Source organism: Meriones unguiculatus (genome assembly GCF_030254825.1).
Source record: "Meriones unguiculatus strain TT.TT164.6M chromosome X unlocalized genomic scaffold, Bangor_MerUng_6.1 ChrX_unordered_Scaffold_31, whole genome shotgun sequence".
NCBI classification, from domain to species: domain Eukaryota; kingdom Metazoa; phylum Chordata; class Mammalia; order Rodentia; family Muridae; genus Meriones; species Meriones unguiculatus.
Window position 1 is genome coordinate 5600287 of NW_026843707.1, and position 144179 is coordinate 5744465.

General features: G+C 37.7%; 1 pseudogene; it reads left to right on the forward strand.

The window, feature by feature from the left end:
• Positions 1-143206: 143206 nt before the first annotated feature.
• LOC110543723 (dnaJ homolog subfamily C member 14-like) overlaps positions 143207-144179 on the forward strand; it is a 2037-nt pseudogene continuing 1064 nt past the window's right edge.

Sequence of the window (144179 nt, forward strand, 5' to 3'; positions counted from 1 at the left end):
ATATTAGGTATAGAGGAAGGGACTAGGGATTATATTAGAGCTCGTACTTATTGAATCATAGTCTCCTGATATGGTCACTGTAAATGAATGAATAAGGCCAGATTAAAAAAATATCACCAAAACTGAGGCTTACACAAGTTTTTTTTCTAGCACTTAGACTTTTTATACACTAATCAAAACAAAATACAGTGGCAGTTGGCATGATATAATAGTGGCATGATTAATGTCTAATTCTAATTGTTCAGCCAAGTTCTACATGTTTCTCCACGTTCTATGAAATAGAGACACATAGGTGCCTTCTATGCTTCACTTCCTGAGGGAGTGTCTCTGTTCTCAGCAAATGAAAGGCAAAACTAGTGCCCCAAGAACCACAGGCTCAAATCATTTAAACACTAAGGGAGTGTCTCTCTGGACAACAAGAATAGGCCAACTCCATGATTTCCTGCAGGGGGAGACATAGATCTCACTGAAAGGAGACAACACAATAGATTTTCTGCAGGACTGTGGACAGATGGGTCATGACAGGAATGGGAGGATCAGGTGGAGAGGGATTGAAGAGATAAGACTAAGTGATGGAATTCAGGGAGAGACAACTGGAATTGAGAGTCATTTTAAGGGGGCTAGAAACTCCCATTTGGCCATCTGCTGTCATTGAGTCTTCCAGTAACTAGACTAAATTGCATCCAGTTGAATGATTGGCTAAGGGAGTGCCAAGGAAATCCCCCAGACAACCCAGGCTGTTGCTAAAACAATGGGTTGCTGTATAGAAATTGGCAGTGGGCCCCATTGTTGAGGACAATATCCAAACAACATGGTGAACATGGAAAAGTTGAGCTGGTGTGTACTTGCAGTTTTCACCCCTACATTCTAGTGTCTTTGCTGCAGGAAAAGACTCTGCACTACCAAAGGATAAACATAAATAGCAAAACTTCCACAAAATCTTTGACTAGAATCTGTTCTCTCTGAAAACGTATGCTAGACCAATGGTGTCACAGAATTTGTCACTGTAGCCAACCAATATTTGATTTGAATCAAAGCCCACTCCATGAGAAGAAACCCATACCTAATACTGCTTGGGTGACCAAAATCAGCAACTACATAGCTCAGAAACTTTGAGTAAACTCAAATGCTACTGCTCTAAAAAATCAATAAAATGACTCCTATTGCTATTCTATTATACCCATAGATCAATGCCTTATTCAGTAACCATCGGAGAAGCATCCTTCTTTATCATACAGGAATAGATGCAGAGAAGTATTCCATGGAACGCACAGTTCTAAATGGGATGTCTCTATCAAATCCTTCCCCTTTAGAGCTCAGGGAATCCTGCGGAAGAGCAGATGAAAAAGTGTAAAGCCAGAGGGGATACAGAACACTGAGAAAACAAGGCACTCTGAATCAACTAAGCAAGGCTCATATGAATGCACAGAGACTGAAGCAGCAAGCACAGGGACTACACAGGTCTGCATTATGTCGTATAGTATATTGTATAGCTTTTATCTTAGTGTTTATGTGGGACGCTTGTGTGAATGAGTAAGTCTCTAACTCTCATGCCTGTACTTTTTCCTTCTATTGGGTTGCCTTGTCTGGTTTCAGTGTAATGGGTTTTTTGATTTATCTTATTATAACTAATTTAACCATGCTTTGTTGCTATCTCTTAGAAGCTTTTTCTTTTCTAACGAGAGGCAGAAAGGGAATGGATCTGGATGGCAGTGGAAGTAGGGAGGAACTGAGGAAAAGAAGGGAGAAGTATAATCAGAATATATCAATAGAAGTAAAAATGAAAAAAGAGAAAAAGAAAATAAATGGCTCACGTTGGCACCTAGAACTTAACATTCCCAAGTTCTACATTGCTAGAGCAAAATTAGGACGTTTGAAAAAGTAATTGGGACTTTCCATATTGTGATTTTGTTATAGCTATCTGCTAATATTTAACTGCATCTTCCAAAACGCTCTTGACATTTAAGTGTCATTTTTGTATTGTTGAGAATCAGGAAAAGTAATAAATTATTGGCTAATAAGAATCATGTCCTCACAGATAGATTTATTTCTTTATTTTTTATCCAGATATTTACTAATTTAATTTTGATAAGATTTCGTTGGTTATAGAAGTGAAAATTTCTCCCTCTTAGTCACTATCTCTGTCTTTCACTCTCTCTTACTTTGTGATGACTTTGTCATGATATGATTCATTATTAAGGGACTTTACTATATTAAGTTCTATAAACTTTGATTTTCAGTCTCCCGTATGTATTTGCTCTCATTTGGTAGCATACTGTTACAGCAATACACAATGTACAAAGGCACAGCTGAAAGTGAGAAAGACACGTACAGATATTTGTCAGCTCTTTTCTGAACCACAGATAAATTATTTCTGTTTTTATATTTTTTGTACAGATATCAATCATTGATTTGTAGGACTGGTGCAGCCTTTTGTCAATGGCTGATTTTACTTCATAAATGATGGAATATCCTACTGAGTACTTTGCTTGATGCCTGGGATTTATAAGATTTTGTACTTTGCTTGGCAAGAACATGAGTTATTTCTAGCTCTATACAAATTTTGAGAATTATATTTTTAATCCTTTTGTGTTGCTCTCTCTCATGTATTCATTATTTTTCTATTGATCAGGATTCAGGTGAATGCTCAAAATGCACTTCGAGAATCTCCAGAGGTCTCTGTGCAGACTCCGTCTTTTCTAGCATTCATTGATATTTATATTTTATCCAGAATAAAGTTTCCATACTTATAAGATTCAGAGAGCACCTAGGAAAAAATATAATAATAGAGGTCCTGCTCAGAGGAAGCCCATAAGCTGCTCATTTTCCAATTAGTTTGCCTAGTAAGGGAGCAAGGGCTGTCTCTAACATGAACTCAGTGGCTGACTCTTTGATGACATCCACCTGGGAAGTAAAACCTTGCCAAGCCACAGAGGAAGATGATGCAGTAAGCTTCAATGAGACCTGATAGGCTAGGGTCAGAAAAAAGGGGAGGTGGTCCTCCCCTATCACTGTACTAGTGAAGGGGCATAAGGAGAGAAGCAGGAGAGTGGGTGAGACTGGGAAGAGAGGACAGAATGGCTACAGCCTTGATACAATGTGAATAAATTGTAATTAATTAAAGAGATAAAAATATATAAAACCTTACTCACTGATAAAGACTTCAGTAGTCCATGAGAATTGCCAGCTGAGGTTGAGAAAGAATTGGCTTTGGTCTAAAAGAAATTACAAGATGTACATGTGAATCTCTTGGATCCAAAATTTTATTGTATTTTAGTTATTTTGCCTTCTACAAATTCTTCCACAGGAATTCTGATGTAGAGAGAATATAATGTCTTAGAATGGATTCTTTTTAGCATATGCAGTAAAAAATTAAAGGCCTATTTAAAAAAAAAGGATTTTTGAATTGATCCTGAAAGAAAAAAAAAAAAAAGAAACTTCATGAATTAGCAGAAATAGACTTAGCAGAAATTGAGATATCTTTGGTTAATGCTGAAATTGTCCCATTATGGCCAAAAACTAAACATTAGCAAAGAACTTGCAGTAATTTTTGGGAGGAGAGAGTAACGACTACCCTAAAAGAAGAGAGCTTAAGTTATAAAAAGAACTAATTGAATTTGCCCTCATATAGTAAAAGGGATGCCAACTTCTAGAACACATTCTATACTGAGACAAATAAATCAGGAAAGAAGGTTGTAAGTCATGAAAAAAAAGTAAGTGGCTCAAAACTCTTATGATTCAGTTCAAAATCAGGGCTGTATGCCATTCTTATGATATTATTAAAATTTCCTGAACCTATTAATAGAGCTACTGATTCTTAATATACAGAAAGGGTTGTTTTACATATTGATACCACTGAACTAATTGATTCAGAATTAACTTCTTTATTTATTCAACTAAAACAAGTAACCAGAATGGAAATTATCCATTGTATATAACACATATGAGAGCTCATATGGGTCTACTGAGCCCTCTAGCCAAAGATGAGGATGAAATTTATGAGCTTCTAAAAGGAAATGTGTTAGAAGCCTCATAATTTCATAAGAAAAACCAAGATGGTGCAGCCAAGATGGTGCCTGGAGGATAGTATTACAGGACTGTGGGACAGTGAGGCATTCAGAGCACCTGTGCATGCATATTGCACCCAAGAACCACACCAGCACTCCCACCTGGGATTACAGTGGACCTTCCATGCCTCTATAAGCACTGTCACCTGGTCTTTCAAGGCATACTTACATGCACACTCACAGGCTTGCACATATGTGCCTGCAACCTTCCTCCATTAACTACAGCTGAAACACCAACATCCTCTCTCAAACCAGTGGATCTCTCTCATCTTCATAAAGAATACTCCAGAATCCAGAAACAGATGGACTCAGTATGCTGTATAGGTCCCAGGAACAAACAGTGAAGGTTAGGGATAAGGAGATGGCTAGAGACCTGCATAAGAACACATCCAACAAAAGTCAGGACATCATGGTTTCACAAGCAACCCCAAAACACAAACGGATATTTTAATTCATCACAAACACAGGAAAATGATCTCAAATCAATGCTCATCCAGTTATTAGAAGCACATAAAGAGGAGCCAACAAAGCTCTCAGGGAAATACAGGCAAACACAGCCAAACAAATAGAGGCATATGTAGAGGAACATTTAGAGGCACATATAGAGGCATACAGAGAGGAAACGAACAAAAAAAATAAAGGCCATCAAAAAGACCGGAATCCAAATAGAAATATATGAAGGAAATGGTGCTAGACATAAAAACAGAATTAGAATCAATAAAGTAAACACACACAGAGAAACTCTTGGAGATGGAAAACCTAGCAAAGAGAGCAGAAAACACTGAAGTAAGCATCACCAACAAAATTCAAGATCTGGAGGACAGAATCTTGGATGCTCTAGACACAACTGAAGAAACCAATACATCTATCAAAAAAGACATGAAATCAGAAAAGGTCCTGACACAAAGCATCCAAGAAATCAAGGACACCATGAAAAGACAAACCCTAAAAGAAAAAAAAAAAGAAAGAAAAGAAAAGAAAAAAGAAATAGACAAAAAAAGAAGATTCCAGGTTCCAATGTCCTGAAAATATTTTCAAAAAAATCATAGAAGAAAATTTCCCCAACTTAAAGAAAGAGGTGTCTGTAAACATACAAGGGGATTACAGAACACCAGACTAGACTAGAAAAGAAACTTCTCATGACACATAATAGTCAAAACAGTAAATCTACAAAACAAAGAAAAATATTAAAACCACTAGGGAAAAAACTAGGTAACATATAAATGTAGAAGTATCAGAATCACACCAGACTTTTCAACAGAAACTATAAAAGCCTGAAGGGCCTAGGGAGATATCATGCAGATTCTAAGAGACCACAGATGCCAATCCAAACTACTATACCCAGGGAAGCCTTTAATCAACAATGATGGAGGAAAAAAAATTCCATGTCAAAACTAACTTAAACAATATCTATACAGCAACCCAACCCGGCAGGAGATACCAGAAGGAAAACTCCAATTTAAAGAAACCAACTACACACATGTTGGAGACAAGCCCCGAGAAACTTCTGACCTTTTCTCATTCTCCCCACCCTGCTGCACCTGGTTGACCAACATCCTGCTTGACAGTTACAGAAATGTGCTAACTATACCTTGACTTCCTAAAATAACTGCAAAGTGTTCCAGGCCCTGGCCCAAGAAGATTCTGTAACTTCCACCCTGCCCCTCCCTGAGCTGAGAGGCTCTAGTGTAGGCCTTTCCAACCTGCCCCTTCCTGAGCTGAGAGGCTCTAAAGTAGGCCTTTCCAACCTACCCCTCCCTGAGTAAAAAGGATTCTACACTGCGCTCCTCCCTCGCCCCGCCCCTATCTAAGGTTGGCCTTAAAAGCCCACTTCGGTTCAATAAAATTTGACTCTTGACAAGTGCACATTTGCTTGAGTCCTTCCTTTCTCCCGCTCATCTTTTACAGGCTGCGACCCCCTTTGCCCCCACAAATAACTAGGTCCCGCAGGTCGGGGCAAGTGGCGCCCAATGTGGGGCACGAGGTACGGACCCCCCGGAGTTTCTGAGGCTCCCGCTTCGGCACCCAAGGAGCGGCAACGCCTGGTGAGTTTCTATTTTACATTTGCGTCCCATAAAGATGGGCCATTCTTTGGCTAAAGAAGCCGCTTTTGTAAAGGATTTAAAGGCTTCTCTCAGGGAGAGAGGAATACGGGTTAAAAGAAAAAGGATTTAATAAGTCCTTTGTTTTTGTGCCGGACATTTGTCCATGGTTTGCTATTGATGGGCCAGAGATATGCCAAAAAGTGGGATCAGGTTGGAGCCTGCCCTCTCGAGGACCTTAGAGAAAGAGGTCGAGATAAAGATAATTATCCCCCCGTCATTACTGTTAATTCCCTAGCTTTCCCCATTTTTCCCAAAGAAGGCCCTGACCAATTAGACCCCTCAGAGGAGAGTGATTTGAAAGAAGAGTCTTCCAGGTACCATAACCCTGATTGGCCACCTATACTTGGCAGTGCAAACAAATGTTAAGAGATAGTACATAAAAAAGAGCTGGTACCAAAAAGCCTCCTAAAGAAGAGATAGACCTCATCTCATTACAAAATGAGGATGAAACAGAGTCAGGGGAAGAAACTGCTAAGTCTCATAGCCTACTTCCCTTGCGCCGCTTCCTTTCTGCCCAAAACAAAAAAGGCCCCTAGGTGGGCTGGGGCAAAGGGCATGGATTGGAGCCGTAGCCGTAGCCGTAGGACGGTGAGCAGGAGGAACGGGGACTCTACTTGTCTCCTTCTCACTCCCCTACCGAGGGCCAGGCTTTCGGGGAACTGGGTGGATGAGAACGCCCAAACCCTCGGAGGCCTAAGACCTGCCTCTGCCAGCTGCAGAGCTTAGCAGGACTGCAATTTACTCAGCCCCCTCCCACCGGCTTCAGCCAAGTGTCAGCTTCAGCCAGCTCTCGAACAGAAACCAAAAAGATGGAGCCACTCTAGTTTTAAAGATTAAATTGTGTTCACTGATAATTCTGAATTTTTGTAGTTCTGACCGAAAATCATGGTTATGCTCTCTATATATATTTAAATGTTTAAAAAGCAGGTACCTCGGTTGTTTTTTGTCCTTGTCTCTGTGTTTAGTTTTTGTGTGCCGGCCATAAGTGTCTAAATGTTTCTGTGCAATGTTTGTGCATGTAGTACTTTATGTTCTCTATTCTAAAAATTCCTCAGAGCTCGAGGTGTCTGTATCTGGGTAGCAAGACATTATCAAGGTGGTCACAGCTGCCGAAGTTCAGGGGGACGCCCCTAACTTCATCAGTATTTTCAATAAATTTGGCCAGCAGGTTAATGTTTATTTTGTCTGAATGTCTCTGCCTATGTGTTTATAATGTGACCACCATATTGGTATGGATAAAAAAAAAAAGAGAGAGAGAGAGAACCTTGGTCAAATAATTCTCATTTCCTTCTAGGTTAAAAGGATGACTTATTTTAAAATTGGTATTGGTTTTAGAAATTAAATTGCTTGCACTGGTAAATTCTGGTTTTAAAATCTGGTTTTGACTTTTAAGATAGTGGTTATGTTTTGTGACTTCTCTCTTACAAAAGCGGTACTTTATTTTGATATTGCAAAAACGGGTTTAAAAAATTGTTTAAATGTTTAAGGCTATAAAAAAAATATTTAAAGTTTATTAGGCATTTGGATATGACAATGATTTTGGGTATTTATTTTATCAATTTTACTAAATGAAACCCTGCCGTACTGTTTGTGCTAATTGAGAAAATTGCAGTTTTTAGAATGTATCTTATGGAGAGCTGTTTGTTAAGCTGCTTTATGGAAAAACGTTTCCACCCTGTTCTTTACTTTGAGACAAAGAAAATAGGAAGTTTCACCAAGTTCCTTAAAACTTGTTCTAAGTTCCTTCGAGTTTATGTGACCTTGGACCATCTTGTCTGCTACAGGGAAGTTATTAAAAAAAATATTTGGCAGTTTCAGAACTTTTTGTAATAATGTAACTTGTTTTTGCTTTGCCTTTAAAAAGCAAATCGTAGATGCTGGGCTCCAGCAGGCTCATGTTAGGATGGAAAGGAATTTGATGAGAGTTTTTATGTTGTCTAAAAAAGCAAGAGAGAGAGCAAAAAAGTAAGCATGTCTGGTTAAGCCAGAAAAAGAAAGCTAGGAACCTGAAGGTATATAGAATGTTGCAAAAGGTTAATAAATGTATGTAACCAGAGGACAAAAACTGTATTGTTATAATTCATTTAAAAGGCTGGTGATTCCTCATTGCAAAATGTTTTCTTATGCTCTTTTAAGGGGAAAAAAATCTGGCTAATATGTTTGGTATGGCTAAAATAATTTATACAGTTTAAGATTGTTCTGTACTGTTCTGTTATGCAGTTGGTTCTAAAATTTATTTGAGCTCCATAAATAGCCAAAGATGACCCTGAACTTTTGGTTGTGGGAGATTGTGGATGCTCCACAGTGGTTGCTGTATCATCATCAGCACCTAATAGCTATGTTTGGTATTGTCAGTTGCAGCCTGTGCTAACACGTGGCTAGTCACCATGATTGTTCAGGGATAGAGAGTGTGTGGAGCTGTAGTTTTGCTGCCATATTTGTTTGGGGCTTACAGCTGAGTTCAGTTACAATGGCCAGCCACAATGCTGGTCCGGAGATAAAGAGGGTAAAGCCATGAGTTTACGATCATTTTTGTTTAGGTCTGAGGTATGTTCAGTCATCTGATTAGTGCTAAATGCAAAGCTTTTTACTGTTCAATTTCAATACAAGTGGTAGGAGCAGCAAGATTTACTAGCCTCTCTATAAGCTGTATCTGATTAAAAGGTTTGCTTTAATTTTAGTTCAGAAAGAGCAAATTTAAAGTTATGCTAACAACTACAGTTGGTTAAGATGTTGAGCTATACCTAGTGTCTTTGTTTAGTTTTTTTAAGGTTAAGCCTAGGATGGGTAACTAAAGTTGCCTTTATAAATCTACTTAAAATATAGTTTTAGATAGCATTCTCTTTTATAGGACATAGTTTAGAACAGATGATAAAAACAGTAACTCAGATATGCTGGCCCTCAAGCTTGTCAGAGATCTGAATATGGCATTTTAACATATGTAAGCTTATTATGACAAAGTCCAACCTGTTGATGCATCTTTTCAAGTGTCTAGCATATCTGTGCAAATAACAGAGTTACCTGCAGTATTGGCTGTGTTTTAAAGTTTTAATAAACATTCTTTAAACATTTTTACAGATAGTGCCTATGTAGCTTAGTCTTTGCCTAGGTTAGAGACTGCAAATTAAATTTAGACATCTTCTCCTGCTAAAATTATTTTTACAAATTCAAAATTTGATACAAAAAAAAACTTTTCCTTTTACATTGGACATTTACAAGCTCATTCTAACCTTCCAGGACCTTTAACTAAGGTAATTATGAAGCTGACTTGTTTAAACAATGTCCTTGTGTTGTCCTTTTGCCTACTTCCCATCTTGGGGTCAATCTCTGTGGCCTTGTACCTAATGTTATTTGGCAAGTGGATGTTACACATATTCCTAAATTTGATAATTTAAAATATGTTCATGTTTTTGTTGATACTTACAGTGGGTTTATATTTTCCACACTCCAAACTGGTAAAACTGGAAAAAATGTTATTGCTCATACGCTGTCAGCAATTGCTATATAAAAACTTCCAACACAACTTAAAACAGATAATGGCCCTGGCTATGTTGAAAATTTCAAAATTTTAAGAGCAGGCCCCTAGAGACATAAGCCTCAGGTTGTTAGAGGATGAGGCACAGGGAAGTTCAGGGGTTACTGTCCTGGCTACTCATAATTGGATGAGGGATTAGGTAGCTGACTTTCATGTCTGGTCAGTCCTGGCCAGACACCTGAGGAATATCTGATCTTTAATTCACATTCAGAATCTCCTGCTAGTGGGGATGTGGCTACAGCCAAAGATGGAAGAGCAATTAGCTTCAACCTGTGTCTTCTCTGAGGAGAGAGCCTGAGAGAAGGTCAGGGGCTCTTCAGGAGAAGAATTGAGTCCATTTGGGTTGATTGCTAGGTGATGTTATCTCTCAAGCATAGATCTGATCATTCTTCTTTGCAGAATGGAGGTCTTTGCTTGCTCACTTCCTTATCTCTGCCCGAGCAGAGGACCAGGGTCCGGGGCGGTTACATTCTTCCGTACTCTGGAAAAGTACTGTGAGGCTTTAATTAACACTTTAATTAACAAGGGCCTGAAACTCGAAAATATGGACATTCAGCTGTGGAATGTTTCTGGCATATGGATACAGAAAGACAGTTTGCTACTGTCCTATGGAAAGATCCTTTGGACAACAAATGGCATGGTCCAGGTCCTGTCCTGATACAGGGCAGAGAAGCAGTTTGCATCAATTCTAAAAAGATAGATGCAGCCAGATGGTTGCCAGAACGATTAGTAAAGCATATAGATAATAATAATAACACTCATCAGTCCAGGGTAAAAGAATTACCCTGAGAACATATTCCTTTCATATCTCTTTACAGAAATGATGGGAAAAAAACAACTGTTTCCATGGACTGTGATCCTTTGCCTCCAGCTGATATATGTTCATGGTTGACTTAAGCAGCACAGGAATGGGCTCCTTCCCTATCTCCTTCCTTTCCTTGATCCCCTGCTTATCTTATTGATAATTCTTTCAATAGGACCAGTTCTCTTCAACAAAATTATGGCTTTTATTAAACAGCAGATTGAGGCCCTAAAGGTACAGCCTATCCAGGTGCACTATCAAAGGCTAGAGATGGTCAGCCAAGACTATGAATAGGCCTAATGCTAATCATCCCAGTAAGCTGAACCGGTTAGCCAGTGACGGGTAAGAGAATCCACAGTGGTCTTCTGTTCCCCCCTTTTTTTTGCCACCTAAGACAGGAGCTCAGCCAATCGCTGCTGATGTATCCAATGACGAGCTTAGCAAAGGTTGAAGACCCCAGATTCCCACCTATGACAGGCACGGTTCCCTTGGGATTATGGCCTTGTAAAAATAAAATAAAGGGGAACCTTCTGGCACCTTGCTGCCCCCTAAATTTTGGCATCTGGCTTGACCAGACTACTGCCTGGATACAATAGTGCATTCCTGGCTGACCTGGAGCTTTCCATAAGATCATCTTCCTGAAATACCTTAAATCCTAATCTCCCTCAGGGCTTTCTAAGTAACTCTTCTGAGGAACTTTCCAAATTACCATTATTAACACATCTTGGTGGGCCATCCTGTGATTTCTAGTCACTTAGTAACCCTGCCAAAGGCAATTACATTCCTTCTGCTTCTGCCCTTCAACAAAGAGGCCATACATCAAATTAACACCACTGATTTTCAGGAATGCTGGGTGTGTTACTCACCACCGCCAACCTTCTACAAGGGCATAGCCTTACCCTTAAAAGTAATTACAACTAATAATTCTAATGCCTTACTGTGGCAGCACCCAGAGGGAGTCAGCCTTACAGTCACACAGGTGTCCGGAATTGGAATGTGCCTATTGGGACCTTCTATGCTTCCCCCGGTGGCTTTACAAGAAATTTGCAATATTACTCTTGTAAATTCAAGCTTTATATGTATTGCTGCACCTAATGGCACTTATTTTGCCTGCTCCACTGGTCTTACTCCTAATCTTGTAAGCTCCACCTTTTTAGTCCATAGAGATTACTGCATCCTTGTACGGCTTTTCCCAATGCTGACTATACATTCTAAGGATGAGTTCCTTCAGTTTTGGGAAAAAGGGTACGTCCATCTCGAGTTAAACGTGAGCCCTTAACTGCCATTACTCTAACTGTAATTCTAGGGTTTGGAGCCGCTGGAGCTGGTACAGGCATAGCCTCCCTAATTACCTCCCAGCAACAATTTAACCAACTCTCCCTAGCAGTGGACAAAGACCTACAAGATTTGCAAAAAGGCTTACAGGACCTAAAAGATTCTATGATGTCCTTATCTGAGGTAGTTTTACAAAACAGGCGCGATCTAGATTTGGTTTTTCTCCAGGAAGGCAGACTCTGCGCTGCGCTCAAGGAAGAATGCTGCTTTTACACTGACAAAACAGGTTTAGTGCAAAGCAGTATTGGTAAAGTTTGCTCCAGTTTGGAGGAACGAAAATGGAAGAGAGAGAAACAAGAGCCCTGGTATCAAAATTGGTTTTCCACATCCCCATGGCTAACCACTTTGCTTCCCAGCCTGCTAGGACCTTTTGTAGGTATCCTTTTGCTTCTCTCTTTTGGCCCCTGGGCCTTTAATCAATTAACAAGCTTTGTTAAGAGTCAGGTGGATTCTACAATCAAGCCAGCGGGAGTCCATTACCATTGCCTCGCCACGGAAGAGGAGTCTACCGTTGACCTGCCCAAGGACCAAAACAACCCCACATCTCGACCCCTAGACTTCACCTCCCTACAAAAATCAATCCGGGGGTGGAAATTCTGGTCCCGCCCCTCCAAATAATAACTCAGGTTTCCGTGACCCCTCATATACTATTTGGCTACTAAACATATTCCTTTCAGGATACTTATGGAGCTTTAATGGTCTTATTGAGAGCAAGATGCATTACATTTCCACAAAGTGAGTGGTCTGGTAAGTCAAGGAACGGGTGGATAAGTCTCGGCCCGCCTAAGACAAGACGACCCGGGAGGAGGCTGATCCAATGACGGGTAAGGGTCCAGCACTGCCCTTCTAACAGGCTCCGACCCTTGTACTATGGTCAGTCTAAATAGCCTTGTCAAAACCAATGGACTATGAGTGACAACGCTTGACCTACTCTGGGGAACGCTCGCCTTTCTGGTGACGGTTTGCTCCTTTGGATCCAAAATTTTACTCTTAAACAAAAATAATTGGCTGCCAAAATGAGCCCTTCTTTGGGACACCATTATCGGGTCAAGGTAACCTCCCTATCCCTGTTCTTGTATACAGAGAAGGGGGAGATGTTGGAGACAAGCCCCGAGAAACTTCTGACCTTTTCTCATTCCCCCCACCCTGCTGCACCTGGTTGACCAACATCCTGCTTGACAGTTACAGAAATGTGCTAACTATACCTTGACTTCCTAAAATAACTGCAAAGTGTTCCAGGCCCTGGCCCAAGAAGATTCTGTAACTTCCACCCTGCCCCTCCCTGAGCTGAGAGGCTCTAGTGTAGGCCTTTCCAACCTGCCCCTTCCTGAGCTGAGAGGCTCTAAAGTAGGCCTTTCCAACCTACCCCTCCCTGAGTAAAAAGGATTCTACACTGCGCTCCTCCCTCGCCCCGCCCCTATCTAAGGTTGGCCTTAAAAGCCTACTTCGGTTCAATAAAATTTGACTCTTGACAAGTGCACATTTGCTTGAGTCCTTCCTTTCTCCCGCTCATCTTTTACAGGCTGCGACTCCTTTTGCCCCCACGAATAACTAGGTCCTGCGGGTCGGGGCACACACACAAAAAAAACAAAGAATATAGGTAATTTCACAGCAAAAAAATTAAAAGTGAACAAGCACAGAAACACGGTATCACCACAAACTACACAATAAAAGGAACTAACATTCATTGGTCAATATTATCTATCAACATCAATGGACTTAACTCTCCAAAACACAGACACAAACTAAGAAAATGGTTGAGGAAAAAGGATCCAGCATTCTGCTGCATCCAAGAAATATACTTCTGCAACAAAGATAAACACTACATCAGAGTAAAGGGATGGAAAAGTATTTTCATGCAAACAGACCCAGAAATCAAGCTTAAAAAGCCATCCTAATATCTAATAAAATAGATTTTCAACCAAAATTTATCAAAAAAGATGAATGAAACTTCCTTCTCATCAAAGAAAAAAATCTATCAATACATCACAATCCTGAACATCTATGCCCCAAATACAAGAGTATCTTCATTTGTAAATGAAACGTTATTAAAGCCTAAACCACCTTAATAGAGGCAGACATCAACACTCCACTCTAACAAAGGGAAAGATCATCAGAAATTAAATAGGGAAATAATGACACTTAAAATGGTACTAATTCAATAAGACCTAATAGATGTCTACAGAACTTTTCACCCAAACTCTAAAGAGTATACCTTTTTCTCAGCGTCTCATGGAACCTTCTACAAAATAGACCATATAGTTGGACACAAAGCAAGCCTGAACGGATACAAGAAGATTGAAATAATCCTTTATATCCTATCATGGCATAAAACTAGATCTCAAAAAATAACAGAAATAAAATAAACGCTACACAAGAGAGAAAACTAAAAAACTCTCTGCTCAATGACAGCTGGGTCACAGAAGAAATAAAAAAATCAATTAGAGGTGCTCTAATAATGAAGGCACAACTTACATAAACTTATGGGACTCCATGAAAGCAGGGCTAAGAGGAAATTTCATAGCATTAAGTGCCTTCAAAAAGAAGTTAGAGACATCTCATACAAGCAACATAATGGCACATCTAAAACCTTTAGGAGGGTGAGGGAAGAAGCAGACACACCCAAGAGGGGAAGATGATTGGAAATAATCAAACCCAGGGCTGAAATCAATAAATTAGAAACAATTAAAACAATTCATAGAATCGATGAAACAGGGAGCTGATTATTTGAAAAACCAACAAGAGATATAAACCCTTAGGCAAAGTAAATTTAAAGGAAGAGAGAAACTATCAATATCAACAAAGTCAGAAATTAAAATGGGGGACATAATTACAAAAGTAAGGATATCCAAATAACCCTAAGATCTTACTATAAAAGCCTATATGCCACGAAATTGGAAAATCTAAATGTAATGGTAAATTTAATTGATAGATTTTATTTACTAAAATTAAATTAACATCAGGAAAATAGATAAAATAGTCCTATAACCCCCAAGGAATTTGAAGCGGTCATAAAAATCTCCCTCCCAAAAAGAGCCCAAGGCAAATTGGTTTCCATACATAATTCTACCAGTCCTTCAAAGAAGAGCCAACTGCAATATTTTTCAAACTATTCCACCAAATATAAACAGAAGGAACATTACCAATCTCATTCAATGAGGTCACAGTTACCTTGATACCTAAACCAACACACAAAAAAAAGAGAACTTCATACTTACTGTTGATTATGAACATTGGCACAAAATACTCAATAAAATTCTCACCGAATCTAAGGACACATAAAAGATATCATGGACCCTGACCAAGTAGGCTTCATCCCAGGCGTGCATTGGTGGTTCAATATACAGAAATTCACCAGTGTAACACACCACATAAACTAACAGCTTGAAAAAAAAAACAAACACACATGATTCCTTAGATGATGAAAAAGCATTTGAAAAAATCCTATAAGCATTCATATTTAAAATCTTGCAGAGATCAGGAATACAAGCCACATACCTAAATAGAGTAAAGCTAATACACAGCAAAACTATTGCCAAAATCAAACTAAATGGAGAGAAACTTAAATAAATCTCACAGAAATCAGGGACAAGGCAAGGTTGCCCACTTTCTCCATATCTCTTCAACATAGGAGTTGAAATTCTAGGCAGAGCAATAAGATAACTAAAGAAGATCAAAGGGATACAAATGAGAGAAGAATAATTCAAAGTATCACTATTTGCAGATGATATGATAGTATACATGAGTTACCCCAAAAATTCTATCAAGGAACTCCTTTAGCTGATAAACAATTTCAGCACAGTGCTTGGATGCAAAATTAACTCAAAAGAATCAGTAGCCCTCCTGTATACAAAAGACAAAAGACTGAAAAAGAAATTAGGGAAACTACACCCTTCACAATAGTCACAAATAACATAAAGTACCTTGCTGTGACTCTAACCAGGAAAGTGAAAAGACCTGTTTGAAAAAAATTTCCAGTCTCTAAAGAATTAGAAGAAGATATCAGAAGATGGAAAGATCTCCCATTCTCCTGGCTTGGCAGGATTAACATAATAATAATGGCCATCTTACCAAAAGCAATCTACAGATTCAATGAAAATACCAACACAATTTACAGAACTTGAAAGAATAAGTCTCAATTTCATATGGAGTAGCAAGGAACCCTGAATAGCTAAAATAGTCCTCTGCAATAAAGATCATCAGATGGTTTTGCCATCCCTGATTTCAAGCTTTACTATAGAGCAACAGTAATAAAAACTGATTGGTACTGGCATACATAGAGACTGGTGGATAAATGGAATCAAATAGAAGACCCAGAAATAAACCCACACACCTATGGATACTTCATTTTTGACAAAGAAACCAAAACCATAAAATGGAAAAAACATAGCATCTTCAACAAATGGTGCTCTAACTTTATGTCAACAGGTAGAAAAAAGGCAAATAGAAACATGACCATCACATCGCGTGAAACTGAATTCCAGTTTGATCAAAGACCTTAAAATAAAACCAGAATCTTTGAATTCATCAAAAGTATTTCAAATTTATAGTAACTGATAAAATGAATTGCATAGGAACTAGTTTAGAACTTTGAAAGCTAAAGAAGTTAGCTTTTCCTACAAAATAATTAATTGTTTCTGCAAGTCTGCTGGATGAGTGGCAGTTCTAATCACCCCTATCACATGGGAGTGATTTCGCCTTTCAGAATGATTAAAATAACTGGGGAATACAATTTTCACATATCTGTGCTACATAAAGATTATACCACATACTTAGCAGTAGGTGTATGACACTTACTTTCAAGCCTGAAATTCTCATTATTGATGAAGGGAAACTTTAGCAAACTTGTAATATTCACTTTTACCTAACTGAAATATAATTATTATTGGTAACATACTTCTGTAATCCCAACACTAAGGAAACAGTCAGGAACATTGTAAATTTAAGGCAATTGTGGGCCATGTAATAAGACCTTGTCTTAAAAAAATTTAGAAAAAAACAAATTATAGAGAAATTAATTTAACCACAAGTATAAAATAAATTGAACAATATTACTGTTTATATATTAGAAAATTTAGTTTAATTATAAAAACAATACTACTCAAATCAATGCATATGTTCAATACTATCTCTAAAAACTTTGAAATCAGGGCTCAGTGAATAAGACCACTTGTTGCTTTTGCAGAAGACCTGAGTTGAGTTCTTATCACACACGTGGTGGTGCATAACTCTTTTCCTCTAACTCTAGTTCCAGAAGAAATTGACCTCTTCTGACCTCAACAGGCACCAAGTACACATGCAGTTCACAAAGATACCTGAGAAAAAAATACTCATATACATAAAATAAAAAAAAATGATAAACTCAATTTTCTTAGAAATTGACTACTACCCTTCAAAATAAATAAATAACAGCATGGGATCCAGAATTGTTAGGCCAGCCTTTTCTTAGAAGAGTATTGAAGATTAGCACCTCTCTGTTTAAAAACACTACAAAACCATAATTATGAAAAAGATTGTTACAGACATTAAATATAGACATCTTTCTTTGACTCTGGAATTGGCAGTTCCATAATAAATCCATATCCGTTGGATTTTACAATCAATTTATTTCTAAAAAGTCATGCAGAATCTCCCTTAAGATAGTCAAAGCATAAACTACAAAATGGAAATTAATGCAAATAGTGTATATAATAGCTGACCTCTATCCATTCTTTGTAAAATATTTCCAGTTCTGGAATTAAAATGAGAGAACTCACTTAACATGAAAACTCAAATAGGTATTTCTTAAAAAATATGTACAATTGATTAATAAGTGAACTCAATAATGTTGAAGATCCTTATTAAATAAAAATATCCATTTGAAATCATGAACTATCACTCCATACACATTTTGATCTCAATAATGAAAACAAAGAACCAATGATACTTACTAATGAATATGAAATGTCAAGCAAGTTTTGCACTGTTGACCTGAAAATAGAATTTGGTTTTCTTTGATAAATTTAGTGAATGCTAAGCAAATACCTCTTGAAGGGACATTATCCAAAAATATGGAAAACAGTCAACAGAATCCAAATACCTATAAGTGTTTGTAGAAGAATATCAATGGTACTCAAAGGGTAGAAAGCATTCAAGTATTCATGAGCTTATGAATGAGTAGAATAAAGCACAGACATGGAATAGGATATTATTATATAATAAAAAATGAATTACTTTTATATTCTATCATATATACTAGTGAACACACGTTAAATGAAGTAATTAACAAATGACTTCACATTGAACAATTTCTTATATTTAAAATGTCTATACTATTTAAGTTTATACAAATTAGTAACTTCCTAGAGAAACTAACTAGTAGTTCTCTAAAGCATAGAATTAAAGAAGGAAAAGGAATTACTGATAGTGAATATGAGATATCTTTGGAATTACAAATATGTTAAAATATGAGAACTGGTGATCATTGTGTATCTCTCTAAGTATAATACAAAGATAAAAATTAAGGAGTGTTTTATATTTATGAATCAAATATGATTTTAAATGAAAATAGATATAACAGATTCTGTAACTGAGCTTCTAGTCTCTAATATTGGATTCTGCCTTGTTTTTATATGGTTGCTGGTGTATTAATTATGCTTCTTCTCCCTATGACTACTGACTTTTTCTGGCAAAACTGATTATTTTTGTTGACTCATTCATTGTTTTTGAACACCTCACTCAGCATATGTTATTTAATTCCTTAAGGTAATGGGATGCACAGGTTGCTTCCAGGAAAGATCTGGCAAGTAAATGAGCATTAGATTATAAGTGAACTGTGAAGCTGGACTAGACTCTTAAACCTGATACATAATTCATGCTTCTCACTCCTTCCCATTTTCTATTCTATTCCAAACACAGGGGAAGTGAGATGGCTAGGTAATCTATTTAACAATTTGAAATTATTGAAAAATATGTAAAATAAATGTGGTAGCTGAAAATAAAGACAGGAAGGTGATATTTGCAAATTGATTGACACCCTATTGTTGAGAGCTACTTGATGCCATCATCTGTCACTTGAGTAGCATAGCTGTGGCTGGAAAGTTACATTTGTTATCTGGAAGCACTGATGTGTATATATCCTGACCTTTGATTTGGGTCACTTAGTCTTAATCTTGGTTCCTCTCTTATTCTCCTGCTACCATTTCCTCCCCAGTTATTTCTATTTATACAAAAAAATATACAGAATTTTTGTTGCTGTTTTCCTGTGTAGCTTTTGCCTTATATCTTGGACCTTGGCTCCTCTTCAAGTGTGTCTTATCACCATTTTTTAAAATTTTTATTTAAATAGAACATAATCACTGGTTAAAGCATCTAGTATCTGACCATTCTTAGGCTTGCCATGTAAAGAGAACTCTAACAATATTTAATGTTGTGTGACTTTGGACATAGTTAAAGGATATAGTAATTCTATATCCTTTATGTTTTTTGTTTACCTGCAAATGTGATAAAAATCCTATCCAATATTTTGCTTGCCGTCAATATTTAATTTGTTAACACGTGTAACTGATCAAAAGCATTAGTACTACTTGAATAGCACCAAGGGTAGTTTTTCAGTAGTCTATTGAGTATGCAGGGTAGCTATTTCCCTTCATGAGCATTGCATCTAAAACCAGAAAGTAAGAAATTTAAGAAGCACCACGGTCTATTCATTTATTCTGCCAATAGTAAGAACTTGTTCTTCTTTGCCTCTGAATGAAATTCAGTTGGAAATATGCTCAATATTTCTATATCTATTCATCCATTGACAGGCATATGGAAATGTTCTATATTTTACATGATTGGATTTTGTGTATTTCCTCTTATGTTGACACAGTGAGATGGTGAGAGTAAATTTGTTGAAAGGAAATTTAAGATCACTTGTGGAGCAGGAGAACTGACATTATGCTGAAATTTCTCAGTTTTCAGAAAAAGGGTTTCAGATAGATATTTGTCAAAAACTCTATCTATATCTTTTCATAGCACAGTTTAAATTGGAAATCCAAAAATATCTTCTACAATTCATTAAGATTTTTCATTACACTAGAAGATATTTAAATAATATTGTTACTTGTTATTTTTAGAAGCCAGGGTGAAAACACAACCAATAACAGCCAGGGCAATATGTCTCCAGAATAGCCCAGCTACCTTACCACAGCAAGGCCTGAATATTTCAACATAGACCAAGCACAAGCAAAATACCTTAAAATCAATCATATGAAGAAGGAAGAGTTCTTTAAGGAGGAAATGAGTAAATAAATCTGTTAATGATATGGAAGAAAATAAAAACAGTTGGATGAATGAATGAATCACTGAGATCAATCTAAGCAAACAAAATAACAGGGGAATGAATTGAATAACACTTCTGTAGCTGAAAATAAAAATAATATCAAAAGGAAATCACGAACTAAGGAAATCTAGAAAATGAAAATATAAGAATATAAACAGGAAAGAGGGACACTTCACCAACAGAATACATAAAATAGAAGAAAGCATCTCAGGTATTGAAGATATGATCGAAAAGATGAGCACATTGTTAAAAGAAAATGTTAAATCTAAAACGTTCCTGACATAAAACACCCAGGAAGTCTGGATACTATGCAAAACCAAATGTAAGAATAATAAGAATAAAGAAAGGAGAAGAAACCCAACTCAAAGCCACAGAAAAATATATTCAATAAAATATTTGAAGAAAATTTTTATAACCTAAAATTGAAGCTGCCTATAAAGGTACAAGAAGCACACAAAACAAAACTGGATTGGACCAGTAAGGAAAGTTCCTTTAGCAAATAATAATAAAAATACTAAATGTATAGAACAAAGAAATAATATTAAAATCTACAAGGGAAATAAATATCAAGTAACATATAAAGGTAGACCTATTAGAATTATACTTGACTTTTCATTGGAGACACTCAAAGTCAGAAGGGCCTAATCAGATGTCTTTCAGACTCTAAGAGACAACTCATGCCAGCAAAGACTACTGTACCCAGAAAATTTTCAAGCACCCTTGATGAAGAAAAGAAACTATTACATGATGAATCCAAATTTAAACAATTGCCTAGAAATTCATCCCTACAGAAGTTGCTAGAATGAAAATTCAAGTGTAAAGAAGTTAACTATACCCATGAAAACACAAATAATAAATAATTTCAGTCAAGAATTATCAAAAGAAGTTAAACACACACACACACACACACACACACACACACACACATACACACACACACACACACACACACACACACACACGACAACTACCACCATCACCACCAACAGGAAAATATTAGGAATAAAAAATGACTGATCAATTCTACAAAAAAGAGACATGGATTAATGGATATGAAAACAGAGTACATCCTTTTGCTGCGTTCAAGAAACATACCATAACAGCAAAAATAGAAGCTTTTTCTCATGGTGAAAGTTGGGAAAAATATTCCAAGCAAATGGATGTGAGAATTAAAATGGTGTATTCATTTTAATATCTAACAAATTAGACTTTAAAACTAATCAAAAGAGATAGGGAAGGTCACTACATACTAATCAAAGAAAAATCCAAAAAGATGAATTTTAATTCTTAGTATCTATGCCCCAAACACAAAGGCACACAGGTTTGTAAAACAAACAAACAAACAAACAACAAAACAAAACAAAAAACCAACAAAACACTATTACATCTTAAATCATATATTAACACTCACACTGATAGTGGGACATTTCATTATCCCACTCTCACCAATGGACATTTCATCCGGACAAAACCTAAACAGAAAAATATAGGCACTCTTAGAAGTTATAAACCAAATAGAATTAACATATCTATTGAAGATTTTACCCACAGAAAAGACTGTAACTTCTTCTCTGAAACTTGTGAAACTTTCTCCAAAATTGACCACATACTGTGATTCAAAGCAAGTCTCAACAGATATAAGAAAACTGCAATAACCCCCTGCATCCTCTCCGACAACCATGGATTAAAGCTTACAAACTCAAGGAAACTGAACAGCCCTCTACTGAGTGAAAAATTGTTTCAAGACAGAAATAAGAAAGAAATTAGAGAATTCTTAAAATTCAATAAAAATGAATACATAACATATACAAAAATATTGGATATAAAGAAGATGTTTCTGACAGACAAGTAATTACATGAAAAAAAATTAAAACTGCAGAGATCGCACACTATCAATTTAACAGCTCACATGAAAGTTCTACAACAAAAAGAAGTACACACACCCAAGTGGAGTAGATGCCAAGAAAGAGTCAAACTCAGTGCTGAAATTAATAAAATATAAACAAAAAGAACAGTGAACTGGTGAGAGGCTCCAAGTTGGCAGCTACCAGCATGCACCTTATCTGAGGGCCAGAGGATCTAAAACTATGAAACTGGTGAGTAGAGGGGAGGTTGAAGCCAGAACATTGACTTTGAGGCTTCCAGGGCGAAATGGGAGAACCCCTGAGCTGGGACAGACTGAATCCAAGTCACCCATGGGGAACTCTCCGTGGTCTTAGAGTGGTGGACTTTCAACTCCCTACACTTTTTCTGGCCCAGTAAGCAGATATTGTGCCATGCACTGGCTTCCCTGGTCTGCAGAGGCTGCAGAAGCTACCCCAAGTACTGTCCTCCCTGCTCAGTGACTGAAATGACTGAGGCAGCAGATGCTGCACCAAGCATGGTACTCCCTGCTTGGTGGCTGAGACAGTTGAGGCTGCTCAAAGTATGGGCCTCCCTAAGTGAGTGCTTGCAGAGCCCCAATCCATGGTCCATCTACACTAGCAGCCAGACATCAGTTCCCTTCCACACACACTCACACTGTGGGAAAAGTAGGGATCTTTAGGACAGCATTCTCAACATTGAAGCTCCTGTTTTGTGGGTTGTCCAGTGGAATCCAGGCAAACAATTCCTGGAGCCAAGATTGTCCAACACAGACAGATCTGAGTACCTGGAGGAGATTATGACAGGCCTGTGGGAAACTGAGCCATTTAGGAAACCTGCACACACACCTTTGCCTGCAAACCAAGCCAACACCCCTACCTGCATTTACAGTCCACCATTCCAGGAATCTACCACTAGCACCCGGTCCTTCAAGGCACATTTGCATGCACATTCCCACACTTGCACATACGTAATTGAGAATTTTATCCCTTGGCTATATCTGAAACACCAACATCCAAACTCAAACAGGTTAACCTGTCTTAATTTCCTGAAGAATCCTCCAGAATCCAGACACAAACAGACCCAGTCTACATCACAGGCTCCAGGAACAAACAATGAAGACTATGGACCACCAGATGGCTAGAGGCCTGCACAAGAACACAGCTGAAAATATCAGGACATCATGGCTTCACCAGCAACCCCCAAAATCAATGGATATTTTTGTTCATTGGTAACACAGAAAAATGGTCTCAAATCAATGCTTATCCAGGTATTAGAGGCACATAAAGGGGAAATGAACAAAACTCTCAAAAAATACATGCAAATACAGCTTAAAAAAAAAGGCACACACACACACAAGATAGAGACTATCATGGACAGACAGGGATTCAAATGCACATAGATGAAGGAAATTGTTCAAGTCATGAAAATGGAATTAGAGTCAATAAATAAAGAAAACTCAAACTGAGAAACTCCAGGAGTTGGAAAACCTAATGAAGAATTCAAAACCACAGAGGTAACAATCACCAACAGAATTTATGATATGAAGGAGAGAATCTGAGATGCTGAAGACACCATTGAAGAAATCAATGAACATCTCTCAAAAAAGTAATAAAATTAAAAAAGGTCCTGACAAAAAATATCCAGGAAATCAAATGAAAAAACAAAATCTAAGAATAACAGGAATAGAAGAAAAAGAAGATTCCAGGATTCAAGGTCCAGAAAATATTTTCAAGATAATCATAGATAGAAGAAAATTTTACCAACTTAAAGAAAATGATGTCAATTAACATACAAAAGGTTTACAGAACACAAAATAGACTAGACCAGAAAAGAAAGTCCTCACATCATATAATAGCCAACAAAATTAAATCTACAGAACAAAAAAAAATATTAAAATAAGCAAGGGAAAAAGACCAAGTAACATATAAAAGTAACCCTATTAGGATCACACCAGATTTCTCAATAGAAACTATGCAAGTGCGAAGGACTTCCGCAGATGTCATGCAGACTCTAAGAGACCACAGATGCCAGCTTAGACTACTATACCCAGCAAAGTTTTCAATCAACATTGATGGAGAAAACAAAACATTCCATGCCAAAACTAAAAACAAAGGGGGCGGGAGGATCCTAGATGGTGGTGCTGGGGGGACACTGTGTCTGTGGAGCAGTGTCAGCACAGTGACCAAGAGAACCAAGAGAATGAACTCTGGGCCCTAAAACACCAATGATTGTGTTTCCCAGGTGAGAGGAAACCCAATAGTGTGGGAAGCAATTGGGTCTATGCTCAGGTCACCCAGCTATAACCCAGAAGAGTTCCCAGGCCCCAGTAGGCACTTGGGCACCAGAACAGAGCCTCACACCTGTGTGTCCTGATCAGCTTCCGAGGACGAACTGTGGGCAACAAAATACCAGAGACTAGGATTCCTAGTTGTAAGAAAACCCCACAGGGAAGGAAGCAAATGGGACTGACCTCAGGCCACCTAGACTTTCCCTGGAAAAGGACCCTGGGACAAGTGAGCACATAGCCGACAGTCCAGAGTGGGGCACCAGCCACCAACCCAGAGACCTGCTGTGAACTTGACTCTCCCTCAGAGACAGAACTGTGAGCCTCAGAGCATCTGAGACGGAGTTTCCTTGTTGGGAGGAAACCCCACATTGAAGGAAACAGAAGGTTCAAGCTTAGAGAACTCATCCAACTCATCATCACGCACGGAAAAGTTATCAGGAACTTCCTGGGTCCCGGTAGGTGCCCAGTTGCCAGATTGGAGCCACCACCTGCCTGTGCCTGCATGCTCTACTTGCCAGATAGAACTGTGGACCTCAAAACACCAAGACTGAGTCTCCCTGTTGGGAGGAAACTCCACGGTGGGAGGAAAATATCTGGTCTTACCTCAGGACACCCAGCTCTGGAAAAGGTTCTGGGTCCCTGCAGATTCCAGGCTCTAGACTCCTGCAGCATGCATGCAAGCTGTGCTCACCTGCCACTGATTACCGCTTGGTTATTGGAGCACAGAGATCCAACCTCAGACCTACAGAAGCCTTCGATCCATGAGATCAGCCCCCAAGTACTGCTCCAAGGGGCAACCAGTTATCCCTAAATAATCAGACCAAAGTGTGGGACACACACAAGTTACATCAGCAGCTCACTAATTTTAGAGCAAGAAACCCAGAAGCAAGGCAGCTGTCTCTAGGACTTCTCCGGGTGAGAGGAGAGCCACCTTGACTAACAAAGACCACAGTTACCACTTAGGTCTATATGCCTGAGGTGAGCTGTGGCAATTCCTCAGAAACACCAGCCATTCAGTGACCATACCAAAAAGCAGAGGAGGCCTCCTTCAGGAAAAATCATCTTCCTGCCAAGGTAATTCTCCCCACTCCAGGAATCCAGGAAGCACTAGAAACTAACACACAACACCTAAGACAGCCTAATGGGTAGAGGCCAGTTTAAAAGCTCAACCAATAAAAGACAGAGCAATATGGCATCTTCAGAATCCATTTATCTAGGGGCAAGCAGCCCTGAACACTCCAGCATAAATGAAATTCAAAAAGATGACCTTACATCTATGCTTATGAAGAGGACAATAGAGAAAAAAAAATAAAATGAGTAAAGAATTAGAGGAAGATATAGAGTCAACCAGATTACGGCCATCTGTAAAGAAATAAAGGAAGATAAAGATAAACAGATTATGCAGTCTGTAAAGATATACAAGAAGATGCAGCCCAACAGTTTGTGGCCTTTAGAAAGGAAATATTTAAGTTAGTGAAAAAAAAAATAAAAGAAACAGAGAAATGTTCAAACAAGCAGCTGAAGGAGTTGAAGGAAAAATAACAAAATACAGTCCGACAGGTTAAGGAAATCAACAAAATGGCTCAAAATCTGAAGATAAAATTGGAAAAAATAAAGAAAATAAAAAAAGAGGAAATAATAGAGAGAAAGAACTTAGGGAAGAAGACAGGAACTACAGAAGTAAGAAAAATCAATACACTACAAGTGATAGAAGAAAGAATCTCAGGTGTGGAAGATACAATGTAAGAAAACGATGTATTAGCCAAAGAAAGTAAATCTAAAAAAAATTCCTCACAGAAACCATTCAAGAAATCCAAGACAACATGAAAAGACAAAACATAAGATAATAGAAATAGAGAAAAAAGAAGATTCCCTCCTCCAAGGCCTAGAAAATATTTTTAACAAAATCATAGAAGAAAATTTCCCCAACTTAAAATAGAGGCCTATAAAAATACAAGAGGTCTACAGAACACCTAATAAATTAGACCAGAAAAGAAAATCCTCCCTCAACATAATAATCAAATTAGTAAGTATACAGAACAAAGAAAAAAATACTAAAAGCTGCAAGGGAAAAAATCCAAGTAACATATAATGGTAAACCCATCATAATCACACCTGACTTCTCAACAGACACTATGAAAGTCAGAATGGGCAGGACAGATATCAAACAGACCCTAAGAGAACACAGATGTCATCCCAAGCTACTATAACCAGCAAAACTCTCAGTCATCATAGATGGAGAAAACAAGATATTCAACGACAAAAACAAATTTAAACAATACCTAACCACAAACTCAGCATTACAGAAGATACTAGAAGGAAAATACAACCCAGGAAAGGTAACTACATTCAGGAGAACACAGAAAATAAATGACCTCACTATAGCCAATCTAAAAGCACTCTAAAAGCCAAGCACACAAACACACTACCATATTCAAGCTCAATATTAAAGGATCTAATAGACACTGGTCATTAATTTCCCTTAAAATCAATGGGCTCAATTCTCCAAAAAAAAAAAAAAGACATAGATTAAGAGCATGTATACGTAAATAAGATTTTAAAATCTGTTGCATACAATAAACACACCTATGTCACAAAAATAGACATTACCTGAGAGTAAATGGCTGGAAGATGATTTTCCAAGCAAACATATCCAAGAAGCAAGCAGCAGTAGCAATTCTAATACTTAATAAAAAAGATTTTCAACCAAAATTAATCAAAAGAGATGGGGAAGGTCATTTGATTCTCATTAAAGGAGAATTCCACCAAGAAGACATCACAGTTCTGAACGTCTACGCCCCAAATACAACAGCACCCACATTTATAAAAGAAACATTCATAAAACTAAAACCATACATAGATCCCCACATATTAGTAGTGTGAGACTTCAACACCCCACTTTCTATAAAGGACAGGTCAACAAAACAAAAATTAAGCAAAGAAACTGACTCTGACAGAGGTCAAGAAACAAATGGACCTTACAGACATCTATAGAACCTTTCACCCAAGTACAAAAAAATTTACTTTCTTCTCAGCACCTCATGGAACCTTCTCCAAAATAGACCATATAGTTGATCACAAAGCAAGCCTCCACAGATACAAGAAGATTGAATTAATCCCTTGTATTTTATTTGACGACCATGGTATAAAGCTAGACCTTAAAAATAACAGAAAAAGAAAAAAGCCTAAACACACATGGAAACTGAACAACTTGCTACTCAATGACAGATGGGTGAGAGAAGAAATAAACAAAGAAATCAAATACTTCCTAGAATTCAATGAAAAGGAAGGCACACAATACCCAATCTATGAGACATTGAAAGCAGTGCTAAGAAAAAAGTTCATAACACTAAGTGTCTTCAAGAAGAAATTCTCAACATTTCATTCAAGCAACTTAATGGCTCACTTAAAAGCCCTAGAGAAAAAAGAAGCAGACACACCAAAAACGAGTAGACAGCTGGAAATAATCAAACTCAGGGCTGAAATCAATCAATTAGAAACAAAGAAAACAATTCAAAGAATCAATGAAACCAAAAGTTGGTTCTTTGAGAAAATCAACCAGATCGACAAACCCTTAGCCAAGCTAACTAAAAGGCAGAGAGACATCATCCAAATCAACAAAATCAGAAATGAAAAGGGGGACATAACTACAGACACTGAGGAAATCCAAACAATCATTAGGAATTACTTCAAAAGTCTATATGCCACAAAACTTGAAAATCTAAATGAAATGGACAATTTTCTTAATTGATTCTGCTTAGCAAAGCTGAATCAAGACCAGGTCAATCAAATAATCCTATATCTCCTAAGGAAATAGAAGCAGTCAACAAAATTCTCCCATCCAAAAAAAGTCCAGGGACAGTTTGTTTCAGCACAGAAGTGCACCAGACCTTCAAAGAAGAGCTAACTCCAATTCTCTTCAAACTATTCCACAAAATAGAAACAGAAGGAACACTACCAAACTCATTCTATGAAGCCACAGTCACCTTGGTACCTAAACCTCACAAAGACCCAACAAAGAAAGAGAATTTCAGGCCAATCTGCCTTATGAACATTGATGCAAAAATACTCAACAAAATACTTGCAAACTGAATACAAGAATACATCAAAATATCATCCACTATGAGCAAGTAGGCTTCATCCCAGGTATGCAGGGGTGGTTCAATATATGGAAATCCATCAATGTGATCCACCATATTAACAAACTAAAAGAAAACAACCACATGATAATCTCCTTAGATGCTGAAAAGGCATTTGACAAAATCTAACATCCATTCATGTTTAAAGTATTGGAGAGATCAGGGATATAAGGCACACACCTAAACACAGTAAAGACAATATACAGCAAGCCAATAGCCAAAATCAAACTACATGGAGAAAAAAATTAAATCAATTCCGCTGAAATCACTGACAAGACAAGGCTGCCCACTCTCTCTGTATCTCTTCAACATAGTACTTGAAGTTCTAGTTAGAGTAATAAAACAACTAAAGGAGATCAAGGGGATAAAAATCAGGAAGGAAAATGTCAAAGTATCACTATTCGCAGATGATATGCTAGTATATATGAGTGACCCTGAAAACTTACAAGGGAACTCCTACAGCTGATAAACATCTTCAGCAAAGTAGCTGGATAAACAATTAACTCAAAAAAAAAAACAAAAAAAGAAAATCAGCAGCCCTCCTATATGCAAAAGACAAATGGGCTGAGAAAGAAATTAAGGAAACAACACCCTTCACAACAGTCATAAATAACATAAATTACCTTGGTGTGACTATCCAAGCAAGTGAAAGACCTGTTTGAAAAAAAAAAAAAAAAAAAAAAAAAACTTCAAGTCTCTGTAGAAAGAAATTGAAGAAGGTATCAGAAGATGGAAAGCTCTCCCATGGTCATGGATCGGTAGGATAAACAGTGAAAATTGCCATCCGGTCAAAAGCAATCTGCAGATTCAATGCGATTTCCATGAAAATATCAACACAATTCTTTATAGAACTTGAAAGAACAATTTTCAATTTCATATGGAAAATCAAAAAACCCAGAACTGCTAAAATAATTCTGTACAATAACCTATCGTCTGGTGGTATCTGCATACCTGCTCTCAAGCTGTACTACAGAGCAAAAATAATAAAAACTACATAGTACTGGCATAGAAATAGAATGGTGGATCAATGCAATTTAACAGAAGAATGAGCAATAAACCCACATACTTATGGACACCTGAGTATAACAAAGATCCCAAAAACATAGAATGGAAACGAAGATAGCATCTTCAACAAATGGTGCTTCTCTAAATAGAGGACTACATGTCTAAAATTGCTAAAAGAAACATATGTATCACCCTGAATAAAAGTAAAGTCCAAGTAGATCAAAGACCTCAACATAAAACCAGACACATTAAACCTGTTAGAAGAAAAATTCAGGTAGAGCTTGGAATTCATTGGCACAGGAGACAACTTCCTGAACAGAACACCAGCAGCACAGGCTGTAAGATTAATGGGTCCTCATGAAACTGAAAATTTTCTGATGACAGCAAAGGACACTGTCATCAGAACAAACAACAGCCTACAAACTGAGAAAATATTTTCACCAACCCTACATCTGACAGAGGGTTATTATCCAGAATATATAAAAAACTCAAGAAGTTAAACAGAAAAAAAGTAATCCAATTACAAATAATCCAATTAAAAATTGGATACAGAGCTAAACTGAGAATTCTCAATAGAGGAATATATAATGGTAAAGAAACGCTTAAAGAAACGCTCACCATCGTTAGTCAAGAATGGCTAAGATCAAAAACTCAAGTGACAACACATGCTGGAGAGGATGTGGAGAAAGGGAAACACTCTTCCCTTGTTGTTTGAAATATAAATGTGTACAACCACTTTGAAAATTAATCTGGCACTTCCTCAGAAACCTGAGAATAGTACTACATTAACACCCAGCTATATCACTCAAAGGTATATATCCAAAATATGCTCATGGTTACAATGAGGACATTTGTAACACTATGTTTACAGCAGCTTTATTCATGGACGCCACCATCTTGAAACAACCCAGTTGTACCTCAACTGTGGAATGGATACAGAAATTGTGGTATATTTACACAATGGAAAACTACTCAGCAATTAAAAACAAGGAAATCATGAAATTTACAGGCAAATGTATGGAAATAGAAGAAATTTACTTGAATAAGTTAACCCAGAAGGAGATAGACACATTTTATGTACTCACTTGTCAGTCAATATTAAATATAGGATCAACATACTAAAATCTCTATGCATAAAGAAGCTAAGCATAAAGGAGGTCCCTAGGGAAGATATTCAAACCTCATTAAGAAAGGCAAATGGGATAGACATAGGTAGCAGGAGCAAACAGTGGACAAGAAAGAGTCTACCAGAGAGAGCCTCTGAAAGACTACCCAGCAGGGCATCAAAACTCAGCCAAATTTTGGACAGAATGCACGGAATCATGTGGGGAAGATAGAAGGACCTAGAGGAGCTCCACAAGGAGACTGACACCACAAAAAAGTCTAGGCCCAAGTTTTTTTTGAGAGACAGGTGCTCCAACCAAGAACCACACATGGAATTATCATAGAACTCCTGTTATAATGTAGCCCATGACAGCTCAGTCTCTAAGTGGGTTCCCTAGTAATGGGAGCAGTCGCTGACTGTGACATGAGTTTGGTGGCTGGCTCTTTGATCACCTTCCCCAGTGCTGAGGCAGCCTTACCAGGCCACAGAGGAAGACAATGTAGCCAGTCCTGATGAGACCTGAGAGGCTAGGCTCAGATAGAAAGGGAGGAGGAATTCTCCTATCATTGTACTGGGGGAGGGTCATAGGAGGATAATAGTTTTTGAGAGTGGGACTGGGAAGAAATGAGGGAGATGGCTACAGCTGGGATACAAGTTGGATAAATCATAATAAGTAAAATGTAAATAAATGGAACCTCAGTCATTTTTATTTTCATTTCCCTGATTACTAAGGCTGTTGAGCATTTGTTTGAGGAAGAAATGGGTAAGAATAGAGGGACATGGAGGGGACAGGAGCCTCATAATGACACCATGAAAATTAAAGATCTGAGCCCAAGGGGTCCTGAAGAGCCTGATACATCAATGGAGCAACATGCATGTAGAAGACCTAGAACCCCTGCTCAGTTGTGGCCAATAGGCAACTCAGTTTCCATGTGGATCTCTGAGGGAAGGGAGCAGGAGCAGCCTCTATCATGAATTCAGTTGACTGTTCTTTGATCACTTGCTCCTGATGATGCAGCCTTGCTAGGCCACTTACCAATAGGATTTAGGCAGGCCTGATGAGACTTAAAAAGATAATCGCAGATGGCAATAGTGGAGAACTCCCCATTTCAGTGGACTATGGGGATGGAAAGGGGAGAGGGAGGTTACGTGGACTGGGGAGGAGTTGAGGGAAGGGGGTTCAAATGGGATATATAATGAATAATTTGTGAACAAAAAATAAAAAAACATAATTAAGAAAAAAATAAAAAAAATGAATCAATGAAACAAATATTTGGTTCTTATGGAAAATCAACAAGATATCCAAAGTAATTAAAATGAGGAGAAATAGAATGCTCAAATCAGAAATGAAAAAGGGGGACAACAACAACAACAACAACAACAACAACAAAAAAACAGAGGAAAGCCAAAGAATCATTAGGTCTTACATCAAAAACCTTTACTCCACAAAATTGGAAAATTTGAAAAGAAAAAGGATAATTCTGTCAATAAGTACCATTTATCAAAGTTAAATCAAGATCAGATAAACAGTTTAAATATACCTATAAACTCCAGTGAAATAGAATTAGTCATCAAAAGTCTCCCTAAGCCCCTCAAAACAAAGAAACAAACAAACATCAAATGAATGCCATATGGTTGCAGCATAGAATTCTATCACACTTTCATATCAGAGTTAATGCCAATTCTTTTCAAATTATTCCACAAGATAGAAACAGACAGATCATTTCCCAGTTCATTTTATGAGGCCACAGTTTTTCTGATACTTGAACCACATAATGATTCAACAAAGTGCTGGGCATGGAGGCACACACTTTTAATCTTAGCACTCAGGGAGGCAGAGATAGGCATATCACTGTAAGGATCAAGGCCAGCCTCTTTTATAAAGTGAATCCAGGACAGCCAAGGCTTCAAGGAAAGACCTTGTGTCAAAAACAAAACAAAACAAAACAGACAAAAACAACAACATAAAACCGGTTCAAATAAGTAAAGAATTATCAGCCAATTTCCCCCACGAACAAATATGTCCTTGTTGTATGGTAAAACATCTTTTGGGTTTATGCCCTGGAGTGGTATAGCTGGGTCTTGAGGTAGAGCTACTTCCAATTTTCTGAGAAAGTACCAGATTGTTTATCAAAGTGGTTGTACAAGTTTGCACCCTCACCAGCAATGGAGGACAGTTCTCCTTTCTCCACATCCTCTACAGTGTTGTAACTTGAATTTTTGATCTTAGCCATTCTGAGTGGTGTAAGATGAAGTCTCAGAATCATTTTGATTGGCATTTCCCTGCTGACTAAGGATGCTGAGCATTTCTTTAAGTATTTATTTGTCATTCAATATTCCTCTGTTAAGATTTCTCTGCTTACCTCTGTACCCAATTTTTACTTGGATTATTTGGTTTGATAGTGTTTAATTTCTTGAGTTCTTTATATATTCTGCATAATACCCCTCTGTCAGAGAAGATGTTTTTCCAGTCTGTAGGCTTTTTTTTTCCCTGTTGATAGTGTCCTTTGCTTTACAAAAGCTTTTCAGTTTTATGAGGTCCCATTAATTAATTGTTGATCTTAGAGCCTGAGCTGTTGGTGTTTTGTTCAGGGAGTTGTATCATGTGCCAATAAGTGTGGAGAGCTGAGACTCAGACGCCACTAGATGGCGCTGACATTCCACCCTCAAAACTGTAAACAGCCTCCAGTACGCATGCGCGAATTGCGTAAGCATGCTAAGCACGCTGGGCCTGAGTCATCAGGCGGGGTAAAGAGTGAGCAGCTAATCAGGGTATTGACACGTCACTTAGGTGCGACCAGGGCATATATAAACAGCGCCACATCGGGGCTCTCTCTCCCCCTCTCCTCCTCCCCCTCTCCCCACCCGGGGCTTGCCTGCCCTGGCTGCGGCCGCAGCGTCCCTCGGCCAATGCCCGCGGCGCTCTCCTCTCCTCTTTTCATCGCATGACTGTAATAAAGATTTTGTTGCGGGAGGATCCTTGTGTCCGCGTGCATTTCTGCCGGCGAGACGATCACGCGGCTCCCAACAAATAAGTCCAAGGCTCATGACATCCATGGTATGTACTCATTTATTAGCAGATATTAGCCATATAATGTATGATAAACATACTAAAATCTACAGACCGAAAGAAGCTAAACAATAATAAGGACCCTAGAGAGGATGCTTTAATGCCATTCACAAAAGCAAGCAGGATACACATCAGAATCAGTGGAAGAGAGGGAACCTAAGGGAGCCTACCATAGTTGTCCTCTGAAAGGCTCAGCTCACCAGGGGATCTAAGCTTATGCTTACACTCACAACCCAACTTTAAGCAGAGCACAAGATTCCTATGGAAGAAGGAGGTAGGGAGATAGAAAGATCTAGACGGGACAGGAACTCCACAAGGAGACCAACAGAGCCAAAACATCTGGGCCTAGGGGTTCCTGCAGAAACAGATCCATCAACCAAGGACCATGCATGGAGAAGACTTACTCCCCCGCTCAGATGTAGCAGATAGGCAGCTCAATTTCCATGTGGGTTCCTGAGTAAATGGAGCAGGGGCTGCCTCTGTTATGAGCTAAGTTGACCTCTGTTTTACCACTTCCTTCTGGGGATGTGGCTTTGCCAGGCCACTAAGAAAGAGTATTCAGGCAGTCCTGATGAGACTTGATAAGCTAGGGTCAGATGGCAGTGGAGGAGAATGTCCCCTTTCAGTAGATTAGTGCATGGGGACAGAGATGAAGAGGGAGTGAGGGTGATATAGGGAGAAGATGAGGGAGGAAGCTAAAATCAGGATATAAAATGAATAAATTGTAAAAAAAATAAAACAAAATTAATTATAAAATAAATTAAAAAATATTCATCCTATCAAAAGTAATCTACAGGTTCAATGCAATCCCCTTCAAAATCCCAACACAATTATTTATAGACACTAAAAGTACAGTTCTCAACTTCATATGGAAATACACACACACACACACACACACACATACAAAATCACAAAATACGTAAAATATCTTGAACAATAAAATAACTGCTAGAGGACACAGTATTCCTGATATCACATTGTACTACAGAGCTATAGTAATTAATACTGCATTTAATTGGCACAAAACAGATACATCGATCAGTATAATCAAATTGAAGATCCAGACGTAAGTCCACACACCTATGGCACCTGATTTTTGACAAAGAATCTAGAAATAAACACTGGAAAGAAATCTTCAACAAATGGTGCTGGCTAAAGTGCTTGACTACATTTATAATAATACAAGTTGATCCTGCACAAAACCTAAGTCCATGTGGACCAAGGACTTCAAAATAATTCAAGATGTACTGAACTTGTTAGCAGAGAAAATGGGGAGTAGCCTGCCACTCACCGGCAAAAGAAAATACTTTCTGAACAGAACATTGTTAACACAGGCACTAAAATCAATGATTAATAAGTGGACTTCACAAAACAGAGAAGCCTCTGCAAGGCAAAAGACACAGTCATTTAGATAACCTACAAAAGTATGACATTTTTTTATCCAAGCATATCTGAAAGAGGACTAATATCTAAAATATATAAAGAACTCAATAGTAAATATTAATCATTTCCTACAACAAATAGCACCCAACTAATCTAAGTACCCACACCCTTTAAATCATACTTTACCATAATTTGGTGGTGGGAATAGGCTCCCAGTGATAAAACCCAAACCTAAAACCTAAAAATTCCCAGGTCAATTTCTGTCTCTTTAAGAGAGACTCTTACACTGGCCCAGGAGCAAAAGACAGCCTCCTGTGGGCAGACCTGAGACTTCCATAACAAAACTGGCTGTTGCTGCAGTTTAACTGAGGGCTAAATAAGCATGGCTCCTTTATACTGTGGCTGACTCAACTGGATCAGCTCCACAGCCATGGTAGGAGAGAAAGGAACTGGAGGCAGACAAACCTTTAGACAGATTTTGGCCTAAACTGCATCTAAAAAATTGCCATGGCAGAGGGTGTTTTAATCCCTTTTGGCTTCATTTTGGCTGTCGTGGTCATGGATCTTGTTGCAATATGTTTAATGGTTCTTCTCCATGCCTTCTCCACAAATGTTCAAGGAGAAAATGGGGGAAAAGGCAAGGACTGGGGTACTAAGTTACAGACAACAGAAAGGGCACTCTTCCTAATAATTAGATTAATATCAGCTAAAATTCAAAGCTCTCTGTCTGCAAGATACTTGTCAGCTCTTTGTGGTAAGGGTCCACCAATTTACTGAAACATCAACTAAATGGCACAACTGACCCCAAACTTAAAATTTTCTTGTCTCTTTGCTTAATTTTCATTTAAAGGCTTTGAGTTACAATGATATTATATAATTATATTAATTATATATATAATTCATATATATATATACATACATATATCTATGTATGTATGTATATATATGAACAAGTTGGTCAAGGCACATGCCTTTCTTCCCAACACAAAGTAAAAGGAAATAGGCAGATCTCTGCGTTCTGGATCAAGCTTATTTATATAATGAAAGGCAGGATGGCGACTCCTGCTGTTTAGCCATTTGCAGAGATAATCTAAGATTCAAAATGACAAAATTTTCATTAAGGTTACCATGTAAATTCTTTTTTCTTAATAATAGATGTTAAATCCTTACTGCTCTAAAGGTTGGATTCACAAGAATTTTAGGTTTATGTAAAGAGATAAAATGTCACACTGCTCTGGAAACTGCCTTATCCTTTTAAACATGAGACAGTTTCATGGGGGGAAAATGTTGGTCATGCTTATGTTAAAAAGACGCAAGAGGCTTAAAGATGGCAAAGTACATGCCAACATGGTTTAGTCCTAAAAACTAAAAAAATATATTCATATGTTTAAAAAACAAAACTGTCCATCCCATATAAAAATGGGTGGAAACCAAAGGTAGCCAAACCAATATAAAAATCCAGGTGCTAGATGCCTAGGATATACTTAAGTGTTAAATGTAAAAGAGAGTTTATATAAAGTTTGGCTACAAAGGCATAACTACCCATCCTGTATAAAAAGGGGGCAAGGCAAAAAATAACCACTATCAATGTAAAGGCCAGTTACAAGATGCCTAGTGGATGTTTAAATGCTAAAAGTAAGAGGGAGTTTAAATAAAGTTTGGCTATAAAGGCATAACTGCCCATTCTATATAAAAAAGGGGATCTGAAAAATAGCTACAATGTATATAAAAATCTAGGGCTAAACCTCAAAACAGGTACAAGATACCTACAGTATGCTTGTATTCTAAATTAAAAAGGAGTTTATATAAAGTTTACTTAAAATATGAGTTTTTCTATTGCTCAAGGCAACCACCTTGTTTCTGTAATGGGAGGCTTCTCTAGGGAAAGAGGTAGCAGCTTGGCCTAATACAACAGGCACACAAGAGCTCAAAAAGATATTTTAATCTATCCAATCTTGTTTTGATTTCAACATGATAACGACTGTATGTTCAATAATAACCGTAACTTATATTGCTGATCCCTTTACATGGGAACAACTCTAAAACTGACTGAGACATAAAATATGTCTCCAGAACTCCAACAATACTTGGCCAATAAATGTTGGCTAAAATATCCTCAAAATTTATTATGCTAATATTTTAATTGCATAGATAAAATTGGCTTACAGTTTAGTTTCATCCTGCACATCTCATACATTTATAATTTTAGAACTCTATAATGCTTGTGAGAAATTATATGTTTGCAGAGCAAAAGAACTGAACACCAGAGATGCTGGATCAAATCTTACAGTATTCATCCTTCAGCATGTCAAGACATTGACAAATCTGTTCCAGCATCTTGCATGTTCCAGCATTCTGCTTGCTCCTGCTCAACTGCTTCAATTGCTGTTTCTCATTAAAGCCTGCTCCCAAAAGAACTTTGAAGAAAGCTACTAATCTTAACTGGTCCAGCATTTTAGACTGTTCCAAAGAGGATTTTTATTAAGCCTGAAATTTCTCAACATTCAAAGACTGGACCAGGAATGTTATTGCTTGCTTAACCAACTGAGTATTCCCAATTTTCTTTGGGTACCCTAACAGGATTTCTGCATGGCCAAAATGTCAGCTAGAAGAAATCCATGAGAACAAAGTCCAATTTTCCTTAAAGGGGGTTGGGTAGGTTTTTGGTTGTTTTCTATGGCTAAGAATGTTTGTTGTCATTTGGAGATGTTTATAAATTATTAATGGTTTTATTTAGTGTGAAACAAGTTTATACTCAGGGATTAAAAAAAAGAAAGGAGTATTCAGAGATATCTTATAGGAATAAGACAAAAGGTAGATTATTGAATCTACTCAACGTATTTTTTTTTTTATTCTCAAATAAGGTTAACTTTAACTCTGGTATAGGATTTTGTATATTGATGCAAAAAATAAGTCTATTTTTGATAAATTGATATAAGCTTTAGTATATTGATACAAATTCAAGGATACTTCCAATACTTTTAAACAAGTATTAAAAACTGGTTAGGATATTAAGTAATGCAAGCTAATTGCTAGGTAATCAACTCATAGTCATGTCAGACACTAGTCTAATTTATCACAGGATTATACATCTAGTTTAATAGATAGATATGATTTTGTAGACAGATAGATTATATAAAGATAGGTAGTCTTCAAAACTTCAGAGACCTAAAGAATATGGCATTTTAAAATGGCTTTATCATTTTAAAAATTCTTTGACAATGAGACAGGTCATCTCTTGGCAGCACCCTGCCTACCTCAAAGAAGATGATGAGCATCGAAGAACCTCCATATGGAGATGGCTTCAAATGTGGCAAACAAGCCACTCGGGTAAAGAAAATACCCTCACATCATGACAGACAAATTCTGCCAAAAATGGGCAAGCTTAGATGCAGGACAAGTCAACTGCCAAACTCTGCCAAGGGTAAGCAAGTCTTAAATAGTTCCTGCTTCACATATATATCTGTCAAATATTGTGAGCCAGAAGGCTGAAGATGATGCTCCAACGTTACAGAGAGTTATGGGTAACTGTTTAGGCAACAAACTGTTTCTGTCAATTTTTTTGGAAGCTTCTAACATGCACTTCCTATTTACTCTAATAACTAATTTTATTCCTTCTCAAGTCTCTGATGGGGTTGAAGACCACATAATTATAGTGCCACAATTAAGCTTAAGTTGTATAGAAGTTAAGAAAACCTTTAATATAGGTAATACCAATAAGGATAAAAGTTAATTTAGGTACAGAACTTTAAACTTGTCAAGATAGATAGGATGATCAGATACTTTCTCCTAAGTTGCCAAATACACATGGACTAGACATTGCACATGTAGATTTTACCTAACAGTTTTCATAATTATTATTGTATTGAAAGAAAAGGAGCCTTTTATTGGACTTAAAGGGGGAAATGTTGGTATAATATTCTTTTGAAATGTATACACTTTACCCTTGTTCATTCAAGTGCTGATTTCTCTCCCCCACTCTCTGGATTTATTGCATTGTAATACTAATTCAAAGCATCACCTGTCTCAACTTTATGTAAACATGGCAAAATAAAGCAAATAGCCACAATGTTGAGCAAGGGAAAGGAAGCGGGAGATGGGAAGAGCCAGAGGACAGGAAAGAGGGGAAGAGCCAGAGGACAGGAAGAGAGTGAGGGGCAAAAGTGCAGGGGTAGAGCTAGGAGAACAGAGGCAGGAAAGAGGTCTTGGAATGATGCTGAAAGATGGACTGGACCTAATATATCACAAAAAGCAAGTATAATCAGTAAAATGTAAATGTTAGGAAACTATGAGGGCTTGGAAGTTTAGGATGGAGTAACTATTGCCCAGCAATGTGTTCTAGGTTAACTAAATTAACCCAGTCTCTGTGTGGTGATTTGGTTATACAGCTGTTTAGGATTAACAGCAGCATTAATAAAAGATAAAGCAATAGTAAATATTAGTCATTTCCTACAACAAAACTAGATAACAAAAAAATTCAAATAATTCAATTAAAATGGGGTGTAGATTTAATTAGAGAATTCTCAGTAAAGGATACTCAAACAGCTGAGAAACATAGAAATATTCAGTATATTAGCCATCAGGGAAAAGCAAATCAAAACTATTTGGAGATTCCATCTTACACAAGTCACAATTTCTAAGATCAAAAACACAAATAACAGACGATGCTGACAAAAATGTTGAATAAGTGAACTCCTGCATTGCTGGTAAGAGTCCAAATTTTTACAAACACAATGAATATCTATATAGTGGTTCCTCAGAAAGTTGGAAATTCATCTACCTCAAGACCCAGCTATTTCACTTGGGTATATATCCAAAGGGCATACCATTCTACCACAAGGACACTTGTGTGACAATATTCGTTGCAGCTCTGCTCATCATAGCCATATTTTGGAAACACCTATATGTCCCTAAATAAAAGAATGGAAAAAATGTGGTATATTTACACAGTAGAGTATTATTCAGATTTAAAAATGTGACATAATATAATTTATATAGAATTTATGGAACTAGAAAATATCATCCTGAGTAAGGTAACCTAGATTCAGTACAAAAAATATGATCAGTCATCATCAGAAAAGGCTCTTCTACCAGCAGATGGGAACAGATGAAGAGAACCACAGCCAGATATTATGAAAATAATCTAAATATCAGGTCTTCTTCCTTTCTCTGCAGAGCTCAGAAAATCCCATGAAAGAGGAGGCAGAAAGAGCCTTAAGAATCCAGAGTGGATAAAGGACACCAGGAGAACAAGGCACTTGGAGTCAACTAAGCAAGGTGCATATGAACTGAGAAACTGAAGCAGCAAGCACTGGGCCCACATGGGACGGCATCACTTTAATCTACCTATATAGAATAAAATTTAGTTTAGCATTTTTATGGGACTCCTGAGTGTAAGAATGAGTAGGTATATGCTTCTGGTGTTTGCTCTTGGGATTTTTTTTTTCTTCTGTTGAATTGCACTGAACAACATCTATATGATGGCTTTTGCTTGATTTTATTAGATTTTATTCTTCCAAAAAGTAAATACAAGATACCCAACTGAGGACCTATACTTTCTCTTGAAACGATGGCTCAAAAGTCACTTTCAGATCAATGAAACTGTAACCAAGGACTCACAGGCTTTGTTCTTTCTTTTGGAAGTTTTCTTCTGGGAAATGACTTGATGACATTTATATCTCCTACTTCCCCATGCTCCATCAGACAAATCTTTTCCTTACGACCATTAAAATTCTTTTTTCTTCATATTTTTATTTTTTATATTCATTACAGTTCATTCATTTTGTCTTCCAGCTGTAGCCCCTTCCCTCTCTCTGTCCCAACCTCTCTCTCCATCATATCCTCCCATGCCCATCTCCAAGTCCACTGATAGGGTTGGACCTCCTCCCCTTCCATCTGACCCTAGCCTATCAAGTCTCATCAGGACTGCCTGCATTGTCTTCCTCTTTGGCCTGGTAAGGCTTCTCCCCCTTCCCCTAAAAATGTTTTAGAAATAAAAATAAAAATATTCTCACATAGAAACTTTGCAATAAACAAACAAAATTGTATACATTTTTTCTGTGCAATAAATATTTTGCAATATGGAGTGTAATGTTCTGCATTCTACTTTCTGGGTCTCAACTTTAATTTTAATGCTTTTAATCATAAATTTGTTTGCACGGATATTAATAAAATGATATAATACAAAGGAAATATAAATGAATGAAAATAACAGAAATTTAGTTTATCATTGTTATTGTTTTACAGTTAGTCTTTTTGTTTTACAAAGGTAGAAAATAGTACCAGTATTTTTATTTTGGGTCATGTCATGTAATTCTCATGCTAAATCCATGAATGTCCCCACTATACTCCTTCATTTAAGCATCTTAAGAATATAATGAACACTTGAAAAATACTCTCCCCTCAAAAAGCTGATACACAAGCGTCCATAGAGAGTAACACAACCTTCGTTTATGATTCTTCATGCTCTGCCTATTTTTACAAACAGAGCATTTCACTGAACTTCTTAAGCAAAATCTCAGTTTCTTCCACTTTTTCTTATAATGCCTTAAAATAATATTAACTTTCCCATCTGCTGCATTATGCTGCACAGAGTTATCTTTTTATAAACATAAAAGTTATTGGTCTTTTTTATTATTAGCATTTGGAACTATATCAGTTATAACATAGGCATTTAAAGTATTTCATTGAATTGAATAAGAATAACTGTACTTCTTTGGTTTAATTTCCTGTACATTCCCCATCCAAATTGTCTGATAGATGGACTCCAAATAATTTCTAAAACAAACAAACATATGGAAAAAAATGTTATTTTGTTTCATGTAAAGGTAATTATTTTTATTATAGTCAACCTGATATTAAAATTTGTACTATCTCTTATACAATGGGTTGTCATACCTGTAACAACTTGAGATGCCCTTATTTTCTTTTCTGAAGATTCAATAAAGCCAGCTTGGAGAGTTGAAGATGAGATGGTATTACACATGAAATGAATGGGAAAAAAACTAAGACTGAATTAATAGAAGAGCTCACAAAGGTGACAAAGTTTTCTACAGATATTCATTACTTATGAATTCTCAACAAAGAAGTTGGAGGCCTATGGTTAATGTAGCAAATAAACACTGATAATGGGCATATCATTCATATCATATGATATACCAATCATACACTTGTTTGTGATTAAATAATTAAATACCTTCAGTTATGTACATGACTTAATATATACTACCAGGTGTGCAAATGTACCAAATAACACTCCTAATGCTCACAGCAAGCTGACAATTTAGCCAATAATATACCTATTTTGTGGCTGCAAGAACTGAAAATAAAAAGATTAGTTTATCTAAGAGCAGAGAAGTACCAAGAAGTAACATTGTGTACTCCATACCAATGCTTTCTACCACACTGTCTCTGAAAGGTAATCTAAGTATATTCTGAGAAATGTATTGAGAACCTCTGTTCCTTTAAAGATTCTTGCTCTTCTTGTCCTATATCACCTTAAATTAGATATGATAAACATAATGAAATCTACACACCTAAAGAAGATAATCAAGAAAGTGGACACAGGCAAAGATGATCAATCCTCATTTAGAAAGACAAATGGGATGTGTATTGAATGTATGACAGGAGTCTACCACAAATGGCATCTGAAAGACTCTACCTAGCAGTGTTTCAAAGCAGACACTAAGACTCATAACCAAACCCTCAACAGAGTGAAGGGAATCATATGAAAGAAGGGGAGTTAGTATGATATGGAAAGCAGAAGAGCTCTACAAGGACCAAATATATCCCGGCACAGGGTCTTGTCTGAGACTGAAATTCAACCAAGGACCATCTATGGATATAACCTAGAACTTCTGCTCGGATGTGGCCCGTGGTAGCTCAGTAACCAAGTAGTTTTCCAAAGTAAGGGGAACAAGGACTATTTCTAACAGGATCTCAAGGGCAGGCTCTTTGACCCCCCCCCTCCCAGGGGAGGAGCAGTCCTGTTAGGCCACAGAGGAGGACTTTGCAGCCAGCCCTGAAGATACCTGATAAAACAGGGTCAAATGAAAGGGGAGGAGGTCCTTCCCTATCAGTGGACTTGGAAAGGGGCAGGGAGGAGACCAGGGAGGGAGTGTGGGGTTGGGGAGGGAATGAGGGAGCGGGATACAGCTGGGACACAGAGTTAACAAAATGTAACTAAAATGAAAAATAAAATTAAAAAAAAATTATTCTCTTCCTTATGTTATTTTACCTGTCAAATAATTTTCACTATACTTTTTTTCAGTAATTTTATTAATTCCTACTTCACAGTTACAATGCAAAACATTCTACTATAATGAATCAGATGGTACAATGGTTAAAATAAAATTTAAATTATGTTCAACAATACTAATTTTGTGTTAATCTTAAGAGCAAAATCATTTCACATAGCATTTCCTGTAAGTAGAGTGTGGTAATGTAGTGTTGTTTTTAATTTATATAATATCTCTGTTCTAGAATGAAGGTCTGAATTTAACAGACATTTAAACAGGAAAAGAAGAATGTAAATTGAAGACACAAATGTAACATGAAGAGCCCCTTGGGTTCTAACATCTGCAGAAACACACACTTGAATTTTAGATAAAATTGTGATTCTTAATGTTACTATTGTATTATGTAAGGTTTATTTTAAATTGTGTTTCAATCCACCTGCTTTTTAAAGAACTGTTTTATCTATTTACTATCTTTATTCATGGGTCAGAGAACAAAAGAAAATACTGTCAAGGAAATTTGTGAAAAAATTTCTAAAATCTCTTTTCAGAGCATAAGCTGATACTTTAGAATTTTAAAATATTTTTCCTAACTCAAGTCAGGAAAGAAAGAGTGGTTGACACATTAGGATTTTTATTAGAAATTTAATTTATTATTTCCATCTCATTTTCCAATGCCAAATATGTAAAATGAGGTCTATTTTTAAACTTGCATGTACAGTAGAGAATTCTATTAACACTTTCCTATACAGCAGAGGTTTATAACTTTCATTTTCTTTAAATGAAACTATACTCAAAGCATGATAACCCCCACACTTTCCTTCTTTCAATATGTAGCTCAAGAGCAGAGCACCTGCTTATTATGCGTAGAGATCTAAATTTTATCCCCAGCATTACCAACAAAAAGTCATGATCTTGAGCATTATGTGTAGTTCTGCTTCTTGTCAACTTTCATGATTTTTATTTTTCCATTGTATTCTGTGTTAGCTGTGAACTTTTCATTTACAACTCTGTTACAAGGTTTCTTATATTCCTATTTCAATTGTAACATTTTGTTTACAATTTTTTCTCAAATGCTTATTCCAAAATTATGATGTGATTTTTAACATTTACACTGATAATATGATGTATCACATTTATTAAATGTATATGTTAATTCACATTTCATCACAGTTCAAATCTCATATAGTCATAGGGTATAATCATTTTAATGTTATGTTGAATTCTGTTTGCTTTTCCATTTAGAAAAACTTCTGTGTTTATTTTTAATATTATTGCCCTGGAATGAGATTCTTATCTGGATTAAGAATGGGAATAAAAATATGCTATATAAAAATTTCACTCGTTCTTGAGAGAAATGTAATTCATGGATTCCTTCTATTTATAGTGGATACAGATCATAACAGAAAAGCAAAATCAGTAATGAAAATGTAGAGTTGTTAAGTCCACTCTTAGAACAAGTCCTACACTAAAGGCTCAGAAGACATTGTGGAAGATGAGATGAGTATATTGTAAGAACATGAGGATCAGGAAGTTTTCTATGAGATTGTGTCTCCTAAAGCCGTCAGAAACTATACCTATTTAAGGATGACTGAGTGGACATGTACACAATGCACAAATACTGGGAAACCAGAGAATAAATCACAGTTATTTCTGTCATAGGTAAAACACAAATTCAAAACCATAACAATTGTAAAATATGCTTATAAATGCACCATAAGGATAAGACATTAGAGAGATCCATATTAAAATGTGTCAAAAATTTATTCATTTGCCTCAGTCACACTGTTTACTATTCTCTATGCCTCCATCATGTTGTTCAACACATTCTCATTGTAATTTTAAAGATTTTTTTATAATTATTTTATTTTTATTAATTAGTTTATTCACTTTGTATCCCCTCTGTACCTCCCTCCCTCCTCCCCTCCCCATCCCTCCCTCCCTCTACCCATGTCCCTTTTCTAGTCCACTGGAAAAGGAGGTTCTCCTCTCCTTCCCTCTGACCCTAGTCTCTCAGGTCTCATCAGTAGTGGCTGCCATTGTCTCCTTCTGTGGCCTGGTAAGGCTGCTCTCCCCTCAGGGGGAGGTGATCAGAGAGCAGGCCAATCAGTTCATGTCAGAGACAGTCCCTGTCCACATTACTATAGAGGCCACTTGGCTACTGAACTGCCATAGGCTACCTCTGTGCAGGGGTTCCAGGCCATCTCCATGAGTGGTCCTTGGCTAGAGTATTAGTTTCAAAAAAGAACCCTGTGACCAGACTTTTAGGATCTGTCGCAGTCTTTGTGGAGCTCCTGTCCTCTCCAGGTTTTACTATCTCCCCCTTCTTTCATAAGATTCCCTGTACTCTTTTTCTTTTTCAATGATGAATAAAATCTTTGACCTTTCCTCATAGTTAATGTTTTTTACCTTTTATTCATTTTAAACTCTCTTCTAGAAGATATTTATTATTCATGGGACATTTTTGTCTTTCATTCTTTCTAATGTTAAATCTCTTTTCCTTCTGTTCCAGTGTGGGATATTACTTCTCTTATTCTGTTCCTAATTATATGCCCTATTTAAATTCTTTGTTTTTTCAGCTTATTTAGTTGCAATGCATAGTGATACTTGAGAGTTTTTTTCGATTCTTTACATTTTATTTTTGTTTATAATTTCATTTTATTCATGTGACATGTTAATTATTTAAACTGTATTATTTTGAATTTGTTTCAATTTTACCTTCTGATTTAGTTTAACTAAGGATTGGGATAGGTATCATCAATGAACTAATGGATGGATAAATAAAACTATAATAAATAATGTAACTGGTCTCCTAGACTTAGTTTCTGTAGGTAATTATTCTCTCTCTTGCTGAGCTGGTTTTTCCTACTGCTTCATGTCTCTTCAGGGTGATGTCTCACATCTTTAAAAATATACCCCCTAATCACCAACCAAGAGCATGCATTGTCTGGACATAGGCTCCTGCACATATGCAACTGATGAGCGTCTTTGTCTTCATGGGAACCCCTAGTGAATGGAAGGAGGCTGTTTCTGACATGAACTCTGTTGCCTGCTATTATATCACTTTCCCTGAGTGGGACTGCCTTGCCTGGCCTCAGTAGAAGAGGATGCGTTCAGTCATGATGAGACTTGAAGTGCTGAGGTCAGTTAATATGAGGGTAGAGGTGTTCCACTTTTCTGAGAAGAAGAAAGGAGGAAGGGAGAGAAAGATGGGAAGGTGGGACAAGAAGGAGAGGAGGGAGGGATCAGTGGTCTGGATGTAAAGTGAATAAATAAAGTTAATAAAAAATATAAAACAGAAACACACATTTAAATAAAATAAAAAAGCTCCCTAACAATCTTTAGATAATCACTGTATGCAATAAAACTCTTCACCAATTTTCTCTCTAAACTTTCCTGTGGATGAATCATCTCCATATATATGCACATTGTTCAGTATTCTGAGGAATTTGCTTGTTACTTTTCTTCCTATGCCTGTGATCTCTAACTCCCTCTAGTGTCTGTCTGCTACACTGCAGGTTCATTGGAACAAATGCACACTAACTACCCAGGTTTTTGTTTTTGTTTTTGTTTTTGTTTTTTTGAGTTCCCAGCAGCTCATAGGGGAAATAGGCCAGATTCTGACTACATCCCAAAACAGACAAGAAAGAATCCCATTCATTATTAATTTTCTGGAAAACGTAAGCACTGAAGATATGCATGTTCCACTCTTTGCATTCCCACAGAGAAAGAACTCACTGAACTTATGTCTGTCTGCTTTGCCATGATTCTTCTAATACAGCAGCAAGCCATCTGGTAACTTTTGTAACAACTTCCAGGCATGTGGAAGATTCCAGGTCTCATGAATGTTACACTGGAGATGAAATGAAGATAAATCTCATGTGTAACCTCCCTGGATTTAGGACAGTGTTTTACTTCATTTCCTAAGAAAAGTTCTGGATCCAAAAGTTCTCAGCTCCCGGGTTGTATCCTCTTGCCCAGGAAGCCTCAATGTTGATGTTCTGGCTTCAGCTGCCCCTCCACTCACCAGCTTCAGGAACTGAGAGTGGAGAAGATTTAACCCCCCTATACTTCTCCTTGACAGAACTCCTTCTTTCCTCTTCTGCCCAGAAGGCCTGCAGGCGTATCCTCTGCTCCTAAGCCAGCTCGGTAACCAGCAGAGGTGGGCAACAGCGGTGGTTGTACAAGGCTCCCAGGTCCGTGGGCAGCCAGGGCCTCCCAGCAGGCATATGTACTGGCCTCCCAGTTTTGTAACTGCAGCAGACAGCTGTGTGAGCCTACCTGCGGCCTGCCATACCAGTTTCCCAGTTCTGGGAGCTGCTGTACAGGCTTCGCCTGTCCTCCCAGCAAGCTACAGTACCAGCCTCCCAGGTCTTCAGTGGTGGCAGGCAGCTGTACGTGCCTCCAAAGCCTCCCAGAAGTCAGCTATACCAACCTCACATGTCTGTGGCAGTGGAAGAGAGGATGCAGCTAGCCCTGACAGAAGCCTCCATGCTCCATGGCTGAAACAAGAGAAGTGGTCACCCCAACTAAGGATATCCCTGCCCAGTGGACAAACAGAGGACACCATTGAGCTGACAGATCTCCTACATCCTCATTTGCTCCTGCAGGCCCAAATCTGAGAGTAGAGAACAGGGAGAACCCCTGTGCTTTCCAATTAGTCCTGAAAGCAAGTGACTGTGCCTTCACATGAATGTATGCAGAGCCCCAGATCCAGGATCCATCTACACTATCAGCCACACATTGGATCTCTCCTAACTACACACCCAATAGGGGCAACATTCTTGGGACAGCATTCTCAATGTAGAAACAAACCCCTGTTCTGTGGATCTACCTGACTACTCCAGGCAAACAATTCCCAGATCCCAGACAGATCTGAATATCAGGAGTACAGCACAACAGGCCTGTATGTCACTGAGGTATTCAGGGAACCTGCACATGCTTATTGCACCTGCAAATAGCACCAGAACCCACACCCCTTTTTTCAGTTAATCCCCACATTCCAGGTATCTACATGCACTATCACCCTGTCCTTCAAGGCACGCTTCCATACACAACCTTTTGCCTGCTCACCCACACTTGTATACTTGTGCCTGCGACCTACCTCCCTTAGCTACAGCTGAAACACCAACAGGCACTCTCAAACCAGTGGACCTCTCACATCTTCCTGAAGAATACTCCAGACACCAGAGAAAGACTGACCCAGTCTCAACTACAGACTCCAGGAACAAGCAGTGAAGGTTATGGGTAAGCAGATGGCAAGAGGTCTCCTTAGGAACACATCCAAAAAAATCAGCACATCATGACTTCACCAGGAACCCCCCCCCCAAATCAAAGGGTATTTTAATTCATAGGAAACACAGGAAAATTATTACACAGCTATGTTCATCCTGTTCTTAAAGGCACATAAAGAGGTAATGAACTAATCTCTCAAAGAAATAGCCACACAATTGGAGGCAAATGAAGAAACAAGAAAATCTCTCAAAGAAATACAGACAAACACAGCCAAACAAATAGAAGGCTAAGTAGAGACACAATAAGTGGCATTTAGAAAGGAAAGGAACAAAAAATAGAGGCCAACAGGGAAAGACAGGAATCCACATTTAAACAGATAAAGGACATGGTGTAAGACCTGAAAATAGAATTAGGATCAATAAAGAAAACACAAAGAGAAAATCCTGAAGCTGGAGAACTTAGAGAAAAGAACAGGAACCACAAAGATAAGCATCACTAATGGAAAACAAGAAATGGAAGAGAATCTCAGGTGGTGAAGATATACTTGCAGAAATTGATACTTCTCTCAAAGAAAAGGGAAAATCGGAAAAGTTCCAAAAACAAAACATCCAAGAAATGAAGCCCTCCATGAAAAGAAGAAATTAAAGAATGATAGAAATATTAAAAAAAAGAAGTTTTCAGGTTCCATGGTCCAGAAAATATTTCCAAGATAATCATAGAAAAAGATGTTTCCAATTTAAAGAAAGAGATGTCCATAAACATACAAGAGGCCTACTGAAAAACAGACTACCCCAGAAAAGAAACTCCTCATGTTACATAATAGTCAAAGCACTAAATCTACAGAACAAAGAAAAATTATTAAAAGCAGCAAGAAAAAAAGGCCAAGTAACATATAAAGGTAGATATCAGAATCACAACAGACTTCTTAACAGAAACTATGAAAGCCAAAGGGCCTGGAAGTTGTCATACAGACTCTAAGGGACCACAGATGCCAACCCAGACTACTATACCCAGCAAAGCTTTCAATCAACATAGATGGAGAAAACAAAATATTCAATGACAAAACTAAACTCAATATCTACACAGCAACACAGGCCTACATAAGATACTAGAAGGAAAAAGTCAATCCAACAAAAACAACTATACCCAAGAAAATGCAGGATATAGATAACATCACAATAAATAATTAAAAGAAAAGAAGCATTGAAATATAGTAACACCACCAACTCCACAATAAAAAGAACTAACATTCAATGGTCACTATTATCTATCAACATCAATGGACTCAACTCTCCAATAAAAAAAAGACACAGACTAACATAATGCTTGCAGAAACAGGATCCAACATTCTGCTGCATCTAAGAAACACACCTCTGCAACAAAGATAAACACTACCTCAGAGTAAAGGTCTGGAAAAAAGCTTTTCAAGCATATGGACCCAGAAAAAAAGCTGAGGTAGCTATCGTAATATCTAATAAAATAGACTTTCAACCAAAATTAATAAAAAAGATGAGGAGGGGAACCCCCTTCTCAGCAAGGGAAAAATCTACCAGGAAGACATCACAGTTCTGAACATCTATGCACTAAATACTAGAGCACCTACATTTGGAAATGAAACATTATTAAAGCTTAAATCACACATTGTTCCCAACACCATAAAAGTGGGAGACTTCAACACTCCACTCTCACAAAGGAAAAGATCATCTAGACAGAAGGTAAATAGGGAAATAATGACACTTAAAGAGGTCCTAAATCAAATGGACCTAATAGATGTTTACAGAACTTTTCACCAAAACTCAAAAAAGATTATCTTTTTTTCAGCACCTAATGGAAACTTCTCCAAAATAGACAATATAGCTAGTTACAATCCATCCTCAACAGATACATATACAAAATGATGAAAACAATCCCTTGTATCCTATCTGACCACTGTGGACTAAAGCTGGACCTGAACATTAACAGAAATAGCAAAAATGCCTATATACACATGGAAATGAAACAACTTGCTACTCAATGAAAGTTTGGTCAGAGGAAAAATAAAGAAATTATAGACTTCTTAGAATTCAATGACAATGAAGCCATAACATACCCAAACTTATGGGACACAATGAAAGCAGTGATAAGGGGAAAATTCATAGAACTAAGTGCCTTCAAGAATAAATTTGTAACATCTCATACAAGCAAATTAATGTCTTACCTGAGAGCCCTAGAAAAAAAGAAGCAGACAAACTCAAGAGGAGAAGACAGCTGGAAATAATCACACTCAGGGTTGAAATCAATAAATTAGAGACAAATAAAACAATTCAAAGAATCAATAAAACCAAGAGCTGCTTCTTTGAGAAAATCAACAAGATAGACTAACCCTTGGGCAAACTAACTAAAAGGCAGAGTGAAACTATCCAAATCAGCAAAATCAGAATCAAAAAATGGGGACATAACAACAGACACCAAAGAAATCCAAACAATCTTTAAGTCTTACTACAAAAGCCTTTATGACACAAAATTTGACAGTCTATATGAAATGGACAACTTTCTTGATAGTATCTGCTTACCATAATTAAATCAAGATCAGGAAAATAGATTGAATAATCATGTATTCCCCCAAGAAAATAGAAGCTGTCATCACAAGTATCCCTTCCAAAAAAGGCTCAGGGCCAGATGGTTTCTGCACAGAACTCTACTGGTCTTTCAAAGAAGTGCTAATTCCAAGTCTCTTCAAACTGTTCCACCAAATAAAAACAGACGGAACATTAACAAACTCCTTGTATATAGCCACAGTCACCTTGATACCTAAACCACACAAAGACCCAACAACAAAAAAAGAGATATTTTTTCTTTTGGAAACAGCTTTTGTTTTATTATACCTGAACTTGTGATCTTTTATAAAGTCAAAAAGTAAGAGAAAACACATGCAGAATAATTATTTTTTTGTTAACAAAAACAAAACTTCATATGTAGTAAGTATCCTACAGTGTGCCATGGAAATGATGTTTCTGATTTGGGATTACAATAGAACTCAAATGAGATTGTGCATTCCATAGCAAACATTTTAAATGATACATTTTTTTCCTGAAGTAATCTTTTTAATAATTTTTATTTTTTTATATTAATCACAGCTTATTTACTTTGTATTCCAGCCATAACACCCTCTTTAATTCCCACCCAATTTCACCCTCCCTCCCTCATTTCTTCCCTGCTCCTTCCCAAGTCAACTGATAAGGGATGTCCTCCTCACCTTTCATCTGACCCTAGCTTGTCAGGTATCTTCAGGACTGGTTGCCATGTCCTCTACTGTGGCCAAGCAAGGCTGCTCTCAAAGAGACAGCCATTGAGTTCATGTAGGAAATAGTCCCTGTTCCCCTTACTAGGGTACCCAATTGGATATTGAGCTACCATCTGCTACATCCGAGCAAGGGTTCTAGGTTCTATCCATACATGGCCCTTGGTTGGAGAAACAGTCTCATAAGAAACACCTTTGCCCTGTTATATTTGGTTCCTGTGGAGCTCCTGTCCTCTCCAGGTCATGCTAACTCCTCCTTCTTTCATATGATTCCCTGCACTCTGCTGAAGGTTTGGTTATGAGTCTCAGCATCTGTTTTGATACACTGCTAGGTAGAGTCTTTCAGAGGCCCTCTTTGGTAGGCTCCTGTCCTGTTACTTGTTTTCTCCTACTTCCACTATCCATCCCATTTTTCTTTCTAAGTGAGGATTGATCATCTTATCTTGGGTCCTCTTTCTTGTTCATCTTCTTTAGGTATACAGATTTTAGTATGTTTATCCTATCTTATAGGTCTAGTACCCACTTATAAGTGAGTATATACCTTTTGTATCTTTCTGCTCCTGGGATACCAGTTCAGTTCAGCAGCAGCTACACCACTGAGCTCAACCTGCCATATTTGTCACATACCTCTTACGACTATTGATGCAAATGTACTCAACAAAATACTTCCAAACCATATCCAAGAACACATAAAAGATATCATCCACCATAACCAAATAGGCTTCATCCCAGGCATGCAGTGAAGAAGGGGAGGTTCAATTTACAGAAATCTATCAATGTAATCCACCATATAAATAAACTGAAAGAGAAAAATCACATGATCATCTCCGACAAAGCTTTTGACAAAATCCAACACCCATTCATGTTTAAAGTCTTGGAGATATCAGGAATACAAGGCACATACCTAAATATATAAAGCAATAAGACACCTAAAGGAGATAAAAAGGATACAAATTGGAAAGGGATAAGTGAAAGTATCACTATTAACAGATGATATGATAGTATACATGAGCAACCCCCAAAAGTTAGCCAGACAACTCCTTCAGCTAATAAACAACTTTATCAAAATGGCTGGATACAATATTAACACACACACACATACACACACACACACACACACACACACACACACACACACACAAATCAGTAGCCCTAATATATATGAAAGACAAAAGGGTTTAGAAAGAAATCAGGGAAACAAAACCCTTCACAATAGCCACTAATAGCATAAAGTACTTTGTTGTGACTGCAACCAAGCAAGTGAAAGACCTGTTCAAAAACAAAGAAACAAAGAAACAAAAGCAAAACAAACAAACAAAAACTTCAATTCTCTGAAGAAAGAAATTGAAGATATATAAAAAAATGGAAAGATATCTTGTGCCCATGGCTAGGTAGGATTAATATAATGAAAATGGCCACACTGCCAATAGTAATCTACAGATTAATGCAATTCTAATCAAAATACCAACACTTTTTTTTTACAAACCTTGAAAGAACAATTCTCAACTTCCAAAGGAAAAATGAAACAGAGTTACCAAAACGTTCCTGTCCAACAAGAGATCTTCTGGAAGTATCTCCATCCCTGATCTCAAACTGTATTCCAGAGCAATAGTAATAAAAACTTCATGGTATTGGCATAAAAACAAGACTAGAAGACCCAGAAATAAACCCACACACCTAAGGATACTTGATTTTTGACAAAGAAACCAAAAGCATAGAATGGAAAAAAGACAGCATCTTCAACAAACGGTGTTGCCCTAAGTCATGTCTACATTTTGAAAAATGCAAATAGATACATATTTATCACACTGCACAAAACTAAAGTCCAAGTGGATCAAAGTCCTCAATATAAAACCAGATACACTAAACCTGTTAGAAGAAAAAGTGGGGAAGAGCCTTGAACTTATTGACACAAGAGACAACTTCCTGACCATAACACCAACAGCACAGTCTGTAAGATCAACAATCAATAAATACTACTTCATGAAACTGAAAAATTTCTATAAAGCAAAGGACAGAGTCATAAGAACAAAACAACAGCATACAGACTGGAAATGGTTCTTCACCAACCTTATATCTGACTGAGGGCTAATATCCAGAATTTTTAAAGAACTCAGGAAGCTAAAAAGCAAAAAAAAAAAAAAAAAAAAAAAAAAAAAAAAAAAAAAAAAAATTAAATAATTCAATTAAGAAAACAGGGTACAGAGCAATATAGAATGGCAGAAAAATGCCTAAAGGCATGCTCAAAGTGCTTAGTCATCAACGAAATGCAAATAAAACAACCCAGAGATTTCACCTTACACTCATCAGAATGGCTAAGATCAAAATCTCAAGTGACAATACATGCTGGAGAGGATGTAGAGAAATGGGAATCCTCTATTGTTGGTGGGAATGTAAACTTTTACACCAATATGGAAATCATTCTGGTGCTTTCTCAGAATCTTAAGCTTCAGTGTTCTTGCTTCTTGGTCATTGTGACAGTAACTGTTATCTATGGTTGAACTGCATGAATTGCAGTTATGCAATCTCAACTTTTTCTTTAACTGAAATAAATTTTACATAATAAAAGAGAAAATTAGGAATATTGCTTCCTCAAGATCCAGCTATACAACTCCTAAGATTATATCCAAAATATACTCAAGTACACACAAAGAACATTTGCTCAAACATCTTTTTAGCAGCTTTATTCTAAATAGTGAGAAAGCAGAAACAGCCGAGATGTCCCTCAGAGAAGGAATGGATACAGAAATTGTGGTGCATTTACACAATGGAATACTACTCAGCAATTAAAAACAAGGAAACGGTTAAATTTGCAAGCAAACTGTGGGAACTAGAAAAAATCATCCTGAGTGAAGTATCCCAGAATCAGAAAGACACACATGGTATGTCTACTTATACTCATTTATAAGTAGAAATCAGACATACAATATAGGATATACACAGTAAAATCTGTACACCTAAAGAAGCTGAGTAAGAAGAAGGACAACCCTGGATAAGATGATCAATGCTCACTCAGCTGTGCAAAAGGGATGGATATTGGAAGAGGGAGAAAACAGGAAACAGGAATGGTGCCTACCACAGAGAGCCTCTGAAAGACTCTACCCAGCAGTGTATCAAAGCCAATGTTGAGGATCATAATCAAACTTTCAGCAGAGTGCAGGGAATCTTCAGAAAGAAGAGGGAAATAGAAATACCTGGAGGGGACAGGAGCTCCACAAGGAAAGCAAAAGATCAAAAACTTCTGGGCACAGGGGTCTTTTCTGAGACTGATTTTCCAACAGAGGACCATGCATGGAGATAACCTAGAACCCTTGCATAGATGTAGCTCATGGCAGCTCAGTCTCCAAGTGAGTTTCCTAGTAAGAGGTACAAGGGACTGTCTCTGACATGAACTCAGGGGCTGGCTCTTTGATCAGCTCCTCCTGAGGTAGGAACAGCCTTATCAGGCCACAGAGGAAGACAATGCCACCAGTCCTGATGAGACCTGACAGGCTAGAGTCAGACAGATGGGTAGGAGCTTCTCCCCTATCAGTAGGCTTGGAGAGGGGCATGGGATGAGAAGAGGGGGTGAGAGTTGAATTGGGAGGGAATGAGAGAAGGTATTACAGCTGGGATCCAGTAGGAAAAATCTGTAGTTTCATAAAAAATTAAAATAAAATAAAGAAAAGCTCTGGAGCTCAGATTTTTTTCTTCTGTCACATGGAGCTGTAATAAAAGGCGAGAAAAATTATGTGCTTGGCCTCCTAATATTCTGAAGTTAAGAAGCTCCTTAACATTTATGAACTTCTCACAAAATTTATATTCTATCATCCATTCAATATATATGTGTGAAAAATAAGAGTTTGAATTCTATTAATCTTTGATCTTGCTTTTATCTTTGTATTTATTTTTTAATGTCTCTATATTTCACATTTAATTATATAAAGACACAATATTATTACTATTAATAACATAAAATAATAAGATTAATAATTAACGATAATAATTATAGATAGTTTTAGGATTAATTTGTGTAGGAATATGTGAGTGATATTTCTATTGAACCTGTAAATGGAATGTGCAATAAGCAAGCCTGGCAATACATATGTAAAAAATGAAGAATATAGCAATGAATTTACTCCTAAAAGACATACTGCTATAACTGTACATCAATATATCACACAACCCTCATCAGAACTGCTTCATTTTGCAGTAGATTGTCATTAGTACCGAGAATCACACCTTAAAAAATATATAAAGTAATGTATAGAGACATTTGGAGCACCCAGCTGGATAAGAGATATCTTATCAAACTCTACTGCTTGACTTGGTTCCATGCAGATGATGAAGTGGAAATAGTGTAAGAGCAAGAGATGATGTATGACTCTAAAGAGACAACATTGTCCTGATACACATATAAACTGCCAGAGAGTGTGTGTCATCATGCATAAGACCTCTACAAATTCAAACCAGACAAAATCCTAGCATAGAACAGTGAACAGAAAGTCCCACCAAAACCAAGAAGCTATTTCCAGCTGATACCTATTGAGAAAGGAAAAATCAGTTTTCTTCAGTGGAGTGTCACTGACTTTATCAACCACATTTCAGCGCAAGCCTCATGCCTATGAGTAGTTGTCCAACATAAATTGGAACCCACATTGTTGTGTGAATTTTATTTTGTTAATTTTCCATATTATTGGGAGGTTGTTTTGCCTTTTTTTTTCAGAGAGAGAGAGAGAGAGGCTGGCAGACTGAGAACATAATATACAGGAAGAAGTATGTGTAAGGAGGTAGGAACACTCTGGGGGCATTCAGGAGAAAAAGGAAAGTATAATCAAAATATACTGCATGAAAAATTTAAATAAATAGGATTTCATAAAGAAAAGGTCCACTTGAATAACCTGTTTTTGATACCGTCTGGGTTTGTCCAGAAAAGCAGAACCTCTTCAAGATGAGAAGTATATGAAGACATAGCTTATACTATTAAATAGCAAAACAAATGGTAAAACATTCCATTCTTCATATCTGTGACTTCTTATATTGATTCTAAGCCAGGAAATTTGAGTGAATGTATTTTACCATTTTTTTGTGTTATACATTAATTCTGAGGTTATAAACTTAAATATGAGGAAGAAAAAAAGAATCTCTAAGCATAGAACACTCCACCATGAAGGTAAATTTAAGCCTGGAGTGTATCTAGAAAACCATAAATGATTTTGTAAACCCATATATTAGGTTGAGAATTGGAAATATAGAGATGTGTACTTTAAGATGTGAAGTAAGAGTTCAGAGTTCAATAATGGAAAGGACCCTAAGGCTCTACATATGCATATACTTTACCACAGAGCTATATGTCTTGTACAAATATGTTAAATTCTAACAAATTAAATCATTAATATTAATTTCAATTATTTGAATAATTAATGATTCAAGAAGATTTTGACCAGATCTGTAATTATAAGGGTAATTTAAATAATTTAGAAAATAAGATGGATTGACACATTGAAATTAGGAACATAAAACTGAAAAAAAAACTGTGTAAAATGCAAGCGTATTAAGAAAGAATAAGGAGGAGCAAAGAGATCCAAGGTGGTGGTGCTGTAGGTCTGAGATAAGCTGAGATAAGGTGCTGAGATAAGCCCCCATATACTGCTCCAAGGGCAAAAAGTTATCCCTAACTAAACTGACCAAACTGCAGGGCTCCCAGATTCTTCAAGAAGGCTGTGCCTAGGAAATAGTGTAAGAACAATAGCAACCGCTCACAAAATTCAGAGAAAGACACCCAGAAGAAGGACAGCTGTGTCCAGGTCTTCTCTGGGTGAGAAGAGAGCTCCCCTGACTAAAAAAGATCACAATTACCAATACTACACAGGTCTATAAGCCTGAGTTGAGCTATGGCAATTCCCAAGAAACACCAGCCATTCAGTGACGATACCCAAAAGCTGAGGAGGCCTCCTCCAGGAAAAAAATCTTCTTGCCAAGGGTTGTTCAAGGTTTCTGAATAAACTGCATTGAAAAAAAAAAAAGAAAAAAAAAGATGACCTTACTTCTACCTTTATGAAGAGAATAATAAAAGAAACAAATAAAATGAGTAAGGAAATACAGGAAGACAAAGACAAACAGATTATGGCCATCCATATAGAAAATAGGAAGATGCAGTCAAACAAACAGTCTGTGGCCTTTAAAGAGGAATAATTAAATAACTGAAAGAAATAAAAGAAAAATAGAAATGTTCAAACAAACAGCTGAAGGAATTGAAGGAAAAACAGCAAAAAAAAAAAAACAAAAACAAAAAAAAAAAAACAAACAGTCAGACAGATGAAACTAGACATTGCCTGAGAATAAAAGGCTGCAAGACACTTTACCAAGCAAATGGACACAAGAAGCAAGCAGGAGTAGTGTTGGTATAATGTTCTTTTAAAATGTATAGGCCTTACCCTTGTTAATTCAAATGCTGATTTCCCCACCCCCAGCTCTCTGGTTTCAATCCAGATATTGCATTGTGATACTCATCATAAGCATCCTGTCTCAACTCTTGTGTAAACAGGACAAAATAAAGCAACTAGAAACAATGTTGTACAATGGGAGGAGCTGGAGGACAGGAAAGAGGGGTAGAGCTAGAAGGCAGGAGATGAGTGGGGGGAGAAGGGGCAAGAGAGAAGAAGAGAGCAGAGCTGGAGGAGAGATCTTGGAGGACGTGGAGCATGAACCAGACTTAAGATTTCACAAAAAGCAAGTATAATGTGGGAAATCTAAATGTTAGGAAACTGAGGGCTTGGAGGTTTAGGAGGGAGTAAATATTGCCCAGCATTATGTTCTAGGTTAACTAAAAACCCAGTCTCTGTGTGGTGATTTGGTTATACAGCTGTTGAGGATTAACAGCAGCATTACAAGAAGATAACTTCAGACAACAGAGTAGCCATTCCAATATCTAATAAAATAGGCTTTCAACTAAAATTAATAAAAAGTGATGGTGAAAGTCGCTTCATGTTTATCAAAGGAAAACTTCACCAAGAAGACATCAAAATTCTAAACATCTATGCCCCAAATACAAGAGCACCCACATTTGTAAAAGAAACAATAAAACTGAAAGCACACTTGATACCCACACATTAATAGTGGCAAACTTCAACAAAGGGCAGGTCAACAAAACAGAAACTAAACAAAAACTATAACTCTGACAGTGATCACTAATCAAATGAACCTAACAGATAGCTACAAAACCTTTCAGCCAAACACAAAAGAAATTACCTTCTTCTCAACACCTGATAGAAACTTCTCCAAAATAGACCAAATAGTTTGTCACTAAGCAAGCCTAAACATATACAAGAATATTGAAATAATACCTTGTATCCTATCTTACCACCATGGTCTAAAGCTGGACCTCAACAACAACAGAAATAGCAAAAAGCCTACACACACATGGAAACTGAACAACTTGCTACTTAATGACACTTGGGTCAGGGGAGAAAAAAAAATCAAAGACTTCCTAGAATTCAATGAAAATGAAGGCACAACATACCCAAATTCATGGGACACAATGAAAGCAGTGCTCAGAGGAAAGATCATAGCGCTAAGTGCCTTCAGGAAGAAATTTGTAAAATTTCATACAAGCAACTTAATGGTCCAACAGAAAGCCCTAGGAAAAAAAGAAGCAGATACACCCAAGAGGATCAGATGGCTGAAAATAATCAAACTCAGGGCTGAAATCAATAAACTGGAAACACATAAAACAATTGAAAGAATCAATGAAACCAAGAGCTGGTTCTTTGAGGAAATCAACAAGATGGAGAAACCCTTAGCCAAACTAACTGAAAGGTGGAGAGACACCATCCAAATCAACAAAATCAGAAATGAAAAGGGGGATATAACAACAGACAATCATTAGGAAATCCAGACAATCATTAGGTCTTAGTCAAAAGCCAGTATTCCACAGAATTTGAAAATCTAAATGAAATGGACAATTTTCTTGATCGATTCCAATGGCCAAAGATGAATCAAGAACAGGTAAAACAATTAAATAGTCCTATATCCCCTAAGGAAATAGAAGCTGTCATCAAAATCTCCCAGAAAAAAAAAAAGAAAAAAACAAACAAACAAACAAAAAAAACAGGGCCAGATGTTTTTAGTGCAGAATTCTACCAGACCTTCAAAGAAGAGCTAACAGCAATACTCTTCAACTATTCCACAAATTAGAAACAGAAGGAACATTACTAAACTCATTTTATGAAGACACACTCACCTTGATACCTAAACTTCACAAGGACCCAACAAAGAAGGAGAATTTCAGGCCAATCTTTCTTATGAACACTGATGCAAAAATACTTGATAAAATACTCTCAAACTGAATCCAAGAACACATCAAAGATATCATCCACCATGACCAAGTAGTTTCATCCCAGGTATGCAGGTGTTGTTCAATATAAGGAATTCTATCAATGTAATCCATCACATAAACAAACTGAAAGAAAAAGACCAGTGATAATCTCCTTAAATGCTGAAAAAGCAGATGATAAAATGCAACATTCTTTTATCTTTAAATTCCTGTAGAAAGCAGATATACAAGGCACTTATATAAAAACCAACATCAAACTAAATTGAAAGAAACTTAAATCAGTCCCACTGAAATCAGTTCCAGGGCCCACTCTTCATACCCTTTAAACATAGTACTCAAAGAGCTTGCTAGAGCAATGACAATTAAAAGATATTAAGGGATTCAGTTCAGAAATGAATTATCCAACGTGTCACTATTTGCAGATGATATGATAGTATACATGAGTGATCTCAAAGATTCTTCCAGGGAACCTCTTTAGCTGATAAACACCTTCATCCAAGTGACTGGATACAAAATCATCTGAAAAAGAATCAGTAGCCCGCCTGTATACAAAAAACTAATGGGCTGAGAAAGAAATTAAGGAAACAAAACTCTTTACAGTAGCCATAAAGGACCATGATGTAACTCTAACCAAGCATGTCAAAGACTTGTATGAAAAAAAGCAAAAGAACAATCAATAAAACCTTTTAGTCTCTGAAGAAAAAAATTGAAGAAGATATCAGGAGGTCCACATAGAGAGCAAAAGAAGCAAAAATCTGAACACAGGGGTAGTTTCTGAGACTGATACTCCAGTTAAGCATCATTAATGGATATAACCTAGAACCCCTACTCAGATATAGCCCATGACAGGTCATTATACAAGTGGCTTCCCTAGTAAGAGTAACAGGGACTGTTTCTAACATGAACTCAGTGGTATGTTCTTTGACCACCCCCCTGAGCAGAGAGCAGAGGAGGACAATTCACCCATTCCTGATGAGACCTGATAGGCTAGGGTCAGATGGAAGTGGTGGAGGTCCTTCCCTATCAGTTGACTTGGAGAGGGGAATGGGAGGAGATTAGGAAGGGAGGGTGGGGTTAGGAGGGAATGAGGGGGAGGCTACAGCTGGGATACAAAGTGAATGAAATGTAATTAATATAAAAATAATTTAAAAAATAAAAAAGAAGATGAAAAGATCTCCCATGTTCATGGCTTGGCAGGAGTAACATAGTAAAAATGGCCATCTTACCAAAAGCAATCTACAGATTCAATGCAACTCCCATCAAATTACCAACACAATTCACTAAAGAACTTTAATGAAAAATTCTCAACTTCCTATGGAATAACAAGAAACCCAGAATCACTAAAGCAATCCTCTATAATAAAAGATCTTCTGGAGGCGTCTTCATTCTTGATCTCAAGCTGTACTACAGAGTAACAGTAATAAAAACTGCATGGTACTGTCATTGAAACAGAATGGTTTATCAATGAAATCAAATAGACTAACCAGAAATAAAACCACACACTTATGGACACTTCATTTTTGAAAAAAAGATGCCAAAACTGTACAATGGAAAAAGATAGTATCTTCAAAAAATGGATCTGGTCTAACTGGATGTCTACAAGTAGAAAAATGCAAATAGATCCATACTTATCACCCTGCACAAAACTAAAGTCCATGTGGATCAAAGACCTCAGTATAAAAACAGACACACTAAATCTGTTAGAAATAAAAATGGGAAAGAACCTTGAACTCATTGGCACAGGAGAGAACTTCTTGAACAGAACACCCACAGCACAGGTTCTAAGATCAACCATTAATAAATGAGACCTCATGAAACTGAAAAGTTTTTGTAAAGCAAAGGGCACTGTCGTCAGAACAAAACAACGGCCTAGAGATTGGGAAAGGATCTTCACCAACTCTATATCTGATAGAAGGCTGATATCCAGAATATATAAAGAACTTAAGAAGTTAAACAGCAACAAATCGAATAATCCAATTAAAAAATGTGGTACAGAGCTTAACAGAGAATTCTCAAGAGAGGAATATCGATTAGCAGAGAAACGCTTAAAGAAATGCTCGAAGTCCTTAGTCATCAGAGAAATGCAAATCAAAACGACCCTGAGATTTCACCTTACACTCATCAGAATGGCTAAGATAAAAAAGTCAAGTGACAATACATTCTTTACAGGATGTGGAGAAGAGCAACCCTACTCCATTGCTGGTGAGAATGTAAACTTGTACAACCACTTTGGAAATCAATCTGGTGCATTCTTAGACAATTTGGAATAGTGCTACCTCAAGATCCAGCTACTCGGCTCCTGGGTTATATCCAAAGATGCTCAACAAGGACATTGAATACCACTGAGAAGGGAAAACAGAATAGATATAGAAAGGTGATAACGCGAGGAAACTGGGTGGAAGAGGGAGTGGGGAGGGAAACAAGGGGGAGGATCAGATGTGGGAGAGTGGTGGTGGGAGGTGAAAGGGCTGGGAGAGAAAATTGTAATTGAGGTGGGTAATCTCTGGGACAAGTTGGAGACCTAGGAGAGGGTATTCTCCTAGGAGAATATGGGGGAGTCTCTATGTGAGACTCCCAGCAGCAAAGAATATGGAGCCTGAAGTGGCCACCTCCTAGAATTATTTCTCTCTAAGAGAGTAATTTTCTAAATTTTAATGATTACCAATTTGTTTTATTTCCTCATGATTTCATTTTAATCTTTAAAACACCTTTAGACAAACTAACTTGAACATTTCTTCAAGTTAAGTCTTATATCAATATCTGCACAAAATGTTCTTTTAATATTCTACTAGTGAATATAATATTGCTCACACACACCAAACACCTTGTACCAGTACAGCAATGTACAGCAACTATTAGCTTCCCCACCTGCCTGCCTGCTTTTAATACTCAGATGTTTTCTTATAAATTAAAAAAAAGTCTTACTTATAAATTTCCTACTCAATGAGAGCAAAACTTAATCAGTTTACTCTTATATAATATTTATAGCTTTACACTTTCTACTTTACAATTCTATTATTTTCATTATCATTTATTACAATTTATTCAATTTTTATCCTGGCTGTAGTCCCCTTGCTCATCTCTTCCCAATCCCACCCTCACATCCTCTTCTCCCCCTATACCCCCTACCCTAGTCAACTCATATGTGAGGTGCACCTCCCCTTCTATATTAACCAAGATCATTAGGTCTCGTCAGGACTGGTTGCATTGTCTTCTTCTGTGGCCTGGCAAGGATGTACATCCCATGGGGAAGTGATCTATGAGTCCAGTAATGTGTTCATACCAGAGAAAGCCCCTACTACCCTTACTAGGGACCGGTTTGGATACTGCGTCTGTGGGCTACATCTGAGATTGGGTTTTCAGTCCTGTCCACGCATTGTCCTAGGTTGGGGTATATGTCTATGAAAGGAACCTAGGGCTCAAATTTTTTTTTTCTTTGTTGGTCCCCTTTTGTAGCTCCTGCCCCCTGCCGGTCTTTCTTTTCTAGTTAATTTTTTTTTATTAATTAGAGTTTATTCAATTTTTATCCTAACTGTATCATCCTCCCTTACCCCTTCCAATCCCACCCTTTCTCTCTCTTCTCCACCTATGCCCCTCCCCCAGTCCACCGACCTCTCCCAGACCTCCTCCTCTTCCATTTGTTCCTAGTCTATCAGGTCTCATCATGAGTGGCTGCATTGTCTTCCTCTGTGGGCTGGCAAATCTGAAGCCCCCTCAGGGAGAAGTGACCAAAGAGAAGGCCACTGACCCTCCAGTTCTTTCTATCCCCTCCTTTCTTTCTTAAGATTCCCTGCACTCTGCTGAAGCTTTGGTTATGAGTCTTAGCCTCTGCTTCAGTAGAGTCTTTGAGAAGCCCTCTGTGATAGGCTCCTATCCTGTTCCCTGTCTTCTCTGGATTCAAATATCTATCACATTTATCCTTCTAAATGAGGATTGAGCATCTTCCCTAGGGTCTTCCTTGTTGTTTACCTTCTTTAGAAGTCTATGTTTTAGTGTGTTTATCCTATATTATTTAACTAATTTCCACTTATTTGTGAGTATTTACCATGTGTGTCTTTCTGCTTCTGGGTTAAATCTTCTTCAGTGTTTTCCTTCAGTGGCTTGAATTTGATTTCACACAGGTTTTTCACATGCTTGGTTAGAGTCACACCAAGGTACTTAATGTGGCTATTGTGAAGGTTGTTGTTTCAATAATTTCTTTCTCAGCCCTTTTGTCGCTTGTATTCCAGAGGGCTACTGATATTTTGAGTTAATTTTGTTTCCAGCCACATTGCTGATTGTGTTTGTCAGCTGAAGAAGTTCTCTATCAGAAAAATTGGGGTCAGGCATATATACTATCTTATTATCGGCCAAAAGTGATAATTTGACTTCTTCCTTTGCAATGTATATTCCCTTGATCTGGTTTAGTTGTCTTATTGTTCCAGCTAGGACTTCAAGTTCTGTGTTGAACAGATATGGAGAGAGTGGGCAGCCTTGCCTTGTCCCTGATTTCAGTGGGATTGATTTGCATTTCTCTCCATTTATTTTGATGTTGGTAATAGGCTTGCTGTATATTGCCTTTACTCTGTTTAGTTATATGCCTTGTATCCCCTGATCTCTCTTAAACTTTTCACATGAATGAGTGTTGGATTTTGTCAAATGCTTTTTCAGGATCTAAGGAGATGATCATTTTTTTCCTTCTGTTTGTTTATATGGTGGATTACATTGATGAATTTCTGTATATTAAACCACCCCTGTATGCCTGGGATAAAGCCTACTTGGTAATGGTGGATGATATCTTTTATGTGTTCTTTCTGGATTCAGTTTGGGAGTTTTTATTGAGTATTTTGCATCAATGTTCATAAGAGAGATAGGTCTGAAATTCTTTTTTGTGTTGGATCTTTGTGGTGGTTTAGGTATTCAGGTGACTGTGGTTTTCTAGAATGAGTTTGGTAATGTTCCTTCTGTTTCTATTTTGTGAAATATTTTGAAGAGAATTGCAGTTATCTCTTCTTTGATGGTATGATAGCATTCTGTGCTGAAACCATCTGGCCTTGGGCTATTATGGAAGTGAAACTTTTGATGACTTCTATTTCCTTGGGGGAATATAGGACTATTAATCTATTTAACTGATCTTGATTTAATTTTGGTAAATGAAATTTACCAAGAAAATTCTCCATTTCATTTAGATTTTCAAACTGTGTGGCATATAGGCTTTTTTAGTAAGACCTAATGATTGTTTGAATTTTCTCAGTGTCTGTCTTTATGTCCCCCTTTTTCTTTCTGATTTTGCTGATTTGGATACTTTCTCTCTACCTTTTAGTTAACTTTGGCTAAGGAAGGGTTGGTCAGTCTTACTGATTTTCTCAAAGAATCAGCTCTTTGTCTAATTGTTTCTTTGAATTGTTTTCTTTGTTTCTAATTCACTGATTTCAGCTCTGAGTTTCATTATTTCCAATCATCTACTTCGCTTGGATATTTCTTCTTTTTTCTCCCCTAGGGCTTTTAAGTGTGCCATTAAGTTGCTTGTATGAGAAGTATCAAACTTTTTTCTGGAGGTACTTAGTGCTATGAACTTTCCTCTTAGCACTGCTTTCATTGTGTCCCATAAGTTTTGGTAAGTTGTGTCTTCATTTTCATTGAATTTTAGGAAGTCTCTCTGTTGGTATAATGTTCTTGTGGAATGCATAGAATTTACCCTTTTTCATTCACATGCTGATTTCTCTACCACAGTATCTGGTTTTAATCCAGACATTGCATTGTGATGCTTATTATAAACATCACCCTTCTCAAGTTTGTGTAAACAGGCCACCATTTGTTTTTTGTAAATGTCAATTAAACAGCCAGCTAGTGCTGAACATTGGAGAGACTAGGGTGGGACATACTGGTCCAGAGGGGAGAAGAACTCAGCAAATGGGAGGAGTGGGAAATCTAAGAGGACCTGGAACCAGGAGTAGAGATGAATCAGACCTAAGATATAACTAAAAGCAAGTATAATGTTGGAAATTCTGAATGGAAGGAAACTATTGGCAGTTTAGCATGGAGCAACTGTTGCTCAGCATTGTGTTCTAGGTTAAGCAAATACAGCCTAGTCTCTGTGCTTTGGACATACATCTGGTTTAGGAATTGTTAGGACTAATTAATGAGTGATGAGGGGCACAATAGATTTTATATTAAAGAGGTTTATTAAATGGAGATGAAGAGAGTGAGAGAGAAGGAGAAAGGGTGACATGATAGGGAAAGAGAGGGTGGCGATCAGACAGATAAAGGGGAGAGGACAAGAGCAGAGAGAGCAAGAGGGCAGGAGAGGCCGAGAGAGAGACATAGTGGGTTGATCCTGTTAAGGAGCAAAGTAACCATGCCTGCCAGTTGTGGACACCTGGCCAATGACACATGATGACATCGTAGGTTGCTAGGCAACCCAGAAGCAGGCGCTTAAATACTAACAGGAATAATCACTGTTTAACTAAAAGATAAATCAATAATAATTATTAATAATCAACAACAAATGATACACCAACCTGTTGCAGAATTTACAGTAAGCTACCAAGAAGTTAAATACCAAGTAAATCTATAGCGTAGGTTTTTTTTGTTTTGTTTTGTTTTTTAGTTCTGCTCCTTAAAAACAAAACAAAGTCAGTTCCTAAACTAAGACCTCAGAGATTACTGATTAGACAGAGCCCCTGCAGAGCAGCAAGGCCTCCAGCAGGATGGAGGAAAAACGAGTTTCGACACATACAAACCTCAGAAAAGAAGTGTCTTTAGGTAGAGGAAAAAAGGGCTCTTTAACAAAGAGCCAACCTTTGCTAGCCAAAGCAGAAAGCAAAACCCCATGAAGATGGGGTTCTTGTGGGTGTGAGGAACAAACATTTGTGGACCCAGCATCTTCCCAGAGTGAGGAAGGGGTCAGGATCCAGTGAAGGAGGTAGAAAAAAAAATACCTCTCCTAGGAAACAGGAGGCAGAGATAGACAGAGAAGCCTCAAGCATCTGAACTGGAAAGGTCTAGAAGAGAAGCTGGGTCTAAGAAAATAAAGTCCTTCAGGAAAGATTTGAGATGAAAAAAGGAAATTTTCTGTGTTGAAAATGGAGGAAGACACAATGACACAGTGCTTCTGGATACCATTTGAGTTTGTTTCTCTTTGCATACAAATATTGTTTTTCAACGATGGTTTTAATTTTGTATACCCTCTTTGGGAAAGATTAGAATGAAGACTTGGGAAGAGACTGAGAAAATAGATGCTGAATTAAAGGCCATAGAACAGAGGTTGGGGGAATCTTTGAATCAAAATAGAGTACCTTCAGAGCAATCCAATCTGGTACTTACAATAACAGCAAAAGAGGTGGTTCCTGACAAGAAAAGTCCTCAGAGGCTTGAAGATATTGCGAAATAGCAGCTCATTGAAATGCTCGAGAGGAAGTCTTCAGCTATTGGTCAACTTGTTCATACTGGGTATTTTGTGTGTATTTTTAAGGTTCAATTACTAGATAAATGTCTATATGCTAAAGTAGAAACGGAGATTCTGTGTAGTGTTGTCTTGGAGCAAGGTCATACAGTGCTCCCTTTTACAGAGTTTGGAGAACTTAATTAACTTAAATACATGAACCACACCATAGATTTATTTATTTATTTTTAATATTTTTTTATTTTTAAAAAATTTTATACATTCACTTGTATCCCAGCTGTAGTCCTCTCCCGCTTTTCCTCCCAATCCTCCCCTCCCTCATCTCCTCCCTGCCCCCTTCTGAGTCCACTGAGAGGGAATGTCCTCCTCCCCTTCCGTCTGGCCCTAACTTATGAGGTATCTTCAGGACAGTTGCAATTTTCTTACTTATCTGTGGCCTAGCAAGGCTACTCCTCCCTCAAGGGGGAGGGGAGGCTCATGAGTTCATGTCAGAAACAATTCCTGTCTCCCTTACTAAGAAACCCACTTGGATACTGAGCTACCATGGGCTATTCCTGAGCAGGGGTTGTAGGTTATATCCATGCATCCATGTACTTGGTTGGATAAACAGTCTCATAGAAGACCCCTATGCTCAGATATACTTGGACCTTGTGGGGTAGGGAATGTACCCTCTAGGTTATACTAATTCCTCCTTCCTTCATATGATTTCCTACAGTCTGCCAAAGGTTTGGTTATGGGTCTTAGCATCTGCTTTGATACACTGCTAGGTAGAGTCTTTCAGGTACCTTCTGTAGTAGGCTACTGTACTGTTACTGGTTTTCTCCTACTTCAAATGTCCATCCCCTTTGTCTTTCTAGATGAGGATTGATCATGTTACCCCTGAATAGCTTTCTTGTTTATCTTCTTTAGGTGTACATATTTTAGTACGATTATTCTATCTTATAGGTCTAGTAACCACTTATAAGTGAGTGTATACCATGTGTCTCTTTCTGCTCCTGGGGTAGCTCACTCAGGATGATTTTTTTTCTAGATCCCACCATTTGCTTGCAAAATTCATGATTTCCTTGTTTTTAATTGCTGAGTAATATTCCATTGTGTAAAAGTACCACAATTTTTGTATCCATTTCTCTGTTGATGGACATCTGGGATGTTTCCAGGTTCTGGATATTACGAATAAAGCTGCTACAAACATGGTTGAGCAAATGTTCTTGTTGAACATCTTTTGGACATATGCTTTGGAGTGGTATAGCTGGATCTTGAGTAAGTACTATTCCTAATTGTCTGAGAAAACGCCAGATTGATTTCCATAGTGGTTGTACCAGTTTACATTCCCACCAGCAATGGAGGAGCGTTAACCTTTCTCCACAGCTTCTCCAGCATGCATGCATTGTCTCTTGAGTTTTTGATCTTAGCCATTCTGATGGTGTAAGTTGAAATCTCAGTGTCATTTTGATTTGCATCTCTCTGCTGGTTAGGGATGTTGAACATCTCCTTATGTGTTTCTCTGCCATTCTATATTCTTCTACAGAAAATTCTCTGTATAGCTCCATACCCCATTTTTTAATTGTGTTGCTTGAATTATTGCCTTTTAACTTTTTTAGCTCTTTGTATATTCCAGACATCAACCCTCTATCAAATGTTGGTTTGGTGAAGATCCTTTCCCAATCTGTAGGCTGTCATTTTGTTCTGACAACAGTGTCTTTTGCTTTACAGAAGCTTTTCAGTTTCATGAGGTCCCATGTATTGATTGTTAATATTAGGGCCTGTACTAATGGTGTTGTGTTCAGGAAGTTGTCTCCTGTGCCAAAGAGTTCTAGGCTCTTTCCCACATTTTCTTCTAACCGATTTAGAGTATCTGCTTTTATATTGAGGTCTTTGATCCACTTGGACTTCAGTTTTGTGCAGGGTGATAAATATGGATCAATTTTCATTTTTCTGTGTGTAGACATCCAGTTGGACCAGCACCATTTGTTGAAGGTGCTGTCTTTTTTCCATTGAATGGTTTTGGCTTCTTTGTCAAAAATCAAGTATTCATAGGTGTGTGGGTTTATTTCTGGGTCTTCTATTTGGTTCCAATGATCCACCTTTCTGTTTCTATGCCAGTACCAAGCAGTTTTTTATTACTATTGCTATATAGTACAACTTGAGACCAGGGTTTGATATACCTCCAGAGGATCTGTTGTTGTACAGGATTGTTTTGGAAATTCTGGGTTTTTTGTTTCTCCATATGAAGTTGAGAATTTTTCTTTCAAGTTCTGTAAAGAGTTGTGTTGGTGTTATGATGGGAACTGCATTGAATCTGTAGATTGCTTTTGGCAGGATGGCCATTTTCACCATGTTAATCCTGCCAAGCCATGAGCATGGGAGATCTTTCCATCTTCTGATGTCTTCCTCGATTTCTTTCTTCAGAGATTTGAAGTTTTTTTTTTTTTTTTTTTTTTTTTTTTTTTTTTTTTTTTTTTTTTTTCAAACAGGTCTTTCTCCTGCTGGTTAGAGTCACCCCAAGGTACTTTATGTTATTAGTGGCTATTGTGAAGGGTGTTGTTTCCCTGATTTCTTTCTCTGCCCTTTTGTCTTGGGTATACAGGAGGGCTTCTGATTTCTTTCTTTTAACTTTGTATCCAGCCACTCTGTTGGAGGTGTTTATCAGCTGTAGTTCTCTGGTTGAAATTTTGAGGTCACTCAGGTATACTATCTTATCATCTGCAAATAGTGAAACTTTGACTTCTTCCTTCCCGATTTGTATCCCTCGATCTCCCTTACCTGTCTTATTGCTCTAGCTAGGATTTCAAGTATTATGTTGAAGAGATATGAAGACAATGGGCAGCCTTGCCTTGTCCCTGATTTCAGTGGGATTGATTTAAGTTTCACTCCATTGAGTTTGATGTTGGTAATAGGCTTGCTGTATATTGCCTTTATGATGTTTAGGTATGTTCCTTGTATCCCTGATCTCTCCAAGATTTTAAACATGAATGGTGTTGGACTTTGTCAAATGCTTTTTCGGCATCTAAGGAGATGATCAGGTGGTTTTTCTCCTTCAGTTTGTTTATATTACTGGTAGATTACATTGATGGATTTTTGTATATTGAAACACCCTTGCATGCCTGGGATGAAGCATACTTGATCATGTTGGATGATATCTTTGATGTGTTCTTGAATTTGGTTTGCAAGTATTTTATTGAGTATCTTTGCATCAATGTTCATAAGAAAGATAGATCTGAAGTTCCCTTTTTTGTTGGGTCTTTGTGTGGTTTAGGTATCAAGGTGACTGTGGCTTCATAGAATAAGTTTGGTAATGTTCCTTCTGTTTCTATTTTGTGGAATATTTTGGAGAGATTTGGAGTTAGCACTTCTTTGAAGGTCTGGTAGAATTCTGCACTGAAACTATCTGGCCCTGGGCTTTTTTTGGAAGCAAGGCTGTTGATGGCTGCTTCAATTACTTTGGTGGATATAGGGCTGTTATCTCTTTTTTCCCTGTCTTCACTTAATTCTGGTAGATGGAAATTGTCCATTTCTTTTATATTTGTGAACTTTGTGGCATATAGGCTTTTGTAGTACAACCTAATGATTGTTTGAATTTCCTTATTGTCTGCAGTGATGTCCTCCTTTTCATTTCTGATTTTGCTGGTTTGAATAGTGTCTCTCTGCCTTTTAGTTAGTTTGGCTAAAGGTTTGTCTTTCTTGTTAATTTTTTCAAAGAACCAGCTCTTGCTTTCATTGGTTCTTTGAATTGTTTTATGTGTTTCTAATTGGTTGATTTCAGCCTTGAGTTTAATTATTTCCAGCAGTCTGCTCCTCTTGGGTGTTTCTGCTTCTTTATTTTCTAAGGCTTTCTGTTGTGCCATTAAGTTGTTTCTATGAGACTTTACAAATTTCTTCTTAAAGACACTTAGTGCTATGAATTTTCCTCTAAACACTGCTCTCATTGTATTCCATAAATTTGGTTATGTTGTGCCTTCATTTCCATTTAATTCTAGGAATTCTTTAATTTCCTTCTTTATTTCTTCCATAACCCAGCTGTCATTGAGTAGCAAGTTGTTGAGTTTCCATGTGCGTGTAGGCTGTTTGCTATTTCCATTGTTGTTGAGGTCCAGCTTTAGTCCATATTGGTCAAATAGTATACAGGGGATTATATCAATCTTTTTTATCTGTTGAGGCTTGCTTTGTGACCAAATATATGGTCTATTTTAGAAAATGTTCCATGAGGTGCTGAAAAGAATGTATACTCTTTTGAGTTTTGGTGAAAAGTCCTGTAGACATTTATTAGGTCCATTTAATTAAGACATTTGTAAGTGCCTTTATTTCCTTGTTTGGCTTCTGTCTAGATGATCTGTCCATTGAACATCCCAGATTTATATTCAGAATTCTAGTGAACTTTTGCCTTAATTTCCGGAGAGCATGATTCTAAGGTCACACATTTGTTAGAGATGGTGGATTTTCTGGAGTTGCCCTTGCAAATTGGATCTGATGGTGCTTCAGCATGTAAAGCCATTGGAATTCAACAATATTTTAGGCATTATGACATGAAACCTGTTATAGATATAATTCATAATCCTATAGGTCAAACAGTTATGAAAATATCTAACAGTAAATTTAAAATTATAGTGAAAAAACAGAAGAGAAATGTAATATTTCCCCCAAATAGATTAAATAATGATTTATCAATTTTTAAATGTTTAAGTGAGATTAGTAGCACAACTGCTAGGACACAGTGGAATTTAGAAAAGATTGCTGAATTAGAGCAGCATGTAAACAACCTAATTACAAAATGGAGAACTGGGAACATATTATGCTATGGAAGAGGTTTTGCATATATTCATTCTGGAAAAGAAAAATTATTATCAGATATGATAGAGAAAGACCACCTGAAGATCTTGGCCACAAACAAGAAGAGAGAAACCAAGATGGCCAAACAGAAGAGGCAACATGAATTGCTTATCCCTTTACATAGGAAAAATTTCATGAGAAATATGTCCAATTTCTTTTAAAGGGGGTTAGGTAAGTTTTTGTTTTTTGTTTTTTTTTTTTTTTTTTCTATGCTGTGAATGTTTTTTTTTATTTTTTATTTTTTTTTATCAGTTACATTTTATTAACTCTGTATCCCAGCCCTGTCCCGATCCCTCATTCCCTCCCAGTCCCTCCCTCCCTCATCTCCACCGTGCCCCTTTCCAAGTCCACTGATAGGGGGGACCTCCTCCCCATTCATCTGATCCTGTTTTATCAGGTATCTTCAGGACTGGCTGCAAAGCCCTCCTCTGTGGCCTAACAGGACTGCTCCTCCCTTCGGGGGTGGGGAGACCAAAGAGCCAGTCATTGAGTTCCTGTTAGAAATAGTCCCTGTTCCCCTCACTTTGGGAAACCAATTGGTTACTGAGCTACCACAGGCTACATCTGAGTGGAGGTTCTAGGTTATATCCATACATGGTCCTTGGTTGAATGTCAGTCTCAGAAAAGACCCTGTGCCCAGATATATTTGGTCCTTGTGGAGCTCCTATCCTTTCCCCATCAGACTAACTCCCCTTCTTTCTTATGATTCCCTGTACTCTGCCAAAGGTTTGGTCATGAGTCTTTGCTTTGAAAACACTGCTAGTTAGAGTCTTTCAGATGGGCTCAGTAGACTGCTGTCATAAGTTCAATGCACATCCCATCTGTCTTTCTAAATGAGGATTGATCATCTTACCCCATGTCTGCTCAATTGATTATCTTTTTTAGGTGTATAGATTTCATTATGTTTATCATATCTTATAGGTCTATATAAGTGAGTATATCCCATGTTTGTCTTTCTCCTTCTGGGATATTTCACTCAGAATGATCTTTTCTAGATCCCACCATTTGCCTGCAAATTTCATGATTTCCTCCTTTTTGATTGCTGAGTAGTATTCCATTGTATAAAAATACCACAATTTCTGTACCCATTCCACCGTTGATGGACATCTGGGTTGTTTCCAGGTTCTGGCTATTACAAATAGAGCTGCTATAAACATGGTTGAGCAAGTGTCCTTTTTGTGTACTTGAACAAAATTTGGGTATATACCTAGCAGTGGTATAGCTGGGTCTGGAGGAAGCACTATTCCTATTTGTCTTAGAAAGCGCCAGATAGCTTTCCAGAGTGGTTGTACCAGTTTACATTCCCACCAGCAGTGGAGGAGGGTTCCCCTTTCTCCACAACCTCTCCAGCATGTGTTATCGCTTGAGTTTTTCATCTTGGCCATTCTGATGGGTGTAAGGTGATATCTCAGGGTCGTTTTGATTTGCATTTCCCTGATGGCTAATGAGGATGAGCATTTCTTTAAGTGTTTTTCTGCCATTAGATATTCCTCTTTCGAGAATTCTCTGTTTAGCTCTGTTCCCCAGTTTTTAATTGGATTACTTGGATTGCTGCTTTTCAGCTTCTTTAGTTCTTTGTATATACTGGATATTAGTCCTCTGTCAGATAAAGGGTTAGTGAAGATTCTTTCCCAATCTGTAGGCAGTCGTTTTGTTTTGATGATGGTATCCTTTGCTTTACAGAAACTTTTCAGTTTCATGAGGTCCCATTTATTGATTGTTGCTCTTAGAGCCTGTGCTGTTGGTGTTCTGTTCAGGAAGTTGTCTCCTGTGCCAATGAGTTCTAGGCTGTTCCCCACTTTTTTTTTCCAATTGATTTAGGGTATCTGGTTTTATGTTGAGGTCCTTGATCCTCTTTGACTTTAGTTTTGTGCAGGGTGATAAATATGGATCTATTTTCATTTTTCTGCATGTAGACATCCAGTTGGTCCAGCACCATTTGTTGAAGATGCTGTCTTTTTTCCATTGAATGGAATTGGCTTCTTTGTCGAATATCGAGTATTCATAGGTGTGTGGATTTATTTCTGGGTATTCTATGCAGTCCTATTGATCCTCCTTTCTGTTTCTATGCCAATACCATGCAGTTTTTATTACTGTTGCCCTGTAGTACAGCTTGAGATCAGGAATGGAGATACCTCCAGATGATCTGTTGTTGTACAGGATCGTTTTGGAGATTCTGGGTTTTTTGTTTCTCCATATGAAGCTCAGAATCTTTTTTTCAAGGTCTGTAAAGAATTGAGTTGGTATTTCGATGGGAATTGCATTGAATCTGTAGATTGCTTTTGGCAGTATGGTCATTTTCACAATGTTAATCCTACCAATCCATGAGCACGGGAGATCTTTCCATCTTCTGATATCTTCTTCGATTTCTTTCTTCAGAGACTTGAAGTTTTTCTCAAACAGGTCTTTCACTTGATTGGTTAGAGTCACACCAAGGTACTTTATGTTATTAGTGGCTATTGTGAAGGGTGTTGTTTCCCTAATTTCTTTCTCAGCCTTTTTGTCTTTGGTATATAGGAGGGCTTCTGATTTTTTTGAGTTGATTTTGTATCCTGCCACTTTGCTGAAGGTGTTTATCAGCTGAAGGAGTTCTCTGGTTGAATTTTTGGGGTCGCTCATGTATACTATCATATCATCTGCAAATAGTGACAGTTTGACCTCTTCCTTTCCGATTTGTATCACCTTGATCTCCTTTAGTTGTCTTATTGCTCTGGCTAGGACTTCAAGTACTATGTTGAAGAGATATGGGGACAATGGACAGCCTTGTCCCTGATTTCAGTGGGATTGATTTAAGTTTCTCTCCATTGAATTTGATGTTAGCTATAGGCTTGCTATATATTGCCTTTACTATGTTTAGGTATGTGCCTTGTATCCCTGATCTCTCCAAGACTTTAAACATGAATGGGTGTTGGACTTTGTCAAATGCTTTTTCGGCATCTAAGGAGATGATCAGGTGGTTTTTCTCCTTCAGTTTGTTTATGTAGTGGATTACATTGATGGATTTCCTTATGTTGAACCACCCTTGCATGCCTTGGATGAAGCCTACTTGGTCATGGTGGATGATATCTTTGATGTCTTCTTGGATTCGGTTTGCAAGTATTTTATCGAGTATTTTTGCGTCAATGTTCATAAGAGAGATAGGCCTGAAATTCTCTTTTTTTGTTGGGTCTTTGTGTGGTTTAGGTATTAAGGTGACTGTGGCTTCATAGAATGAGTTTGGTAGTGTTCCTTCAGTTTCTATTTTTTGGAATAGCTTGAGGAGAATTGAAGTTAGCACTTCTTTGAAGGTCTTGTAGAATTCTGCGCTGAAGCCATCTAGACCAGGGCTTTTTTTGGAGGGGAGACTGTTAATGACTGCTTCGATTTCCTTAGGAGATATAGGGCTATTCAGTCTTTCTTCCTGATCTTTACTTAGTTTTGGTAAATGGAATCTTTCAAGAAAATTATCCATTTCATTTAGATTCTCAAATTTTGTGGCATATAGGCTTTTGTAGTATGACCTAATAATTGTTTGGATTTGCTCAATGTCTGTGGTTATGTCCCCAATTTCATTTCTAATTTTGCTGATCTGGATAGTTTCTCTCTGCTTTTTAGTTAGTTTGGCTAAGGGTTTGTCTATCTTGTTGATTTTCTCAAAGAACCAGCTTTTGGTTTCATTGATTCTTTGGATAGTTTTATTTGGTTCTAGTTGATTGATTTCAGCCTTTAGTTTGATTATTTCCAGCCGTTTGCTCCTCTTGGGTGTATCTGCTTCTTTTTTTTCTAGAGTTTTCAGTTGGGCCATTAAGTTGTTTGTATGTGATGTTAAGAATTTCTTCTTGCAGGCACTTAGTGCTATAAATTTTCCTCTGAGCACTGCTTTCAATGTGTCCCATATATTTGGGTATGTTGTGCCTTCCTTTTCATTGAATTCTAGGAAGTCTTTAATTTCTTTCTTTATTTCTTCCTTAACCCAGCTGTCATTGAGTAGTAAGTTGTTCAGTTTCCATGTGCGTGTCGGCTTTTTGTTGTTTCTGTTGTTGTTGAGGTCGAGCTTTAGTCCATGGTGGTCAGATAGTATACAAGGGATTATTTCAATCCTTTTGTATCTGTTGAGGCTTGCTTTGTGGCCCACTATATGGTCTATTTTGGAAAAGGTTCCATGTGGTGCTGAAAAGAAGGTGTACTCTTTTGAGTTTGGGTGAAATGATCTGTAGACGTCTATTAGGTCCATTTGATTTAGGGATTCTGTGAGTGCTTTTATTTCCCTATTTGGTGTCTGTCTAGTTGATCTGTCCCTTGGTGAGAGTGGAGTGTTGAAGTCTCCCACTATTAAGGTATTAGGATCAATGTATGATTTAAGCTTTAATAATGTTTTATTTACGAATGTCGGGGCTCTTGTATTTGGGGCATAGATATTCAAGATTGTGATGTCCTCTTGGTGGGTTTTTCCTTTGATGAGAATATAGTGGCCCTCCTTATCTTTTTTGATTAACTTGGGTTGAAAGTCTATTTTATTAGATATTAGGATGGCTACTCCAGCTTGTTTTCTGGAACCATTTGCTTGAAGAACAGTTTTCCAGCCCTTTACTCTGAGGTAGTGTTTGTCTTTGTTGCATAGGTGTGTTTCTTGGATACAACAGAATGTTGGATCCTGTTTCCTTAACCATTCTGTTAGCCTGTGTCTTTTTATTGGTGAGTTGAGTCCATTGATATTGATAGATAATAGTGACCAATGCATGTTAGTTCCTTTTGTAATGGAGTTGATGATCTAACCCTGTTTCATTGCTTGTTTTCTTTTCATTTTTGTTGGGACATTATCTGTGTGCCCTGTTTTCTTGGGTGAGTTTGTTTTCATTGGATTGGAGTTTTCCTTCTAGTATCTTCTGTAGGGATGGTTTGCTGTGTAGATATTGTGTAAATTTAGTTTTGTCATGGAATTTTTTTTTCTCTATCTATGTTGATTGAAAGCTTTGCAGGGTATAGTAGTCTGGGTTGACATTTGTGATCTCTTAGAGTCTCCATGATAATTGCCCAGGCCCTTCTGGCTTTCATAGTTTCTGATGAGAAGTCCGGTGTGATTCTGATAGGTCTACGTTCATATGTTACTTGGCCTTTTTCCCTTGCTGCTTTTAATATCTTTTCTTTGTTCTGTAGATTTAGTGTTTTGACTATGATGTGATGTGATGTGTTTCTTTTCTGGTCTAGTCTATTTGGAGTTCTGTAGGCCTCTTGTATATTTATGGACATCTCTTTCTTTAAGTTGGGAAAATTTTCTTCTATGATTTTCTTGAAAATATTTTCTGGACCTTGGAGTCTGGAGTCTTCTTTTTCGTGAATTCCTATTATTCTTAGATTTTGTCTTTTCATAGCATCCTTGATTTCTTGGATATTTTGTGAGTGGAACTTTTCTGATTTTACTTTTTCTTTGAGAGAAGTATCCATTTCTGCAAGTGTGTCTTCAGCTCCAGAGATTCTCTCTTCCATCTCTTGTATTCTGCTGGTGATGCTTACTTTTGTGGTTCCTGATCTTTTCTCCAAGTTTTCCAGCTCAAGGGTTTTCTCATTTTGTGTTTTCTTTATTGATTCTAGCTCTGTTTTCATGCCTTGCACCATTTCTTTCATGTGTTTGAATTTGGATTCCTGTCTCTCTACGATGGCCTCTATTTCTTTTTTCATTTCCTTCTTATATGCCACTAATTTTTCCTCTACTTGTGTATCTATTTGTTTGGCTATGTTTGCCTGTGTTTCTTTAAGGATATTGTCTATTTCTTCTTTCTTTGCCTCCAATTGACTGGCCATCTCTTTGAAAGACTTGTTCATTTCCTCCTTATGAGTCTCAAATAATTGGGCAAGCATGGCTTTAAGATCATTTTCCTGTGCTTCTGCTGAATTGATGTATCCATCGATTTTGGGGTTTGCTGGTGAAATCATGATGTCCTGATTTATGTTGGAAGTGTTCTTTCGCCTACCTCTGGCCATTGGCTTATCTGAAACCTTCCCTGTTTGTTTTTGGATTCTGCAGATCAGACTGGTGCTGTCTCTCTCTGGTGTCTGGAGAGTTCTTCAGGAAGCTGAGCACTCTCAGCGTGTGCTGAGGACTAGCTGTACCTGTGGGAGGAAAGTACGCAGGCGCAAACGGGGCAAATGCAAGCGTGTTTGCGCGCGTGTGTGTGTGTGTATGTCTGTGTGTGTAAGTGTGCGTGGATGAGTTTCTCGAGGGACAGAGTGATGGCTAATGTTGAACCCTTGAGTGTGTGGGAGGGGCTCTGCACTGTATATGTCGCAGTCGCTAATGATGATTGCAGCGCAATTTCTGGCATTAACTGTCTTAACTCCTCAATCAGGCCCACAGGGCAGTAACTTCAATGTCCCTAGTGCCCCTCTGTTTCCCAAAGTGGGTATGTGGGTGGGAGGGGGGTTCGATGCCTGGCTTCTGATTTAGAAGGACCCAGGATCTGGGGAACTGCAGATTCTCAAGGGTGCACTCACTTACAGGCAGGTCTCTTGGCAGAGATCTTGGTGTCCGGGGCTCTCTGCTCTCTGGTTTGGCCCTGCTTCTTTGATGTGTTCCGCCAGTTCTGTGCTGCTGTCACTGCCAGGTTCTGAGGTCTTGCTGCAGCTGGAGATTTCAGGGTGGTCACTTCAGCAGGGATGGGGTAACCAGGCTCTCTGTTCTCTGGTTTGGCCCTGGTTAGTCTTAAACTGGAGGGCTGTGGTGCCCTGCCAGTTCAGTGCTGCTCTGCTGCCAAGTCCCGCTGTAACTGGTAGTCCCAATGCTTTCTGGGAAGTCCTGGGATCTCTTCGCTGTGGTCTCCAAGCTTGGGAGGCCCAGCGCCTGGTGTGTCCAGGTTGTATGACGTTTCTGCCTGGTTTTGGTGAGTATATAGCGTATTCTCTGTCACTGTGGGATTATGCAGGTGTTACCATCAGTGATGGCGATCCTGTGGAGCTAGTATGGTGTCTAGCAGATTCGCGCCCTGGGAGGATGGTGCAGCCGCTGTGAGAATCTGGGACTCCGGGGCACGTACTGCTGGCTTTTGTCTGCTGCTAAAGTGCTTAGGGCTCCGTCTCAGGGGCTGTATACCCCAGGCAGTTAGGTCTGTGCTGAGAAAGATGAGTCAGCTGTGCCGCTGTGCAGAGGAGGACGGAGGTCTGGGGGAAGGTAGTGCAGCAAGAACAAAGGATCGTTTCTCTCCTTCCCCAAGCAAGTCTCCGGGTGACTGGAGGCCAAAGTTTTCACCTCCTGTGATGTTCTCTGGTGTTCAGAAAGCCTCGCTGTGCTTTTCCTGGGTTGGGGGTCCTTCCATTCTCCAACTCAGAAGATCAGGTATCCCACCACTCAGAAACTGTGTGTGCTAGTCGCCATCTTTGCTCCGCCCCCCTGCTGTGAATGTTTATTGTCATTGGAAGATGGTTATAAATTATTATTGTCTTATTCAGAAAGAAAACAAGGTTAGACTCAGGGACTTTTCCTTTTTCCTTTTTCTTTTCACTTTCTTAGATAAGGAGGAAAGGGGTTTAGAAGAAATAAAGAATACAGAAATATCTTATGGGAATAATAAGACAAAAGGTAGATTATTGAATCTATTCAACTTATGCTTTTTATCTGTTATTCTCAAATAAGGCTATTTTTTTAACTCTGGTATAGGATTTTGTATACTGATGCAAAAAATAAGTCTATTTTTAAAACATTGGTAAATTTTAGTATATGGATACAAATTCCAGTACTTTTAAACTGATATTACAAACTATTTAGGGTGTAAGGTAATGCAAGTTAATTGTTAGTTAATTAACTCATAGTCATATCAGACACTAGTCTAATTTATGACATGAGTATACATTCCCACCAGCAATTGAGGAGGATTCCCCTTTCTCTACATCCTCTCCAGCATGTTTTGTCACTTGAGGTTTTGATCTTAGCCATCTGATGGATTTAAGGTGAAATCTCAGGGTTGTTTTGATTTGTATTTCCCTTATGACTAAGGACATTGAGCATTTCTTTAAGTGTTTGATTGTCATTTGATATTCTTCTATTGAGAATTCTCTATTTAGGTTTGTTCCCCATTTTTTAATTGGATTACTTGATTTGCTGCTTTTTAACTTCTTGAGTTCTTTATATTCTAGATATTAAGCCTCTGTCAGATAAAGGGTTTGTGAAGTCTGTAGCCTGTCATTTTGCTCCTTTCTTTGTTATGTTCCTCTTTTTCTGTGTCTATATTTGTCTGTATTTCTTTGAGAGTTTTGTTTGTTTCCTTTTTATGTACCTCTTATAGACCAATAAGCATAGCTTTCAAAATCTTTCCATGTGTTTCCAATAAATTAAAATATCCATTGATTTTGGGGGTTGCTGCTGAAGCCATGATGTCTTGATTTTTGTTGGATGTGTTCTTATGCCAACCTCTAGCCATCTGATTGTCAGTGGCCTTTGCTCCTTGTTCCTGATGCCTGTACTACAGATTGTGTCTTTCTGTCTCTGGAGTCTGGAGTATTCTTCAGGAAGATGAGAGAGGTCTACCGTTTTCAGAACTGGTGTTGGTATTTTAGATGCAGTTAAGGGAGGAAGGTCTCAGGTGTAAGTGTGCAGTTACAGGAGTGTGTGTGGTCATGTGCCTGCCTGGAAGGGGGAAGCACAATGTGCAGGTTGTGTTGCAAGTGCCCTTTGCTGTTCTTCAGGTGCAGTATGTTTGGGCAGGTTCCCTGAATGGCTCAGTGGCTCAGTGGCCCAGAGACATGTCTTTGTATTGTGCTCCATTTGCTTAGATCTGCCTGAGCTGCACCATCTTGCAGATCCAAAGAAAAGGCATTTCAATGTTGATAATGCTGTCCCAGAGATCTCTATGTTGTCCACAGTGGGTGAGTGGGTTTGGGAGGGATCTGATGTCTAGATGCTAGTGTAGAAGGACCCTTATCTGGGGCTCTGTATGCACTCTCTATCAGAAGCACTCATTCACAGAGGTGTGTGGGAAGTGCAGAGGGCCCAAAGTTTTTCTACTCTCAGATAAGCATCCCCTCTTTGGCCAGTGGAGTAAGGATGTACTCTGTACCTAGTGTTATGCACTTCCTTCTAGTACTGTGCCTCCAGGGCAAATAGAACAAGGGAAGGTGCAGCCAACAGTGAGGGGTCCATAGTTGGTCACTCTCAAACCCCCGGAGATGTCCATGGGGGACCTGGATCCAATCTGTCCCAGCTCATGAGTTGTCCCCTCTACCTTGGGAAGCCTCAAATTTGATGCTCAAGCTTGAGACACTCTTCCATTCATCAGTTTTAGAGTTTCAGTTCTTCTGTCCTTCAGAAAGGGTGGGCACTGGTTGTTGCCATTTTGGAGACTCTCTACATTTTAACCTACTTTATATTATTTAAATACATGGAATGACCTGAAGATTAATATTCAATATTTTCCATATGAACAGCAAATACATAAGTACATACCTGCCCAGCTCTCTGGTATTTCTTAGGTAATCAATCAAGTATCATGTATATTTAAATCCATTTCAATATTAAATATTCTATCAGTCTACTTGTCTATTTTTATGAAAAATATCTTACATGGACTATACCAGTTGACAACACATCAATTTATATTATACAAAACATTATTCATGATAGTTTTTTCTAACAGCGTCTTTGGTAAGGAAGAACACAAATAATGAACCTTAACTTACAAAATAGGAACTGTGGCTACCAAGAAATAAGGGTAGGAGTCATAAGAAATTACAAATCTGGTGGTATAAATTTTAGTTATACACAAACACATATACACATACACAGTTAAAGCAATTTAATTACAAAATGACAACAGTTAACAATATTGTGTTTTATATTTTAAATTTGCAACAGAGGAAAAGTTTAAGTATCTTCTCACAATAAAAAATGTTAACAACGATAGTTACTCTGATTATGGTGAGTCCTCTAGACTTAATGTGATGATTAAACCATTAAATCTACACTCTCTATATATAATTCTTAATTTTCAATAAGAACTCAAAGTTGAATACAGAATACCTTTACTTTCATAAACCATTTACTATTTGCTATTAATTTTATAATTCATTAGGTGAATTTCAAAAACATGCAAAAATTTTTGTCAGAAGTTTGCATTCCATCAGAAGTTTCAGATTTTTTTTTCTTAAGTTACATCAGTGAGGGTTCTTGGTTTTGTTCTATATCTATCTATGGAAAAGTTTACTATTTTATGTGTTAATTAAGACATTGACCTACATGATATTTGTTTACTTACTTCATGTTGTTCATATCCAGCAAGACATTAAACTGCACTTTTGTTATAAAGTATTATGTAACACTTTATGAAAAAATGAGTAGTCTGCATAGTTGCAATATTATGTCTGTTTATGGATATATGTAAGAAAATTCATTCACACATACATTTTTATTTTTATTTTTTTTACTTATTTTTAATCTCTACTATTTTATTTTTTTCTTTATTAATTACACTTTATTCACTTTGTATCCCCCCTGTGGTTCTCTCCCTCCTCCCCTCCCAAACCTTCCCTTCCTCCCCCCCTGCATGCATGCCCCTCCCCAAGTCCACTGATAGGGGAGGACTTCTTTTCCTTCCTTCTGATCCTAGTCAATTAGGTCTCATCAGGAGTGGCTGCGTTATCTTCTACTGTGGCCTGGTATTGTTGCTTCCCCCTCAGGGGGAGGTAATTAAAGAGCAGGCCAATCAGTTCATTTCAGAGACAGTCCCTGTTCCTATTACAATGGACAATTTTCTTGATAGATTCCATCTACCAAAATTAAATGAAAACCAGGTAGAAAGATTGAACAGCCCTATATCCCCCAAGGAAATTGAAGCAGCCATCAACAGCTTCACTTCCAAAAAAAAGCCCAGGGCCAGATGGTTTCAGTGCAGAATTCTTCCTGACCTTCAAAGAAATGCTAACTCCAATTCTCTCTAAATTATTCCACAAAATAGAAACAGAAGGAATATTACCAAACTCATTCTATGAAGCCACAGTCACCTCAATACCTAAACCACAGAAAGACCCAACAAAAAAAAGAGAACTTCAGACCTATCTTTCTTATGAACATTGATGCAAAGATACTCAACAAAATACTTGCAAACCGAATCCAAGAACAGATCAAAGACATCATCCACTACGACCAAGTAGGCTTCATCCCAGGCATGCAGGGGCGGTTCAATATACGGAAATCCATCAATGTGATCCACCACATAAACCAACTGAAGGAGAAAAACCACATGATTATCTCCTTAGATGCTGAAAAGGCATTTGACAAAATTGAACATCCATTCATGATTAAAGTATTGGAGAGATCAGGGATAGAAGGCACATAACTGAACATAGTAAAGGCAAAATACAGTAAGCCTATAGCCAACATCAAACTCAATGGAGAGAAACTTAAATCATTCCCACTGAAATCAGGGACAAGGCAAGGCTGTCCACTCTCTCCATACCTCTTTAACATTGATCTTGAATTCCTAGCTAGAGCAATACATTTTTAATAGTACAATAATTTTTTTGTCTCAGGACATTGTAGCCTACTTTTAGTGATTAAATTTTGTGGACATAAACCTTGATCTAGAATAAACAGTAGAAATAATAAAGCTTTTAAGCTGGTTCTGAAATATCTTCTATGAAGTAATTGAAAGGTCTCTTAATTCTTTTTTGTATGTATCTGTCATGCTGTAATAGTATGCAAATAGTGCATGATTATTTAAATGAAGTGGAGTATGCAGTATTAACTTAGAAAATAAGGGCCATGAAACATACCAGGCCCACCAAAGCCTTAAAAAAATCTCTCATCTCTTGGGTCTAAAGAGTCAGTGGGAAGACCTGAAAACATGAAGGCACTGGTAGATGTAAACTTTGGAAATAGGCCTACATAACAACTGTTTTAAGCCTTGGCTAGATACTCCAGCCACTGCAATCCTTAGGTCATCAAGGAGTGAGTTGAAAAGAGTTATTAAGCTCTTTCTTCTCCATTATGCTTTGAAGGAGTATGTGCCTCATAAGTTCAGATATTTGAACACTTAGATTCAGTTGGTAGTGCTGTTTGGAGAAATTTAGGATACGCAACATTATAAGAGGAAGTACATCACTAGATGCAAACTTTGAGAGTTTAAAGCTTTCGTCCACATTGGCTTTGCTTTTTCTCTTTATGCTTGTGGTTGGTAATCTAAACTCTTAGCATCCTGAAGTGGCTACCATGCCAGCCTGATACCATTCCTCTATACTATGGTAAGCTATTATCACTCTGGAACCATAAGCCAAAAAATACCCTCTTTATTTTTTTCAGTACTGTGCATTGATCATTTTAGTACTGTGACAAAGAAGCAATCAAACTAGTCTTCAGTGCTCACTTCTCTTTTAGTGATTTCTTTTGGGTCAACACAATCAGAATGAGTATGTCAAAGAATCAGGTTGACAGAGTTCATTAAGATCAGTTTCCTGGTCATAAGTCTCAATGTCTGCTTGGATAGTATACAGGGCAGAGCCTTTCAGAGGCCCTCTGTGGCAGGTTCCTAGCTAGTTTCCTGTTTTCTTCTTCTTTTGATATCCTTCCTCTTTGCCTTTTGGGATAGGGATTGAGCATTTAGTCATGGTCTTTCTCTTGATTAGTTTCTTTAGATGTACAGATTTTAGTAGGTTTATCCTATATTACATGTCTATATGAGTGAGTATATACTGTGTGTAACTTTCTGCTTCTGGGACAGCTCACTCAGGATGATCCTTTCCAGATCCCACCATTTACCTTTAAATTTATTGATTTCCTTATTTTTCATTGCTGAGTAATATAATTGGGCAGTGTGCATGGAATCTTATGTAAGAAGTGGGTAATAATAAAATCTGGAGAGGACAGGAACTCCACAAGGAGAGCAACAGAACCAGAAAATTTGAACACAGGGGTCTTCCCAGAGACTCATATTCCAACCATGTACCATGCATGGAGATAACCTAGAACCCCTGCACAGATGTAGCCCATGGCATTTTAGTGTCCAAGTGGGTTACATAGTAATGGGAAGAGGGACTGCCTTTGACATAACCTGATTGGCCTGCTCTTTGATCACCTCCCCCTAAGGGGGGAGCAGTCTTACCACCCCACAGAAGATGACAATGCAGCCACTACTGATGAGATCTGATAGACTAAGATCAGAAGGAAGGAGAGGAGGACCTCCCCTATCAGTGGACTTGGGTAGGGGCATGCATGAAGAAGGGAGAAGGTGGATGGGATCGGGAGGGGAGAATGGAGGGGCTTATGGGGAATACAAAGTGAATAAAGTGTAATTAATAATAAAAAAATACAATTCGTTGTAAAAAAATCATTTTCCTCGGAAGTAGAAAGGATAACAAATAGTAACGTATAAAATTTCATGAAAAAAGAAAAAAATGTCTTAAAATTAAACTGATTTGTTTGTGCATGTACACCAGTAATAATAGAAATGAATACTACCCCAGGTTGTATTGCTAATATAGAAGATTTATTATTAAACTGATATGTTTAGAATAACATTTTGTAAATGCTACAAGCTTTTCCAATAATGAAGTGTCAAAATCAGCCTGTTAAGTAATTCACAAAAGACATTAAAAGCAAAATTAATACACTTATGTTAAAATCTAAGTTCTATAATAAAAAATATCTAAGAAAGGCTAAGCAGTTTTGAAATCATGCTACAAAGACATTCCCTGCTGTTAGACTTTAGCTTGTTATTAATCTTCAATTCTGTTAATATAGCAGTGATGTATTCCTTTTCAACTCATGTATCTTTGGTTTGAAAGTCTGTAATTCTGTCACAGTACTGTCAAACTGTTTCCACCAGAGCTCACCTATTAATGTTCTTTTTTTAAATTTCATTATAGAGTGTCTATGTGAGTTATTACCCGTTTCATTTACTGACTGCACACACATCATCTGTCATATGCATTTAACAATTCCTTTTTCAATTTTTTCTTGATCTTTATCAAAATTTTAAAGTATTTACAAGGCATATGTATTATTTTCCCTGTGTCAAATTCCATTATATACTTTCATCTCCTTTATGTACTAATTATTACTTTTATTGGTAGTTTATTTTGGCATAAAGAAAAGTTCAAACAGTATTTGTAATATTTTAATAAGTAGCTAAATGAAATTTCTTAGTGCTGAATACTTTACTTTTAGAATGATATGAGCTCTTACTTGATAGTTTCTATATTTCTTGAGCCATATTATAACCTTTCTTAGTGGTCCACGATGGCTCAAGAGTTGAGAGAACTTGTTGCCCTTGCAGAATATAAGCAAGGCCCTGCCCCCAGACTATACTAAAGCTGTAATGGTCTTTTCCAGCCTCTCCAGAAGCCAGTGGCCAATCTCAGCACCACAGGGGGAAAAAAGGCCTCAGATCAGGTCACAAAATCTTATCACCAAACCCAGTTTCAAGCTTTTATCCTGTTCAGTTCTTTACTGCTTCTTGTGCAAGCAGAGGCATCCACCCTCTTATATATTTCCTAATAAATCTATTTCTGAGGCTTGTTGTGCTCTGTAACTTTGTGGTATTTCTTAATTTCTAACTTCCAGGATACCTTTCCATTCACAGCTCTATCACTTGCACTGGGAATACCTTTCCTCTCTGAGTTTTAACATATACACAGAAGACCTATCTTTGGTTCCCCACACCCAAATGGTGACTCATAACTCTGTAACTCTAATTCAAGGGAATCCATTCTGTTACTTCCTGAGGCACACATATGGTGCACATACATGCAGACAAACACACATATACAAAATTATATCTATATCTATATCTATATCTATATCTATATCTATATCTATATCTATATCTATATCTATCTATCTATCTAGTTTTAGGAATGGATCAATATATACTTACAAACAAATAAAAATTTACTAATTTTAATATAAATAATATTTTCTTTATAAAAATTAGGTATTGTTTCTATAAAAATCTGAAAGCTACTTTTTGTTGGGGCTTGGTCTGGTTATATATGTATTCAGATGCTAAGTGCTGGGTTACATGATCTGGGTGCAGTTCAAATGGGTGTATTCTCATGTACACCAAACAGTGTTGTATAAAATTTGCTGTCCAATTATCTCTGGTTGGTTAATAAAGGAAAGCTTGTAACTGGATAGAAGAGAAGTAGGCAGGGTTTTGATTACAAGCTTGGGTTTCAGGTAGGGACCACAAAGTAGAAAAGAGGAGGAGAAAGGACAAAGATGGAGAGAAAGGGTGTGGCCTGATGAAGCAGCTATACCCTAGACATAATGAATACTGACAAGTAACTTGGGTAGTATGGCTGGGAAGTAACAGAATACCTTGGAAAATCAGTATAAATCATACCTGTCCAGTTATTGTGCTAAAGCTTGTTAAATAAATCAATTGGTCTCTGTCACAATTATTTGGAACTATCCATGTTAGAAAAGCCTTTCAAAATTAATAAATTTTCTACAATATTTTATTTTGGGCATGACTTATCTATGTATTTATACCATAATATAAAATTGGAAGTCACAATTTAACATGTGGGAATTGGTTCTTTATTTCCACAGTATAGGTTCCAGCTATCCATGTATTCTATACCAATGTGGGTCATCATGGTCATCATGGTCCCCATGTCTATGGAGCAATCTTGGTTGCCTGTGTATAACTTTTTGTTTATTGGTGTATTCTCAATTTTAAAGAATAAAAATTTTCAAGTATTACATAACTTTTTCTAAAATATTCAAATTATTCTCACACATGTTAATCTTATTTTAATCCTTTAAAATGTGAATGTCTTCATAATTTGTCATGCAAAATTGTATAACAACATATGCCCTCATCTCTATTTTTCTACATTAATTGCATGTGTATATTCCTTTTCTGTATGTAGTTCAAAAGAATTAGTATATTGATTCACTCCTCTATAAGTTAAATTTTTATGGTGCTGGCTCTTATTCTATAAATTTACCTGAGTGATTATTTTTTTTTATTTTATTGCATTTATTTGTTATGTTGTTTTAGAAGAGTTCTTTATATATTCAGGTACAAGGCCTTACACACACACACACACACACACACACACACACACACACAGATTTTACATTGTATAATAAGTTTGTAGTCTTACCAAATGGCTTACTTTTTAATTCTTCTGATAGCTAACTGGTTACCAAGATTTCATTACTTATTCATTGTATAGGGCTTTCTGTGTCTTTAAAAAGTCCCTTTTTACCTAGACATTTAGGAAATTTTACTAAAGTATTTTCTGGATAGCATAGCTGTGCCTTTTACATTTAGATGTACAATCTGCTTGGAATTCATCTTGGTATGTGATGTAAAGCACACCAATCACATTTTGTTTTTCTCTCATGTATTTATCAATATACCAGAATTCTATTTATTGAGAAGGTAGTCTTTTGCCTTCATGATTTAGTTTTTGCATTTTGTTCTTGTGTTTTTAGTGGTTCAACCCAACACCTTTCACATATTGTAAAGTGAGCACACGCAGAAGGGGGAGAGGGAGTGGAGCTGAGAGGAGACAAGGGAGGGGGCTGCATCTGGGATACAAACTAAATAAATTGTAATAAATAAATACATACATAAAAATAAATAAATTATTTTAAAATAGAATATCAATTCCTAAATAACATATACTTTAAAAAGGCAAATTAAATCAAACTCCATAATGTATTTGGAAATGCACAAGGCCAAAATATTAAATATACAATTTTGGAAAAACAATAACATTTTAGAAGATATGTTCTACCAGATTCAGACTATAGTAATCAAGACAGCTTAGTAGAGCACATGAAACAGAAACAGAAACAGAGTCATGTATAGTCTTTTAAATTTTTTTCTGTTGCTAATCAAAATAGATTTAAGGATATTTCTTGTTTCTCTTTTTTATTAATTAATTTTGTTTAATCAATTTATATCTTGGTCACAGGTCCCTCCCTCCTTTCCTCCTTTCATTCTTTTGCTCCCATTCCCACTTTTCCTCCTGCATCTCCTCTCCCATGTTTCTCAGAATAGGGCAGCCCCACCCAGCATACACCAACTCATCTAGTTGAATGAGGACTGAGTTTGTCTTCTTCTCCTGTGACTTGTTAGGACAGTCCCATTAGGGTGAAGTGAGAAGAAGGCAGACAACATAGTCCAAGTCAAAGTTATCTCCAACTCCCCTCACTAGTGGCCCCACATGAAACCTGAGCTGCCCATCAGCTACATGTAGGTAGAGAACATAAGTCCAGTCCATGTATGGTCCTTGTTTGGTGCTTCAGACAGAGCCAGTCTTAACTTAGGGAAAAGGTGTACTGATTAATTATTTTAATTCTAGTTTGTGATGTTAGCTTTCTCACCATCTTTATTATTTTTTTTTTTTATTTTTTTTTATCAGTTACATTTTATTAACTCTGTATCCCAGCCGTGTCCCGATCCCTCATTCCCTCCCAATCCCTCCCTCCCTCCCTCATCTCCACCGTGCCCCTTTCCAAGTCCACTGATAGGGGGGACCTCCTCCCCATTCATCTGATCCTGTTTTATCAGGTATCTTCAGGACTGGCTGCAAAGCCCTCCTCTGTGGCCTAACAGGACTGCTCCTCCCTTCGGGGGTGGGGAGACCAAAGAGCCAGTCATCGAGTTCCTGTTAGAAATAGTCCCTGTTCCCCTCACTTTGGGAAACCAATTGGTTACTGAGCTACCACAGGCTACATCTGAGTGGAGGTTCTAGGTTATATCCATACATGGTCCTTGGTTGAATGTCAGTCTCAGAAAAGACCCTGTGCCCAGATATATTTGGTCCTTGTGGAGCTCCTATCCTTTCCCCATCAGACTAACTCCCCTTCTTTCTTATGATTCCCTGTACTCTGCCAAAGGTTTGGTCATGAGTCTTTGCTTTGAAAACACTGCTAGTTAGAGTCTTTCAGATGCGCTCAGTAGACTCCTGTCATACGTTCAATGCACATCCCATCTGTCTTTCTAAACGAGGATTGATCATCTTACCCCATGTCCGCTCAATTGATTATCTTTTTTAGGTGTATAGATTTCATTATGTTTATCATATCTTATAGGTCTATATAAGTGAGTATATCCCATGTTTGTCTTTCTCCTTCTGGGATATTTCACTCAGAATGATCTTTTCTAGATCCCACCATTTGCCTGCAAATTTCATGATTTCCTCCTTTTTGATTGCTGAGTAGTATTCCATTGTATAAAAATACCACAATTTCTGTACCCATTCCACCGTTGATGGACATCTGGGTTGTTTCCAGGTTCTGGCTATTACAAATAGAGCTGCTATAAACATGGTTGAGCAAGTGTCCTTTTTGTGTACTTGAACAAAATTTGGGTATATACCTAGCAGTGGTATAGCTGGGTCTGGAGGAAGCACTATTCCTATTTGTCTTAGAAAGCGCCAGATAGCTTTCCAGAGTGGTTGTACCAGTTTACATTCCCACCAGCAGTGGAGGAGGGTTCCCCTTTCTCCACAACCTCTCCAGCATGTGTTATCGCTTGAGTTTTTCATCTTGGCCATTCTGATGGGTGTAAGGTGATATCTCAGGGTCGTTTTGATTTGCATTTCCCTGATGGCTAATGAGGATGAGCATTTCTTTAAGTGTTTTTCTGCCATTCGATATTCCTCTTTCGAGAATTCTCTGTTTAGCTCTGTTCCCCATTTTTTAATTGGATTACTTGGATTGCTGCTTTTCAGCTTCTTTAGTTCTTTGTATATACTGGATATTAGTCCTCTGTCAGATAAAGGGTTAGTGAAGATTCTTTCCCAATCTGTAGGCAGTCGTTTTGTTTTGATGACGGTATCCTTTGCTTTACAGAAACTTTTCAGTTTCATGAGGTCCCATTTATTGATTGTTGCTCTTAGAGCCTGTGCTGTTGGTGTTCTGTTCAGGAAGTTGTCTCCTGTGCCAATGAGTTCTAGGCTGTTCCCCACTTTTTTTTCCAATTGATTTAGGGTATCTGGTTTTATGTTGAGGTCCTTGATCCACTTTGACTTTAGTTTTGTGCAGGGTGATAAATATGGATCTATTTTCATTTTTCTGCATGTAGACATCCAGTTGGTCCAGCACCATTTGTTGAAGATGCTGTCTTTTTTCCATTGAATGGAATTGGCTTCTTTGTCGAATATCGAGTATTCATAGGTGTGTGGATTTATTTCTGGGTCTTCTATGCGGTTCCATTGATCCTCCTTTCTGTTTCTATGCCAATACCATGCAGTTTTTATTACTGTTGCCCTGTAGTACAGCCTGAGATCAGGGATGGAGATACCTCCAGATGATCTGTTGTTGTACAGGATCGTTTTGGAGATTCTGGGTTTTTTGTTTCTCCATATGAAGCTGAGAATCTTTTTTTCAAGGTCTGTAAAGAATTGAGTTGGTATTTTGATGGGAATTGCATTGAATCTGTAGATTGCTTTTGGCAGTATGGCCATTTTCACAATGTTAATCCTACCAATCCATGAGCACGGGAGATCTTTCCATCTTCTGATATCTTCTTCGATTTCTTTCTTCAGAGACTTGAAGTTTTTCTCAAACAGGTCTTTCACTTGCTTGGTTAGAGTCACACCAAGGTACTTTATGTTATTAGTGGCTATTGTAAAGGGTGTTGTTTCCCTAATTTCTTTCTCAGCCTTTTTGTCTTTGGTATATAGGAGGGCTTCTGATTTTTTTGAGTTGATTTTGTATCCTGCCACTTTGCTGAAGGTGTTTATCAGCTGAAGGAGTTCTCTGGTTGAATTTTTGGGGTCGCTCATGTATGCTATCATATCATCTGCAAATAGTGACACTTTGACCTCTTCCTTTCCGATTTGTATCCCCTTGATCTCCTTTAGTTGTCTTATTGCTCTGGCTAGGACTTCAAGTACTATGTTGAAGAGATATGGGGACAATGGACAGCCTTGTCTTGTCCCTGATTTCAGTGGGATTGATTTAAGTTTCTCTCCATTGAATTTGATGTTAGCTATAGGCTTGCTATATATTGCCTTTACTATGTTTAGGTATGTGCCTTGTATCCCTGATCTCTCCAAGACTTTAAACATGAATGGGTGTTGGACTTTGTCAAATGCTTTTTCGGCATCTAAGGAGATGATCATGTGGTTTTTCTCCTTCAGTTTGTTTATGTAGTGGATTACATTGATGGATTTCCGTATGTTGAACCACCCTTGCATGCCTGGGATGAAGCCTACTTGGTCATGGTGGATGATATCTTTGATGTCTTCTTGGATTCGGTTTGCAAGTATTTTATTGAGTATTTTTGCGTCAATGTTCATAAGAGAGATAGGCCTAAAGTTCTCTTTTTTTGTTGGGTCTTTGTGTGGTTTAGGTATTAAGGTGACTGTGGCTTCATAGAATGAGTTTGGTAGTGTTCCTTCTGTTTCTATTTTGTGGAATAGCTTGAGGAGAATTGGAGTTAGCACTTCTTTGAAGGTCTTGTAGAATTCTGCGCTGAAGCCATCTGGTCCAGGGCTTTTTTTGGAGGGGAGACTATTAATGACTGCTTCGATTTCCTTGGGAGATATAGGGCTATTCAGTCTTTCTACCTGATCTTGACTTAGTTTTGGTAGATGGAATCTTTCAAGAAAATTATTCATTTCATTTAGATTCTCAAATTTTGTGGCCTATAGGCTTTTGTAGTATGACCTAATAATTGTTTGGATTTGCTCAATGTCTGTGGTTATGTCCCCATTTTCATTTCTGATTTTGCTGATCTGGATAGTTTCTCTCTGCTTTTTAGTTAGTTTGGCTAAGGGTTTGTCTATCTTGTTGATTTTCTCAAAGAACCAGCTTTTGGTTTCATTGATTCTTTGGATAGTTTTATTTGTTTCTAGTTGATTGATTTCAGCCCTTAGTTTGATTATTTCCAGCCGTCTGCTCCTCTTGGGTGTATCTGCTTCTTTTTTTTCTATGGTTTTCAGTTGGGCCATTAAGTTGTTTGTATGTGATGTTAAGAATTTCTTCTTGCAGGCACTTAGTGCTATAAATTTTCCTCTGAGCACTGCTTTCAATGTGTCCCATAAATTTGGGTATGTTGTGCCTTCCTTTTCATTGAATTCTAGGAAGTCTTTAATTTCTTTCTTTATTTTTTCCTTAACCCAGCTGTCATTGAGTAGTAAGTTGTTCAGTTTCCATGTGCGTGTCGGCTTTTTGTTGTTTCTGTTGTTGTTGAGGTCGAGCTTTAGTCCATGGTGGTCAGATAGTATACAAGGGATTATTTCAATCCTTTTGTATCTGTTGAGGCTTGCTTTGTGGCCCACTATATGGTCTATTTTGGAAAAGGTTCCATGGGGTGCTGAAAAGAAGGTGTACTCTTTTGAGTTTGGGTGAAATGATCTGTAGACGTCTATTAGGTCCATTTGATTTAGGGATTCTGTGAGTGCTTTTATTTCCCTATTTGGTGTCTGTCTAGTTGATCTGTCCCTTGGTGAGAGTGGAGTGTTGAAGTCTCCCACTATTAATGTATTAGGATCAATGTATGATTTAAGCTTTAATAATGTTTCATTTACGAATGTCGGTGCTCTTGTATTTGGGGCATAGATATTCAAGATTGTGATGTCCTCTTGGTAGATTTTTCCTTTGATGAGAATATAGTGGCCCTCCTTATCTTTTTTGATTAACTTGGGTTGAAAATCTATTTTATTAGATATTAGGATGGCTACTCCAGCTTGTTTTCTGGAACCGTTTGCTTGAAAAACAGTTTTCCAGCCCTTTACTCTGAGGTAGTGTTTGTCTTTGTTGCATAGGTGTGTTTCTTGGATGCAACAGAATGTTGGATCCTGTTTCCTTAACCATTCTGTTAGCCTGTGTCTTTTTATTGGTGAGTTGAGTCCATTGATATTGATAGATAATAGTGACCAATGCATGTTAGTTCCTTTTGTAATGGAGTCGATGATCTAACCCTGATTCATTGCTTGTTTTCTTTTCATTTTTGTTGGGACATTATCTGTATGCCCTGTTTTCTTGGGTGAATTTGTTTTCATTGGATTGGAGTTTTCCTTCTAGTATCTTCTGTAGGGATGGTTTGCTGTGTAGATATTGTATAAATTTAGTTTTGTCATGGAATATTTTGTTTTCTCCATCTATGTTGATTAAAAGCTTTGCAGGGTATAGTAGTCTGGGTTGACATTTGTGATCTCTTAGAGTCTCCATGATACTTGCCCAGGCCCTTCTGGCTTTCATAGTTTCTGATGAGAAGTCCGGCGTGATTCTGATAGGTCTACCTTCATATGTTACTTGGCCTTTTTCCCTTGCTGCTTTTAATATCTTTTCTTTGTTCTGTAGATTTAGTGTTTTGACTATGATGTGACGTGATGTGTTTCTTTTCTGGTCTAGTCTATTTGGAGTTCTGTAGGCCTCTTGTATATTTATGGACATCTCTTTCTTTAAGTTGGGAAAATTTTCTTCTATGATTTTCTTGAAAATATTTTCTGGACCTTGGAGTCTGGAGTCTTCTTTTTCGTGAATTCCTATTATTCTTAGATTTTGTCTTTTCATAGCATCCTTGATTTCTTGGATATTTTGTGATTGGAACTTTTCTGATTTTACTTTTTCTTTGAGAGAAGTATCCATTTCTGCAAGTGTGTCTTCAGCTCCAGAGATTCTCTCTTCCATCTCTTGTATTCTGTTGGTGATGCTTACTTTTGTGGTTCCTGATCTTTTCTCCAAGTTCTCTAGCTCAAGGGTTTTCTCATTTTGTGTTTTCTTTATTGATTCTAATTCTGTTTTCATGCCTTGCACCATTTCTTTCAAATGTTTGAATTTGGATTCCTGTCTCTCTACGATGGCCTCTATTTCTTTTTTCATTTCCTTCTTATATGCCACTAATTTTTCCTCTACTTGTGTATCTATTTGTTTGGCTATGTTTGCCTGTGTTTCTTTAAGGATATTGTCTATTTCTTCTTTCTTTGCCTCCAATTGACTGGTCATCTCTTTGAAAGACTTGTTCATTTCCTCCTTATGAGCCTCAAATAATTGGGCAAGCATGGCTTTAAAATCATTTTCCTGTGCTTCTGCTGAATTGGTGTATCCATCGATTTTGTGGTTTGCTGGTGAAATCATGATGTCCTGATTTATGTTGGAAGTGTTCTTTCGCCTACCTCTGGCCATTGGCTTATCTGAAACCTTCCCTGTTTGTTTTTGGATTCTGCAGATCAGACTGGTGCTGTCTCTCTCTGGTGTCTGGAGAGTTCTTCAGGAAGCTGAGCACTCTCAGCGTGTGCTGAGGACTAGCTGTACCTGTGGGAGGAAAGTACGCAGGCGCAAACGGGGCAAATGCAAGCGTGTTTGCGCGCGTGCGCGTGTGTCTGTGTGTGTAAGTGTGCGTGGATGAGTTTCTCGAGGGACAGAGTGATGGCTAATGTTGAACCCTTGAGTGTGTGGGAGGGGCTCTGTACTGTATATGTCGCAGGCGCTAATGATGATTGCAGCGCAATTTCTGGTATTAACTGTCTTAGCTCCTCAATCAGGCCCACAGGGCAGGAACTTCAATGTCCCTAGTGCCCCTCTGTTTCCCAAAGTGGGTATGTGGGTGGGAGGGGAGTTCGATGCCTGGCTTCTGATTTAGAAGGACCCAGGATCTGGGGAACTGCAGATTCTCAAGGGTGCACTCACTTACAGGCAGGTCTCTTGGCCGAGATCGTGGTATCCGGGGCTCTCTGCTCTCTGGTTTGGCCCTGCTTCTTTGATGTGTTCCGCCAGTTCTGTGCTGCTGTCACTGCCAGGTTCTGAGGTCTTGCTGCAGCTGGAGATTTCAGGGTGGTCACTTCAGCAGGGATGGGGTAATCAGGCTCTCTGTTCTCTGGTTTGGCCCTGGTTAGTCTTAAACTGGAGGGCTGTGGTGCCCCGCCAGTTCAGTACTGCTCTGCTGCCACGTCCTGCTCTAACTGGAGACTGGCTTGCTAGTCCCAATGCTTTCTGGGAAGTCCTGGGATCTCTTCGTTGTGCTCTCCAAGCTTGGGAGGCCCAGTGCCTTGTGTGTCCAGGTTGTATGACGTTTCTGCCTGGTTTCGGTGAGTATATAGCGTATTCTCTGTCACTGTGGGATTGGGCGGGTCGTACCGTCAGTGATGGCGATCCTGCGGACGCTTTCTCACCATCTTATGCTTATTGGTATTTCTTTTACCCTACAATGTTCTACCCAAATATATTTTAAATTTAAGAGCTCTAAATAGCATTGTGAAATGAATTTAAGAATATTATTTTTTAATCTCAAATATAAAATTTAAAAACCAAGCATGGTGGCATATGCCTTTAATCCCATCACTCAGGAGGCAAAGGCAGGAGGATCTCTGTGAGTTCAAGGCCAGTCTACAAAGAGAGTTCCAGGATAGGTAGGGCTGATACACAGAGAAACCCTGTCTTAAAAACAAAATAAAAAACAAATAAAATAATTTTTAAAAGATAAAAAAAAGAATATAGGTTAAATTTCTTCCTTTATTTTGTTTTCAAATATACATCCAAAATATATTAGTGTCTCAAACATGACAGTACTTTTCTCTGACACTGTACTTTCTTTCTTCTAGTCATGCTTTCCTATGAACCAATAGAAAAATATATTCAGAAAAAATGTTTTCAAGGTTACATTACTATTAGTGCCAGTACTCATTCAATTGCATGTTAATGTAGCTACATTCTTAAATTTAAAACTGAAATAGCCATAAATATATGCATATTAAAATATAATATACCTTTATGAACCTTAGTTCAACTTCTGTGTGTATCCTATAAGTAAAGGTAAGATCAGTGGTTCTTAGAGATACTCTCTGGATCACTCCATGAACCAAGCAGGATCTTTAGTTAATATGGTCTGGAAAACTTGTGCTTCATTTAAATCATACTATTCTATTTTTTAAAGTGCATGTATTTAATGTATTTGTAAAGACTTGAAGGAAATATTACTCAGGGCTATTGAAATCATAGATCTTGGAGAAGATCCTACAACTGACACTTTAGTAAATCATCATAATCCCTACCTAAACTCTAAATATTTCTTCTCATACTAAAACATAAATGTAGTGTTCTATCTCCTTTTTTACATAATATTTGATTGATTATTTGGGAATTTCACATCATGGACCCAGATCGTACTCACTTCTATGCCTTCCCAGGTCCATACACACACCCTTGTGTATGGATAAGATCCAAAAAAAGTCCAATTAGTGTTTCCCATATATATCCCTTCGATTATGGTCAAAATCCCGGTGGCCAGCTTCTTCAAAAAGCCTTCCTACCTACATTCTGCTAGAATCCATCAATTGAGGAGAGCTACACTTTAACATTTTAATCACAATTTTGAGAGTTCTCTTTTATGGCTTTATGAGTATTCATCTCTTATCAAGGGAACTTCTATTTAGAATAGGCAGAAACTATTACAGAAAAATACAACCAATCCAAGTGCAAAGTTGTAGAACTTTGTCACAATATATGATATATATATACACTAAAATTCCAGCACATAAGAATTAGGGAACATTGGAGAAGAGAAGGTAGAAAGATTGTAAGAGCTAAAGGTACGTGGAGTTTGATGTGAGATTATGACTACTAAGAATGCCAGAAACTACACCCATAAAGTCTTACCAACATTAATTCCTAAACATAAGCTGAAAAAGACAACAGAAGACATTCTATCATAGATGGAGAAATTTCCAGGATGCCTCAACCATGTGCAAATAAACAAAAAAAAAATCTATACTCAACTAGAAAATACTGCAAGTAGAATAGTCAACTGATCATCCAATACCAAATTATTCAGCCTTGTAAACATATATATATATGTATATGTATATATAACATTATAACAACTGAACAATATGTATATGTGTATTTAGAAATATAAATGTATATACATATATTTATGTAACCACAATTAATTAAAAAAAGGACCATAAATTTAAATGATAACAAGAATAGGCATGTTGGAGGGCTTAGAGGAAAGAAAAAGAATGGAAAATGAAGGGAGAAATGATGTAACCATATTATAATATCAAAGTATAATAAATTAAATGAACACAGTAATAAAATTTCAATTAAGTTTTTTTTTTACACTTACTGCTGCAAGCATCTCTCAGTACTCATAAAAGAAACCTCATTTTGTAGTAGATGGTGATTAATATACTAGTTCACTATTGATGGTATATCAGAAATAGGAAACTGTAGATTGCAAGCTTTGAATGGGACACTTACTACACAATATTTTTATGTGAATCACAGTGGTCACAGTAGGAAGACTATAAAGACTATCAAAGCTACAGATAACCTGCAGTGAAATAATATTTGGTGGCATGACAGTGTCATTGCAAACATGAATTTACAAACACAGTAGCAACAAGCACAAGACCTGCATAAAATCAAACCAGGCAAAGTCTCACAATATATGGGGGAAGGAACTCATCAAGTGTAGGCATACATTTTGGCTACTTTTCTTGGGTCTTATATTTGCTACCCTTCTTCTCCCCCTAATCTCTTCCAACCTCCCAAAACTGGGTAATTGAGAAAGAAGGTTAAAGAAAAAAGGAGGTGTGTACCTCTTTAGCCAACTTCCTGATGATCAGAGCTGTTGGGTACTTTGGGGAAAAGTTGACATTCACTGTCAGAATATTCAGTTCTCATGATCAGTTCTTTGTGATTGATTACTTGAAATAAAACTATAAGCCACATCAAACTACAAACAGGCAACAGAGCAACATAATCAATAGGCACAACAAGAGCAGGAAGAGAAGCAGCCTCTCTTTTGAGCATTCATGGCTCCTTTCTGGGATTTGGCATTTATAAAATTTAAAAAGTTCCCAGAATTCAAAATATCACACATATGCAGAAACTATCTGAAGTTAACAAAACGACAACCCTCTTAGGGTAGGAGAAAAATCATATTTAGAAACTGTGGACAATCTGAAGCAACTCCATATCTCACACATTGAATTAAAACAAAATATAATATATAACATAACTGGGGTTTAAATAAAACAAAATTCTCACCACGATAAAGACCAATTTCTATCAAATCATCTATTGGTAATATAAAATATATAGGAAAAGGATAGTTACTTTTCATTTTAAATGCATATCCTAAGAAGTCTACCATTGTAAGGCAAAAAATAAGAATTAGAATCAATAAAGAAAACACTGGAGCTGGAGAACTTAGAGAAAAGATCAGGAACCACAAAGGTAAGCATTATGAATAGAACACAAGAAAAGGAACAGAGAATCTCTGGTGCTGAAGATATACTGGCAGAAACTGATATTTCTCTCAAAGAAAAAGTAAAATCAGAAAAGGTCCAAAGACAAAAACATCTGAGAAATAAAACACACCATAAAAAGACAAAATCTAAGATGAAAAAGAAGATTCCAGGCTCCAAGGTCCAGAAAATATCTTCAAGAAAATCAAAGAAGAAAATTGTCTAAACTTATAAAGAAAGAGATGTCCATAAACATACAAGAGGCCTACAGAGCACCAAATAGACCAGACCAGAAAAGAAACTCCTCATGGCACGTCATAATCAAAACACTAAATCAACAGAAGAAAAGATATTAAAAGCATCAAGGGAAAAAAGCCAAGTAACAAATAAAGGTAGACCTATCAAAATCACACCAGACTTCTCATCAGAAACTATGAAAGCCAAAAGGGCCTGGGCAGATATCATCCAGACTTTAAGGGACCACAAATACCAACCTAGACCACAGTACCCAGCAAAGCTTTCAATCAACATAGATGGAGAAAACAAATATTCCATGACAAAACTAAATTTAAGCAATATCTACAAAGCAAAACTGCCCTACAGAAGATACCAGAAAAAAATCCAATGAAAACAACTATACCCAAGAAAATATAGGATACAGCTAATCGCCCCCCAAAAATTAAGAGAAAACAGGCAATGAATCACAGTAAGATCACAACTACAAAATAAAACGAACTAATATTCATTGGTCACTATTATCTATCAACATCAATGGACTCAACTCTCCATTTAAAAGACACATCCAAGAAGTGCATCTAAGAAACAAAGATAAACACAAAGTCGGAGTAAAGGGCTGGAAAAATGTTCAAGCAAATGGACACAGAAAAGAAGCTGGGGTAGCTATCCGAATATCTAATAAAAGAGATTTTCAACCAAAATTAATCAAAAAAGATGAAGAAGGGCACTACAGTCTCATCAAAGGAAAAATCCACCAAGAGAACATCACAATTCCGAACATCTTTGCCCCAAATACAAGAGTGCCTACAATCGTAAATGAAACATTATTAAAGTTTAAATCACACATCAATCCCAGATTCAATACCGCACTCTCTCCAAGGGACAGATCATCTAGACAGAAACCAAATAGGGAAATAAAGGCCTTTCCAGAGGCCTTAATTCAATAGGACCTAATAGATGTCTACAAAACTTTTCATCCAAACTCAAAAGAGTATACCTTCTTTTCAGCACTTCATGGAATGGTCACAAAGCAAGCCTCAACAGATACAAGAAGTTAGAAATAATTCCCTGTATTCTATCTGACCACCATGGACTAAAGTTTGGCCTCAACAACAATGAAATAGCAAAAAGCCTACATTCACATGGAAACTGAAAAACTTGCTACTCAATGACAGCTGGGCTAAGGAAAAGCAATAAAGAAAGAAAGTATAGACTTTCTAGAATTCAATGAAAATGAAGATACAACATTTCTGATTTTATAGGACACAATGAAAATTCAAAGCACTAACTGCCTTCAAGAAGAAATTTGTAATATCTCATACAAACAACTTAATGTCCCAACTAAAATCTCTATGAAAATAAAAGAAACACATACACACAAGAGGAGTAGACAGCTGGAAATAATCAAACTCAAGGCTGAAATCAATAAATTTGAATCAAATAAAGCTATTCAAAGAATCAAACAAACCAAGAACAGGTACTTTGAGAAAATCAACAAGATAGACAAAATCTTAGCTAAATAACTAAAAGGCAGAGAGAAACTATCCAAATCAGCAAAATCAGTAATGAAAAGGGGGACATAACTACAGACACTGAGGAAAACCAAACAATCATTAGGTCATACTACAAAAGCCTATATGCCACAAAAGTTGAAAATCTAAAAGAAATGGACAATTTTCTTGTAGATTCCATCTACCAAAATTAAGTCAAGATCAGGTAGAAAAACTGGATAGTCCGATATCCCCCAAGGAAATGGAAGCAGTCATCAACAGTCTCCCTTCCATAAAAAGCCCTGGGCCAGATGGTTTCAGGGCAGAATTCTGTCAGACCTTCAAAGAAGTGCTAACAACAATTCTCTTCAAAATAGTCCACAAAATAGAAACAGAAGGAAAATTACCAAACTCATTCTATGAAGCCACAGTCACCTGCATAACTAAACCACACTAAGACCCAACAAAAAAAGAGAACTTCAGACCTATCTATCTTATGAACATTGATGCAAATATATTCAATAAAATACTTGCAAACTGAATCCACTGATACATAAAAGATATCATTTGCCATGACTAAGTAGTCTTCAAACCAGGTTTGCAAGAGTATTTCAACATACAGAAATCCATCAATGTAATCCACCATATAAACAAACTGAGGGAGAAAAACCACATCATCATCTCCTTAGATGCCTAAAAAGCATTTGACAAAATCCAGCACCCATTCATGTTTAAAGTCTTGGAGAGATCAGGGATACAAGGCACATAACTGAACATAGTAAAGGCAATATACAGCAAGCCTATAGGCAACATCAAACTCAATGGAAAGAAGTGTAAAATAATTCCTCTGAAATCAGTGATGAGGCAAGGCTGCCTGTTCTCTCCATATGTCTTCAAAATAGTACTTGAAGTCCTAGGTAGAGCAATCAGACAAGTAAAGGAGATCAAGGGATACAAATCCGAAATAAAGAGGTCAAAGTTTCACTATTCACAGATATGATAGTATACCTTAGTTACCCCAAAAATCCAAACAAAGAACCCCTTCAGCTGATAAACACCTTCAACAAAGTTGCTACATACAAAATTAACAGAAAAAAAAATCAGATGCCCTCCTCTATACTCAAAACAAAAGGGTCAAGAAAGACATCATGGAAAGAACACCCTTCACAAGAGCCACTAATAACATAAAGTACCTTGGAGTGACTCTAACCAAGCAGGTGAAAGTCCTGTTTAAAAAGAACCTTCTAGTTTCTGAAGAAAGAAATTGAGGTAGATATCAGAAGAAGGGAAAATCTCCCATGCTCATGGATCAGTAGGATTAATGCAGTGAAAATGGCCATCCTGGCAAAAGCAATCAACAGATTCAATGCAATTTCCATAAAAATACCAACACAATTCTTTGTAGACCTTGAGAGAAAAATTTTCAACTTCATATGGAGAAACAAAAAAAAATTCCAGGATTTCCAAAATGATTCTCTACAACAGATAGTCTCACGGTATCTCCATCCCTGATCTCAAGCTGTACTACAGAGCAATAGTAATAAAAACTGCATGGTATTGGCATACAAACAGGAAGGAGGATCAATGGAGCCAAATAGAAGACCTGGAAATATTTCCCACACACCTATGAATACTTGATTGTTGACAAAGAAGCCAAATCCATTCAATGGAAAAAAAGACAGCTTCTTCAATTAATGGTGCTCTTCCAAATGAGGGTCTACATGCAGAAAAATGAAAATAGATCCATATTTATCACCTTGCACAAAACTAAAGTCCAAGTGGATCAAAGACCTCAACATAAAACCAGATACACTAATTCAGTGAGAAGAAAAAGTGGGGAAGAGCCTTGAACTCATTGGCACAGGAGACAACTTCCTGAACAGAACACCAACAGCACAGGCTCTAAGAGCAACAATAAACAAATGGGACCACTTGAAACTGAAAAGTTTTGTAAATCAAAAGACACTGTTGTTTGAACAAAATGACAGCCTACAGACTGGGAAAGATCCTTCACCAACTTATATCTGACAAAGGGGTGATATCCAGAATATATAAAGAACTAAAGAAGTTAAAAGGCAATAAATCAAGCAATCCAATTCAGAAATATGGTGGAGATCTAAAGAGAGAATTCCCTGTAGAAAAATATAGGATGGCAGAGAAACACTTATAAAGATGCTCATCTTCCTTAGCCATCAGAGAGATGCCAATTGATTGAGATTTCATCTTAAACCCATCAGAATGGCTAAGATCAAAAACTCAAGTAACAGCACATGCTGGAGAGGTTGTGTAGAAAAGGGAGCCCTCTTCCATTGCTGGTGGGAATGTAAACTTTTACAACTACTTTGGAAAATCAATCTGGCTCTTTCTCAGACAATTGGGAATACTGCTATCTCCAGATCCAGCTGTACTACTCCTAGTCATATATCCAAAAGATGCTCAAGTACACAACAAAGACATTTGCTCAACCATGTTTGTAGCAGCTTTATTCGTAATAAGCAGAACCTGGAAACAACCCAGAGGTCCCTTGACAAAGGAATGGATACAGAAATTGTGGTACATTTACACAATGGAATACCACTCAGCAATTAAAAATGAGGAAACCATGAAATTCACAGGCAAATGGTGGGATCTAGAAAAGATCATCCTTTGTGAGGTATCCCAGGAGCAGTAAGACACAGATGGTATATAATAACTTATAAGTCGGTACAAGACCTATAAGGTAAATATACTAAAATCTGTATACCTAAAGTAGATAAAGAAGAAATTGGACCCAGGGTAAGATGATCAACCCTCATTTAGAAAGACAAATGGGATGAACATTGGATGTAGGAGAAAAGTAGTGACAGGATAGGCGCTTAGCACAGAGGTGAAAGACTACCTAGCAGTGTATTAAAGCAGATACTGAGACTCATAACCAAACCTACGGCAGAGTGCAGGGAATCATGTGAAAGAAGTGAGAGTTAGTTTGATCTGGAGAGAACAAGAGCTCCAGATGGACATAATATATCAGGGCACAGGAGTCTTCTATGAGACTCCAACCAAGAATGATGGGTGGATATAACCTACGACCCCTGCTTGGAGGTAGCTCATTATCCAAGTGAGTTCCCTAGTAACTCCTCCCAGAGAGGAGCCTCCTTGCTAGGCCACAGGGGATTACATTGTAGCCAGTCCTGAAGAAACTGGATAAGCTAGGGTCAGAGGGAAAGCAGGAGGGGTTCCCCTATGGAAAGGTTCAGGGAGGAGATGAGGAGGGAGTGTGGGATTGGGAGGGAATGAGGGAGCAGGCTACAGCTAGGTTTACAAAGTTAATAAATTGTAACTAATATTAAAAAAAATAAAAAGAACTCTACACTTGCTGCAGTAGATGATTATTCACCCATTTATATTGAGTCAGATAGCTTACTTAAAGATTTGTGAAGTCAAATTATCCACAGTAGAATTTATAAAACAATTTCTACTGACATTTATGTATTATATATAATGCATAACATATAACACAATGTTTAATGAATAAATTATACCGTAATATACTTTGTGCCCTCAAAGATAAATTAACAGCATTAGTATTCAGAGAAAAATTGGTTTTCATATCAAGAAAGAGTTTAGTTTCCATGTTTTGATTTCATATCTGCTAAATTCATGACACCTAATATATTATGTTAATTTTAGAAATTCCTTCAGTTTATAATTTCCATGTTGTTGATTCCTTTTGAGGAGAAACCCTTCACTGATAACAAGACTTCTTGGTTTTGCATAAAATACATGGCAACATTTTTTCTGAGGATCCCTTCATATAGGGATGTCTCTATTTTAGGAGTGCTTGTGCTTAAAGTACTAGACAACAAATAATTTCTCTTAAGATATTTTCTAAATTATTTGCAGAAGTTACGCATCAAGTCTCATCCTCACATTGCAGATAAATATCTCTCTACAGAGAGACATGAGAAAGTCATCAAAATGTCAGGAGAACTATATAACCACTAAAGTCAAAACTCAATTTTAGATCTCTACAAATAGGATGTAAAATGATATGCCAGAAAGAAAGGACATGTTCAAATAAAGAGCTCAGAGTGAAATACTAATTTATGGACATTTTAATATATGTTTTTCTCTCATCTACTTCAACTAAAGACTTTAAAACTTAAAAATGAGAATACAGTTCCCAATTATTTGATATATGACTTCTACAGGAATTCTGAGTAGTAGGAGGATACTCAACAATTACCAAAATGTACAGAAAAAAAGTTTATATCTTTATGACATAACTAGAGTCTTCGATATGATTTCTACCCTACTGTCTCCTTCTTCCAACTCCTATTGGGTCTCCAACTCCCTCTCAAATTCATGTCCAAATTTTATTTAGTCAACCTGAAACACATATAAACAAAAATCACTAAAAACACCCAGCAGGTTGTATGTGTACATGCGTATACATAGATACATACATATATATATATGCATATGATTTTTTAAATTATTATTAATTACACTTTATTCACTTGGTATCCTCCCATGAACCCCTCGCTCCTCCCCTCCCAATCTCACCTTCCCTCCCCCTTCTCCACACATGCCTCTCCCCAAGTCTGCTGATAGGGGAGGTCTTCCTCTCTTTTCTTCTGATCCTAGTCTATCAGATCTCATCAGCAGTGGCTGCATTGTCATCTTGTGTGGCCTGGTAAGGTTGCTCCCCGCTCAGGGGGAGGTGATCAAAGAGCAGGCCAATCAGTTCATCTCAGAGGCAGTCCCTGTTCCCATTACTATGGAATCCACTTGGATACTGAACTGCCATGGGCTACATCTGTGTATCTCCATGAATGGTACTTGTTTGGAGTATCAGTCTCAGGAAAGACCCCTGTGCTCAAATTTTTTGGTTCTGTTGCTCTCCTTGTGGAGCATCTGTCCTCTTAAGATCTTACTATTGCCTACTTCTTTCATAAGATTCCATGCACTCTGCCCAAAGGTTGGCCATGTGTCTAAGCATCTGCTTTGATATTCTGCAGGGCAGAGCCTTTCAGAAGCCCTCTGTGGCAGGCTCTGAACTTGTTTCCTGTTTTCTTCTTCTTCTGATGCCCATCCTCTTTGCCTTTAGGGATGGGGATTGAGGATTTTAGCCAGAGTCCTCCCTCTTGATTAGTTTCTTTAGTTGTACAGATTTTAGTAGGTTTATCCAATATTATATGTCTATATTAGTGAGTATACACCATGTGTGTCTTTCTCCTCCTGGGGTAGTTCACTCAGGATGATCCTTTCCAGTTCCTGCCATTTACCTCCGAATTTCATGATTTCCTTGTTTTTCATTGCTGAGTAATATTCCATTGTTTAGATGTACCACAATTTCTGTATCCATTCTTCAGTTGAGGGGCATCTGGGTTGTTTCCAGCTTCTGGTTATTACAAATAAACCTGCTACAAACATGGTTGAGCAAATGTCCTTATTGTGTACTTGAGCCTCTTTTGGATATATGCCTAGGAGTGGTATAGCTGGATCTTGAGGAAGCCCTATTCCTAGTTGTCTGAGAAAGCGCCAGAGTGATTTCCAGAGTGGTTGTACAAGTTTACATTCCCACCAGCAGTGGAGGAGGGTACCCCTTTCTCCACAACCTCTCCAGCATTTGTGATTTAAGAAGTAAAGCTTTCTTAAGGGCAAATAATTATATATATATATATATATGTATATATATACAGACATATATAGTATCACAGATTCATGTATATATATGAACATATGTATATATTTATGAAATATATATGAAAACTGTAAGCACTATTTCAGTGTAATCAACCACTAAAAGCATTGTTTTAATCATTAAGATCTCTAATAGGTAATAATACAATATGAAATGGACATTCTAATTATATTTATGAATCAGAAATATATTTATAAATCAAAGGAATAGAATGTATTTTGTGCTGTTATTCAAACATGTGGCTCTCTGTGGTCTAGACTGGTGAACTGCCATTAACCTACATATCTACCTCCTACATTCTGGGGAAATTTTCACTCTAATTTTAATAGATTGTTCAAAATGGATACAAAAAGTATAATTTCAAGCATTTGTCTAACTTTTCAAGTTGTATTACTCTCAGTAAAAATGTAATAATAAACAAAATACTTTCTACAGATGGCCTCTGAGTTTCTCACTATGTTTGATGTTGTAAATAATTTTCCTACATTTTTACTTGGTAACATGAATGCCATTTTATTCTTTCTATTAATATATCCACATACGAAGTAATGTTATTCTGCTGCTAAATATCTGCTCCTAGAAAGTATGTCAGAGATCTGATTCATTATGATGTATTTAAATCTCTTGGTTGTTTTAGAATCTACCAATATCTGTAACTATTTTTTATTCTTATATCTATACCTTTTGCTATATTTTATATATCCATTCAGTCAAAAATATTCAATTAGGTTATGAAATTTCCTTTGTATATACTGATTACACAATAACTAGCTTTAATTATTACTAACATTAATTTTTTTCTGAAATGCCCTTCATTTGTCAGAGAGTATTAAGATGTATGTAATTAAGATGTATGAATTTGATGATGCTACATAATAAATGTGCATTTATAAGCAACACTGAATATACTAATTCTTTTTCCTATACCCAAATCTGGTATTTTTGACAAATTCTATTGTCTCAAAATTACAGGTAAATTAGGTAATCTCATATTACCTAAACAATTTTTTTCCAGCTTACAAAAATAGTAAATTCCCAAGCCAACTGTATACTTTACATTCTATTTAATTGGGCATCTTTTGTTAAAAATTTTTCCAGGAGCACTTGTAATTGAAGTGCAGACAACTTCATGATGGTACATGCTTCTGCTTTCTCTATTAACTAGAAAATTTTGAAATACAGACTCTTCTAAATTTACCATAGTGTGAAAAATAAAACATATGCCTTTAAAGATATTTAGACATTAATCTTGGATACATGTATAAGATACTTCAAAATTTCTGATATATGGAAAGAGCTCATTATAATATCGTCTCTTCTTTTTATATGAATCTCAAAGTAGAAATGTAAGCTTCTATGGAAAATCATAAATAGATTTTTCTGAGAGTCCCCTGGTTCTGAAAGTCAACTGCAGTCACACATCTTATAATAAGGGTTCAGTCCATTACAGAAAAATATATTATGCTGATACTATAAAATTAAAATGGTGCTAGAAAATTTTTATCACCTATTAATATTTCTGCCATCCTATTTTCACAGTCCCTGTGTTTTTCATATGATATACAATAAGAAAATATGCAGTGCTATCACTCAAAAGAACCTTGCATACAATTAAGTAAAAAGTATTTAATAATGAAAGTAACCAACTATATTAGTGATCACATATTTAGAATATTGCACCTTTATCGTAATTTTAGAATGAAATCATATTTAGAAACAGTTTCCTCACTAATATTATGCTGTGTTATGATCCCAAGAGGAGCAGTGTGAAGAAAGCTCACAGTCAGGGGGGATGGAGAGAGAAAGTGAGGAGTTGATGTAATTCTGTTTCAACATAAAACACATTTTTTTAAAAAAGGAATAAAAATGGGTTATGGATATGAATAGAAAATTCCCAAAAGATGAAAGAAAAATGTCTGAGAAATAGGCCAAAAAGTGCTTCTTGTCCTCAGCAATTAGTGAAATGTAAATTAAAATACCTTTGAAATGTCAGAATGACTTTTTACAGAGACCCCCCCCCCAACGCATGGTTCCTTTCCTCCCTGTAAGCCCTCTGTCATCCTTTCCTGTTCTCCCCAAGCCTGATCTCCACCTCATTTCTCTCTGTGTTCCATCTTCTACCCTGTTCCTGCTCTTCCAAAGCTTATGCAGTCTATTCTGTTTTCCCTTCTGAGTGATATTTAAACACTCTTCTTTGATTCCTCCTTGTTACTTATCTTCTTTGGGTCTGTGAATTATAGTATGCTTTCTTGTTCTAACTGGCTAAAATCTACTTATAAGTGAGTACATAGCATGAATGTCTTTGGGGGATTGGTTTTCCTCACTTGGGATGATCTTTTCTAGTTCCATCCATTTGGCTGCACATTCCAAGAAGTCATTGTTTTTAATACCTGAGTAGTAGTCCATTGTGTAAATGTACCATAATTTCTTTACCCTTTCTTCAGTTGAGGGACATCTGGGTTGTTTCCAGTTTCTGGCTATTACAAATAAAAATATTATGAACATAGTTGAACAAATGTCTTTGTTGTATGGTAGAGCGTCTTTTAGGGAAGCTTACAGAGACTAAAGTGCAAACCAAGACCTTGAATGAAATGGACCTACAGCCCCTACACAAATGTAGCCGGGAGGCATCTCTGTTTTTAAGTGTGACCTCTAGTAAGAGGAGGAGGGACTCTCTCACATGGACTCAGTTGCCTGTTTTGCAATCTCTTTCCCCTGATCAGAGCTCCCTCACAATGCCACATGGGAAGTGGATGTGCTCAGACCTTATAAGATTTGATGAGCTCAGGTAGGCTGGTAGGAATAGGGCTCCACTTTTCTGAGAACTGTGGGATAGGGGATAGGAGAAAGAGGAAGGGTGGCAACAAGAGGAGAGGAGAAAAGGGGCAATGATTAAGATGTAAAATAAACAAACAAACAAATAAATGAATGAATAAACAAATACATAAATAATGTCAGAATGTCAAATATCAACAAAACAACCAACAATAAATACTGGAAGTACTGTGGGGAAAAAAAGGAATCCTCTTGCCTACTGGTACAACCATTCTGAAAATCAGTGTGTAGAATTCTCAAAAAACCTAAAAATTAATTTACATGATGACCAAGCTGTATAACTCTTTGACATATCACCAAAACACTCAACATCTTTCTCCAAATATAATTGTTCAGTAATGCTTATGACCACCATATTCACTATGGCTTGGAATGGAAACAGCCTAAATGTCCTCCAGCTGATGAATGGATGATGGCAATGAGGTACGTATGCACAATGCCACGGTGATCAGCTATAAAGAAAAACAATAAAGAAATTTGCTAGTAAATAAAAGGAGCTCGACAATCTTATATTGGGTGATTTAATGAGAAATAACCAGAAAAAAAATGTAGCATGACTTCACTCATTTTTCATTTCTATCTCTAAATCTTCATGTGTGAATATATACTCTGGATTAGCCATGGAAACCAGGAAAGTAAAAAAGGATCATGAGAGTAGAATCTAGAGATTGGAATAATAGGATACAGCTCAGACAAAGGTGGGGTTCTAAATTGTAAAAATGTTTTAAAATTGGACAATGGGAAGGGAGGACAGTACAGAAGAAGAGGAAGGAGGGAGGGTTAAAAACACTAGATCCACTTAAAAGAGATATAGGAAAATTACATTATATTTACTCCAAATTACATGTGACACCTGTAAACGTTTGTGTGCACCACAGACACACAAATATATCAAATATATAATTATATATTAAATATATCTTTATATATTATTTTATGTATTATATGATTTTATATTTTATGTAATTATATTTAATTACAATTTTATAATATATAATAAATTATCTATAATTAAATGTTCAATATACATAATCTATATTTTCAGGTCAATATGAATCCCATAAAGTTTGACATAACTAAAGCTATCTGGACAAAATTAAGAACTGAGATGCTGGGCTCTGAGATACCAGGGACCAGCTGCACCTTATCAGAGGGGCAGAGGACCCAAAACTCCTGAACTGGTGAGTGTAAAAGCAGATGGAGACAGAGCATTAACTTTGAGGTTTCCTAGACTAGAAAGGACAACCCCCTGTGATCTGGGACAGATTGAATCAGGGCCCTTGATGACATCTCTGGGGTCTGGGAGTAGCGTACTGTGGACCACCTGCGATTTAGCTCATCCTAGCATAGAGTGCTTAACCCCAAATTTGGGGAACCTCTGCTCTAGTGGCCAGATAGAGGAACCCACTGGTTCCCCTGCATGACCAAATCTGAGATTAGAGAACAATGACTTACCCCTGGGTTTTCCACAAAAGCCGCCAGTGAGTGCATTTAGAACTCCAGACCCAGAGACCCTCTGCTCTAGCAAAGATACATCTGATCCCTCAAGCTCACAAGCCTACTTTGGATAACATCAGGATCTCTGTTACAACTTTGTCAACATTCAAGCACCTGTTCTGCAGGTCTCCCAACATAAAGAAAAAGATGTCCTTAAAAATAAAAGAGCTTTATAGAATACCAAATAGTCTAGCCCAGAAAAGAACTCCTCCTGCCATATAATAGTCAAAACAATAAATCAATAAAACGAAGAAAGTATTAAAAGCAGCAACGGTAAGTGGTCAAGTCCTATATAAAGGTAGACCTACCGGAATCACACCAGTCTTCTCAACAAAACCTGTGAAAGCAGAAGACAGGCAGATACAATGTAGACACAGAGACTACAGACACCAATCAAGACTACTATACCAGCAAAATTTTCAATCAACACAGATGGAGAAAACAATATATTCCATGAAAAAAAAATAAACTAAAAACAATAAACAAATCTACACAGCAACACAGACCTACCACAGGAAAATTGAAACCTAACAAAATCAACTGCACCAAAGAAAAATGGATAAAGACATCATCAAAACCCAAAAATAAAACAAGCACACAGACATACTATCACCACCAAGTCCAAAATAAAAGAAACTAATATTACTTGTTCACTATTATTTATCAATATAAATAGAGTCAACTCTACAATTAAAAAAACAAAGACTTCATTTACTTTGAATTCTAGGAAATCTTTAATTTCTTTCTTTATTTCTTCCTTAACCCAGGTATCATTGAGCAGTAAGTTGTTCAGTTTACATGTGCTTGTAGGCTTTTTTCTAATTCCATTGTTGTTGAGGTCCAGCTTTTCCATGGTGTTCAGATAGAATACAGGGGATTATTTCAGTCTTCTTGTATCTGTTGAGGCTTGCTTTGTGACCAACTATATGGTCTATTTTGAAGAAGGTTCCATGAGGTGCTGGAAAGAAGGTATATTCTATTGGGTTTGGGTAAAATGTTCTGTAGACATCTAGTAGGTCCATTTGGATTATGACCTCTGTAAATGCCTTTATTTCCTTATTAGGCTTCTGTCTAGATGATCTGTCACTTGGTAAAAGTGGGGTGTTGAAGTCTCCCACTATTAAGGTGTTGGGATCGATGTGTGATTTAAGATTTAGTAATGTTTCGTTTATGAACGTAGGCGCTCTTTTATTTCTGGCATAGATGTTCAGAATTGTGATGTACTCTTAGTGGATTTTTCCTTTGATGAGAATGTAGTGTCCCTCCTCAACTTTTTTTGATTAATTTTGGTTGAAAGTCTATTTTATTAGATATTAGGATAGCTACCCCAGCTTATTTTCTGGGTCCGTTTGCTTGAAAGACATTTTTCCAGCCCTTTACTCTGAGGTACTGTTTATCTTTGTTGCAGAGGTGCAATTCTTGGATGCAGCAGAATTTTGGAGCCTGTTTCTGCACCCATTCAGTTAGTCTGTGTCTTTTTATTGGAGACTTGAGTCCATTGATGTTGATAGATAATAGTGACCAAAGAATGTTAGTTCCTTTCATATTGGAGTCGGTGGTCTTACTGTGTTCAATTACTTGTTTTCTTTTAATTTTTGATGGAATATTATCTGTATGCTAGGATTTCTTGGGTGAAGTTGTTTTCATTGGATTGGAGATTTCCTTCTAGTATCTTCTGTAGGGCTGGTTTGCTGTGTAGATATTGCATAAATTTAGTATTGTCATGGAATATTTTGTTTTCTCCATCTATGTTCATTGAAAACTTTGCAGGGTATAATAGTCTGGGTTGACATTTGTTGTCACTTAGAGTCTGCATGACACCTGCCCAGGCCCTTCTGTCTTTCATATTTTCTGATGAGAAGTCCGGTGTGATTCTGATAGGTCTACCTTCATATGTTACTTGGCCTTTTTCCCTTGCTGCTTTTAATATCTTTTCTTTGTTCTGTAGATTTAGTGTTTTGACTATGATGTGACATGATGTGTTTCTTTTCTGGTCTAATCTATTTGGTGTTCTGTAGGCCTCTTGTATATTTATGGACATCTCTTTAACTTGGGAAAATTTTTCTTCTATGATTTTCTTGAAAATATTTTCTGGATCTTGGAGCCTGGAGTCTGCTTTTTCATCAATTCCTATTATTCTTAGATTTTGTCTTTTCATGGTGTCTTTGATTTCTTGGATATTTTCTGTTTGTGACTTTTCTGACTTTACTTTTTCTTTAAGAGAAGTATCAATTTCTGTGAGTGTATCTTCAGATTCAGAGATTCTGTCTTCCATCTCTCATATTCTGTTGGTGATGCTTACTACATTGCTGGTGGGAATGTAAACTGGTACAACCTCTTTGGAAGTCAATCTGGCGCTTTCTCAGACAATTGGGAATAGTGCTTCCTCAAGACCCAGCTATACCACTGCTAGGTATATACCCAAAATTTGCTCAAGCATACAACAAGGACATTGGCTCAACCATGTTTATAGTAGCTTTATTTGTAATAGCCAGATCCTGGAAACAACCCAGATGTCCATCAACAGAGGAAAGTATACAGAAATTGTGGTATTTTTACAGAATGGAATACTACTCAGCAATCAAAAATGAGGAAATCATGAAATTTGCAGGCAAATGGTGGTATCTAGAATAAAAAATCATTCTGAGTGAATTATCCCAGAAGGAGAAAGACAAACATGGTATATACTTGCTTATATTGACCTATAATATATGATAAACATAATGAAATCTATGCACCTAAAGAAGATAAACAAGAAAGCTGACACAGGGTAAGATGATCAATCCTCACTTATAAAGACAAATGGGATGGGCATTGGACATAGGACAGGAGCCTACCACAGAGGGCATCTGAAAGACTCTACCTAGTAGTGTATCAAAGCAGGTACAAACCTTTGGCAGAGTGCAGGGAACCATATGAAAGATGGGGAGTTAGTATGACATGGATAGGATAGGAGCTCCATAAGGACAAATTATATCTGGGCACAGGGGTCTTTTCTGAGACTGACACTCCACCAAGAACCATGTATTGATAGAACTTAGAACCTCTGCTCCAGTGTAGCCCGTCCGTGGTAGCTTAGTAACCAATGGCTGTTCCATAGTAAGGGGAACAGGTACTATTTCTAACAGGAACTCAATAGCAAGCTCTTTGACCTCCCCACCACCCAAGAGAGGAGCAGTCCTGCTAGGCCACAGCAGAGGACTTTGCAGCCAGTCCTAATGATACCTGATAAAACAGGGTCAGATGAAAGGGGAGGAGGTCCTCCCCAATCAGTGGACTTGGAAAGAGACAGGGAGGAGATGAGGAAGGGAAGGTGGGATTGGGAGAAAATGAGGGAACAGATACAGCTAGGATAAAGAGTTAATAAAATGTAACTAATAATAAAAAATAAAATTAAATTAAAAAAAGACAAAGACTTACAGAATGATTGCAAAAAGAGAATCCAATATCCTGCTGCACCCAAGAAACACCTCTGCAACAAAGATAGACACTAGGTCAGAGTAAAGGGATGAAAAAATGTTTTTCAAGCAAATGGACCCAGAAAACAAGCTGGATTAGCCATCCTAATATCTAATAAAATAGATTTGCAACCAAAATTAATCAAAAAAGATGATAAAGTGGTTGTAAAAGTTTACATTCCTACCTGCATTGGAGGAGGGTTCCCCTTTCTCTACATCCTCTCCAACATGTATTGTCACTTGGGTTTTTGATCTTAGCCATTCTGATGGGTGTAAGGTGAAATTTCAGAGTCATTTTGATTTCCATTTCCCTGATTACTAAGGATGCTGAGCATTTCCTGAAGTATTTCTGTGCAATTTGGTATTAGTCTATTGAGAATTCTCTGTTTAGCTGTGTACCCCATTTTTTTTTCAATGCAGTTTATTCAGGAACCTTGAACAATCATCTGACCCTGGGGAAAGCCAGCCCACAGCTTAAATAGCCTCTGGGTAGCCAACCCCAGTGTGCCACGTGGCAATGCAGATAGGTCCACATACATGAAAGCAAGCCAGATCTTCAGCCTTAGCCAAATGTGGAATTGTTCCTGACAGGGAGCACTCACCATCGGGAAGGTGGAAGGCAGAAACCAGCTCCATCTTTAAGGCGCAGCATTCCGCAGCTCTCTACAGTTCCCCCTTTTTGTTTTAGACGCATCAGGCAAGAATAGAGGTCTGATCTCTGATATTAGAAATAAATTGGGACTTTGTACCGATGTTCATTTAGGTGTCATCCACCCAAAGAGCATCAAACCCGTCTGATACCTTTTTCTCAGAGGCGGGACCTGGGGCATCAACCTGCATGCAATCAGACATGCTCTTCTCTGGGTCAAAAGCAGCTGACCCTGAGTGCAGTGCTTAGCCTTGCATCCTGACCGTAACATTTTAGCTTTTTATGGTATCCAACCATGCTTGGGGAGACTGTCCTGCTTCAATGGCTGTAAAGGCCTGAATGGTCATGGCGGCATTACGCTGTTGTGAGACTCTAATCTTGCATATATACCACAGGCAAACCAAGGAGACCAACACCAGAAGGCCTGCTAACGCTCCTATGCCCGCCCATTCCTTCAGATGATTCATAGCTGCAGCTATCCATGATGATAATCCTGTGGTTAGCCCTGCGTCCACTCGGACCTTCGGACTCCACCACTGCTAGTTCTAGAACTGATGCAGGATGTTCCAACGAGGGGGTTAAGGCTTCTCATAATATTTCCTATAATCCCACACCTGTTTGTTTATATCCCCCATTTTTATTCATTGTTAGCCAGATAGAGCCAAGTAATTGTGGTAATGATACTTGCTTTTTTGCCCAATGCTGAAATGCTAGTAAATTTAGGTATGCTCTGGTTACTCGCATGCCTCGCTGGGTGCCTATGCCCGTTGATGCCCCTCACGCTATGACTCTCTTCAGACAGAAAAAGGATCTTGGAATTACAGCCGCCATTGTTACTGCCATCACTTTGGCGGCTGTTGTAGCTACCACCGGGCATTAGCCATGAGTCATACTGGGCAGACTGCTCAGACCCTGAATAATCTTTTAGCCAATGTAGCTCATGCCTTAGTTGTACAAGAAGAAATTAATGCTCAACTAAAAGGAAGCTTGATGGTGTTCAATCAGAGGATTGACCTCGTGCAGGAGCAAATTGATACCTTATGGCAAATCACTCAACTTGGCTGTCAATGAAAATATACTGGACGTTGAGTCACTAGCATACAACATGAGAATTTTTCCTGTGCTGCAAATCTGTCTAAACAATTGTCAAGCTATATTTTAGGTAATTGAACTGGAGAATTCGATACTACGATGGAGCAGCTGAGAGTGGCCATTGCCACGGTAAATTCTACCAGAGTGGATGCGTACCCCATTTTTTAATTGGATTACTTAATTTGTTGCTGTTTAACATCTTTTTAAATTATATTTCTTATATTAATTCCACTTTATTCACTTTATAATCCAGATGCAACCTCCTCCTGTTTCCTCCCAATCCCACCCACCTTCCCTCATCTCCTCCCATTCCCCTCTCCAAGTCCATTGATAAGGGAGGTCCTCCTCCCCTTCTATCTGACCTTAGATTATCAGGTCTCATCAGGACTGGCTGCATTGTCCTTTTCTGTGGCCTAGCAAAGCTGCTCCTCCCTTGAGGGGGGTTGGTCAAAGAGCCTACAACTGAGATCATGTCAGAGACAGTCCCTGTTCCCCTTACTAAGGTACCCACTTTTATACTGATCTGCTATGTGCTACATTTGAGTTGGGGTTCTAGGTTAAATCCATGAATGGTCCTTGGTTGGAGTATTAGTCTCAGAAAAGACCCCTGTTCCCAGATATTTTGGTTCTGTTGCTTTCCTTGTAGAACTCCTGTCCTAATTTTAACTCTATGTTTGGCAGTTTCTAGAATACATCCCCTTGAATTATTATTATTATTATTATTATTATTATTATTATTTTCTGAGACACGGTTTCTCTGAATAGCCTTAGTTATCCTGGAATCACTTTGTAGACCATAGTGACTTCTAACTCACATAGACTGGCCTGCCTCTGCCTCACCCAGTTCTGGGATTGTAGGCATACATCATTTTACCTGGCTACAATATTATTTTTAAATCAACAAGCTAAATGCATAGAAAAATAATCTCAGGTGGATGATGACATATATGTTATAATGTCTGGGAGAATTAGTCAAATTGTAGTGCAAATATGATTATTCATATCAATTCCTATGTACAGCTCACATCCATCTTATACAAAATTGCTCATAAATGAGTCTATTAATGACAATAGCCCACAACATGACATATTCAAAAATATATATTTGCAAGCAAAAATAAATAGGTTCAGAAATAAAGACTCCTTTATAACATATAAGAGGAATCAACTTTAGAACAATCATTCATCCTAAAATCTTTATTTCCTGAGCTCAATAACATTCTCAGTGTTTCTAAGAAAGAAGTACAAACATATGTATGGTCTGGTATCTCTGTGTGTACATCTATCTGTCTATCTATCTATCTATCTATCTACCTATCTATCTATCTATCTATCTATCTATCTATCTATCTATCTATCTACCTTATATCTAGCTAACTATCTATATTTATCTCTATATATCTATTTATATCTATATATATATTTATTTATGTCTGTTTGAGACAAGGTCTCTCTACATAGCTCTGGCTATCTTGTCAGAGAACTCACTATGTAGAACAAGCTGACCTACAAGCCAAAGAGATTCATTTTCCTCTGCTGTAATTAAAGGATGCATGCTCATATTTAGCTGTTTGTGCTTCTTAAACAAGTAGATTCCTAGGTACTCTTTTCATCCTAAGCCAATGACCAGGAATTTTTATTTAGTGAATAAATGTCATGATAATTTTATGAATTCTATAATTATATAGCCACTGATTTAGGAAACTAATTTTCTTTCCTTTTCTGTAACACAGGGAAGTCAATTAAGTTGCAATTTTAGAAAATACAATGAAAAACATTATATTAAATTCTAAAACAATAATTATGGGAAACCTAACTTCTATGTTAAATAAACCCTTATTATAGGGACAATGGAAACACAAGTTTTATTAGTATTAAAAGTACTATGATTTTGAGGCTAAATATAAAAATACAGGAAACTTCTTATCAGAACATGTTTTGTAGATGTTTACAGCTGTCATTTGAAAACATATTTGTAAGTGTCATATTTGTAAATGCCAAGAAAGACTCCATGATACTCAGGAAATATAGCTATCTCCAAGAAAACACACCTATATCCCTTACTCCTTAATAAAATAATGAAGTAACAACATCTTCTAAAATTTTTCTTCTCACTGTCATATGGATATATTTTTATTAGTTCATTCTAATTTTAATAGCTCTTTCCCTCAAAGCAATTTTGTACACCTTATCATTTATAACGTTGGATAAAGACAAGTGACATATACATTAAATGTGATGAAATCCTTGATGGGAAATTTTATTTTAAAACTGATTTGTGTGTGTGTGTGTGTATGTGCATATGTGAGCGTATGTTCATGAATGCATAAGTAAGCATGTGTACAGAAGCCCATAAAGAACATAAGGGTACATAACATCCCTTAGAACTTGTGTTATAGATATTTTAAATTCATCTGATGAATGTACTAGATTCAAAACTCCATTTTTCTGTTAGAAAAATAAGTTCTCCTAACCACTGAACCATCTTTTGAAACTCAATAACCTTGGTTATTAATTCTCATTAACTCTTGCTAAATTTTGTAGCTTGAGGCTTTCTTTTTTTTTAAACATAAGAAAGACTTGAGAAAATAGTAAATTTATGTATCATATAATAAACTGTTAGTCAATTGAGGATCTTAAATATGATGGTGGTTCAATAAGATTATATATCAATTACTGCAATAGTTCTTTTAGTTGCTCATATAAAATCCTATCATGCTCATGAAACAACACAGTACCATAAATATACATTTCTTAAAATATGTCATAATTTTACTATGCTGTAATAACCTGAAAGTGTGACAGATAATCAGGAAAGAAAATGGAAAAAAGAAATAAAGAATGGAGATGAGAAGCATAGATTAGAAAATGTATATATCTTTGATTATATTTCTAAAACCCTTGTTATGCTACCACCTGACCAACTAGGCCCTTTCAGTAACAGGACAGTAAAGCAGTTGAATAATTAACTTTCCATCCTTTGAGAAAAATATGCTTCTAATATCAAATAGGGAATGAGTATGTGGGAGAATCTATCTTTATGTTAACAGACAAAATATATTTTACTACATAAAGAGTTCTGGTATACAGAATGGTTTTAACAATGTTCAGATTTATACTATTCAAGAAAATAAGTCTGATATATTTAAATGTAAACATATATCTTTTAAACTCATTAACTTAATCTATGGTCTAAGTATAATTTAATAGCCTAACCAGGACTTATTTAGAATATTTATATCTTATTTGAATACTTGCTTGTTACGTGCATGTGTAGTATAAATAGAAAACCTATATGCACTCACAAAAAGATTTACAGACTTCATACAGCCTAGTTTATCCTTTCCTTCTGTCTGAAATTATTATTAATTATATTATTATTATTTCTTATATTTTGCTCATATATTCCTTATTTTAAATCTATATATTGAGTTTTATATCATAGCCTGCTAAATAAGGTGATTAATCTCATTGCTCAAAACACTTTTGAGCTATTTCTGCATTATCAAAACAATAAAATCCACAATGACCCATAAGCCTTAAGCATGAGTTATTGGAAGGGGGATAGGAGAGCAAGGTAAAGAAGAAAATATAAGAGTGACAATGTTAAAGACTCTTTAGAAAAACCTTTGAAAACCAACTACTGTATAAGATGTATATATATATATACATATATATATATATATATTTATTATATATACATACATATATAAAAAGAATCTAAATGGAGTTGTACTATAATAGGGTAGAGAATGTCCTAACTAGACATCTTATTCCATCAATAAAAGTTCCAGTGTCTGCAATAGATTACTTATTATTGACTCATTGGTCAAAGGGATTCTGTAGATCTCATTCCCAAACATCACAAGCTGTTGCTTAACTATTGACTACCTTTCACAATTTCAAGGTAAGGTTCTATTGATAAAAACCATTTACTTTTATCCTTAGATATGGAGAAATTTATCTTGTACCCAACTAGAAGCCTTAATCCCTAATGATTAGGGTTAATAGTCCTGGATCATACTTTTTACACTGCCAGGAAAGAAGGAAATCACCCAAATATAAACTCTATGACCTACAAAGTGATCTTCCTACAAGATATACTGGTAAAATAGTGGTTAAAATGTTATGGAAGATAAAAACCACTTTTGATTAGATTTGTTGCCCACTCCATGAGATGGAACCCACAGCCAACACTACTAAAGGGAACAAGAACCTAAGACTGGATATGTAATAAGCCCATAGGAAAACCTAAAAGTAGGAGGAACATAACAATAAAATGGCATGCATAGACCAAAGCATTGCTGAAACCTCATCAGAGGAGCTTATTCTTGCAGTTTATAAGAATTAAGAGAGAGACCCATATCTGGACAATAAATAAAAAGTGAGAGATTTTGAAGCACTCAGCCATAAATGGGATGTCTTTATTAAAACACCTTCTCCCAAGGGTCAGGAATCTTTGTAGAAGAGGATAAAGAATGCTTATATGAGTTAGAGGTAGTAGATGACTCCCACAAAACAGTTTCTTCCAGGCACAAGACTGATGCACATCTAAACTGTGATGGCATACATATGACCTACTCAGGCTCAAATTAGACAAAATCCTAGCACAGAAACTAGAAAATAGATGCAAATTCCAATCCCTAACCTAAAACTTCTTTGCAACTGATACCTGCTAAGAAAGATAAATCAGTTTTTTTGTTTGTTTTTGTTTTTTTGTTTGTTTGTTTTGTTTTGTTTTTCAATAGACTGTCACAGGGTATATCAATCACACTCTCTTTCAGGTTCCACATCCAGTACTCAGTAATTTCTGTTTTGTTTCTGTAAGTTCTTAGGGATTTTTTCATTTTTATTTAATTAATTTTATTCACTTTACATTCCAATTGTAGCCCCCTCTCTACTCTCTTCCTGGATCCATCTTCTCTCTCTTCCCCCATTCCTCCTCCCTTAGTGATCAGATAAGTGAAGCCCCCACAACCTCAGCTCATTAAATTGCATCAGGATTGAATATGTCCTCTTCTCCTGTGGACACTCCAGGCCGCTCCACCAGAGGGGAGTAATCAGAAGACAGGCAAGATTTTCCATGTCAGAGACAACTCCCACTCCCTTTACTAAAGAACCCATTGAATACAGCTGTGTAGGGTCTATTGTATGCATGGTCTTTGGTTTGTGCTTCAGTCTCCACAATATCCTCTGGGCCCTCGTTAGTTGGCTCTGTTGGTCTCCCTGTGGAGCTCCTGTCTCTTCCAGGTCCTTTTATCCTTTTTCTTCTTTTCAAGAAAAACCCTATGCTTTGTGCAATGTTTAGCTGTGAGTCTCAGCATCTATTTCAGTCCACTACTGTGTGGTACCTCTCAGAGGACAACTGTGCTAACTCCTTTTTGTAAGCATAGCAGAATATCATAGTATCATAGTATTCATAGTGTCAACAGTTGGCTCCCTCCCACGGGGTTGATCTCAGATTCACCCAGGCATTAGTTGGATATTCCCTCACATTCTCCTCTAGCTTTATCACTGCACATCTTGTGGGCAGGGTAAAATTTGGGTCAAAAATTTGGGAGGGGGTAGATTGGGTCTCGTCCATCCAGAAGGAGTCCTATCTAGTTAGAGCATGTCCTTTTCAGTCTCCATGACCTCTGCTACTAGCAGTCTCATCTAGAGCAACCCCATACATTCCAAGAAGCTTCCCTGTCCTATGTCTACAGTTTGTCACTGAGATGCCTCGGCCCACAGTTTCTCTTCTCTCTGTCCTCTTGCCCCTGCTCTCCCAAGGTCTGCTTTCCACCCTCATTTCTCTCTGCATTGGTTTTGTTTTGTTTTGTTTCCTGTCGGATTGTTTTAGTTTTAGGGTTTTTTTTTATTATTTTATATTGACAGAGAATGAAATTTGGTGGGAAGGAAGGTAGAAAGGAAAGATCCAGGAAGAAATGGAAGAGGAAAACCACATTCATAATATATTGTACAAAAAGTTAATAATAAGGTTTTTTTTTTTTTTTCATGATGGTGGAGGATTGGGAGTATTGTATCTGAATGGTAGAAAATCAGAGACTTCTATTACTGTGAGTAAGCTAGAGACAGACACCAAAACACTCACAATGGTGCACCACACTGAGGCGAGGGGACCTATTCTGAGAAGAAAATGTATGGTTCCAGGCTCCCTTGCAGCTATCAGAGGCGATGCACTCCGTGCAGGTTTAAGTCTTGCAGTACCTGCACAGTGCTTCCCAATTACCCCAGTGGTTGTTGCAAATCCAGGGACTCTCTGCTCCAGCACAAGACCTGGAATTACTCCCAATCTTCAGCCTGGATACTGAAGCCCGCATCCCAACCTCAATTCAGAAGACTCAGGGGCCAAGCACAGCCCATGGCTCACTGAGCTTGCACTGTGATTTCTGCCTACCCATGCTCAGGGGTCCCCAGGTCCAGGGAATCTCTATTCCAAGCAGCAGAACTCAGATCCCTCTGGCCTCCCCAAGTGCTGTGTCTGGACTAGAGGCAGCACCCCACTCCAATCCATGATTCTTCTGGTACCAGTGCAGACACAGCTGGACAATACAAAGATACAGGGGCCTCCGTCAAAGATGGTGGAGCCAATCAGAATCTGAGTGCCAAGAGCTCAAAACTTGCTGGGCCAACAAATGGTTGCAACTGCCAAATCTGAATCCACAATGCCATGGCTGGGTTGGCCACTTGTTGGAGCAGCTAACACAATGTCCTCTTGTAATCTGCCTGATATGCCTAACCCACCTGGGCACAGCTAGCAGAGTGGTCCTCCAGTCCACTCCTTCCTGACTCTTGATCTACCTGACACACCTGGGATAAGGCCAGTAGAGGTGAGCTGTACTCAGGCTCAAATCCACATTGTCATTCTGAGGAGGCCAGTGTGGAGTCTCCAAACTGACATTTAACTTAGAGCCTTCACTGCCTACTCCTGAACTCCCTGACCATCAGAAACCACCAAATCTGTTAACACAAGAGACATTCAGATGGCTAGAGGTCAGCGTAAGAACATAAGCAACAAATCCCAGGGCCATTTGACATGACTAGAAACCAGCAGTCCTACCACAGAAAGCACTGCAGATACTATCACATCTGAAGCATAAGAAAAATCTTTTAAATCTGAGGTTATGAAAATGATAAAGGTCTTAAAGGAGGAAAATAAATCCTTCAATGCAGCACAGGAAAATACAATTAAACAGATGAAAGAATTGAAATAATCCCTTAAAGAAATACAGAAAACTTCAATCAAACAGAAGAAAGAAATGAATAAAACTGTTCTAGACTTAAAAGAGCAATGAGAATCAGTAAAGAAAACACAATCTGAGGCAGGTATGGAGACATAAAACTTAGAGAAGAGCTCAGGAAGTAGAGACACAAGCATCACCAACAGAATACAAGAAATGGAAGAAGGAATCTTAGGGGTAGAAGATATGATTGAAGAAATCAATATGTCTGTTAAAGAAAATGGTAAATCTAATAAGCTCTTGACACAGAACATTCAAGAAATCTGGGACACTAGGAAATGACGAAACCTAAGAGTAATAGGAATAGAAGAAGGAAAAGCCTCACAGGTCCAAAGACTAGAAAATATTTTCAACAAAATCATTGAAGAAAACTTCTCCAACCAAAAGAGAGGCATATAAGCATACAAGAAGATAACAGAACAACGAATAGATTCAACCAGCAAAGAAAATCATCCCATCTCACAATAATGAAAACACTAAATGTACAGAACAATGAGAGAATATTAAAAGCTACAAGAAAAAAAGGACCAAGTTATATATAAAGAAAAGACTATCAGAATTAGACTTGGCTTCTCACAAGAGACTCTAAAGCCAGAAGAGCCTCCTCAGATATCTTTTCACTTTATTTATTCATTCATTTACTTACTTACTTATTATTACTTATTATTACAATTTGTTCACATTATATCCTGGCTGGAGCAGTCTCCCTCATCTCCTGCTAGTACCACCCATCATCTTTTTTCTCCTCTATGCCCCTCCCCTAGTCCACTAATAGGGGACATTATCCTTCAAGACTATCTGAAACTAGCCTATCATGTCTCATCAGAACTGGCTGCATCCTCTTCCTCTGTGGCCAGGCAAGGCTGATTCCCCACCAAGGAGATGTGATCAAACAGCGAGCCATTGAGTTCATGTCAGAGGGAACCCCTGCTTGCCTTACTAGGGAACCCACATTGAGATTGACCTGCCTATGAATTACATCTGAACAGGGAATCTAGGTCCTCTCCATGCATAACCATTGGTTGAAGCATCAGTCTCTGCAGGGACCCTTGGGACCATAGTTTTTGGCTCTGTTGGTCTACTTGTGAAGCTCCTGACCCCTCCAGGTCTTCTTTCTCCTCCTTCTTCTATGATTCTCCATACTCTGCAAAAGGTTTGGCTGTGAGTCTCAGCATCTGTTTTAGTACATTCTTTCAGAGGTTCTCTGTGATAGGCTTCTGTCCTGTTCCTTGTCTTCTACTTTTGCTGTCTATTCTGTTTCCCTTTCTGAATGATAAATAAGCCTCTTCCCTAGGATCTTCCTTGTTGTTTAGCTTTTTTTGGACTACAGATTTTAGTAGGTTTATCTTATAATGTACGTCTAATATCCACTTATAAGTCAGTACTTACCATGTATGTCTTTCTGCCTCTGGGTTACCTCACTCGATTTGATCTTTTTCTAGTTCTATCCATTTGCCTGCAATTATCATGATTTCCTTGTTTTTAATTGCTGAATAGAGTTCCATTGTGTAAATATACCACAATTTCTGTCTGTATCCATTCCTCAGTTAAGGGAAGTCTAGGGTGTTTCCAGATTCTGGCTATTACAAATAAAGCTGAAAATAACATGTTGAGCAAATGTCCTTGTTGTATGGTTGAACATCCTTGGACATGTGCCAGGAGTGGTCTAGCTGGATCTTGAGGAATCACTATTCCTAATTGTCTGAGAAAGCGCCAAATTGATTTCCAAAGTGGTTGTACAAATTTACATTTCCACAAGCAATGGAATTTGTCCACATCCTCTCTAGCATGTATTGTCACCTGAGTTTTTTATCTTGGCCATTCTGATGGGTGTGAGGTGGAATCTCAGGCTTGTTTTTATTTGCATTTCCCTGATAACTAAAGACATAGAGCATTTCCTTGAGTGTTTCTCTGCCATTTGATATTCTTTTATTGAGAATTCTTTGTTTAGCTCTGTACCCCAGTTTTAAATTTTATTACTGGGTTTGTTGGTGTCTAACTTCTGGAGTTCATTAAATATTCTAGATTTAGTCTCCTGCCAGACACTGGGTTGGTGAAGGTCCTTTCCCAGTCTTTAAGCTGTGATTTTATTCCAATGACAGTATCCTTTGCTTTACAGAAGATTTTCCATTTCATGAGGTCCCGTTTATAGATTGTTGATCTTAGAGCTTGTGCTGTTGGTGTTCTGTTCAGGAAGTTGTCTCTTATGTCAATGAGCTCAAGGTTCTTCCCCACTTTTCCTTCCAATAGGTGTTATGTGTCTGGTTTTATGTTGAGGTCTTTGATCCACTTTGACTTTACTTTTGTGTAGAGTGATATATGTTGATCTATTTGTACTTTTCTACATGTAGACATCCAGTCTGACCAGCACCATTTGTTGAAGATGTTATCCTTTTTATTTTATGATTTTACATCTTTGTCAACAATCAAGTACAGTAGATGTGTGAGTTTATTTCTGGTTCTTAGATTCAGTTCCGTCGATCTACCAGGCTGTTTCTATGCCAGTATCATGTCATATTTATTACTGTTGCTCTAGAGTACAGTGTGAGGTCAGGGATGGAGAGACCTCCAGAGATATTCTATTGTACAGGATTGTTTTATCTACTCTGGGATTTGTATAAATAATTGTGTTGGTACTTTGATGGGAATGTCATTGAATGTGTAAATTGTTTTTGGTAGGATGGCTATTTTTTAATTATTATTATTTTTATTAATTAAAATTTATTGACATTTTATTCCCCCTGTAGCTCCTTCTCTCTTCCCTTACCAATCCCACCCTCAGTTCCCCTTCTCCACCCATGCCCCTCCCCCAGTCCACTGATAGGGGAGTACAACTGTCATCAGAACAAAACAACTACCTACAGATTGGGAAAGGATCTTCACCAACCCTATATCTGACAGAGGATTAATATCCAGAATATATAAAGAACTTAAGAAGTTAAAGAGTAACAAATCAAGTCATCCAATTAAAATGGGGTACAGAGATAAACAGAGAATTCTGAATAGAGGAATACCAAATGGCCAAAAAACACTGAAAGGAATGCACAACGTCCTTAGCATCAGGGACATGCAAATGAAAACGACCCTGAAATTTCACCTTATGCTCATCAGAATGGCTAAGATCAAAAACTTAATTGACAACACATGAGGGAGAGGTTGTGGAGAAAGGCTGGTTAGAATGTAAACTTGTATAACCACTCTGGAAATCAGCCTGGCTATTTTCACTATGTTAATCTTACAGCTCCATGAACATTAGAGATCTTTCCATCTTTTGATATCTTCTTCAATTTCTTTCTTCAGAGACTTGAAGTTTTGTTTTGTTTTTTTTTTCTTTCATGCTTGTCTTTTAATTCCTTGGTTATAGTAACACCAAGTTTATGTTATTTATGGCTATTATGAAAGGTATTTTTTCTCTAATTACTTTCTCATCCTGGTTGTCTTCTGGTCTTCTGTATAGAGGAAGGCTTTGAATTTTTTTTTTTTAGTTATTGTGTATCCAGCCACTTTGCTGAAGCTGTTTATTAGCTGAAGGTATTCTTTGTTAGATTGTTTTCATTTTTTTATTTTTTTATTAATTATACTTTATTCACTTTGTATCCACCCATAAACCCCACCCTCCTCCCCTCTTGATCCACCTCCCTCCCCCTTCTTCATGCATGCCCCTCCCCAAGTCCACTGATAGGGGAGGTCCTCCTCTCCTTCCTTCTGATCTTAGTCTATCAGATCTCATTAGGAGTGCCTGCATTGTCATTTTCTGTGGTGTGGTAAGGCTGCTCTCCCCCTCAGCGGGAGGTGATCAAAGAGCAGGCCAATCAAATCATATCAGACACAGTCCCTCTTCCCCTTACTATGTAACACACTTGAACACTAAACTGCCATGGGCTACATCTGTGCAGGGGTTCTAGGTTATCTCCATGCCTGGTTCTTGGTTGGAGTATGAGTCTCTGGGAAGACGCCTGTGTTCAAATTATCTGGTTCGGTTGCTCTCCTTGTGGAGTTCCTGTTCTCTCCAGACCTTGCTATTTCCCACTTCTTACATAAGATTTCGTGCACACTGCCCAACAGTTGGACATAAGTCTCAGTATCTGCTTTGATAGTCTGCAGAGAAGAGCCTTTTAGAGGCCCTCTATGGCAGGTTCCTAGCTTGTTTCTGTTTTCTTCTTCTTCTGATGTCCTTCTTCTTTGCTTTTCTGGATGGGGATTGAGAATTTTAGTCAGGGTCCTCTTTCATGATTAGTTTCTTTAGATGTACAGATTTTAGTAGGTTTATCCTATATTACATGTCTATATGAGAGAGTATAAACCATGTGTGTCTTTCTGCTTCTGGGACAGCTCACTAGGGATGATCCTTTCCAGGTCCCACCATTTACCTGCAAAATTCATGATTTCCTCATTTTTGATTGCTGAGTAGTATTCCACTGTGTAAATGTACCACAATTTCTGTATCCATTCCTCAACTGAGGGGCATCTGGGTTGTTTCCAGGTTCTGGCTATTACAAACAAAGCTGCTACAAACATGGTTGAGCAAATGTCCTTGTTGTGTACTTGAGCCTCTTTTGGATATATGCTTAGGAGTGGTATGGCTGGATCTTGAGGAGTCACTATTCCTAATTGTCTGAGAAAGTGCCAGATGGATTTCCAGAGTGGTTGTACAAGTTTACATTCCCACCAGGAGAGGAGGAGGGCTCCTCTTTCTCCACAGCCTCTCCAGCATGTGTTTTCACTTTTGTTAGAATTTTTGAGGTCACTTATTTTATACAATCATATCATCTGCAGATAACTTTTAGACACTAAGAGACCACAGATGTCAACGCAGACTGGTAAAAGCAACAAAAATCTTAATCACCATAGAGGAAAAAAACAAGATATTCCATGATGAAAACAAATTTAAACATTAACTATCCACAATCCCAGCCCTAGAGAATATACTAGAAAGAAATCTCAAATCCAAGGAGGCCAACTACATCCAAGAAACACTGGCAATAAGTAACCCCACATCAGCAAAACCCCCAAAAAGTGAATCACTCACATATTCACATACACACACAAAGTCACACACACAAAACACCCCTCTCTCTCCCTCTCTCCCTTTACTACCACCAACATCAAAATAACAGTAACAACTAGTGGTCATTAATATCTCTCAACATCAATGGTCTCTGCTCCTAATGAAAAGTCACAGGCTAACAGAATGGATGCAAACACAGGGCTCATATTTCTACTGTATACTAGAAATACACCTCAGCAATAAAGATAGACATTACCTCAGAATGAAGTGCTGGTAAACGGTCTTCCAAGAAAGCAGATCCACTCACCAAGCTGCAGTAGCCATTCTAGTATCTAATAAAAATAAACTTTTAACCAAATTAAATTAAAAGAGGTAGGGAAATATACTTTATACTCACTAAAGGAAAAAAAAATCCATCAAGATGACATCTTAATTCTGAATAACTACGCCTCATATTCAAAGTTCACCCACATTCATAAAGAAACATTATATAAATTGAAATCATATATCCCCACACACTAATAGTGGGAGATTAAAACACCCCTCTCAAAGGATAGATCATCAAGCCAGAAACCAAAATGAAAAACAATAAAACAGTTGTCATGGATCAAATAGAACTAACATATCTACAGAATATTTCACCCAAACATAAAAGATAGTGCCATACCTTAATTTTAGCACTTCGTGGAATGTTCTTCAAACTGGATCATTTACTCAGCCATATAGAAAGCCTTAATAGATATAAGAAGTTTCAAATAACCCCTTTGTGTCTTCTAAGACTACCATGAATTAAAGCTGGCACTCAGTAATAACAGAAAGCCTACAAACTATGGAAACTGAACAACTCTATACTCAATGACCACTGGGTCAGGAATGAAATGAAGAAAAAATAATAAAGACTTTCTAGTGTTCAATAAATGAAAGCAAAACATACCCAAACTTTATGGGTACAATAAACGGAGTGCTAAGAGGAAATTTCAAACCACTAAGAGCCTTAATAAAGAAATTGAAGAGACCCCATACTAGTAACTTAGCAGCACACCTGAAGGCTCTACAACAGAATGAAATAAACACACCAAAGAGAAGTACAAGACAGAAAATAATCAAACTCAAGGGCTGAGATCAATAAATTGGAAACAAAGACAATACAAAAAAAAAAAAAAAAAAAGAGAGAGACCAAAAGTTAGTTCTTTGAGAAAAAAAAACAAGAAGATAGGCAAACTCTTAGCCAAACTAACTGAAAGCCAGAGGGACAGTACACAAATTAACAAAATCAGAATCTAAAGGGGGAACAGAAAGGAGGATAAATGGAACAGAATAGAAGAGCCAGAAATACACCCACACACATATGAATACTTGATTTTTGACAAAGAAGCCAAAACCATTCATGGAAAAAAGACAGCATCTTCAGCAAATGCTGCTGGTCCAACTGGATGTCTACATGCAGAAAAATCAAAATAGATCCGTATCTATCACCCTGCACAAAACTAAAGTCCAAGTAGATCAAAGACCTCAACATAAAACCAGATACTCTAAATTGGTTAGAAAAAAAGTGGGGAACAGCCTATAACTCATTGGCACAGGAAACAACTTCCTGAACAGAATACCAAAAGCACAGGCTTTAATAAGAGCAAAAATCAATAAATGGGACCTCATGAAACTGAAAAGCTTCTGTAAAGCAAAAGACACTGTCGTCAGAACAAAACGACAACCTATAGAATGGGAAAGGATCTTCACCAACCCTATATCTGACAGAGGGCTGATATCCAGCATATACAAAGAACTAAAAAAGTTAAAAAGCAATAATCCAAGTAATCCAGTAAAAAAAAAGGGGGGTACGGAGCTAAACAGAGAATTCTCTGTAGAGGAATATAGAATGGCAGAGAAACATTTAAAGAAATGCTCAACCTCCTTAGCCATCAGGGAGATGCAAATCAGAACGAACGTGAGATTTCACCTTACACCCATCAGAATGGCTAAGATGAATAACTCTAGTGACAACACATGCTGGAGAGGTTGTGGAAAAAGGGGAATCCTCTTCCATTGCTGGTGGGAATGTAAACTGGTACAACCACTTTGGAAGTCAATCTGGCACTTTCTCAGACAATTAGGAATAGTGCTTCCTCAAGACCCAGCTGCACCACTCCTAGGCAAATACCCAAAATTTGCTCAAGTAAACAACAAGGACATTTGCTCAACCATGCTTGTAGCAGCTTTATTTGTAATAGCCAGAACCTGGAAACAACCCAAATGTCCCTCAACGGAAGAATGGATACAGAAATTGTGGTATTTTTACAGAATGGAATACTACTCAGTAATCAAAAACGAGGAAATCATGAAATTTGCAGGCAAATGGTGGGATCTAGAAAAGATCATTCTGAGTGAGCTATCCTAGAAGGAGAAAGACAAATGGTATATATCACTCATATAGTCCTATAAGATATGAGAAACATAATGTAATCTATACACCTAAAGAAGATAAACAAGAAAGAGGACCTGGGGTAAGATGATCAATCCTCACTTAGAAAGACAAATGGGTGGTGAATGGAACAGAGGAGAAAACAAGCAACAAGTCAGGAGCCTACCACAGAGGGCCCCTGAAAGACTCTACCTAGCAGTGTATCAAAGCAGATACTAAGGCTCATAATCAAAACTTCTGCAGAGTGCAGAGAAACATATGAAAGAAGGGGGAGTTTGTATTTTGTGGAAAGGATAGGAGTTTCAGAAGGACCAAATATATCTGGGCACAGGGGTCTTTTCTGAGACTGACAGTCCACCAAGGACCATGTATGGATATAACCTAGAACCTCTGCGTGGATGAAGCTCGTGGTAGCTCAGTAACCAACTGGTTTCCCATAGTAAGGGGAACAGGGACTATTTCTGACAGGAACTCAATGGCAGGCTCTTTGACCCCACCCCCCAAGGGAGGAGCAGTCGTCCTGTTAGGTCACAGAGAAGGACTTTGTAGCCTGTTCTGGAGATACCTGATAAAACAGGGTCAGATGAAATGGGAGGAGGTCCTCCCCAATCAGTGGACTGGGAAAGGGGCAGAGAGGAGATGAGATAGGGATGGAGAGTTTGGGAGTGAATGAGGGAACAGATACAGCTGAGATACAGAGTTAATAAAATGTAACTCATAATAAAAAAAGAAAAGAAAAGAAAAAGAAAAAAAAGAATCTAAAAGGGGGACATAATAACAGACAATGAGGAAAATATTTTAAAAAATTCTTAGATTTTACTTCAAAAGTCTGTATTCCATAAAATTGGAATATCTGAAGGAAAAGGACAATTTTCTTGACAGATTTCATCTACCAAAGTTAAATCAAGATTAGGTAAACAGTAAAAACAGTTCTTTAAACCCTAAGAAAATAGAAGCAAACATTAAAAGCCTCCCAACTACAACAACTACTACAAAAATCCCACGTCCAGATTGTTTAAGCACAGAATTGTACCAGACTCTCAAAGAAGTTCTAATAAATTAGGGAAACTACACCCTTCACAACAGACACAAATTATATAAAGTGTCTTGTTGTAACTCTAACTAAGCAAGTAAAAGACCAGTATGCCAAAAATTTCAAATTTCGGAAGAAAGAAACCGAAGAAGACATCACAATATGGAAAGAGGTCCCATGCTCATGGATCAGTAGGATTATCATAGAAAAAAAATGGCCACCTTAATATAAAGGCAATCTACAGATTTAATCCAGTCCCCCTAAAAATGCTAACAGGGAGCTCCTATCCTTTCCCCATCAGACTAACTCCCCTTCTTTCTTATGATTCCCTGTACTCTGCCAAAGGTTTGGTCATGAGTCTTTGCTTTGAAAACACTGCTAGTTAGAGTCTTTCAGATGCGCTCAGTAGACTCCTGTCATACGTTCAATGCACATCCCATCTGTCTTTCTAAATGAGTATTGATCATCTTACCCCATGTCCGCTCAATTGATTATCTTTTTTAGGTGTATAGATTTCATTATGTTTATCATATCTTATAGGTCTATATAAGTGAGTATATCCCATGTTTGTCTTTGTCCTTCTGGGATATTTCACTCAGAATGATCTTTTCTAGATCCCACCATTTGCCTGCAAATTTCAAGGACCAAATATATCTGGGCACAGGGTCTTTTCTGAGACTGACATTCAACCAAGGACCATGTATGAATATAACCTAGAACCTCCATTCAGATGTAGCCTGTGGTAGCTCAGTAACCAATTGGTTTCCCAAAGTGAGGGGAACAAGTACTATTTCTAACAGGAACTCAATGACTGGCTCTTTGGCCTCCCCACCCCCGAAGGGAGGAGCAGTCCTGTTAGGCCACAGAGGAGGGCTTTGCAGCCAGTCCTGAAGATACCTGATAAAACAGGATCAGATGAATGGGGAGGAGGTCCCCCCCTATCAGTGGACTTGGAAAGGGGCATGGTGGAGATGAGGGAGGGAGGGAGGGACTGGGAGGGAATGAGGGATGGGGACATGGCTGGGATACAGAGTTAATAAAATGTAACTGATAAAAAAAATGCTAACAGGATTCTTTACAATCCTTGAAAGAACCATTCTAAACTTCATATGGAAAAACAAAAATCACAGAATAGCTTAAAAAAAAAAACCTATACACTCAAAGAACTTCTGAAGGTATCACCATCCCAGACTTCAAGTTATACTACAGACCAATAGTAATGAAAACTGCATGATACTGACATAGAAATAGACTTGTTGATCAATGCAATCAAATAGAAGACCTATAAATAAACCCACACACATATGGATACTTTATTTTTGACCAAAAGCATACAATGAAAAAAAGACAGCATCTTCAACAGTGGTGCTGGTACAACTGGATGTCTACATCTAGAAAAAATACAAATAGATCCATATCCAACTCCCTAAAAAAAAAAAAAAAACAAAAAAACTCAATCGAAGTGGATCTAAGACCATAATATAACAACAGATACACTAAATCTGTTGGAAGGAATTGCAGAAGAGCCTTGAAGTTATTGGCATAGGAGACAACATCATGAAAAAAGCATTAACAGCTCAGGTTCTAAGATCAACAATTTAAATGGGATTTTTTTTTTTTGGAACTGAAGAGCTTCTGTACAGCAAAGGAAGTCAATAGAGCAAAGAAATAGTCTACAGAGAGGGAAAAGATTTTCACCAATCCTACATCTGACAAAGGAATAATATCAAAAATATATAATAAACTCAAGAAATTGAACACCACCTAAACCTCACAAAGACCCAACAAAGAAAGAGAATTTCAGGCCAATCTCCTTTATTAACATTGATGCAAAAATACTCCACAAAATACTTGCAAACCGAATACAAGAATAATTCAAAGATATCATCCACTATGGCAAAGTAGGCTTCATCCCAGGCATGCAGAGGTGGTTCAATATATGGAAATCTATCAATGTGCTCCACCATATTAACAAACTGAAAGAAAAAAAAAAAACACCTGATAATTATCTCCTTAGATGTTGAAAAAGCATTTGACAAAATCCAACATCCATTCATGTTTAAAGTCTTGGTGAGATCAGGTATACAAGGCACATATCTAAACATAGTAAAGGCAATATACAGCAAGCCTATAGCCAATATCAAACTAAACAGAGAGAAACATAAAGAATTCCCACTGAAATCAGGGACAAAGTAAGGCTGCCCACGCTCTCCATCTCTCTCCAACATAGAAGTCCTTGCTAGAGCAATAAGACAGTTGAAGGAGATCAAGGGAATACAAATTGGAAAGGAAGAAGTAAAAATATCACTATTTGCAGATGATATGATAGTATACATGAGTGACCCCAAAAATCCTACCAAGTAACTCCTACACCTGATAAACACCTTCAGCAAAGTGGCCGGCTAAAAATTAACTCAAAAAAAAAAAAAAGAACAGTAGCCCTTCTGTATACAAAAGACAAAAGGGCTGAGAAAGAAATTAGGGAAACAACACCCTTCACAATAGTCACAAATGACATAAAGTACCTTGGTGTAACCCTAACCAACCAAGTCAAAGACTGGTATAAAAAAAATTCAAGTCTCTAAAAAAAGAATTAGAAGAAGATATCAGAAGATGGAAAGATCTCCCATGCTCATGTCTTGGCAGGATTAACACAGTAAAAATGGCCATCTTACCAAAAGCAATCTACAGATTTAATGCAATGCCCATCAAATTAGCAACACAGTTCTTTACAGACCTGGAAAGAAAAACTCTCAACTTCAGATGGAATAACAAGAACCTCAGAATTGCTAAAACAATCCTCTACAATAAAAGTTCTTCAGGAGGTATCTCCATCTGTGTTCTTAAGCTATAATATAGAGCAACAGTAATAAAAACTGCATGGCACTGGCAAAGAAACAGAATGGTGGATCAATGGAACTGAACAGAAGACCCAGAAATAAACCCACAAACTTATGGACACCTGGTCTTTGACAAAGATGCCAAAACCATACAAAGGAAAAATATAACATCTTCAACAAATGGTGCTGGTCTAACTGGATGTCTATATGTAGAAAAATGCAAATAGATCCATACTAATTACCCTGCACAAAACTAAAGTCCAAGTGGATCAAAGACCTCAACATAAAACCAGATACACTAAATCGGTTAGAAGAAAAAGTGGGGAGAAGACTTGAATTCATTGGCACAGGAGACAACTTCCTGAACAGAACACCAACAAAACAGGCTCTAAGAGCAACAATCAATGAATGCTACCTCATGAAGCTGAAAAGCATCTGTAAAGCAAAGGACACTGTCATCAAAACAAAACGAATGCCTACAGATTGGGAAAGAGTATTCACCAACCCTTTTTTCTGACAGAAGGCTAATATTCAATATATATAAAGAACTAAAGAAGTTGAAAAGCAGCAAACCAAGTAATCCAATCAAAAAGTGGGGAACAGAACTAAACAGAGAATTTTCTGTAGAGGAGTATAGAATGGCAGAGAAACACTTAAAGAAATGCTCAACCTCATTAGTCATCAGGGAAATGCAAATCAAAAGGACCCTGAGATTTCATCTTACACCTATCAGAATGGCCAAGATGAAAAAGCTCGAGTGACAATACATGCTGGAGAGGCTGTGGAGAAAAGGGAACCCTCCTCCACTCTTGGTGGGAATGTAAACTTGTACAACCACTCTGGAAATCCATCTGGCACTTTCTCAGACAATTAGGAATAGTGACTCCTCAAGATAGAGCCATATCACTCCTAAGCATATATCCAAAAGAGGCTCAAGTACACAACAAGGACATTTGCTCAACCATGTTTGTAGCAGCTTTGTTTGTAATAGCCAGAACCTGGAAACAACCCAGATGCCCCTCAGTTGAGGAATGGATACAGAAATTGTGGTACATTTACACAGTGGAATACTACTCAGCAATCAAAAATGAGGAAATCATGAATTTTGCAGGTATATGGTGGGACCTGGAAAGGATCATCCTGAGTGAGCTGTCCCAGAAGCAGAAAGATACACATGGTATATACTCACTCATATAGACATGTAATATAGGATAAACCTACTAAAATCTGTACATCTAAAGAAACTAATCATGAAAGAGGACCCTGACTAAAATTCTGAATCTCCATCCAGAAAAGCAAAGAAGAAGGACATCAGAAGAAGAAGAAAACAGGAAACAAGCTAGGAACCTGCCATAGAGGGCCTCTAAAAGGCTCTTCTCTGCAGACTATCAAAGCAGATACTGAGACTTATGTCCAACTGTTGGGCAGTGTGCATGGAATCTTATGTAAGAAGTGGGAAATAGCAAGGTCTGGAGAGAACCGGAACTCCACAAGGAGAGCAACCGAACCAGATAATTTGAACACAGGGGTCTTCCCAGAGACTCATACTCCAACCAAGGACCAGGCATGGAGATATCCTAGAACCCCTGCACAGATGTAGCCCATGGCAGTTTACTGTCCAAGTGGGTTACATAGCAATGGAAAGAGGGAATGCCTCTCACATAATCTTATTGGCCTGCTCTGTGATCACCACCCACTAAGGGTGGAGCAGCCTTACCACACCACGGAAGTTGACAATGCAGCCACTCCTAATGAAATCTGATAGACTAAGTTCAGAAGGAAGGAGAGGAGAACCTCCCATATCAATGGATTTGGGGAGGGTCAAGTGTGAAAAAGGGGGTGGGAGCAAGGGTTTGAGAGAGGAGGAGGGAGGGGCTTATGGGGGGATACAAAGTGAATAAAGTGTAATTAATAAAAATAAAAAATTAAAGAATTAAAAAAAAGGGAATTGAACACCAAAACACAAAATAACCCAAATAAAAATGGAGCCCAGAACTAAACAGAGAATTCTCAGTCTGAAATGGCTAAGAAGCACTTAACAAAATGCTCAAGGTCCTTAGTAATCAAGGAAATGAAACTGAAAAAGACACTGAGATTTCATCCTATGCCTGCCAGAATGGCTAAAAATAAAAACTCAAGCAATATCATGCTTGCGAGTATATGGAGAAAGGAGAACATGCCTCCATTGTTGATGGGAGTGCAAAGTTGTACAACCAATTTGGAAATAAATCTGGTGCTTTTTCAGAAAATATGGAATAGTTCCACCACAATAACACTCCTGAATTTGTACGCAAAACTTGCTACACGGTATAACAAAGACACTTGCTCAACTATGTGCATAGCACCTTTATTTGTAATAGCCTGAATATTGATACAAGAGAGATTTCCCTCAACTGAAGAACTGATAAAGAAATTTTGGCACATTTGTACAATGGAATACTACCCAGCTATTAAAAACAAAGGAATCATGAAAATTGTAGGCAAATAGATGGAACAACAACAACAACAACAAAAAGATCATCCGTGATGATATAACTCAGACATAGAAAGACACACTTGGTATGTACTCACTTGTAAATGGATTTTAGCCATGTACAGGATAAGTATACTAAGATGCACAGACCCAAAGAAGAAAATAACAAGGAAGCTACAAGGGAAGGAGATACAAGTGCATAACTCTCACTCAGAAGAGGAGAGAGAATAAACCGAGGTAGTGGTTGAAGAGAGTTAACAAGGTTGGAGAGGGGGCACAGGGAGCTAAGTGGGTGGAGGCCAGACTGGGGAAAGGGGTGAGAGGACAGAGGCCTGTAGAGGAAAGAGAACTGAGTTTGGAGGCATTTCTGTGAGTAGCTGGAGACCAAAGTCAGGGTAGGCTCCAGGGAAGATGTCATGTGGACTCTTAGTAGCAGAGGCCATAGAGACTGAAAAGGGTACCTTCTAACTAGACTAGTCTCCTAGTAGAAGAAAGTGAACACCAACTCACCCACAAAAACTTCGACCTAAAATTTACCTTGCCTACAAGATGTACAGGGATAAAGATAGAGCAGAGAGAGCACAAAATGAGGGAATACCCAACCAAGGCATGACTCAACTAAAGACCCTCCCTTCTGTAGAGTGCCAACCCCTGACATTATGAATGATACTCTACTAAGCTTACAGACAGGAGCCTGTCAGAGTTGTCATCTGAGTGGCTCTACCCAGCAGCACCTCAAAACAAATGCTGAGACTCACACTTATGCTGTTTATCAGAACAGTAGAAAATGTGGTCAAAAGAGAAACTTGGAAAATCAAACTAGAAAAATAGTCTTCACGAGGAAAGAGTTCATTGATTGGTTGTCCACTGACAAATGTTCACCCTTGAAAACATACATACAATAGTAACATTTATTATAAAGACCAAGATGATTATCTTTAAGGATATCTCTGTATGTATGAATATGTAAATAGGTACAATATCAATTAACTAAAGAGGGGCCCATGAATTTGAAGGAGAGTTGGAAGGGTGAATGGGAGGGTTTAGATGTAGAGAAAATATGGGAGGAATGTTACAACCATATCATACTTTCTGAAAGTAAAATCCATTAAAAATATTTATTAGAACCTTGGCCATATCTCAGAACTACTAAAGATGAATGATCTAATATAAAGTATAAAGATACTTTTGGTAATCATCTGGCTAAATGGTGGATAGGCATGTGGATGGGACTTTTAATTTGGAGATTGTAAGAGGGCCTTCCATGGGTGAAAAACAGGAGCCCACAGTGAGAAGTGGAATGGTAAAATGCCAAGGGAAGGGTTGGTACAAAGTCTCCATCCATTAATGATGTTTTACTTCACAGAAACTAGGTCAACAGAAGAAAACATTGCATAAAAGTATCAATATTAAATGTACATTATGTTGAGAATACTTACAAATTTCTCTTTGACACTGTCCATTGGTAAATGAAAGTTTGTCATAATGAATAGAATAAAAGATCATTTCAAAAAGTAAATAAACAGGTTAGGTTAGTATAGAGTAAAACACTTGTTTTTGTAGATCATATATGTAATCTTTCAAATTAGTTAAAAATAGAACAGTAAACATTTGAATAACACATATGAATCTAAGAATAAAATATAAATATGATGAAACTAGTCTTGATATAAACATTTTTTGTTTGGTTGTTTTCTGTGTGTGAGACAGGATTTCTCTGTATAGACTAGCTTTGTAGACCATGTTGACCTCAAACTCAGAGATATGCCTGACTCTGCCTCCTGAGTACTGGAAATACAGGCGTGGCTGATATAAACATTGCTGAGTAAATATGTATGTTAACAGCTTTCTTCAAATTGTAATAGCGTATAAGTTTTAAAAGAAAGCAGAACATGATAAATATTCTGAAATGCAGACAGATACAATGAAGAAACAGAAATAAATAGCAAATATTATCAATATTCTGAAATCCAAAATATCAAAAACAAAACAAGTAAACAGAAAGCAAGGAAATTGTGCAGTAGACTTCAATAGAGTTACCAATGGAAGAAAAAGGAAATATAAACAATTTTGTACACTACAAGAATGTCATGTTAGAAAACAAGAAAAGACAGCAAGAGACTCAAGCAAGATGACAGCGACAAGCACACACAGTTTCTGAGAGGCAGAGGAGCTAAAGCACTAGAGTTGGTGAATGGAGGGACAACTAAAGCCAGAGAAATTACAGTGATGCTTTCTGAACAAGAGGGAACATCACAGGAGTTGAGACTTTTAGTCTCAGGTCACCTGTAGACTTCTTCGGGAAGGAGATCAATGATTGTTTAATCTCCCTGAACTCCCCTTTATCGGGCCTCTCTCCTCCTCGGCACAGCCCACAGCCACCTCACCGAGATTTTCTGCTCAGAACTCACTGCCTTGGGACTGAGTGTCAGTTCCAAAGGGTCTCCCAGCCACTTACTGTATGGCCCGCCCAAACCCTCAGTGTCAGATAGTGGGCTATATAACCACCGAAGTCCAGCAGACCTGCCAAACAAACTAGGCACACCAGGCGCCAGGCCATCCAGGCCTGGAGAACACAGTGGAAGGCCCCCAGGTCTTCCCAGAAGGCATCTGGACCAGCATCCCAGTCTGCAGCTGCAGCAGGACTTCCTAACCTGGTGGCTGCAGCAGCACTTAGCTGGCAGAACTCATCAGTCTTCCTACATATGACTAAGCGGATCCAGACCAGAGAGTGGAGAGCCCGGATGCCCTGATTCTTGCCGATGTGACTTATTTGAGAGTGAGTGCAACCCTAGGAACCACATAGAAGACCCAGAAATAAACCCACACACCTATGAATACTCGAGTTTTGACAAAGAAGCCAAAACCATTCAATGGAAAAAAGACAGCATTTCCAACAAATGGTGCTGGTCCTACTGGATGTCTATATGCAGAAAAATGAAAATATACCCATATATATTACCCTGCACAAAACTAAAGTCCAAGTGGATCAAAGACCTCAACGTAAAACCAGATACACTAAATCTTTTAGAAGATAAAGTGGGGAAAAGACTAGAACTCATTGGCACAGGAAACAACTTCATGAACAGAACACCAACAGCACAAGCTCTAAGAGCAACAATGAATAAATGGGACCTCATGAAACTGAAAAGCTTTCGTAAATCAAAAGAAACTGTCATCAGAACAAAACGGCAGTCTACAGACTGGGAAAGGATCTTCACCAACCCAATATCTGACAGAGGGCTGATATCCAGAATATATAAAAAAACTGAAGATGTTAATAAGCAATAAATCTAGCAATCCAATTAAAAATGGGGTGTGGAGCTAAACAGACAATTCTTTATAGCAGAATATTGAATGACAGAGGAACACTTAAAGAGATGCTCAACATCCTTAGCCATCAGAGAGATACCAATCAAAATGACCCTGAGATTTCACCTTACACCATCAGAATGGCTAAGATCAAAAACTTAAGTGACAACACATGCTGGAGAGGTTGTGGAGAAAGGGGAAGCCTCTTCCATTGCTGGTGGGAACATAAGCTTGTACAACCACTTGGGAAATCAATCTGGCGCTTTCTCAGAAAATTAGCAATAGCATTTCCTCAAGATCCAGCTATACCACTCCTTGGCATATATCCCAAAGTTGCTCAAGTACACAACAAGGATGTGTTCAACCATGTTTGTAGTAGTTCTATTCCTAACAGCAAGAACCTGGAAACAACCCAGATGTCTATCAACAGAGGAATGGATACAAAAATTGTGGTATTTTTACACAATGGAATACTGCTCAGTAATTACAAAACAAGGAAAGCATGAAATTTGCAGGCAAATGATGGGATGTAGAAAAGATCATCCTGAGTGAGGTATCCCAAAAGGAGAAAGACACTCATGGTATATTCTCACTTATATAGAGCTATAAGATATGATAAACATACTGAAATCTATACATGTAAAGAAGATAAACAAGAAAGAGCACCTTGGGTAAGATGATCAATCCTCACTTAGAAAGACAAATGGGATGGACATTGGATGTAGGAGAAAAAAAGTAACAGGACAGGAGCCTACCATAGAGGGCCTCTGAAAGACTATACATAGCAGTGTACCAAAGCAAATACTGAGACTCATAACCAAGCCTTTGGCAGAGTGCAGGGAATCAAATCAATGAAGGGTAGTCAGTATGACATAGAGAGGACAAGACCTCCACAAGGACCAAATATATTTGGCACAGGGGTCTTTTATGTATTGTTTCTCCAACCAAGGACCTTGGATGGGTATAACCTAGAACCCCTGCTTGGCTGTTGCCGTAACCAAGTGGGTTTCCTAGTAAGGGAATCAGGGACTATTTCTGACATGAACTCAATGGCTGTCTCTGTTACCTCCCCATTCCCTCCAAGGGAGGAGAAGCCCTGTTTGGCCACTGAGGAAGACTTTGCAGCCAGTCGTGAAGATACCTGATAAACCAGGGTCAGATGAAAGGGGAGGAGTCCTCCCCTATCAGTGATCTTGGAAATGGGCAGGGAGGAGATGAGGGAAAGGGTGGGATTGGGAGGGAATGAGGGAGTGGGATACAGCTGGGATGCAAAGTTAATAAACTGTAACTTATATTAAAAAATAAAAAAGTTCAATCAAAAGAAAAGACAGCAAAAGTCATTCTCCTTTGCATTGTCAAACCCAAGATGTAACAGGAAATTGAGGAAATATGTATATCTGCAATGTCTGGCCTTAAATAAATGTGATTGAAAACCATCCAGGTACATATGCTAAGACAAGATATATCTGAAATTCCTTTTCTTTCTTTCTTTCTTTCTTTATTATTTTAAGTCTATTTAAAATATGTATTTATTTACATATGAGTGCTGTGTCTGCATGCACATTGGCTTGCCAAAATAGGCATCAGATCCCAGAATAGGTGGCTGTTGGGCCACCATATGGTTGAAAGGAATAGAACTCAGAACCTCTGGAAGAGCAATGAGTGCTCTTAAGTGCTAAGCTATTTTTTCCAGTACTAACATGATGATCTATGGAGGACATGGAAATGGAGAGCAGTTGAATGAAGACAGAGATAGGTATTGGATTGAAATGGAAGAATGACAAAAAATTGTCTGTTTCCATTCCTACTATTTGCCCATCATTGCAATATCCAGACTCAGTTTTATGAATATAGCCTAGATTTGAAATGCAGACAGCTTTCTGCTGGGTACACAGATGTTCCAGTAGGAATAGACATCTGGGGCTCAAGAAAAAGAGCTAAGACTATGTAAAAACCTGCATTAAAATAGATGTATTGACAGTACATATTCATAATCTAGTCTTATGCCTCTACTAGTATAAAGAGAACTTTGGGTATTTGAAGAGAGCATCAAGTCAAATGAAACTACAAATGTAAATAAGCAAAAGTAGGATTATAAAAATTGACAAATACCTTAAAATCTTCCCACCCTTAAAAGAAAGATGAAACATATTGCATGGCAGAAAAATAACATTAGATTATAAAAAAGGGAATGATGAAAAACCTATAATGACATATTAGCAGCTATATTATAACAAAATAGAAAAAGACTAATAAAATGTTTGGAGATAATTAAAAACAAACTACCATGATATAATATAAAAAGTCAATTGGCACAGATCAACCAAGTAGAAGAAAATTAGAGGACTACACATGCAGATATAAACTATCCATATAGAAAAAATAACCTACTAAAGAGAGGAAATAGGCCAGGGGAGCTGCTCTTGTGGCTCCCCTGGCCTTAAGTACAGCTGATTGAGTGGGGAGGAGTTACCGATGCTGTTCGGCAATGATGGCTGTGACCTAAAATCCTCAGGAAGCCCCAGGGTTATGGCCTAGAAGCACCCCGGAGAAAGGGTTGTACGGAGCCCGCCACAGTGGTGGTGCCTCCCTCAAAATATCAGGACCCTCTGTGGACCCTGAAATACTTTCCTTCTCAGGACTCAGGGACTCGACAGAGACTGCTCTTAATGGTACACAATGCCTCAAAGAGCACTCTGGCCCTAAGTACACACAACTCCCAAACCCAGCACACTGGTCATATCCAAGCCACGGTCCTGCAAGGGGTCCAGGACTACCTAGAGAAGGAGGCTACCCTGATGAGAGTGAGGCATCTTCAGATGAGTCAAGAACTCTCAAGAGAGAATGATACTGGGTACTAGGAGGGTGTGAGCTCATTTTTCTTTACATTCCATCTGGTTGTAACTGCCAGGGAAGTCCTGCATTCCCTGAAAGGACTTACTCTGAGGAAGGAGATGGCTCTCCCAGCAATATTTGCCACCATTTCACCTTTCCAGTGTTGGGAGAAGATGAAGAGTTAGAAGAAGAGTATGATGATGAGTAACCTCTTAAATTTCCCAGTGATTTTTCAAGTGTGTTCAGTGGAAAGAAACCCCCATCCCAGAGGCAGGGGCACAGTTTTCAAACCAAGGAGGATACCCAGGATAGTTGACACAGAGATCCCAGGTCCCCTGGTCATCATTGCCTGGGCCGAAAATGAAGTCAGACAGACAGGTGCAGAGGCCTAGGAATGTGGGCAGTGGAGGAACTGTGTCAGCTTGGACAGGCAGGCTTCTGGTAGCTGACTGAACTTCTGGTACTGATGGGAGAATATGTGGAAACTTGTGCCCATCTCAGTTATGCATGCAAGCAGTTGAGAATCAGTGATGGGGACTTTTTTCGAGTTTGAGTGGGAGTCTGGTCAGGGAGATTGGGGGAGTGGGCTCATGTAGTGTTCCAGTTTCTAAGTTAGAGCTTTCAAGCTAGTGGGTGTTTTCCTACTCCTGGCTCTAGCCCTCTTTTT